This window comes from Arachis stenosperma, chromosome 8 (genome assembly GCF_014773155.1).
Source record: "Arachis stenosperma cultivar V10309 chromosome 8, arast.V10309.gnm1.PFL2, whole genome shotgun sequence".
NCBI lineage: Eukaryota > Viridiplantae > Streptophyta > Magnoliopsida > Fabales > Fabaceae > Arachis > Arachis stenosperma.
In genome coordinates this window covers 21218011-21354914 of record NC_080384.1, presented here as the reverse complement: position 1 = coordinate 21354914, position 136904 = coordinate 21218011, and the positions used below count along the sequence as shown (strand labels likewise).

The following is a 136904-nucleotide window of genomic DNA, read 5'->3' as shown; positions in this document are numbered from 1 at the left end:
TCCGCCATCTGGTGGGCTGGCCCTCCCCACCCCGCCTAGTAAGACGGTCCTGAATTTCTCCTCCGCTCCGCCTAATGATAGGCTGACAGGTTGGCGGGCTCTCTTTTTTTTTATAAACCGTTCAATATTAAATAATATATATAATTTCACAACAATTTTAATAAATTTATAATTTCTAAAAACATAAAAAAATTATAATTTTTAAATTCACACACATTAAAGTCTTTATAATTATAAATATATAATAAACATAATTATAAATCAAATTTTTTAAAACAAAATAATAAAACCAATATTGTCCAAAACAAAATAAATATTATTCAAAATATATAATTAAACATCTTCAAGTTTATAATCAATCAAACATAAAACATAATCCAAAATATAACTTAGAATATCTTCAATTATCATCTTCATCCTCTTGTAGATCAATAATATCATAAAAATTTATAAAAAAATGGCACTGACAAAATAAAAGATTGGCCCAGCGGGGAAGCCTGTTCCGCCCCGCCAAATCCCCGCTAAATCCCATGGATTAGACGGTGTAGGGTATGTGAACTTTTTAAGTTTGGCGGTCTCAAATTTTCAGCCAAAGCCGTCTTTTTTGGCGGGTTATGCGGGTCAGTCTAATGGGTTTCGACCCGTTTGCCACCCTTAGTCCCCATCTATTTTCGCGTGGCAGGTCGTGAGGATTTCACGAGTCCCCATCTATCCCCAAAACGCGAGTAATCCCTTCAAATACCCGTTTCGGCTGTTTTTGTGATCATCCCTATTGCTAGTATTCATTAGTTCATGACGTGGAGCTATTCTAACCACTCAATAAATTCTCAAATAATCAAAGTTTATGTTATATCATTTTTATAAAGTCATATATATCCTTATTATAATAATATTAATAGAAGATAAATGGATAAACACTAAACTATTGTTTGGATAAAAGATGGAAAATAAGAGGAAAGAAAATAGAAAAAAAAGTATATTTTTTTTGTGTGTTATTTAGGTGAAGAAAAAATGAATAGAAAGAAAATAGAGTAAAAAATTTGTTTTGCTTGGATGGAAGGAAAAGTAAGAAGAGAAAAAATTATATTAGAGTAAAATTATGTTAATATTTTTATATATTATATATAAATTATATTTCAAATGGTAACTCTGTATTTTTACCTATGTTTGCACTTCTGCATCAGTTTTCTTCGCAACTTTGAAGAGAAAAAATTTACATGAGTTCCACATACACTTTTATGTTTTTCATTCAATTTCTTTGTTGATCCAAACAATGAAAAATTGATTTTTTCATCCATTTTTCTCTCCAGCATTTTATTTATCTACAAATTCTTCTAATCCAAACAATGCATAAATAAATCACATTATATATATATATATATATATATATATATATATATATATATATATATATATATATATATATCACATATTAGGTTTTTTTTGTGACTATATCACATGTTAGGTTAATTTAGGTTGATAAACCAAAGCCACCTTAAAATTACCTTAATCCCCCAAATACAAAAACGTTACCTAGTTGTCTCTATTTACATTTCTATATAAATCGAATTTAATGAATTTGAATTAGGGTAATAAGCAGTAAATCGAATCTATATGATTCGAATTACTTGACATTGTGATTCAAAAGTAAATTGAATTCAAATAATTTGAATTATGTCATTCCTTACTAAATCGAATCTATAAATTTCGATTTATATGGTCCATGCTAAATCGAAGCAATAAGGTTCGATTTATAATCACTTAGTAGCAATTCAGCTAATTGTAAATCGAATCTCCTTCATTCGATTTAGTAGCATAGATAGCATCTAAGTAATTCGAATCTTATGGATTCGATTTACTACGAAAACTCATAATTGGAACTCCATAAATTTGATTTACATAGATATGTAAATTGAGACATGCACGTAGCCTTTTTTACTTTGGGGGATATACGTAAAATTAGTTTGCAAATGGTTTATAAAAGTGATTTACCCCATATATTATAACTTGTGAAATCATAATATTTTGAGAAGTGATGTATAGATAACTTAAATGTTGATAAAAACATTTAATCAATGAATATAAAAGATGAAAGACAAAAATTAAGATATATTTTTTTTGAAAAATTCAAGAAAAATATTGTAAAGAAGAACCTATTAATTAAGTTTTATGAAAATATTATAAAAAAATTAAAATATTAGTGAATAAAATAAAATCTCCTTTAAGAACTATTAATCAAAATATATAAAAGCACATTCTGATTCCTAGATATAGAAAATAATAAGAGAATAATTTAAATTAAATTTATTTATTTTATTTATTATTTATTATTGATTATTTATTAAATTATTTAATATTTATTTAATTTTAGTAAAATCAGATAATATAATTGATTAGTTATAATTAATGTTGTTCACTCTAATGATATAATTGAAACATATTAAAATTCTAAAGGTAAAATTAAAAGTACCTATGAAGCACGAACACTTTGCTGAATTGCCGTGTCTGCGTGTCGGGCACATTTCGGACACGACACTCACCGACACTCGTTCGACACGCGTGTCTGCTGTGTCCAAACCGTGTCTCAATAAAAAATAAAAAATTCTTCTCTGGACACACTTGGACACACCTAAATACCATTACGTATCAGTGTGTCCAGTCTTATTCTTAATATATATTCTTAAAATAAATTTAGATATAGTATATATTATTATTTATTAAAATAAAAAATATTTTAAATAGTTGATATAATTAAAATAAGACATTAAAAATAATTTAAAAATATAATTTATATTTTAAAATCAATAAAATATTAAAATATCATTACGGTTTATCTAAAAAATACTTTATATTTTATATATATGCGTGTCCCCGTGTCATGTAAGATTCTAAAATTCACGTGTCGGCGTGTCCCGTGTCCGTGTCAATGTCCGTGCATCATAGATTAAAACTAAATGTTAAGGATAAAATTAAAATAAAATTACATTTGCTATCTTGTAATTTTTTTTAATAACAATCTCATTTATACGACTTTAAAATGCATCACTTTAATACAATAATATTTTTATTAAAAATAAAAATTATGATAAATATCTCATATATTTGTTAGTAAATTATATACAAATATTTTTTGAAGTATATCATTTTTATTATATGAAAATAACTTAAATACCTTTAAATGTGATTATGATAATGCATTAAGTATTGTTTTTTTTATTAATTTATATTTAATAATTTACCTATAACTTTTGATTATAGTAAAATGTAAGATATGATGCCAAAAAAAAAAAGCTAAAGCGACATAAAGTTTTTACTAACAAATATATATATATATATATATATATATATATATATATATATATCATTTTTTAGACATGTATCTATTTTTTTAAGTAATATAATATATTTATAGTCACCTTAAATTATTACAGGTTCAACTTTCATCGACAGTGATAGAATGTCTAAATTGAGACATTTTTAGACTATAATATTTGTCAAACAAATAATTAATGAAACACTCATCCATACCTTTTCATTTTGAGTACATTTATACAAAAAAAGAGTTAAAATAGCAAAAGTGATAAAAATGATGATTTTTATAATTTTGTGTGGATATCTATATAAAGAAGACCAGAAGATCATGATTATCTACCAAAATTAATTTTATTTATTGCATTCAATTTGAATAAGTAAAAAATTATCTTATTTTAGTTTAGTCCTTAATTCACATGATTTAAATTTAGCTCAATATATATTATTTGATTTGATTTAATTATTAGTGAAAAATATCTCGAAAACCTATTTTATTCATATATATATTATTTTAATAATTAATTAATATATTTAATTAATTAATTAATACAGATAATTATTATAATTAATTTGGTTTAATAAATTAAAAAAATTTAAAAATACTAAGAGAACATTAAAAGAAATAAATTAAAAAATACTACCAAATTAAATTGATATAAATTATAATAAATTATGTGATATTTAAATATCTAATCAAATAAATTAGTTAATATAATTAATTTATATAATAAGTTGTATTTAATGAGTTAAAAGAAACAAATTGCTAAACACTCTCATAAATATGTCACATCAATTCCATCATTAAGTGCAGAAACCTGATTTTCATATAATAGAATAGATAATAAATAGAATATATGAGAATATGATATGTGACATATTTTAATTATAAAATTGATATTATATAATAGATTTTTTCTAAATCCTTATTACTTGTTTGTTGCTAATTTTTACGTAATTTTTTAATATATAATTTTCGCCTATAAGACTATCAACTACCTAATATTATGATTTAATTAATAAGAATTATGACATTAATATTTTTTCATAAGTCTTATTATTTATAATTAAGAAATAGCCATAAATAAATTTATTTCCTTAATGAATGTTAATTTTATTATAAATTTTATATTACCTTTAAAATTTTAGCATAATTGAGTATAATTTCCACATTTTAAAATGAACTTACTCAAAAAAAAATTAATATGTAAATCACATTATTATTACAAAATTACTTTTTTTTTAACATAATTAGTGGTGCTTCTTTGAATCATTAAATTTAGTTTCTAATGATATTAACATCAACCTATTTTATTATCTTGTGCCATCAAAGAATTTACACGACTGACATAAAAATATAACAATTGAAAAAAAAAAGATTACAATGGGAATATTCATTTTAACAAATATTCTTTTATCTAATACTATAAAAAAATACATTGGACACTTTGAATTACTACAGGTCAACTTTCATCCATATAGTAGAATGCCTAAATTGATATATATTCATCAAATAAACAATCAATAAAACACTCATCCGTACTTTTTTATTTTGTGTACATTTATACATAAAAAAAATTATACATAAAGAAAAAAAGAAGAAGAAGAAAAGAAGAGTCGAAATAGCAAGAACTATACAAATCACGATTCTTATAATTTTGTGTGGCCATCTATATATAGTAGATCAGACAACTATGATTATCTAACAAAATTAATTTGTATTTATTGCATTCAATTTGAATAAGTAAGAAATTATCTTATTTTAATTTAGTCCTTAATTCAAATTATTTGAATTTAGTTCAATATATATAATTTGATTTGATTATTAGTTGAAAATATCTTAGTTGCCTATTTTATTCATAAATTTATTATTTTAATGGACTAATAAATTAATCAAATTAATTAATTAGTACACACAATAAATTTGGTTTAATAAATTAAAAATATTAACAGAATTTTAAAATAAATAATTAATTAAGAAATATTATCAAATCAAGTTGATATAAATTATAATAAATTATATACTATTTAAATATCTAATCAAATCAATTAGTTGATATAATTAGTTTATCATAATAATTTATATTTAATGAGTTAAAAGAAATAAATCGGGAAACACTCTCAAAAGCATGTTGATGAGCGGATAATTTGTACCCTTTTTGGCATTGTTTTTAGTATGTTTTTAGTATCTTTTAGTTAGTTTTTAGTATATTTTTAGTAGTTTTTAGTTAAAATTCACTTTTCTGGACTTTACTATGAGTTTGTGTGTTTTTCTGTGATTTCAGGTATTTTCTGACTGAAATTGAAGGTTCTGAGCAAAAATCTGATTCAGAGACTGAAAAGGACTGCAGATGCTGTTGGATTCTGACCTCCCTGCACTCGAAGTGGATTTTCTGGAGCTACAGAAGCCCAATTGGCGCGCTCTCAACGGCATTGGAAAGTAGACATCCTGGGCTTTCCAGCAATATATGATAGTCCATACTTTGTCCAAGATTTGATGGCCCAAACCGGCGTGGCAAATCAGCCTCAGAAATTCCAGCGTTTAACGCTGGAACTGGCATAAAACTTGGAGTTAAACGCCCAAACTGGCATGAAAGCTGGCGTTTAACTCCAGAAAAGGTCTCTACACGAAAATGCTTCATTGCTCAGCCCAAGCACACACCAAGTGGGCCCGGAAGTGGATTTTTATGTCATTTACTCATTTCTGTAATACCTTAGGTTGCTAGTTTACTATTAATAGGATCTTTTGACATTGTATCAGTACCTCATGACATTTTACACGTTTCATTGTATACTTTCCACGACATGAGTCTCTAAACCCCATGGTTGGGGGTGAGGAGCTCTGCTGTATCTTGATGGATTAATGCAATTACTACTGTTTCTTATTCAATCATGCTTGCTTCCATTCTAAGATATCACTTGCTCTTAACCCGGATGAATGTGATGATCCGTGACACTCATCATCATTCTCAACTATGAACATGTACCTGACAACCACCCCTGTTCTACTTTAGATTGAGTAGATATCTCTTGGATTCCTTAATCAGAATCTTCGTGGTATAAGCTAGAACTGATGGCGCCATTCAAGAGAATCCGGAAGGTCTAAACCTTGTCTATGGTATTCTGAGTAGGATTCAATGACTGAATGACTGTGACGTGCTTCAAACTCCTAGCAGGCGGGGCGTTAGTGACAGACGCAAAAGAATCAATGGATTCTATTCCGGCCTGACCGAGAACCGACAGCTGATTAGCCATGCTGTGACAGAGCATAGGAACATTTTCACTGAGAGGATGGGAGGTAGCCACTGACAACGGTGAAACCCTACATACAGCTTGCCATGGAAGGAGCCTTGCATGTTTGATGAAGAAGACAGTAGGAAAGCAGAGATTCAGAAGATGGAGCATCTCCAAAGCCTCAACCTATTCTCCATTACTGAAAAACAAGTAACCAATTCATGTTCTTTTGCTTTTTACAATCAATCCTGATAATTTCTGATATCCTGACTAAGATTTACAAGATAACCATAGCTTGCTTTAAGCCGACAATCTCCGTGGGATCGACCCTTGCTCACACAAGGTATTACTTGGACGACCCAGTGCACTTGCTGGTTAGTTGTGCGGGATTGCAAAAGTGTTATTGCAATTTCGTGCACCAAGTTTTTGGCGCCGTTGCCGGGGATTGTTCGAGTTTGGACAACTGACGGCTTATCTTGTTGCTTAGATTAGGACTGTGTTATTTTTATTGGTTTAGAGTCTTTTAGTTGAGTCTAGTTTCATATTCTAAGTTTGGTGTCAATTGCATGCTTTTGTTTTTCTTTTAAAAATTTTTCGATTTTGCATGTTCTTAGTCCCTTTTTGATTCATAAAAATTCTAAGTTTGGTGTCCTCTTTGTGTTTTCCTTTAAAATTTTCGAAAATTAGTGTTTGATTTTCTAAAAATTTTAAGTTTGGTGTCTTTTTGTTGTTTTTCTCTTTCCTCTTTTCAAAAATCAAATCTTTTTCATAAAAATTTTTCAATCATATCTTTTTAATTGCTATTTTCAAAATCTTTTTAATTAACTAATTGATTCAGTTCTCAATTTGCTTTGATCTTATTTTCTTATTGATTTTCGAATTTTTATTTTAATTTTCTTTTGTTTTATTTTAATTTTTTTCGTTTAACTCAAAAAAAATTTATCTATTTGCAATCATTATCATTTCCCTTTTGTCCATTATGGACTTAAGTGGGATTAATCAGTCCAAAAGGACTCTGGGGTCATATGCTAACCCCATTACAGCTGCATATGGGAGTAGCATCTGCACACCTCCCATCAAAGCAAGCAGCTTTGAGCTAAATTCTCAACTCATTATCATAGTGCAGCAAAATTGCCAGTATTCCGGTCTTCCACAGGAAGAACCTACTGAGTTTCTAGCACAATTCTTACAAATTGCTGACACAGTACATGATAAAGAGGTGGATCAGGATGTCTACAGACTCTTACTGTTTTCGTTTGCTGTAAAAGATCAAGCTAAAAGGTGGTTGAATAACCAACCTACAGCAAGCATAAAGACATGGAAACAGTTGTCAGACAAATTCCTGAATCATTTTTACCCTCCAAAGAGGATGACACAGCTAAGGCTGGACATCCAAGGCTTTAAACAAGAGGATAATGAATCCCTTTATAATGCCTGGGAGAGGTATAGAGGTATGCTTAGAAAATGCTCCTCTGAAATATTTTCAGAGTGGGTACAGTTAGACATCTTCTACTATGGGCTCACAGAAAAAGCTCAGATGTCTTTAGACCACTCAGCTGGTGGATCTATACACATGAGGAAGACAATTGAAGAAGCTCAAGAGCTTATAGACACTGTTGCTAGAAACCAATACTTATATTCTAGCAATGAGTTCGTTCCAAAGGAGGAAGTCATGGCATTAGTCACTGATCCTAATCCTCAAGAACAGATGAATGAGCTTAATCAACAATTGCTCCTGATGATAGAACAGTTAGCAGAATTTAAAGAAATGCTCCATGATACTAAGGTTGCTAACAAGAACATAGAACTGCAGTTGAATCAAGCAAAACAGCAAATATCTAAACAGATAACAGAGGAATGTCAAGCAGTTCAACTGAGGAGTGGAAAGACACTGAATACCTCTGCTCAAAAGAGCAGAAAGCCAAACAAGGAACAATTGACAGAGGATAACCAAACCACTATTCAAAATCCCTCTGAGGACAGTAAGAGCCCAGAGAGGAATGTTATTGGCGTTCAAACGCCATAAAGGGAAGGAAAGCTGGCGTTAAACGCCCATTCCTTGCCCAGTTCTGGCGTTCAAACGCCAGAAAAGGGGGAAAAGTTGGCGTTAAACGCCCATTTTCCACCCAATCCTGGCGTTCAGACGCCAAGGGAGGATCAGACACCTGAGAGTGCTGACAGTAATCCCTCTAACAAGGCTTCTTCAAACACTTCTGTAAGGAATAAACCTGCAGCATCAAGGGTTGAAGAATATCAAGCCAAGATGCCTTATCCTCAGAAACTCCGCAAGGCGGAACAGGATAAGCAATTTGCCCGCTTTGCAGACTATCTAAGGACTCTTGAAATAAAGATTCCGTTTGCAGAGGCACTTGAGCAAATACCTTCTTATGCTAAGTTCATGAAAGAGATCTTAAGTCATAAGAAGGATTGGAGAGAAACTGAAAAAGTGTTTCTCACTGAAGAATGCAGTGCAGTCATTCTGAAAAGCTTACCAGAAAAGCTTCAAGATCCTGGAAGCTTTATGATACCATGCACATTAGAAGGTGCTTGCACCAAGACAGCTCTATGTGATCTTGGAGCAAGCATCAATCTAATACCTGCATCCACTATCAGAAAGCTTGGGTTGACTGGAGAAGTCAAACCAACCAGGATATGTCTCCAACTTGCTGATGGCTCCATTAAACACCCATCAGGCATAATAGAGGACATGATTGTCAAGGTTGGGCCCTTTGCCTTTCCAACTGACTTTGTGGTGCTGGAAATGGAGGAGCACAAGAGTGCAACTCTCATTCTAGGAAGACCTTTCCTAGCAACTGGACGAACTCTCATTGATGTACAAAGAGGGGAAGTAACCCTGAGAGTCAATGAGGATGAGTTCAAGTTGAATGCTGTAAAAGCTATGCAGCATCCAGACACACCAAATGACTGCATGGGCGCTGACATTATTGACTCTCTGGTAGAAGAGATCAATATGGCTGAAAGCCTAGAATCTGAGCTTGAGGACATCTTCAAAGATGCTCAACCTGATCAAGAAGAACTAGAGGAAGCAAAGGAATTTTCAAAAATTCCTCAGGAGGAGGATAAACCTCCCAAACCTGAACTCAAACCTCTACCACCATCCCTGAAGTACGCATTTCTGGGAGAGGGTGACACTTTTCCAGTGATTATAAGCTCTGCTTTAAATCCACAGGAAGAGGAAGCACTGATTCAAGTGCTAAGGACACACAAGACAGCTCTTGGGTGGTCCATAAGCGATCTTAAGGGCATTAGCCCAGCTAGATGCATGCACAAGATCCTGTTGGAGGATAATGCCAAACCAGTGGTCCAACCACAGAGGAGGCTAAATCCAGTAGCTGATCATCTGTCCCGAATAGAACCAGTAGCTGGGGCGTCCCTCCCTTCTACTGAGATCTCTGAGACTTTCCCAGATGAGCAACTCTTTGCCATTCAGGAAGCTCCATGGTTTGCAGATATTGCAAATTATAAAGTTGTGAGGTTCATACCCAAGGAGTACAGCAGTGTGCAAAGAAAGAAATTGCTTTCAGATGCCAAGTACTACCTCTGGGATGAACCATATCTCTTTAAGAGATGTGCTGACGGAGTGATCCGCAGATGTGTACCCAGAGAAGAAGCACAAAGGATCCTATGGCATTGCCATGGATCACAGTATGGAGGACATTTTGGAAGTGAGCGAACAGCCACTAAAGTCCTCCAGTGTGGCTTCTACTGGCCTACTCTCTATAAAGATTCCCGAGAGTTTGTGCGTAACTGTGACAGTTGCCAAAGAGCTGGTAACCTGCCTCACGGATATGCCATGCCTCAACAAGGGATATTAGAGATAGAATTGTTTGATGTATGGGGAATTGACTTCATGGGTCCATTCCCACCATCATACTCAAACACTTACATTCTGGTGGCAGTGGACTATGTATCTAAGTGGGTAGAAGCAATTGCTACACCCACTAATGATACCAAGACCGTGCTAAAATTCCTCCAGAAACACATCTTCAGCAGATTTGGTGTTCCCAGAGTACTAATCAGTGATGGGGGCACTCATTTCTGCAATAAACAGCTATACTCTGCTATGGTTAGATATGGAATCAGCCATAAAGTGGCGACTCCGTATCATCCACAGACAAATGGACAAGCTGAAGTCTCTAACAGAGAGCTAAAAAGAATCCTAGAACGGACTGTGATAGCCCGAAGAAAGGATTGGGCAAAGAGCTTGGATGATGCTCTGTGGGCATACAGAACAGCATTCAAGACTCTTATAGGAACCTCTCCATACCAACTGGTGTATGGTAAGGCTTGTCATTTGCCTGTGGAACTGGAACATAAAGCCTACTGGGCAACCAGATTCCTAAACATGGATGCTCAGTTAGCTGGTGAAAAAAGATTGCTCCAGTTAAATGAGCTAGAGGAGTTCAGACTCAATGCCTTTGAAAATGCAAAAATTTATAAGGAAAAGGCAAAGAAATGGCATGACAAGAAGTTGTCAACCAGAGTCTTTGAGCCAGGACAAAAAGTTCTGCTCTTCAACTCTAGGCTCAAATTGTTTCCAGGAAAACTCAAATCCCGGTGGAGGGGTCCGTATGTGATTACAGGAGTCTCACCATATGGATATGTTGAGCTTCAGGATATTGATTCTGACAAAAAGTTCATTGTTAATGGACAGAGAATCAAGCATTATCTTGAAGGCAATTTTGAGCAGGAATGCTCAAAACTGAGACTTGAGTGAGTCTCAGTAAAGGTCCAGCTAAAGATAGTAAAGAAGCGCTTGCTGGGAGGCAACCCAGTCATTAGGAGGCTATATGATTTGTTTTTACAGAGGCAAGTATCAAAAATGAAGGAATTCACAGAGTTACAGAAGGATTCAGCTCAAAAAGCAGAGAAAAAGAGCTTACTGGCGAAAAAATGCCAGTAAGGGGCATTTTGGGCGTTAAACGCCAGAATGGGTACCATTCTGGGCGTTTAACGCCAGGAATGGTGCCATTTTGGGCGTTAAACGCCAGAATGGGCACCATTCTGGGCGTTTAATGCCAGGTGTGCAGCATCCTGGGCGTTCAGAAAAACGCCCAGTGATAAAGGATTTCTGGCGTTTAACGCCAGCCAGGGCACCTGGCTGGGCGTTAAACGCCCAAAAGGGGCATCAATTGGGCGTTAAACGTCAGAATGGGTGCCATTCTGGGCGTTTAACGCCAGAAAGGTGGGGGGACCACAATTTTGTTTTCAAACCAAATTTTTTCCAAATTTTCCTTTTCTTACCCATACTTTTCTACAAAATCACACTTCAACCATTCATCATTCACTTTCAAATCTTCAAAAATCAAAACCATTCTTCAAATCTATTTCAAATCAATTCCAAATATTTTTCAAAAACTCACCTTTCTCTCAAATTTTTTTCCATATCTTCTCAAATCTCCTTTCAAATTTTTCTTTTCTTTTCGAAATCTCCCCTCCCCACCTTATAAATACACGTTTATCCCCACTCATTCCACCACACCATTCGAATTTCCTCTTCCTCCCCCTCTCTTCTCTCTTTTCTTTTGCTTGAGGACAAGCAAACCTCTAAGTTTGGTGTGCTTTTCCGTGATCACTAAGCCAAGATTCATCAAGATCATGGCTCCTAAGGGAAAACAAACCAATTTAAGAGGAAAGAAAGAGACTAATCCAAAGAACCTTTGGAATCAAGAGAAGTTCTTAACTAAAGAACATGAAGACCATTATCACAAAATAATGGGTCTGAGGTCAGTGATCCCGGAAGTAAAATTTGATCTGAAAGAAGATGAATATCCGGGGATCCAAGAGCAAATTCGAAACAGAGGATGGGAAGTTCTAACCAATCCTGAGACAAAGGTTGGAAGGAACATGGTTCAGGAATTCTACTCAAATCTGTGGCTGACAGATAAGCAGAGAATGACTGGAACCGCTTACCATACCTACAGAACCATGGTCAGAGGGAAAGTTATGTACTTCCATCTGGACAAAATAAGAGAAATCTTCAAATTGCCTCAACTGCAAGATGATCCTGATTCCTTTAATAGGAGGATGGTGAGAGTAGATAAAGGGTTGGATCAAATTCTAGAGGACATATGCCTCCCTGGAACTAAGTGGATAACCAATTCTAAGGGTGTCCCAAACCAACTCAAGAGGGGAGACCTCAAACCAATTGCAAGAGGTTGGCTAGACTTTATTGGGCGTTCCATATTGCCCACTAGCAACCGTTCTGAGGTCACCATCAAGAGAGCAGTGATGATTCATTGCATTATGCTTGGAAGAGAAGTGGAGGTTCATCATGTGATTGCTTGTGAGATCTACACAATTGCAAATAAAAATTCCACTGAAGCCAAACTGGCTTACCCAAGCTTGATCTCCTTGCTCTGTAAAGAGGCTGGGGTGAAGATGGGAGTAGATGAATTCATACCCATTGAACATCCAATCACCAAGAAGTCAATGGAAGGACAAATGCAAGACAACTCTATCAAAAGGAGGGCGCAGGAATTCCTCCCTGAATTCCCAAGAATTGACTACTGGACCAGCCTAGAAGCATCTATCACCAAGATGCAAGAAACTATGGAGCAACTGAAGGAAGAACAGCAGAATCAGAACTGCATGCTCTGCAAATTGCTGAAGGAACAAGAGAAGCAGGGTGGTGGACAAAATTGTGATCACTGTTCTTTGATTTGCATTTATTGTAGAATTGTGGAGCTTAGGATTTTTTTTATTATGGCACTTATGTGTGGACACAACTCCGTTCAACTAACCAGCAAGTGTACTGGGTCGTCCAAGTAATAAACCTTACGTGAGTAAGGGTCGAATCCACAGAGATTGTTGGTATGAAGCAAGCTATGGTCACCTTGCAAATCTCAGTTAGGCAGATTAAAGGGTAATTGTGATTATTGGAATAAAATAGGGAATAAATAATAAAAAGGATAGAAATACTTATGTAGATTCATTGGTGAGAATTTCAGATAAGTGTATGGAGGTGCTGTATGACTCACGGACGTCTGCCTTCCTACTGCTTCTACTCAATCCTTCTTACTCATTTCCATGGCAAGCTGTGTATAGGGGTTCACCATCAGCGGTGGCTACTTTCAATCCTCTCGGGAAAATATCCTATGCGGCTGTCACTCGCACAGCTAATCATCTGGAGGCATCACCCATGGTTGATGGCTACATCCCATCCTCGCAGTGAAAACTAATGCTCACGCACTCTGTCACAGTACGGCTAATCACTGGTTGGTTCCTGCGCCTACTGGAATAGAATCCCTTGATTCTTTTGCGTCTGTCACTAACGCCCAGCACTTGCAAGTCTGAAGCACGTCACAGTCATTCATTACCGGAATCCTACTCGGAATACCACAGACAAGGTTAGACTTTCCGGATTCCCAGGATCCTACTCGAAATACCACAGACAAGGTGAGACTTTCCGGATCCTCATAAATGCCGCCATCTATCTAGCTTATACCACGAAGATTCTGTTGGGAAATCTAAGAGATACACATTCAAGCTCTGTTGCATGTAGAACGGAAGTGGTTGTCAATCACGCGCGTTCATAAGTGAGAATGATAATGAGGGTTATCTAACTCATCACATTCATCATGTTCTTGGGTACAAATGAATATCTTGGAATAAGAATAAGAGAGATTTGAATAAAAGAAAATAGAACTTCATTAATACTTGAGGTACAGCAGAGCTCCACACCCTTAATCTATGGTGTGCAGAAACTCTACCGTTGAAAATACATAAGTGAAAGGTCCAGGCATGGCCGAATGGCCAGGCCCCTAAACGTGATCAATAGCCTCTTAGGATGAAGAATAAAATGAAACTGAGACCAAAGATGTCTAATACATTGATAAATCATCCTATTTATATTAAACTAGCTCCTAGGGTTTACATGAGTAAGTAATTGATGCATAAATTCACTTCCGGGGCCCACTTGGTGTGTGCTTGGGCTGAGCTTGATTAATTCACGAGCTGAGGCTTCTCTTGGAGTTGAACTTTGAGTTATGACGTGTTTTGGGCGTTCAACTCCGGATCATGACGTTTTTCTGGCGTTTAACTTCAGACAGCAGCATGCACTTGGCGTTCAACGCCAAGTTACGTCGTCATTTTTCGAATAAAGTATGGACTATTATATATTGCTGGAAAGCCCTGGATGTCTACTTTCCAACGCCGTTGAGAGCGCGCCAATTGAAGTTATGTAGCTCCAGAAAATCCACTTCGAGTGCAGGGAGGTCAGAATCCAACAGCATCAGCAGTCCTTTTGTCAGCCTTCTTCAGAGTTTTGTTCAAGTCCCTCAATTTCAGTCAGAATTTACCTGAAATCACAGAAAAACACACAAACTCATAGTAAAATCCAGAAATGTGAATTTAACATAAAAACTAAGGAAAACATCCCTAAAAGTAGCTTGAACTTATTAAAAACTACCTAAAAACAATGCCAAAAAGCGTATAAATTATCCGCTCATCACAACACCAAACTTAAATTGTTGCTTGTCCCCAAGCAACTGAAAATCAAATAGGATAAAAAGAAGAGAATATACTATAAATTCAGAAATATCAATGAATATTAATTATAATTAAATGAGCGGGACTTGTAGCTTTTTGCTTCTGAACAGTTTTGGCATCTCACTTTTTCCTTTGTAGTTTAGAGGGATTGGCGTCTCTGGGGAACTTAGAATTTGGGATAGTGTTATTGACTTTCTTAGTTAAGCATGTTGATTCTTGAACACAGCCACTTATGAGTCTTGGCCGTGGCCCTAAGCACTTTGTTTTCCAGTATTACCACCGGATACATAAATGCCACAGACACATAACTGGGTGAACCTTTTCAGATTGTGACTTAGCTTTGCTAAAGTCCCCAATTAGTGGTGTCCAGAGCTCTTAAGCACACTCTTTTACTTTGGATCACGACTTTAACCATTCAGTCTCAAGCTTTTCACTTGGACCTTCATGACACAAGCACATGGTTAGGGACAGCTTGATTTAGCCGCTTAGGCCTGGATTTTAATTTCCTTGGGCCCTCCTATCCATTGATGCTCAAAGCCTTGGATCCTTTTTACCCTTGCCTTTTGGTTTTAAGGGCTATTGGCTTTTTCTATTGCTCCTTCTTTTTCTATATACTCTTTTTAGCCATTTTTTTTTCACTGCTTTTTCTTGCTTCAAGAATCAATTTCATGAATTTTTCAGATCATCAATAACATTTCTCTTTGTTCATCATTCTTTCAAGAGCCAACAATTTTAACACTCATAAACAACAAGATCAAAAGATATATGCACTGTTCAATCATTCATTCAGAAAACAAAAAGTATTGTCACCACATCAATATAATTAAACTAAATTCAAGAGCTATTTTCGAAATTTATGTACTTCTTGTTCTTTTGAATTAAAACATTTTTCATTTAAGAAAGGTGAAGGAGTCATGGATTTTATTCATAGCTTTAAGGCATGGTTACATACTAATGATCATGAAATAAAGACACAAAACATAGATAAACACAATAATTAAAAACCGAAAACAGAAGGAAATAAAGAACAAGGAATGAATCCACCTTTAGTGGCGTCTTCTTCTTGAAGGACCAATGATGTTCTTCAACTCTTCTATGTTCCTTCCTTGCCTTTGTTGCTCCTCCCTCATTGCTCTTTGATCTTCTCTTATTTCTTGGAGAATGATGGAGTGTTCATGATGTTCCACCCTTAGTTGTTCAACATTATGGCTCAAATCTTCTAAGGAGGTGTTGAGTTGCTCCCAATAGTTGTTGGGAGGAAAGTGCATTCCTTGAGGCATTTGTTGATGATGAACTTCCTCATGTTCTTCTTGAGGGCCGTGAGGAACTTCTCTTGATTGCTCCATCCTTTTCTTGGTGATGGGCTTGTCTTCTTCAATGGAGACATCTCCATCTATGATAACTCCAGCTGAGTAACATAGATGGCAAATAAGGTGAGGGAAGGCTAGCCGTGCCATGTGTGAAGGCTTGTCGGCTATTTTGTAGAGTTCATTGGAGATGACCTCATGAACTTCTATTTCCTCTCCAATCATGATGCTATGGATCATGATGGCCCGATCCACAGTAACTTCAGATCGGTTGCTTGTAGGGATGATGGATCTTTGGATGAACTCCAACCATCCTCTAGCTACAGGCTTGAGGTCCAGTCTTCTTAGTTGGACTGGCTTGCCTTTGGAGTCTATTCTCCATTGGGCGCCTTCCATACAAATGTCCATTAGGACTTGGTCCAACCTTTGATTAAAGTTGACCCTTCTTGTGTAGGGGCGTTCATCACCTTGCATCATGGGTAAGTGAAACGCCAACCTCACATTTTCCGGACTGAAATCCAAGTATTTCCCCCTAACCATTGTGAGATAATTCTTTGGGCTTGGGTTCATACCTTGGTCATGGTTCCTAGTGATCCATGCATTGGCATAGAACTCTTGAACCATTAATATTCCGACTTGTTGCATGGGGTTGGTTATGACTTCCCACCCTCTTCTTTGGATCTCATGTCGGATTTCCGGAAACTCATTCTTTTTTAGCTTGAAAGGGACCTCAGGGATCACCTTCTTCTTTGCCACAACATCATAGAAGTGGTCTTGATGGCTCTTGGAGATGAATCTTTCCATCTCCCATAACTCGGAGGTGGAAGCTTTTGCTTTCCCTTTCCCTTTTCTTGAGGAAACTCCGGCCTTAGGTGCCATTGGTAATGGAAAAACAGAAAAAAGCTTATGCTTTTACCACACCAAACTTAAAATATTGCTCGCCCTCGAGCAATAAAAGAAAAGAAGAGTAAAAGAAGAAGAAGAGAATGTGGAAGAGAGGGAGAGAAGTGGTTCGGCTATATGGGTGAAGAAGGGGTTTGTGTTGTGTGAAAATGAAGAAGAATGGGAGGGTATTTATAGGGAGAGGGGAGGGTTAGTGTTCGGCTATTTTGGGTGGTAATGGGTGGGAAATTGAATTTGAATTTTATGAGGGTAGGTGGGGTTTATGGGGAAGAGGAGGTTGATGTGAATGGTGAATGGGGTAATCGGGAAGAGGAATTGAGGTGATTGGTGAAGGGTGTTGGGAAGTGTGACATGGAGAATGAGATTTAGGATTAGGAGAGTGTGATTAGGATTAAAAGGTAAGGTGGTAGGTGGGGATCCTGTGGGGTCCACAGATCCTGAGGTGAGGATCCTGTGGGGTCCACAGATCCTGAGGTGAAAACAAATACCATTCCTTCACCATATAGGCATGTAACATGCCTTCATGCATCATCCTGGCGTTCAAACGCCCATTGGTGCATGTTCTGGGCGTTCAACGCCCATGTAATGCATGTTTCTGGCGTTGAACGCCAGTTTCATGCTTGTTTCTGGCGTTCAGCGCCAGTTTGTCCTCTCTGTGCACGTTCCTGGCGTTTAACGCCAGGTTGTTGCTTGTTTCTGGCGTTCAGCGCCAGAATGGTGCTCTGTTCTGGCGTTGAACGCCAGCCAGATGCACCTTACTGGCGTTGAACGCCAGTCTGCGCTACCTCCAGGGTGAAAATTTTTTTCTTCTGTTTTTGACTCTGTTTTTAATTTTTTTTTTATTTTTTTCGTGACTCCTCATGATCATGTACCTAATTAAACACAAAAATAACAAAGAAACAAAATAAAATAAAATTAGATAAATAAAATTGGGTTGCCTCCCAACAAGCGCTTCTTTAATGTCAATAGCTTGACAGTGGCTCTCATGGAGCCACATGGTGATCAGGTCAATTTAGTGTGTAGTCCCAACACCAAACTTAGAGTTTGGATATGGGGTTTGAACACCAAACTTAGAGTTTGGTTGTGGCCTCACAACACCAAACTTAGAGTTTGACTGTGTGGGCTCTTCTTGACTCTGAACTGAGAGAAGCTCTTCATGCTTACTCTCTTTTGTCACAGAGGGATGGCCATGTGCCTGAAACACAAGGTAGTCCCCATTCAATTGAAGGACTAACTCACCTCTGTTGACATCTATCACAGCTCCTGCTGTGGCTAGGAAAGGTCTTCCTAGGATGATGCATTCATCATCTTCCTTCCTAGTGTCTAGGATTATGAAATCAGTAGGGATGTATAGGCCTTCAACCCTTACTAGCACGTCCTCCACTATTCCATAAGCTTGTCTTATGGACTTATCTGCCAATTGTAATGAGAACAAGGCAGGTTGTACCTCAATGATCCCCAGCCTCTCCATTACAGAGAGTGGCATAAGATTTATCCCTGACCCAAGATCACATAGAGCTTTTTCAAAGCTCATGGTGCCAATGGTGCAAGGTATTAAGAACTTGCCAGGATCTTGTTTCTTTTGAGGTAGAGTCCTCTGAATCCAAGTATCTAGTTCACTAATGAGCAAGGGAGGTTCACTTTCCCAAGTCTCATTACCAAACAGCTTGGCATTCAGTTTCATGATAGCTCCTAAGTATTGAGCAACTTGCTCTCCAGTCACATCTTCATTCTCTTCAGAGGATGAATATTCTTCAGAGCTCATGAATGGCAGAAGGAGATTCAAAGGAATCTTTATGGTCTCTAGATGAGCCTCAGATTCCTCAGGATCCTTAATAGGAAACTCCTTCTTGCTTGAGGGACGTCCCAGAAGGTCTTCCTCACTAGGATTTTCGTCCTCCTCCTCCCTTGTGCATTCGGCCATATTGACTATGTCAATGGCCTTGCACTCTCCTTTTGGATTTTCTTCTGTATTGCTTGGGAGAATACTGGGAGGAGTTTCAATGACTTTCTTACTCAGCTGGCCCACTTGTGCTTCCAAATTTCTAATGGAGGATCTGATTTCATTCATGAAGCTGAAAGTGGCCTTTGACAGATCAGAGACTATATTGGCTAAATTAGAAGTATTTTGTTCAGAATTCTCTGTCTGTTGCTGAGAAGATGATGGATATGGCTTGCTATTGCCCAGCCTAGTACGTCCACCATTGTTAAAGCCTTATTGAGGCTTTTGCTGATCCTTCCATGAGAAATTTGGATGATTTCTCCATGATGAGTTATAGGTGTTTCCATAAGGTTCACCCATGTAATTAACCTCTGCCATGGCAGGGTTCTCAGGATCATAAGCTTCTTCAGAAGCTGCCTCTCTAGTACTATTGGATGCATGTTGCAATCCATTCAGATTTTGAGAGATCATGTTGACCTGTTGAGTCAACACTTTGTTCTGAGCCAATATGGCATTCAGAGCATCAATTTCAAGAACTCCTTTCTTCTGATGTACCCCATTGTTCACGGAATTCCTCTCAGAAGTGTACATGAACTGGTTATTTGCAACCATGTCAATGAGTTCTTGAGCCTCTTCAGGCGTTTTCTTCAGGTGAATAGATCCACCTGCAGAATGATCCAATGACATTTTCGAAAATTCAGAGAGACCATAATAGAATATATCTAATATGGTCCATTCTGAAAACATGTCAGATGGACATCTTTTGGTCAGCTGCTTGTATCTTTCCCAAGCTTCATAGAGGGATTCACCATCTTTTTGTTTGAAGGTTTGAACATCCACTCTCAGCTTGCTCAGCTTTTGAGGAGGAAAGAATTTATCTAAGAATGCAGTGACAAGCTTATCCCATGAGTCCAGGCTATCCTTGGGTTGAGAATCCAACCATACTCTAGCTTTGTCTCTTACAGCAAAAGGGAAAAGCATGAGTCTGTAGACTTCAGGATCAACCCCATTCGTCTTTACAGTCTCACAGATCTGCAAGAACTCAGTTAAAAACTGATAAGGATCTTCAGATGGAAGTCCATAAAACTTGCAGTTTTGTTGCATTAAAGCAACTAGTTGAGGCTTAAGCTCAAAGTTATTGGCTCCAATGGCAGGAATGGAGATGCTTCTTCCATCAAATTTGGACGTTGGCTTTGTGAAGTCACCAAGCATTCTCCTTGCATTATTATTATTATTTTCAGCTGCCATCTCTTTCTCTTGTTCGAAAATTTCTAGAAGGTTTCTTCTGGATTGTTGTAATTTAGCTTCTCTTAATTTTCTCTTCAGAGTCCTTTCAGGTTCTGGATCTATTTCAACAAGAGTACCTTTTTCCCTGTTCCTGCTCATATGAAAGAGAAGAAAACAAGAAAGGAAAGAGGAATCCTCTATGTCACAGTATAGAGATTCCTTTATGTTAGTAGAAAAAGAAAGGGGAAGAAGAATGAAGAAGAGGGTTCGGATTTTGGATGAAGAGAGGTGGAGAGAAGTGTTAGTAATTAAATAATTAAATAGAAGAAGAAAAGAAAAGGGAGATTTCGAAATTAATTTTGAAAAAGGGGTTAGTAATTTTCAAAAATTAGAAATAAATTGTAATTAAAATTAAAATATGAAACAATTAGTTAATTAAAAAGAATTTTTGAAAAAGAGAGAGATATTTTCGAAAATAGAAGAGAGAGAGCTTGTTAGGTGGTTTTGAAAAAGATAAGAAACAAACAAAAAGTTAGTTAGTTGATTGAAAAAGATAAGAAGATAGTAAGTTAGATAAGATATTTTGAAATCAAATTTTGAAAAAGATAAAATTTTGAAAAAGATCAAATAAAAGATAAAAAGATTTAGTTCAAAAATTTTTGAAATTATTTACTTCACTAACAAGAAACTACAAGATAAGATTCTAGAACTTAAAGATTGAACCTTTCTTAACAAGAAAGTAACAAACTTCAAATTTTTGAACCAATCACATTAATTATTAGTGAATTTTCGAAAAAAAAAAAGATAAGAAAAAGATTTTGAAAATAATTTGAAAAAGATTTTTTTTTTTGAAATTTTCGAAAAATAGAAAAAAATGAAAAAGATATGATTTTTGAAAAAGATTTTGAAAAGATAAGATTTTTGAAATTGAAATTTTGACTTGACTTGCAAGAAATAACTAATTTTAAAAATTTTTGACCAAGTCAACCCAAAATTTCGAAAATTTGGAGGGAAATAAGGAAAAGATATTTTTTTGATTTTTGAATTTTTAATTATGAGAGAGAAAAACAACAAAAATGCTTTATGCATGAAATTTTTAGATCAAAACAATGAATGCATGCAAGAATGCTATGAATGTCAAGATGAACACCAAGAACACTTTGAAGATCATGATGAACATCAAGAACATAATTTTGAAAAAATTTTTGATGCAAAGAAAACATGCAAGACACCAAACTTAGAAATCTTTAATGCATGAAAAATATGAATGCAAAAATGCACATGAAAAACAACAAACAACACAAAACAAGAAATCATCAAGATCAAACAAGAAGACTTATCAAGAACAACTTGAAGATCATGAAGAATACTATGAATGTATGGATTTTCGAAAAAAATGCAAGAAAAATTTTAAAAGCATGCAATTGACACCAAACTTAAAAATTGACTCAAGACTCAAACAAGAAACACAAAATATTTTTGGATTTTATGATTTTATGAAAATTTTTTTTATTTTTATTAATTATTTTCGAAAATAATGTTAGGAAAAACGAAAAATAAAAGAAAAATTTTGAAAAAGATTTTTGAAAAGAAAATTACCTAATCTGAGCAACAAGATGAACCGTCAGTTGTCCATACTCGAACAATCCCCGGCAACGGCGCCAAAAACTTGGTGGACGAAATTGTGATCACTGTTCTTTGATTTGCATTTATTGTAGAATTGTGGAGCTTAGGATTTTTTTTATTATGGCACTTATGTGTGGACATAACTCCGTTCAACTAACCAGCAAGTGTACTGGGTCGTCCAAGTAATAAACCTTACGTGAGTAAGGGTCGAATCCACAGAGATTGTTGGTATGAAGCAAGCTATGGTCACCTTGCAAATCTCAGTTAGGCAGATTAAAGGGTAATTGTGATTATTGGAATAAAATAGGGAATAAATAATAAAAAGGATAGAAATACTTATGTAGATTCATTGGTGAGAATTTCAGATAAGTGTATGGAGGTGCTGTATGACTCACGGACGTCTGCCTTCCTACTGCTTCTACTCAATCCTTCTTACTCATTTCCATGGCAAGCTGTGTATAGGGGTTCACCATCAGCGGTGGCTACTTTCAATCCTCTCGGGAAAATATCCTATGCGGCTGTCACTCGCACAGCTAATCATCTGGAGGCATCACCCATGGTTGATGGCTACATCCCATCCTCGCAGTGAAAACTAATGCTCACGCACTCTGTCACAGTACGGCTAATCACTGGTTGGTTCCTGCGCCTACTGGAATAGAATCCCTTGATTCTTTTGCGTCTGTCACTAACGCCCAGCACTTGCAAGTCTGAAGCACGTCACAGTCATTCATTACCGGAATCCTACTCGGAATACCACAGACAAGGTTAGACTTTCCGGATTCCCAGGATCCTACTCGGAATACCACAGACAAGGTGAGACTTTCCGGATCCTCATAAATGCCGCCATCTATCTAGCTTATACCACGAAGATTCTGTTGGAAAATCTAAGAGATACACATTCAAGCTCTGTTGCATGTAGAACGGAAGTGGTTGTCAATCACGCGCGTTCATAAGTGAGAATGATAATGAGGGTTATCTAACTCATCACATTCATCATGTTCTTGGGTACGAATGAATATCTTGGAATAAGAATAAGAGAGATTTGAATAAAAGAAAATAGAACTTCATTAATACTTGAGGTACAGCAGAGCTCCACACCCTTAATCTATGGTGTGCAGAAACTCTACCGTTGAAAATACATAAGTGAAAGGTCCAGGCATGGCCGAATGGCCAGCCCCCTAAACGTGATCAATAGCCTCTTAGGATGAAGAATAAAACGAAACTGAGACCAAAGATGTCTAATACATTGATAAATCATCCTATTTATATTAAACTAGCTCCTAGGGTTTACATGAGTAAGTAATTGATGCATAAATCCACTTCCGGGGCCCACTTGGTGTGTGCTTGGGCTGAGCTTGATTAATCCACGAGCTGAGGCTTCTCTTGGAGTTGAACTTTGAGTTATGACGTGTTTTGGGCGTTCAACTCCGGATCATGACGTTTTTCTGGCGTTTAACTTCAGACAGCAGCATGTACTTGGCGTTCAACGCCAAGTTACGTCATCATTCTTCGAATAAAGTATGGACTATTATATATTGCTGGAAAGCTCTGGATGTCTACTTTCCAACGCCGTTGAGAGCGCACCAATTGGAGTTCTGTAGCTCCAGAAAATCCACTTCGAGTGCAGGGAGGTCAGAATCCAACAGCATCAGCAGTCCTTTTATCAGCCTTCTTTAGAGTTTTGCTCAAGTCCCTCAATTTCAGTCAGAATTTACCTGAAATCACAGAAAAACACACAAACTCATAGTAAAATCCAGAAATGTGAATTTAACATAAAAACTAAGGAAAATATCCCTAAAAGTAGCTTGAACTTATTAAAAACTACCTAAAAACAATGCCAAAAAGCGTATAAATTATTCGCTCATCACAGGGGCGTGAAATCCAAGAGATGAAATGCCAAAAGCTCTCCTCTCAAGCTGAGGGAGCATCCACTTCTCAGAATCAAGGTTGTTGAGTCCTAACTCTGTGAAAACCTCTATCATTAGGAGCCTATTTTTGCGTTTTTTTTCTATTTTCTAGTCTAATCTTATATCTATTTTTTTGAGTCTTGTTCTTAATTCATAATTAATAAAATTTAAAGTTCATGCCTTAAAGATATGAATGTCCTATGAATCCATCACCTCTCTTAAATGAAAAATGCTTTAATCACAAAAGAACAAGAAGTACAGGATTTCGAATTTATCTCTGAAACTAGTTGAATTAGTTTGATGTGGAGACAATACTTTTTGTTTTCTGAATGAATGCTTGAACAGTGCATATGCCTTTTGAATTTGTTGTTTTTGAGAATGTTAAAATTGTTGGCTCTTGAAAGAATGAGGAGAAAGAGAACTGTTATTGAGGATCTAAAAAATCATCAAATTGATTCTTGAAGCAAGAAAAAGCAAAAAAAAAATTCGAAAAAAAACAGAAGAAAAGAGAAAAAAAGGGGAAAAAGAAAGAAATAAAGTTGTGAACCAAGGCAAAAAGAGTGTGCTTAAGAACCTTGGACACCTCTAATTGGGGACTCTAGCAAAGCTGAGTCACAATCTAAAATGGTTCACCCAATTATGTGTCTGTGGCATGTATGTATCCGGTGGTAATACTGGAAGACAGAGTGCTTTGGGCCACAGCCAAGACTCATACACTAGCTATGTTCAAGAATCATCATACTTAACTAGGAGAATCAATAACACTATCTGAGTTCTGAGTTCTCATAGATGCCAATCATTCTGAACTTCAAAGGATAGAGTGAGATGCCAAAACTGTTCGGAGGCAAAAAGCTACTAGTCCCGCTCATCTAATTGGAACTATGTTTCTTTGATGTTTTGGAGTCTATAGTATATTCTCTTCTTTTTATTCTATTTTGATTTTCAGTTGCTTGGGGACAAGCAACAATTTAAGTTTGGTGTTGTGATGAGCGGATAATTTGTACCCTTTTTGGCATTGTTTTTAGTATGTTTTTAGTATCTTTTAGTTAGTTTTTAGTATATTTTTAGTAGTTTTTAGTTAAAATTCACTTTTCTGGACTTTACTATGAGTTTGTGTGTTTTTCTGTGATTTCAGGTATTTTCTGACTGAAATTGAAGGTTCTGAGCAAAAATCTGATTCAGAGACTGAAAAGGACTGCAGATGCTGTTGGATTCTGACCTCCCTGCACTCGAAGTGGATTTTCTAGAGCTACAGAAGCCTAATTGGCGCGCTCTCAACGGCATTGGAAAGTAGACATCCTGGGCTTTCCAGCAATATATGATAGTCTATACTTTGCCCAAGATTTGATGGCCCAAACCGGCGTGGCAAATCAGCCTCAGAAATTCCAGCGTTTAACGCTGGAACTGGCATAAAACTTGGAGTTAAACGCCCAAACTGGCATGAAAGCTGGCGTTTAACTCCAGAAAAGGTCTTTACACGAAAATGCTTCATTGCTCAGCCCAAGCACACACCAAGTGGGCCCGGAAGTGGATTTTTATGTCATTTACTCATTTCTGTAATACCTTAGGTTGCTAGTTTACTATTAATAGGATCTTTTGACATTGTATCAGTACCTCATGACATTTTACACGTTTCATTGTATACTTTCCACGGCATGAGTCTCTAAACCCCATGGTTGGGGGTGAGGAGCTCTGCTGTGTCTTGATGGATTAATGCAATTACTACTGTTTCTTATTCAATCATGCTTGCTTCCATTCTAAGATATCACTTGCTCTTAACCCGGATGAATGTGATGATCCGTGACACTCATCATCATTCTCAACTATGAACATGTGCCTGACAACCACCCCTGTTCTACTTTAGATTGAGTAGATATCTCTTGGATTCCTTAATCAGAATCTTCGTGGTATAAGCTAGAACTGATGGCGGCATTCAAGAGAATCCGGAAGGTCTAAACCTTGTCTGTGGTATTCTGAGTAGGATTCAATGACTGAATGACTGTGACGTGCTTCAAACTCCTAGCAGGCGGGGCGTTAGTGACAGACGCAAAAGAATCAATGGATTCTATTCCGGCCTGACCGAGAACCGACAGCTGATTAGCCATGCTGTGACAGAGCATAGGAACATTTTCACTGAGAGGATGGGAGGTAGCCACTGACAACGGTGAAACCCTACATACAGCTTGCCATGGAAGGAGCCTTGCATGTTTGATGAAGAAGACAGTAGGAAAGCAGAGATTCAGAAGATGGAGCATCTCCAAAGCCTCAACCTATTCTCCATTACTGAAAAACAAGTAACCAATTCATGTTCTTTTGCTTTTTACAATCAATCCTGATAATTTCTGATATCCTGACTAAGATTTACAAGATAACCATAGCTTGCTTTAAGCCGACAATCTCCGTGGGATCGACCCTTGCTCACACAAGGTATTACTTGGACGACCCAGTGCACTTGCTGGTTAGTTGTGCGGGATTACAAAAGTGTTATTGCAATTTCGTGCACCACATGTCATGTCAGTTCCAACATTAAATACAGAAATTCGATTTTTATATAATAGAATAGATTAGGTATATGGTATTTGAGTAAGTATGAATGTATAATGCATGTGTTTTTTTCTGTCATACCTGATCATCAGATTTTTATTGCATGGCCATTAGATCTAATCGTTCTGCTCTGAGAGGATGATGCTCTATTGAGTAAGTTTGAGATGTGCAGTTCAAAAATAAATTTTTTGTGCTAAATTTGATGTTATGTAAAGGAATAATGATAAGAGACTTATATATGTAGTTTAAATGGTATGGAATTTAAATACTTATAACGTAAAATTTATTATAATTAATAATATTATTATGACATTTGTAATATGGATATTTATTACCTTTAGTGAGTTATTTATAAAAATCAATAAATTAATTGTTACAGTTATAAATTTATTGTATTGTTTATAACGGTAAGACATAATAAATATAGGAATATGAATTCAATGTATTTGGAGGTTACAAATTTATTGGATTCTATTTTAGTTTTTTATTTGTATATTTTATTTTTTTGCTGATTTGAAAATAATAGTTGATTTGGCAAGAATTGTGTGGTTGATTCTAAAGTTGTGCCAAATAATAATTATTCTAAAGTTGGCAATGCAATTAACGTAGTCAATGGCCTAAACTTATAGAGTTGCGGTCAACATAATTATTATAATAATTATATATTTAGATTTGTATCTATGGATAATATATTTTATATGTACAAATATACACAACAAAAGCTAAAAGTTAAACATTTTTAGTAAAAAAAAAATAGTTAATTAGTGTTTTGAGGTAAACATGCATGCATGATGCATCTTATATACTATAAATGTATCTAATATGAAAATGTATGTCTAATATCATATATTTTTTGGTTTCGTTTTGATACTTTTTTAATAAATTTTTTTTTTTAGTTTTCAAATATTCTTTTCAAAATTTATATTGGTAAAATAAAATAGAATTTGTTTTTAATAATAAGTAAAAATTAAAATGATTATTTTTTTCCAAATATACAGAAACTGGAATTCGCGACCAATATGGGAGACTATGCTATTTGAGGTATAACACATTGGCAAAAATTAATATGATTATAATAAACATAATTATAATAATAAAATATAATTTTCATTTTTTAAACTTTTAATTTATAAATTAATTGTTGCGGTTATAAATTTATTGTATTATTTATAACGGTAAGATATAATAAATATAAAAATATGAATTCAATGTATTTGGAGGTTACAAATTTATTGGATTCTATTTTTTAGTTTTTTATTTGTATATTTTATTTTTTTGCTGATTTGAAAATAGTAGTTGATTTGGCAAGAATTGAGTGGTTGATTCTAAAGTTGTGCCAAGTAAGCAATATTACTGACATGACATTAGTAGGAGGAAAGAAAAGTCTCAAAAGTAATGTGGTGCATGCTTATGTATCTACTTTTATATATTAAGAATAGATGGATCCTTTAAAATTTATACTATAAGTCAAACAGGTCCCTGATCAATAATATTATATGTCAAGGTGGTCCCTATAACAGAGCAACTAATGGCTGTAAAAAATCTGAGTCTTAAACAAGTTATCATAGATTCCAACCTGCACAATATAGAACATTTAGTATAACAAGGTAAGTATTAATCATGAATACCTGAGTTATGGGTGCCAATTGAAAAACCTGAACCTTTTCTTGTGTTGTAGATGAATTTTTCTTGGATTTTTCCTTGACAGTTTTTTTAGGATTAATCCCAACCTTAGGAGCTCCCTTGCAGGTCTTAGCATTGTGGACAGGCTCTCCTCATTTTTCACATGGCTCTCCTCATTTTTCACATGTGATTCTGAAGGTCTTTTTTGCCTTAGTATCCTCTGGTCCGTCTTCTACTGGATTTAGTCTCCTTCTCTTCACTGGATGTCCTATTGGCCTCTTAATCTTGGGAGGAATTGAGCTTATTTTTCCAGACTTCTCCCAATACTCTTCACTGTTGACAGGGCTAATGGAATGACCATATGTTGCTCTGAAAGCATCCATCTTCAGCCACTTGTGCACATATGTGTCTGCTCTATCTCCCCTTTTAGCAATAGCAACCATGGCATGCACACATGGAATGCCTATAAGTGATTATTAACTATAATTAGATATACAGTTTGTCACAATAACAACTAAAATGTATAAATTTAAGTGTTATACATGTAAGTTGCCACATGTTACATGTACATGTGCTGTTACCCAAGTGCATTCCCAGCTTCTTCAAGTGCATTTGTACCTCAAATACATGTTTGGCATCATCGCCAGTCCATTGAGCAGTCCAGTGCCTGGTGTCCTTCATAATGGCTTCCATCCTTTTTTGTTGTACAGGAGCAACAACACCGATGTACGTGCTTAGAGCCTTTTTGTGTTGTGTCATCCTCCGCATAATGTAACATCTGAGCTCCTCTAGCATTGTTAGGATAGGTTTTCTCCTATAGTGCACTATCTTGGCATTCCACACCTCTGTCATATTATTTGTGATGTTGTCCAGCTTAGGCCAGTGGCTGAATTTTGACTTAGTCCAACATCTTGGATCCAATTTTGCAAGGTAAGCCCATGCGTCCTCGTTCATCCTCTTCAGCCTTAGCATGTTCTCATTAAACTCTGCAGATGTTGAACTTTTGGCACATGCCCACACCACGTTCTTAAGCTGTGTGTCCTTGTATTTATTTGTGAAATTCTTCCAAATGTGCCTAATGCAGTTTCTATGATGTGCGTTAGGCATAACCTCCTTTAGTGCTGGCAGGGTCACAGTCCAAACAAACCAAAAAATAACATGCATAAAAATGCTAAATATGAAAATAAAAAACATACTTAACAGTCACTAAGAGTTAGAACATTAAACCTATGTGATATTCGGGGTTACCTTTTGTTGATCGCTGATGAAGTTCCAACCATCGTTGGTGCATTGCCCAAGATCATCCTGTAACAATTCCAGAAACCATTTCCAACTAGCCTTTGTCTCACTATCAACTACTGCATACGTAATCACATAAAAATGATTGTTCGCGTCTTGTCCTACAGTTGACAGTAACTGTCCCCCATAAAAACCCTTCAGAAAGCACCCATCTAAACCTATCAAAAGGCAACATCCAGCTTTGAACCCCTTTTTGCAGGCATCTAAGCAAATATATAATTTATCAAATAACGAAGGAGATTGAGATATGAGCTCCACTGCCAACAGTGCAGATGAACCTGTATTGCTCCTGTATAAACATATATCTTAGTATGACAAGAATTCATTTAAACATTTGAGAATGCAATTTTTTTTAACTTAAGAATCTAATGATTAAATTTCAACATGACAAATGTGCAGTTAATTATTAAATTTTTTTATTCAAGCAAGTATACTGTGATCTTATTATAACATGACTACACGAAATGATTAAGGCATTTGGTTCGGGTGAGTTCTATTATTAGTATTTGGTGGAGCATAATGATCATATACTGTCATGGTCCTTGCAACCACTTGATATATTCGAATTCTTTCCCATCATCGATTACTATGTCTACATTGATCTATCTTGATATTTAGATATATTAAATCATCAGTGTATCAAAAATTCTAATATAATGACCGTGTAACTATTAGCTTTGTTTAGAATGCTTATATTTTTATACCATAAAACTGTACTCTAGTATTATTTGTATTTTTTTTATTAAAGTTCAATTCAACCCATCATTATTTATTTTGTCTTTACTTGTATCAAAGAATGCTTTGAAGTTCTAAAGGAGGTCTACACATGGCTGGTGAACAAATCACTACAAATATTCTAATATTCTAATATCACTACAAAGATTCTAATATCACAACAATTTATTTTTCTCAAACAAGAACAAACATAAATACACTTTGCAGGACTGAGTCTTTTAAAATCTTACCCTGCATCAGTTAATGTTCTCAAACTATTGAAATCTCAGGAAGTATTACTTTTTGAAATAAAATAACAAAAAATACATGTGTATCTCATTCAGGTAGTCTCGCAGCCTACCATATTGCGTCTTTTTGTTACCAACATACTTTTTCCTAGCCATTCGGAGTCCTCTGTATAATATTTTGTCACTGAGTATGACATTGTAGTCAACCTTCATGTGATCCCATGCCTCTGCATGTGTCAAACGTCGCTAACTCAACAATCTCTTTTCTAGTTTCCGTGCTACCCAATGTTCATCAGCCATATTGCTGCTAAACTCTCTTCCATAGGTATGAGTGGGGTTGTAAGTCTTTATTTGATACCCACCTGATCGTGTGTTCTTTGCACAGTATATAAGTCAGGGATAGTTATGCTTCTCTGCATTAGAATTTTTCTCACCTTAATTTGCAATGTTTTCATTATCTGCCGCATTAGCTTGTCCTTCTATCTCATCATTATTTTTCTCACATCTAGCTTCAGCCTCATTTGTTGCCACCACCATATCAGCTTTGTCATTTTTATTAGCTTCCTTAGCAGCATCTAACTTTACCTTTTCTTTAGTTGCTTTTCTTGCCTTTGCCTTGGCCTTCTACACTTCTTTTCCAGGAATGAATTCTCCCTGTATACAAGCAGCCCTGACCCTTCTTTTATCATTCTTGATGTAAAATATCCTCCTACCCTCTGATATGGTGAAGTCCTTCAGAGCCTGCTTGAATTGTTCAAGTGACTCAAATTCCATGTTCAGCTAAAATTGGACCTCCCCAAATTCTGCACTTGGATTAAACTGAGGCTAGTCAAACCCATTTCCTCCATAATCACTTGAGTCTTCCGAAGTCAAAAATTGTTCAGACTCATACTCAAAGTCAATGTATGGCTCAGGTAACAACTCCACACCAAGTTCTTCATCAAGTGTAGTAGGTTTTCTGGACTTTGATGCAGTCTCATTGGCACTAGCAGGTGTAGCATTATTTTTGTTGTCATTAGAACCCCCATTGACAACTTTTTCTCTTCCAGCAGGCCCATAATCACTCTTATTGGGCCTGGCAGGCCCACTATGGCTCTTTTTTTGAACAGATGGTCCAGCTACCTCTTCTCTTCTAATGCCTATCTCCTTTGACTTGTCATTGCTCTTGCCAACTGGCCCATTAACAGGCTTACCAACATTTGATTTCTTATGCAAGGCCTTCATTGAAAATTTCTTCTTCCCTTTATTCTTTCCTTTCTTGCCAGCTCCAACTGACTCTTCCTCTTCACTTGAATCCGAAAAACCATATCCAGAAGGTGGGGGCTTATACAATGCATCTTCTGTAGATTCATACCCATCATCACTATCCGAACTCTCCACATCTGCATCATTGTCAACACCATCATCCTTAACACTAACCTCTTGTACATGCACCTCCTCAACGCTAACATCATCATCATCATCATCAATGAACTCTGTATCTTCCATGATTGGATGGTCAAAATAGATATAGAATTCGTCAGTATCCTCATTTACCATCTTGTTCTTTTGCAAAGCTCTGATATCTGTGTCTCCGTGAATTGGGTGAAGACCGGATTCTAGGTCAACAGAAGTAGGATCATACCAAAATATTGCCTTATAGTCATGGTAATCCAACTCCAAAAAAAGTTTCTTCAGGTCAAAGAAACATATCAAGTCTATGTCCATTGGGAAAAACTTCTTGACTTCTCCATTGATGTACACAAGTACCCCCTTGTTGTCTCTAACAAAGCTTCCACCGTGGTGAAATACGGGTACCACGTCTTCACTCATCTAAATATAACAAGATAAAAATTCATCACAACTAAAAACAAGCAAGGAACACATTACAAAAACATTAAAACAGAATCCAATTTTCTAACACCGACATTGTTAACGTTATCATGCAGTGGCACAACCTAATCACTTTACAACTCTGACTTAACCTACACTAGCAACACACTATATTTGATCTACCCTATTAACATGACATGCATCAATCTTCACCCCCAAATTAATTAAAAAAAAATAGTAAACTTACCTCCAACAATGGCAATATGCAGGACACACCACTGCCACCACCCAGTCACCGTCAGCTATGTCAAACCACCGTTATGGACTTCAGTCAACGTTAATGGAGTTGAGGAACTTGAAGGGTTACCTTGTAAAATTTGGGTGAGGGTTTGGGGTTTCAAGTCATTTTACAGAGACAAAGAAAAGGGACGTGCGTTTTTATGCTAGGTCCTCATTCACACGCTGCCATTTTATAACACTGGCATGAGAAAGCTTGGGGACTAATCTGTCCCACTCAAAACGATGTCGTTTGAAGAAGCTCTTAAACGATATCGTTTTGGACACGTGTGCAGGGACCAATGTGTCCTGGTAGCTAGCCTTTAACCTGACACATCATACTGATCACCTCCACGTAGGAGAGAGACTGTTTGATTAACCGGTTAAACCTGGATCAGGGACGTATATGACATATATCTAACAATTTTGAGGATCAGGGACTTAGTTAATTTTTTTGGGGGACAAATCTGTCGGACGACCAAATCCTTGGGGACCTATTTGGGGTATTACTCTAAAATATTCTTGCTTATTAATCTTCTCTATTGCCTAGTGGTCGATATCAACCCAAACCATACTACTTGTGCAGTTAAATAAGATTTAATTTGATTGTTATGACTGTAAATGTAAAAGAGGGTGTATTTATATTATCATTTTATTAAATGTCTGTCCTTTCAATTTTTTGAAACACTGAACAATTTAGTCAATTGTTTTTTATTTTTTCTGTAATAAATTAAAAAATATTATTTCCAGAAAAAAATGAGTTTAACTTTAAATTTTACAATACGCTTTTTTTTTGTAATTTGAAAGAAGTTCGCCATATTTACCGGGGAACTTTATGTAAATTATGAAGTTTGTCGCATCCCCGCGAACTTCACGCTGAACTCGCCAAATAAAAGAATGGTTGGTTGAGAATCGAACTCAGTAGTTCATTCTTGTCTTTCCTTCTCATCTTTTAATTTTCTCTCAACAATGTCTATAAATCAATTGTTATCCATTCATTATAATGGTGAAATAGTGTATGATGAAAAAGGTTCTATAATTTTTAGGTTTGGGCAACCAGCAATTACATACATGGCACCGAAAATCAACAGTTTAACAGCGTGAAAGAATTTGATATTGCATTTTGTTAGACAGCAACACATGAAAAAAGCGAAAAAATTTTACTACAGATATCCGACCGAAATAGATGACAATTTGTTTTATAAAAAGTATGTTACAATTGTCTTTGTTATTTTGGTTATTAATTTTATTAGACCACGTTTTTGAGAAATTTTTCTATTGTTTTGAATTAGGTACCGGTTACGTGACAACAAGGATGTACGTCTTATAAGGTCGTGGCACAACCGATTGACAAATGTTCATCTGTTAGAATTATTCGTGTTTCTAGTTGAGTTGGGTGGGCGAAGATCATCTGCAGATACTGTTGATGGTAGTCCGTTAAGTGGAGCAGTTAAAAGAAATATTAGAAGGGCGATGGTTGATCTAAATATGCCACCTGAAGGTAGTCAAGAGGGGTCAAACGTTGAACTTTCTAATGCTGCCATGATGCAAGATGATGTTGAAAGTCATGAGGATTCTGCTATCAGGGATCCGATGATGGATCCCTATGAAATTAACCCTGATGATGGAGAAGATGTTGACGATGAACCAACGAAAATTCTTGATGAAGGTGAGGATGAATAAGAGATGAACTACTACGGTGACACACAAATTGCTCTGACACATCTTGCCATTTCTTGACTATATGACCGGCTAGATCACTTCTCCATCTTGAATCTCAATGCAATGACTTTGGATTGGTCATTTACCCATGATGGCCCCGAAGAGGATCCAACCAATGAGTTTGAGATTGGACAACAATTTGAAAGCAAGGAGGAAGTTATCTTGGCAGTTAAGACATACAGCATCAGGAGGGCTGTGGAGTATAAAATACTAGAGAGTGACCAGTTGAAGTATGATGTGTAATGTATACGGTTCGGGTCCGGTTGTAGATGGAACATATACATAGCATATTGCTGAAAGCAAGAAAAATAGGAGGTTAGGAGATACAATGGTCCTCATACTTGCATGCAAATATCAATGAGCTAAGACCATCGTAGGTTGGATTCGAAGGTAATTGCTTAACACATATTCACAATGGTCAAAGTAGATCCAACAATCAGCATAAGGGTTATGCAAGGAGGTGTGGAAAATCACTTCGGTTACAAGGTGTCGTATAGAAAGGTTTAGCTTACAAAGCAAAAAATCATTCCTAGGATATATGGCGATTGGGAGGAGTCATATAACAAGCTTTCTTGCTGGTTATTCGCTATGCAGATGTACTTACTTGATAAGATTTATTATACTATTCTTAGTTATGTATAAAGTCACCATTTATATGTGCTAACTTTTGTGGGTATTTAGGTACTTAGGTGCAACTTGTGACACAGTGTTGGCCTAGTTCGGTCGACACTGTCATGTTTCATCGGGTATTTTGGATGTTTTCACCGTGTGTTGAGACCTTCAAGCATTGAAAACCACTTATTTCTATCGATGGCACTCACTTGTATGGTAAATACGAAGGCACGTTGCTCATTGCTATTGCTTAAGATGGCAATGCAAACATATTGTGTATTGTATTTGCCATTGTTGAGGGTGAGACGAAGGAGGTTTGGTCATTTTTCTTTCGTATTTGCTGCAGCATGTCACACCACAACACGACATCTTAGTGATTTCAGACAGGTACAAATCAATTGATGCTATGTTGAATGCCGATGGAAGTTTATGAAAACCACCGCACGCCTTCCAGGCATTTTGTACAAGGCATATTGCTGCCAACTTCATAACTCACTTAAAAACAATGACTTAAAGAAGGTTCTTGTTAACGCAGCATATTCAAAGGGGCCTTACTAGTGTGTAGAAAGAAAAATCCTTCTACATGTATAGAAGACAGGTGTCGTCTTCACAGCCACAAATTTTACCAAAGACAAGTACAATAATGATGCAGCAGACACCTTTAATGTTCAATCTGCAGTAGTTCAGTTGTACAGATATTGACATAAAATAATAAAGAGAAAATACCACTATCCTTCCCTACGAGATGCTAAAATGACACTCCTCTCACCTCTATTTACAAAATGTATATTCTCCTCCCTTATAACTTTTAAAAAACCTCATCTTTAATCTATTTTAATTTTTTTTTTGTGTTAACTAATGTTAACTTTATTTATTTTCAAGAAAAAATAAATTATTTTTTACAAAAATACCCTTTAGCAAAAATTTTATTTTTTTATCATTAAATTTTGCTTAGCAAAATACTCTTTAATAAATTATTTTTTTATTAATTAAATTATATTTTTACCAAAATATTTTTTCAAAAATTAATAATTAAATTATTTTTTCTAAGATATCCTTCAATATTTTTTTAATTATTAAATTATAATTTTTTACTAAAGCAAAAAAGACCTTCAGAGTCACATGTGAAAAATGTGGAGAGCCTGGTCACAATGCTAAGACTTGCAAGGGAGCTCCTAAGGCTGGGATTAATCCTAAAAAACAGTCAAGAAAAAATCCAAGAAAAATTCATCTGTAACAAGAAGAGGTTCAGGTTTCTCAATCGGCACCCATAACTCAGGTATTCATGATTAATACTTACCTTGTTATACTAAATGTTCTATATTGTGCAGGTTGGGATCTATGATAACTTGTTTAAGACTCAGATTTTTTACAGCCATTAGTTGCTCTGTTATAGGGACCACCTTGACATATAATATTATTGATCAGGGACCTGTTTGACTTATAGTATAAATTCTAAAGGACCTATTTGACTTATAACATACATTATAAAAGATTTAATTGTCCTAACAAATTCGCTCATGTACGAGGTTACTCAGCCTAAGGCACCAACAAATGCTGCTGAACCAGTTGTTGGAATGAATGTAAATGCTGGAACTGTAATTATGCTTGATAATGTGTTTCACTATTAATTCCTAAACACTAGATACTAATATCTTATGTTAGAATACTCATAATTGTTTAAAATTCTATCAGGGAAGACAGACTCAGCCTCAACCTCCACCTCGACAGCCTTTCAGACGTCCAAAGCAGATAATAATTAGGCCCAAGAATCAGGGGAGTGTGAGTGCTGAGACAATGACAGCTGCAAGTAGTGGCACAACTTCCTGAATGTTCAAATTCATTCTAACTCCCGGACTGAATCTCTCTAAAAAGAAATGATGTTTTCTTGAAATTTATTGTGGAAGAGACAAGACCTTGTTTGTTATTTTGAAGAAAATAGACCTTCACTTTTAAGTCTTTTTGTGTTACCACTTTAATGAGTGTGTGTAGAAGGAAATAGACCTTCTTTGGTTCGTCAATATTTTGATACTACTTATGTGCATACTTATGTTTATGCTACTTTATGTTAATATTTTGATACATGGCATTTGAATATTCTGGTTTGGATTATATACTATATTTTGTAATATCTACTTGGCCAACTTACTTACATGCTACTCCGATTTGGATATGACTTAACTTTTGTTCAATATCATTGTCAACCTCTAATGTCCATTTAACTAAAATGATTCATTCAAATACAATATTTTTTCAACAAACATACAATGCTAATTTCTTATATAACCACCACATAGATACAAAACAAAATCACAACTACAAGTTCACCCATTATTACACTACTAAACAACCTGAAAACACTATCTTTCTTGAGTTTTGAACTATCTTCATTCCTCTTTATTAACATCTCCTCCAATTGTTTCACTCTCTCCTCCAAGGTATAATTCAAACATGCACCAAATTCTTCACCCATGCATGTCTCCATAGAGGCCAATCTACTACTTTCAACTACATCATCCACCAAACACCCAAAAATCTCATCAAACTATACAAAAAAAATTACAATAACCTTGCTTCTCCTGCCATCAGAATAACAAAACAAAAATCATAACATTAGTCTTAGTTCCCAATTTTCAAAATTATAGCACCACAAAAATCAATCACACTGAAGTACCTTGAAGTGAGGACAGCCAAAGAACAGCCTATTTGGGTTCTCTGTTGTGCGAGACCTAGATATTACGGCATATGTATTGCACTTGCACTTAGGATGTTCTCCTCTTCTAAGTCGCCCCCTTGGAAAGCCAGTCGAACCACTGTCAACATGGAAGACATCATCAATAGTTCTCCAACCACGTCTCCGACTTGCAACTGATGTGCTTCCTCCACTCGCCATCACCTTCTTCGAATCCAGAAACTCTCTCTCACATACTAAGATACATGGATTGGAGACAAAGAGACTGGGGTTAAAGATGAAAACCTAATTCATGTTGATCCCCCTTTTGAAACGACAACGTATTGCGCCTCTCACACGCTGACGTTTTATAACACTGGCATGAGAAAGCTTGGGGACTAATCTGTCCCACTCAAAACGACGTCATTTGAAGAAGCCCTTAAACGACGTCGTTTTGGACACGTGTACACGGACCAATGTGTCCTGGTAGCCTTTAACTTGACACGTCACACTGATCACCTCTACGTAGGAAAGAGATTGTTCGATTAACCAGTTAAACCTGGATCAGAGACGTATATAACATACATCTAACAATTTTGGAGACCAGGGACTTAGTTAATTTTTCTAGGGGACAAATTTGTCGGACAACCAAATCCTTGGAGACCTATTTGAGATATTACTCAATATTTTATAAAAGGAGCAACCTCACAGACATACCAAATTTTATGAAGTCATTTCAATTAATCGTGCAAACCTACTTTGTTTTATCTCATTATTTTAACGATACTACTATTATTTAAACCCACTTGGACACTCTCCTGTCTCCTCAGACATAAAAAAGCTATCAATCGGAGCAAACATTAATCACAAGTACAACTCATTCTCACAACCTCGACTTATAAAAATATATGAAGCCATGAATCTACAAATGAACTACATCCGTATAAGTATACAAAAGAATGGGACATTCATTACAAGATTATACAAAATTGTTTTCATCAGTAAGTGTAAGAAAAACCATTCAGACTCTTCAAATAAAAATAAAAATAAAATTGAGACTCGATTAGCCAAAATGATGAAGAAAAACTACACAAAAAAGATTTACTTCTTTTCTTTGTTCCTATACTTTCGTGTCTACTTTTTACCCCATGAATGAACAAAAGAAAGAGGGGAGTGGCGTGCCCTTTATGTTTGGTATTTCAATTTCCAATTGCATTCATCCGCAAGCAGCAACCACTACAACCCTATCGAAATTAGGGTTAATAACTATCTGCAACAACAATGGATTGAGTTTATACCGACATCGAGCTCCCTCTGCAAAATATTTTTCTATATAGCCCTCAAAATGCAAATTGTGCCAGGATGGATTTCAAACAATGCTGGTGTTCGAACGAGCTACCCTTTGAGCTTCTTCCAGGTCCCTAATAAACCTGCAAATTCAAATAAAACACACGACTATAGCTAAGAAATCCAGAACAGTAACAAGTTTTGTAGTCAATCAATACAAGAACAAAACTGGAACTATCAACTCAAAATTATTGGCATTGGACATCAAATTGAAAGCCCACTTGGAATACACTAAACATGAAATGACCACTAGTTGAATCAAAACTATTTTATTCACTTCATTATACCTCTTAGAATTGAGAACAGAAGAGCCACCAAGTATAAACCGAATTCCAGGATTGCTGGCATTTTGTAGAGCAACACATCTTGACTCCTCATAAGTTGTTCCACCAACAATGAAGATGATTACTTCCTGTGGCCTGCATGTCAATTGTCATGTAATCATTAAATATAAAAACTCATACTATTCCACAATTCTATTGTGTGTGTGACTTCTAGAAATTCACAAAGAAAATACAACTGCTAGATTTAATAGCAACAAACCTTCCTTGTTGAAAGTGATTTCCAACAAATGGGTAGTCCACATCTCTCAGCCGTCCTTTGACGATGCTTTCCATGGTTTGGAAAAGAAGGGGTTGGTGCTGGGTATACACATTCTCAACACCCTGCAGCAAATCACAAAACAGAAGTTGTTTAGAGTTGAACTTAATCTATCAAAGATAGGGCATGGTAATCATAATACTTCTGTGCATACCTTCAACCCACGGGCCATATTACGGGCAATATTCATTAGATCTCGATTTCCAAAAAGATCACCAGTTCTCTTGTCAACACCTGCTTGCTTTAAAAGAAACTGGACGAGCTGTTGTGTCAAAAACAAAATATCGATATCAGCAACTATTGCAGGCATGCATAGCCACATTATTTATTTGTAAAGAGGTACTTTCCAACATTATTTATTTGTAAAGAGGTACTTTCCATCTATTTGCAGTTCTTCGCAATTTAATCTAGTTAACATATATTTCTATTCTCTGGAATCCAAAGCCAAGGATATAAAATGACAATATGACCCAAAATTGACTTTACCAAACACACTATTTCTCCAAGGTTTAAAACATGGACAACATCCACTAAAAGATTAAGGAGAGGCAATCATGCCTGAGGATAAAAGGATTCAGAAGAAAGCAACATCATAGATTAATTTACCCCAGATTTATACTTGGCAGATCGGGAAGCCAGTTTGTTGAAAAGCTGCATTAACTGAACAGGGCTATCCTTCTCATATCGCAAAGCATATAGCATGACTAAACGCAGCCGGTCCACACCTGATATGCTATCATCATTTAGTAGATTTGTCACTGCCTGAAGATAGTACATTGAGACAGAAATTGTCACTTTTGTTAGTCTAAACTCCAAAGCCATTGCCAGTACATACGATAACAATTAGAAACATCGAGAAAAAATATTGGGGGAAGATAATAAGACACTAAAAAAATTGCTTTATGTATCTTGTAATCTGCTAGTGTAGGCATGGGTTGTTGGCCAAGGGAAAGGATTTTACACCTATACTTCACCATGTATCCTTGTCCTTACTTCACATCATTGATGGAAATTCAAATATATGTCAAGAAGTCCCCGATTGCAGAACGATGTACCGAGAACAGAATAAATTTTTACCCCATTAACAAATCAACTCTCCATGGAAACAATATGAAGCTTATTAAGGCAACGAACAGAATAATTACAAGATAAAATATCCTTTGAGATGAATGGTAGCACTGAAATGAGCAAACTACTATAGTTGAGTTTTCTAATTTATCATAACCATACAAAGAAACATGCATAAATATTCAGAGCTTAAAATAAATTAAAAAGCATTGCACCGCCAGCACCGCTCAAAAAGAATATCCCCCTTTTTTCATCTCCAAAGAGCCTTTTCTTTGAGTGAGAGAGAATACATTAGACCATCACCCAATAACGCTTGAAGTTTGAGCAAAAGCAAAGGAAATTTTGCTAATCATTAATACATACCTCAAACGCAGCCCCTTGTCCTCCATTGCAAGCCAGTTCCTGTTCTGTTTGTGAAACTGTCATAAGTTTTCGCTGTTGTACTATCTTGCTCATTTCTGTTACCAAAGTCACATGCTTTGACACATTCCCATGCATTTTTCTGTACTCAGGATAATTGTCAACAAATTTGGCCATGTCCTCTGACAAGAGTCAAACCATAAATCAATTAATTACATACTATGCTGCCATGTATAAAAATAGGTGTAATAGCAGAAGGAATTTTATTATTCTAAAATGTGAGACAATTATAAGTACAAACCTATCGTTTGGATGTTCTGGTTGCTCTTTGACACTTGCTGAAATTCATCAACCAGCCGCTTGATATTCATACCTATATCTCCAAAATTCTCATACATGTTGGCTTTGAAAAACGAATCTTGTTCCGACGACAACACAACCTCCTGCAACAGCAAATAGCACAATATTTCTTTCAATTTGTATAAAATCTAAACTCGAAGATATTGTTAACGTGATTAAACAGCATAAAAGTCTCTCTAACCTCTTGATCCTTTGAAAATTTATCAATGGATTTCAAGTCCACCTTGTTGTCTTGGATTCCTATCAATTCATGAACCATAGCCTGGAAAGTATAAGGCCACAAACAAGAATTACTTTATGAATAAACAAACTATCAGATAGCTAAGCTGTAAGATTGTCAGTAAGCACTGACTATAGCATTAATCCCATAGATACCTGATAGGTCCATTGATTGAGCAATGGGGTTACAGGATCATCTCTCCTATCAAGCACCAACAACAGTGGTGAAACTTCTGTTCGCCTAAAATCAAAAAGACCACTTTCTTCTTGGTACATCAGTTTCTGTTTGAAGCCCATTCATGTAAATTAGTTTTCACTACATATGCATGATAAATTATAACACATAGGGATACACATATTGCCAGATAAAACAACAATAAGATGGCTACATCTGTGGCAAAAGTATGCCTAGAGATATGCATGGTGAGTTCAGAAAAATGAAAATTATAAGGATTTAAAAGATAAAAGTTAACAATTAAAAAAGAAAAAAATAATAAAAACACATGCAAACGCGCCTTAAAAACATGCAAAAGTTAAAATGCATAAGATTGTCTAACATAAACAGGAAAATAACAAATAATATATATTATCTACTGAGAAAAAGTGACTACATAATTATGCAAAAATTCTACTCACATTTGTTTCATGTGCTATTCTTTTGGCAATGTCAGACGTCCTTTGATATCTAATAACTGGTCTCCGTTTTAATGCCAAAAAGACAGCTGCTACACCATCAACAACCCGATCACAGAAGTGTTGCAGTGTTGAAGGATCCACCACAGCTGGGAGCATATAAATATAACTTGAAGGGATGTGCAAAGTGAAATGATAAGGATCAACTGCAACAAAGTCTGCGTAGAACTCCTGAATGATCGTAACAAAAACTACATCAGAATTAAACTTCGCAATACAAATCCCAGCATTTGAGATCACATATTTACTACAAAAAGAGATGGGGGTTCAAGGGTTCCAGCACAAGAACGTGTGCAGTCATCTATCATCATAAAACGGATAGATAGAAAAGTTCCCATGTTTACAGCGCAAGCAAAAGCAGTTACCTGAACTTGCTGGACAGCTTCATGTTCATCTGAATCAGCAAGTATGTGAATCTGAGTGTCCTTCAATATGTTGGAGAAAACTGTAAATTTCAGAATGCATTCACAAAGTATCTTCGAATCAATGCGAGAAAAAAAAATTATCACTTCAACTAGGGAAAATATACAAAACGGAATTCCTAAATAGGGATTGCTTTATATACTACAGCATCTGTAAAGATTTAAAAGACCTACATAGGTGATACTCCCCAAATCTAGGAGCGGCGAGCTGGCGGCGCAAATGCTGGATGTTCTCCGTCGTAGGGCGAAGGAAGTAAACGGCCTTGAGATGCGACATAAGCTCCTTCGACTTGGTTATGGAATCCACCAACTCCACCAAGAACACTTCCTTCTGAAGAAGCTCTGATTGTGAATACACAACGCTCACAATACTCACCTACACCATCAATTTCACATTTCACATCCATGTTGTAGCTCAACACCATAACCAGCAACACATATTTACGAGTTTACAATCATATGGAAAAATGAACGCCAATATCATAATTGAAACAATGAATGAAGAATTATATTAGAGAAAATGAATTGATTCGTTGAGATCGTGGTGCGTACCGTTTGGGAATCGAGGATTAGGACCTTCATGCCGGAGATGTCCTGCAGCATGCGGTTGACGTAGTCACGTGCAGAGGACGTGAGCACCATTTTTTTTGTAGTGGCGACTCGAATAATATGGATCGATCTAAGTCTCAGTGGAGAGATTATAATCGAAGATGATTAACACTGTTGAATTTGCCAAAGGGTTGCGAATCTGGTACAGGGGTTGCAGAATTTAAAATAAAAAATAATAATTAAAAAATTAATATAAATAAAAATTAGTCAAATTATAATATAATATTTTTATTATTTTTTTAAATTTTTAATTTCAATAAAATTGTTTAAAATAATATTTGTCAATAGAATCATCTTTATTTTAAAAAATAAATCGCATAATTTAAGTATATATACGAAATTGTAAAATAAAATAAATAAAATTAATAACTAAACAAAATAAAAACAAAAAATGAATAAAAAATATTTAAAAATTATATAATTATTAATTTTGTAGCGGTAATCATTCTTTTGTCTAAAACCTTTGGCCCAACGGGCCGGCCCATCCTGTCCGCCAAAACCCGCAAATTTGACAATGCAGGTTTGGCGGATTTTTTTATTTGGTGGGTTCAAAATCATATCCGATCCGTTTTTTAGCAAGTTCAGCCGATCGGCCTGACGAATTCGACCCGTTGTGCCACCCCTATTGAAAACTGGACCGGTCATTAAATCGTTCTAGTGATCAGTTATTGGTCCAACCGGTTCAATCGTAGTTCAATCGAAATAACTAATTTATAATAAAATAATAAATAAAATATAAATAAACACACTAAAATTAACAAAAATTAACTATATTTAACTGATATTAACAAAATTTTCAAACATAATTTTAACAAGATCAGCACAATAATTAACATACTTTAACAAAAATTAACCTAGTTTTTAAACCAATTTTAACAAGTTCAGCACAATAATTAACAAAAAAAAAATATTGAATGAGCACAGTCAACTCTCCAATTGCTTAATAACATCCTTTCCTTCCAACAGCTTCAAAGTAATTTCTAACTCATCCCACAATAACTTTTATCAATTAGAAATTATCAAACCACATTCATTTTGTATGCAAAAATAGTTTTAACATGGAAAGCTTCATTGCAAAAATACAAGAGTTCAAGTCGGTATGCAGGTCCTCGAACAGCAAATCAATACAAACATTCGATAAAAAAAAAAAAAAGACAAAATCAAAGCAACAAAGAAAGAAATATCTAAGAATCACCATTGCTGAGAATAATAACTTGAACGTGTATGCTCAAAGAATCTTAGGCTAAGCTTCACTGGGAAAGTGAAGAACACCCAAACGAAGTAAACTTCAATCACAGCTTAAACCAAAATTCACAATCCCCTTAAATTGAAGCAGCAAGCAACTTGAGAACTAAATCAAGGTCAACAAGGTTAAGCAGTGAACTAAATCAGCATAATTTTAACAAAGATTAACTGAACTAAATCAACTAATTATTCAATGATTCAATCCAAAACAAGAAAACCGTATAGTACAGCACAAAAGCAAAGCTAATCAACGATTCAAATTTCAATCAGAGTAGCACTAACAGAATCCAAAAAAATCAATGTTCCAGCAGAATCTCAAAAAAATCATTGAATCAATGTTCTGAGAAAAGATCGAAAAACAGAGAACGAAAATTTTTTAAAAAATGAAGGCATTGCCTTCGTGAGCTAGAGGAAGACGCACCAATTGTTGAATGAGGAAGAAGCGCGGAGCCGCAGACGACAGGACGAAGACACGGTGGTGTCTGAGCGCAATGGACGGCGGCGCTGAGTGAGACCCTTGCGGCGGTGGGAGTAACCTAGGGTTTGTGTTTTGAGGATGGGGGCTGTATACCTGTATCTGAATGAGGAGAAGGAGAAGTGGGGAACCTGCGCTGCGTTGCTCGGGGGGAAGGAGAAAGGGTTTCTTTTTTTTCAAAAAAGAAAGCGCAAAACGGCGAGCAGAGAGCAGATGAAGACAACGGCTAGCACGACCGCAAGATGACGGACGATCGAGGAAGAAGTTGCGCGCCTGCGATCGGTGAGTCTGAGAGCGAACAGGGGTTGGAGAGGGTTGCGGCGGAAGCTCAACGGACGGCGACAATGGCTCGCTCCTTGTGGCAGCAGTGGAGGCTAGGGTTGCGGGCAGCTCATTGTTGTTGCTTTCTGAAATCTGAAGGAACTAGGAACTAGGAAGGGGCTTGGGGGCGGGGGCGGGGCAGGGCCATGGCATCTCTCTTCTTTTTTTTTTTCCCCTAGAAAGAATAAGAAACACTGTCGTTTTGATGAAACCGGCCGGTTCTGCTCGGTTCGACCGTCCAGGTTCAGCGGTTCAATAGGTTTTTGACGAACGATTTCAGATAATGAACCGAATCATTAATGTTAATTGTTCATGGGCGGACTGATCTGACCAGCCGGTCCAATTCAATTTTTTTTTGTCATTACACTACCCACACACCCCCACATCCCCACACCCTGGGGTCTGTTCGGCGGTCTATGTTTGTTTTGGAATGCAATATATAAGGTTGATATTTATTTTTGGTGTGATAACTATATTAAGGCTCAAATTGTGGATAAAGAAGGAAATATGTGGTTATGCAATTTTGTATATGATAATCCTAATTTTAAAAATAGACAAGAACAATGGAGGGAGATCACGGTCAGTTGCAGAAGTGAAGGTGAACCTTAGCTCTTCATAGGAGACTTTAACGACGTTTTGAGTCAAGAGGAGAAGGTGGGACTGCATCTGAAGCCGCAAAACCAGGTCAGAGACTTCAAAAATTTTGTAGATTCAAATGCTCTCATAGATTTGGAATTGAAAGGAGGAGGGTTCACATGGTTTAACAATCTAAGAAATGGATTTGTGACAAGGGAAAGAATAGATAGGGCTTTGGGCAATTGGGAGTGGAGGATGATGTATCCACATGCCTATCTTTCGTCAATTCCTGCTATTAGATCGGATCATAGTCCGCTAATTTTAGATTTGAACCCTGTGCATAATGTTAGAAGGAGTTTTAAGTTTGAAGCTTTTTGGGCAGACCACAAAGATTGTGAGAATGTAGTGAGAAGGGGCTAGAGTAAACGAGAACCTAATGGCTGCGAATGGGGATATTAACTAATAAAATCAAGAGTTGTAAGGATGAGTTAAGAAAATAGAGTAGAACTACCTTCAAACGGGTAGACAAAGAGATTCAATGTTTGAAGGAGGAACTTAAAAAATTACAAGCCTCTGATTTTTTAGAAGAAAAACAAGAGCAGATGCATAATATAAAGGAGAAATTAGTTAATTTGTGGAGGCAAGAGGAGAAGTATTGGAGACAGAGAGCAAGGGTAAAATGGCTGAGGCTATGGGACAAAAACACCTCTTTCTTCCATGCAACCACCATTCAGAGAAGAGATAGAAATAGAATTCAAAAATTGAAGGATGCCTCAGGACAATGGTTGAATAGCAAGGAAGAAATAATGGAACACATTGCTAATCATTTCACGAATTTGTTCACTTCAACAAGAAGACAGAATTTTGATAGCACCATTAGAAAAATCCCTAAGAGGGTTACAGAAGAGATGAATAACGAGCTGCTGATGGAAGTTTCAGATGAAGAAGTTAAAAAGGCAGTATTCACTATTCAGTATGGGAAGTCTCAAAGCACTTGGGCCTGATGGTTTGAATGGATTGTTTTATCATAAGTATTGGGATGTCATTAGCAAGAAAGTGTGTGAAGCAGTGAGAAATTTTTTCAAAAATGGATACATACCGGAGTGTATTGGGGAAACTACAGTTGTATTAATACCCAAAACCAAGAGCCCCGAAAGTCTTAACCAACTAAGACCCATTAGCTGTTGTAATTTTATTTACAAAATATTGGCAAGGGTCATAGTTTTAAGACTTAAGGGAATAATGGAGAAAATAATATCACCGATACAGAGTGCATTCGTAGGAGGGCGTCTCATTCAAGATAATGTAGTCATTGTGCAGGAAATATATCATAGCCTTAACAAAAAAGGTAGGAATGGATCTCAAGATATGGCGGTTAAATTAGATATGAACAAAGCATATGATAGGGTGGAGTGGGACTTCTTAGAATGGGTCATCACAGCTTTCGTTTCATGAACGGTGGGTATGATTAATGATGGAGTGTGTTAAAAGTGCCAATTACAAGTTCAAAATCAATGGGGACTTGTCAAGGAAAGTGAAATCACAAAGAGGATTACGACAGGAAGATCCGCTTTCGTCCTATCTTTTTATTCTTGCAGTGGAAATGTTTACTATATTAATAGAGGAAGCACAAAAAGAAGATAGAATTTCAGGCCTAAGAATTGCCCCAACAGCCCCAATAATTACGCATCTTTTATTTGCAGATGATTGCATTATTTTTGCCAAAGCAAAAGAAGAAGAGGCTTATCAGATAATAACAGTCCTTAATGAATATACAGATACCTCGGGGCAAAGAATAAATTTAGATAAATCTGGTATTACTTTTGGACATCAAGTCTCAATACAAACAAGAGTATGCATTGAAGAAATACTAAATATGTCATCGTGGGAATCCCCAGGAAAATATTTAGGACTACCTGCAATTTGGGGAAGATCTCTAAATCGGGCTTTGTCGTGGATAGAAGAGAGAATTTTGAACAAGCTTAAAGGATGGAAAGAGAGGTTACTAAACCAAGCTGGGAAGGAAATTCTTATTAAAGCAATTGTGCAAGCCATACCAGCTTACGCTATGAATGTGATAAAATTTGCCAAGTAGTTTTGCAAGAGAATCAATACAAGAGTAGCACGATAATGGTGGGCGACATCCAGAAAGGAGAGAGGTATTCATTGGAAGAATTGGAATATAATAACAAAGAGCAAGATTGAAGGGAGATTGGGCTTCAAGGACTTAGAAATGCAAAATATAGCGCATCTTGTAAAACAAGCATGGAGAGCTTTGAAGAATCCAGATGCAATTTGGGTAAAAATCCTACAAGCTATCTATTACCCAAAGGGCAATTTCTAGGAGGCGCAGGTTGGGAAGAATTCTTCGTGGATATGGAAAAGCATTCTGCATGGACGAGAATTGCTAAGGAGAAAAAGAAAGTGGAGTGTTGGAAATGGGTCAAAAATTAATATATGGAGGGATAATTAGATAGCTGAAGTAGGTAAGGTGCTGGGGAATGGTAGACAAGATGATCAAAAAGTTGAAGAGCTCATTGAAGAGGAAAGGAGTTGGAATGAAAGCAAAATCAGAAGCATGTTTTCACCAGAAATTAGTGATGCTATTATTAAAACCCCAATTAGTTTTGTGAATAAGGAGGATAATTTATACTGGCCTGCAAGAGATGATGGTATATATACCATAAAGACAGGTTATTTCGCAGCAAAAGGAGAATTTCAATCTCGAGATCATGGGAACCCATCCACAAGTGATGCTAGGAGGGAGTTACGGAAAGAAATTTGGAAAATGGAAGTTCCCTCTAAAATCAAATCATTTTTGTGGACGGCAGCCCATGATATCGTGTCAGTAAATTTAAATTTGTTCAAGAAGAGAATTGCTGGGAGTCCTATATGCCAGATTTGTACTAAAGAGGTGGAGACAACATAGCATGCTGGTGCAGTATTTTTTACAACCCACACTACTTACCGGCAAGTGCACCGGGTCGTATCAAGTAATACCTTACGTGAGTAAGGGTCGATCTCACGAGGATTGATGGATTAAGCAACAGTTATTAAGTGATAAGGTTAGTTAGGCAAGCAGAAATTGGTTTTGATATTGAGATATTTAAAAGGTTAAGTTGAAAATATTATAAGGCAGGTACGCAAGTAATTAAGTTAAAAATAAAATATGGAAAAACAGTTAAGGCTTCAGAGTATTCTATTTTTCCGGATTAACTTTTCTTACTAACTATTTTAATTATGTAGGATTTAATTTATGGCAAACTATATGTGACTAGACCCTAATTCCTTAGACCTTCCTAGTCTCCTCTAAAATTCATTAACTGCCAATTCCTTGGTCAATTAATTCCAATTAAAGGGTACATGATCAAATTCCAGTTTGCATGCCACAAAAACTCTAATTGCCCAAAGAATAAAAGGATTATATGTCACGTATCCCGTTAAATCCAGATAATTAGAATTTAGGAGAATATGTTTTCAAGAAGTTGTTCAAGTATAGAGCTTTTCCAAGTTATACAAGAACTCAAATAAAAAGAGGGTCATACTTCCGTTCCACCCAAATTCATAAGATAAAGAACGAAAACAATTCTTAAATACAAATCCAAAACATAAATTAAAATAGAAAAAGTAATAAAATCAATCCATACAAATAGACAGAGCTCCTAACCTTAACAGTGGAGGTTTAGTTGTTCATGGAATGTAGAATGTAAATTTGTATAGAATTTCCTAATGGAATCCCTCTAATGTAATGTGTCTAATAGAAGAGAAGTCTCCCCTTTTTATAACTAATCCTAATTAATTTAAAATCTAATTATCTAAAAATAAAATAATATCTTTTCCTAAAAGATAAGATTTGAATTTAAATTCGAATTAATTAACATATTTTCAGTTGATGGGTGGGGACCACTTGCTTTGTCCATTCTGCAGCTTCTAATCTGTGTTTGCCGGGCTGGAAAGTGGGTCAAAACAGCCCAGAAATCACCCCCAGCGTTTTCTGTATTATTGCAGATCACGTATGTGACGCGTCCGCGTCGTCCACGCGCTCGCGTCATTTGTGCAGATTCCAGTCCACGCGTTCGCGTCAGGCACGCGATCGCGTCATTATGATTTCTCCATTCCGCGCGGTTGCGTGAGCCATGCGTCCGCTTCGGTCTTTGCTGGTCATCTCTTTGGTTTCTTCTTTTTCTCTGCAGAAACTTCATCAAGTCCCTTCGAATGCTACCTAAAATAAATAAAATTGCACAAAACTCAAAATAGCATCCATAGTGGCTAAAATATAATTAATTCTTAATTAAACTCAACAAATTAGATGCAAATTCACTAGGAAAAGATAGACAAGATGCTCACGCATCACAACACCAAACTTAAACGGTTACTTGTCCTCAAGCAACCAAAACTAATATAGGCTTAGGATGTGAATTTGCATGAGAATGAGAGTTCGATTAAGCTCATGTCTCTTTTTATAGTGGGGTTTATAACTGTAATCCTGAATAGTTTTGGCCTTTCACTCTCCTTTGAATCAGAAGGATGTCATTGTCATTCGAAATTAGAATCCGGATAATATTATGAATTCTCTTATCTTTATATTTCAGTTTAATCCTTGAACACAGCAAAATTTAGTTTAATTTTTTTTTCTTTGGTGCTTTGCACATTGAGCCTAGCCGTGACTTTAAATGATTTGTCTCAAATATTACTTGACACAGAAACACCACAAGCACTTAACTGGGGGACTCTCTTTGAGTCCTGATTTTTCTTTCAGTTACTCCCACAAAGCCTTTGGCATACTGTGTTAAATGTAATTGATTTCAATTTTAAGTGTTATGTCTCAAGGATTACTTAACACAATCACACCACAAGCATATGACTAGGGAAACAACTCTTTGAGCTTTTAATCATGTCTGACATTCCTAGTCATTGATGCTCAAAGCCTTGGACCTTGTTTTTATTTTATTTTATTTTATTTTCGCTGTTTCTTTTGCTTCAAGGATTAAATTTTTATTTATTTCAGAGAAGTCATAATAATTCTCTAAATTCCTGTTCCTTATACATCAACATCACTTGATTCAAATTCAAATATGCACTGTTCATATCATGCATTCAAAATTACCATTAATACCACCACATTTAAGTAAATAAGACTATTCTTAGAATTAACTCAATTTCTCATGCAATATATCACTTCTTTTTCTTTTCTTTTTAGATTCAAGTTCACTGAGTGGTACATGAAACATCTTTTCAGCATTAAAGCAATTAAAAGAAAACTAATCCTAGGATTCTAACTAATAAAAGATCATGCAACAGACAAAGTAAAATAGCAGAAAATCGGAACATAACATAGAAAAAGAAAGGAAGAATAAAAATGAAAGAAACTCAACCACCTTAGTTATCCTAGCTTTCACTTTATTCTTCAAGTTGTGCTCCTCAATGAAGATGATTCGCCTCCCTTTTGGTGCCATAGGAAGAGATAGAAAATCCTTAAGCGAAGCGTCAACACCAAACTTAAAGGTTTGCTTGTCCTCAAGCAAACAAAACTGAAAATAGAAAGAGATAAATATTATAAGGAAACAAAAAAAAAGGATAAAAGAATAAGAGAGAATTAGGATTGGGAGAGAGAGAGAAAGAAAACCGGGCGGAGAACTAGTGTGGCGCAAGCGACGCGAAATTTCCATAATGACGCGTAAGCGTCAGGCACGCGTCCGCGTGTCCTGGGTTTTGTGCGATTTGCGCGAAGCCAGCCGCGCGCCCGCGCGACTTTCTGTTCGCATGGCTTGGGAGCCAAATTTTCATACGACGCATTCGCGTCATGCACGCGAACGCGTGGATGGCCATATGTGCAATTGACGCGGCCGCGTCAGAGACGCGGCCGCGTCAGAGACGCGTCCGCGTGACAAAATTTGTGTCTCTAGCACACTTCCTGCCCCAAGCCAGCACAATTCTCTGCCCAAACACTCTTTTACGTCGAATTTACAGGTCACGCGTCCGCGTGAATTGTGAAAATCACAAACGACGCGAACGCGTGGGATCGTTTATGCGAAAGGCTCCATTCTGGCGCCACTCCTGCGTAACTCTCTGTCAAATTTATTTTTCACACACACCCCTCTGACGCGTACGCGTCAGTGACACTTGCCGTCATGTGCACGTTTTTTTTTATAGCTTGAAGTGTTCGGTCCCTGAGATAAAATAGTTGCATGATCAGAAAATTAGTAAGAACTCAATAAAAATAAAATAAATGCGAAAACTAATACTACGAAAAACAACTAAGAATGAAAAGAAACGATCATACCATGGTGGGTTGTCTCCCACCAAGCACTTTTAGTTAAAGTCCTTAAGTTGGACATGTGGTGATCTCCTTATCATGGTGGCTTATGCTTGTACTGATCCAGGAATCCCCACCAATGTTTGTAATTCCAATGGCTACTGGGATCCCAAACCAGGCATATAATGCCTTTGAGCAAATTGAAGCAAGTGACAAGGCCCCAAGAGAGTTGATTGTGGAAATGAATTCCAGGGTCCCAAATCTTGCTTTTATGTCCGTCTTCTTGTGGATCACCATTATTTCCACCTGGTGGCAAGCAATCTGAATTCTCACAGAGACATCCAAACAACCTTCTAGACCCATTTAAGTGAGCTCTACACCAATCCTTGCACTTCGATTTGGAGCATGCAACCATATTGGACCTTGCTTGACAACTCTTGCCACTAACCATCTTCCTCTTACTCTTAATGCCACAAAGAGCTCTAAGTTGACCATCTGTCTCTAGTAGCCCATATTCAAGTGGGAAAGTAAGGATTAAGGGTAGAAATTTTATCCACTTGAATGTTGTATTAGATGGTGATGGCTTTGGGAGAGGTCTTGCAAGTTCCACTCCCTTGTCTTCTTTCTTAAATTCTTTGATTTCTTTGTAAGCTTCCTCAATTTCAACCTCTTTCTCTTGGTAGCTTTCTTCAAATTCAATCTCTTCTTCATTGCTTACCAAAGGCATGGGAGGTTGTGCATCTTTCTCCTTTGTGGGTGCATCTTCCTCTTTTGCTTTTGCATCTTCTTTTTCTTCCATGTGTGATAATGGAAAGTTCTCTAGTTCACTGGAGTATGAACTCCTTTGATTGATTTCCTCACTTTCTTCCATAGGATCTTGCATTATATCTCTTGGGAAGAAATTTGCTTGCTCCTCTTCCTGTGACTTGATAATTGACTGTACATGTTTCTCTATATTTTTAACACTTGTCTTTATATCATGTAGGCATTCTTTCATGAGGAGCTCAAGATCTGATAGTATTTGAGATGAATAAGGAGATGGTGGCTCTTGATATGCATAAGAAGGAGGTGATGGTTCTTGATAAGTGTAAAAAGAGGATGGTTCTTGGTATGAATAGGGAGATGGTGGCTCTTGATATGGGTAGAAAGGTGGTGGTTCTTGGTATGGATATGAAGATGGTGGTTATTGATATGAATATGGAGATGGTGGTTCTTGATAGTTGGAATATGGAGCATTGAAGTTTCTTTGGTTTTGACTTTGCCAACCAAAATTTGGATAGTTCCTACATCCACCACAATATGAATCACTACTCCAATGTGAGTAGTAACCCATGTGATCTCTCTCCATTATTTTTTTCTTGGCACAAAACACCAAAAAGGATTAAATGCACCATGTGGTAAACAGGAAAGCAAAGAAGAAAGAACATAAATATATATTTTTTTGAAAATATTTTTTTGTTTTTTTGTTTTTTTTAAATATATATATATAATTTTTTTATTATATAAATAAAATAAAGGAAAGAAAAAAAAAGGTATGGCGTAAAAAAAGGGGGGAGTAAACGAAAAAAAAGAAAATAACATAAAGGAGAAAAAAAAAGAAAAAATTAACGTAAAGGAAAAAAAAGAAAAATACCGTCAATTTTTTTTCGAAAAAAAAATTTTAAAAAATAGATTTTAATAAAATTAAAAATAAAATGCTTAATCTAAGTAATCAAACAACTGATAGTTGTTAATCACTATCAATTCCCAACAACGACGCCAAAAACTTGGTGCGGTATTTTTTACAACCCACACTACTTACCGGCAAGTGCACCGGGTCGTACCACCTTACGTGAGTAAGGGTCGATCCCCCGAGGATTGATGGATTAAGCAACAGTTATTGAGTGATAAGCTTAGTTAGGCAAGCAGAAATTGGTTTTGATATTGAGATGTTTAAAAGGTTAAGTTGAAAATATTATAAGGCAGGTACGCAAGTAATTAAGTTAAAAATAAAATATGAAAAAACAGTTAAGGCTTCAAAGTTATCTATTTTTCCGGATTAACTTTTCTTACTAACTATTTTAATTATGTAGGATTTAATTTATGGCAAACTATATGTGACTAGACACTAATTCCTTAGACCTTCCTAGTCTCCTCTAAAATTCATTAACTGCCAATTCCTTGGTCAATTAATTCCAATTAAAGGGTACATGATCAAATTTCAGTTTGCATACCACAAAAACTCTAATTACCCAAAGAATAAAAGGATTATATGTCACGTATCCCGTTAAATCCAGATAATTAGAATTTAGGAGAATATGTTTTCAAGAAGTTGTTCAAGTATAGAGCTTTCCAAGTTATACAAGAACTCAAATAAAAAGAGGGTCATACTTCCGTTCCACCCAAATTCATAAGATAAAGAACGAAAACAATTCTTAAATACAAATCCAAAACATAAATTAAAATAGAAAAAGTAATAAAATCAATCCATACAAATAGACAGAGCTCCTAACCTTAACAGTGGAGGTTTAGTTGTTCATGGAATGTAGAATGTAAATTTGTATATAATTCCCTAATGGAATCCCTCTAATGTAATGTGTCTAATAGAAGAGAAGTCTCCCCTTTTTATAACTAATCCTAATTAATTTAAAATCTAATTATCTAAAAATAAAATAATATCTTTTCTTAAAAGATAAGATTTGAATTTAAATTCAAATTAATTAACAGATTTTCAGTTGATGGGTGGGGACCACTTGCTTTGTCCATTCTGCAGCTTCTAATCTGTGTTTGCTGGGTTGGAAAGTGGGTCAAAATAGCCCAAAAATCACCCCCAGCGTTTTCTGTATTATTGCATATCACGTATGTGACGCATCCGCGTCGTCCACGCGCTCGCGACATTTGTGCAGATTCTAGTCCACGCGTTCGCGTCAGGCACGCGATCGCGTCATTACGATTTCTCCATTCCGCGCGGTCGCGTGAGCCATGCGTCCGCGTCGGTCTTCGCTGGTCATCTCTTTGGTTTCTTCTTTTTCTCTGCAGAAACTTCATCAAATCCCTTCGAATGCTACCTAAAATAAATAAAATTGCACAAACTCAAAATAGCATTCATAGTGGCTAAAATATAATTAATTATTAATTAAACTCAACAAATTAGATGCAAATTCACTAGGAAAAGATAGACAAGATGCTCACGCATCACATGCATTATTGCTATGTGAGTGGATAAGGGCTGCATGGTTCGTAGCTTATTGTCAGTGTATTCCAACAACAGAAACAGTTACTGAGTTTAGAGACTAGTTTATGACTATCATACAAAAAATCAAATCAGTTGAGGGGAGGAGGAAAATAGAAGAATTAGTAAAATAGAATTTCTGGTGTGGGAGATATGGAAGACTAGAAATTAGAAAGTGTACCAGCAGCAAGAAAATTAATCCTAGTTGGACAATAAAGAGGGCTAAACTAATGGAAAATCTGTTTTGGAGAATAGGGGAAAAGAAGATAAATTTAAAAGAAAGACAGGTTCAAAAAGGAATGAGAGAGGTTCGTTGGAGGCCACCCCCTGCGGATTGGATCAAGGTAAATGTGGATGCTTCTTTCAAAAAGAATACAGGCAAAGGAGCTATAGCAATGGTGTACAGAGATAACAGAGGAAAGATTTTATTAGGTTTCACAAGATTAATTCAAGCAAACTCAGTCACAGTAGCAGAAGCTTTAGCAATCAGACAAGCTCTAATCATTGCAAATAATTTGTTCATGAAAAAAGTTCTCATTGAATCAGATAATTTAAAAATCATACAAGCAATTAAATCCAAGAGTCCAATTGGTGAAGCATGGGCAATTATTCAGGACATTCAGATGTTATTGAAACAATTACCTAGTAGGGGCATAACTTGGACACCCAGAGAAGGAAATCTTCTTGCACATAAGGTGGCTAGAGAAGCAGAATTAGGGAACCTTCATTCCAATTGGAGCATGCAACCACCATTAAAAATTTTGCGTATTATGCACAATGAAAGTAAGAATCAATAGAATGAGCAAGATATGTGAAGAGACGAGCTATAAAGAAAACATCACATGTTCTCATACTTCGTCGATAATACAAAAAAAGAAACGTCTCTTAGCCAGATCATTTGTGATCTGAGGCAAAAGCTCTAAGTGTAACCCAAAGTGACTCGGTCCAAAAAGAGGATGGCCCAGGTTTTGGCGTGAAAATAGGATTTCAGAAGTGAGTTGGGTATCGCCGAGCAGCAAGGATCCCATGGAAGGTGCAGGAGCCATGTAAACGATCGATCAAGCAGCTTAGGTGGCAGTCGAGCGCAGAAGGGGACGGTGGAGCTGCAGGCGTCGACGGTGACACACACGAGCGAGGAACAATGAATCAGGCGCATCTGGGAGAGGGAGATTCTTCTCATCGGGTCAGATTTCGGAGATCCGGTTATCTTTCAAGCTCTGTGTCCATTGATTCAGGGGAGTCGAGTTCGAGGATGTTGCCGTCCACCTCCCCAGAGCTCTTCCGGTCATTCAGTTGCGTTTGCTGAGGGAAAGCAGCTACAATGGAGGGCGTCGATTCTGGTCTCACGCACAAGATCGAGGGGGAAATGGGTTTGAAATTCAGGTCGGGTTGGGGGCTTGGAGTTTCTGTTTTGGATCTGGGCCAATTTTGCCCCGGGTCCTTGCCCAAAAAAAAAGCGGACATATCTTTTGGTGGTAAAATATCTTTGATTCAACATTTTCAACCCATCTTTTTCGACAAGCGGTAAAATTAGAAGCTTTTTTTCTCTTCTCTTCTCTTCGCAAATCATCATCTTTCACTCTCCTCTTCATTTGTAGTGCACTTCACTCTTTTCTTCTTAGCAATTTTGATACTCTTATTAAAAGTTCCTTTTCATACTTAGAAGAATTGGATATTATTTTCTGCAGCAATTAACATCGTTATAGAATATTTTTTTTTGGTTAATAGAAAAAGTGTTGAAAATTTAAAGATACTTCTAGATGAAAGGCAAATAACAAATAAATTATGAGGGAGCGAGAGAGCTAGAGTGGGTGGGGAAACACCTAAGGGGTAGGTCTAGGCAGATGCAACAGCTAGTTAAGGATCCAAGGGTTTGGAATCGAGAAGAGTTTCTCCGATTGGAACAAGAGTCTTTTACTGTTTTTATGGATCGGTTACCAGGGGATATTTCGAAGCACGAATTGTTTGAGCTGTTTTCTTGGATGGGGAGGATCAACGACATATACCTATCAAGAAATATGAGATCTGGGTTGGTGTATCTGTTTGTGTTCATACGATATACAACCAAAGGAGGAGTGTTGAAAGCGATCTCAAATATGAATCACATGCGGTTAAGAGGTAAGGAGATCTTTGTGGGGGAGGCTAAGTACAGGCAAAATAATTCTAAGGGGAAGCAGACGATGATGGTAGTAGACCCAAAGAGGAATACAGGAACTGGGGTGGTTGATCGAGGGGGAGGCAATGTGCAGGATGGAAATCATGTGGAATAGTGTACAGGGGACGAGGAGGTTGAGTGTGGGAATAATACTACACTACCCAGGGATGACTTAGAAGGACGGAAGTTGGTGGATATTGTAAAGGAAAACCTCGGAGAAGGTGGGATAAAGGAAGTGGCAGTTGCAGTGGCACAGGATAACTTGGTGTGGCTGTAAAGAAGTGTTGTTGGGAGGACAACAATACCTATTGATTACCGTGTGCTGTATGAGAAAGCTCGGATAGATTGGCCTCTCATAGACAAAGTTTTTGACTTGGGGGCATACACAGCTTTGTTGACATTCGACTGCGTTTGTAGTGCGGAAGAGGCGCTGGATTCTAATATGGATAGTCTTCTACGATTCTTTCATATCGTATTTCGATGGGAGGAGCATGTGCGATGTGATAAGTAGATAGTGTGGCTTAAGTGCTATGGAGTGCCGCCAAATGCTTGGTCAGAAGATACGTTCAGTAAGATTGTTGGACTGTGGGGTGAGATGGTGATATGTGATGATCTTACAAAGTCCTTTAAATCGTTTCGCATTGGACGTGTACTTATTGATACGCAAAGGTTTGAGGTCATTCATGAAAAGGTCCGCATCTTGTAGGAACGACAGCGTTTGATGTGTTTGTCACGGAGGTCGGAGGCGAGATGGCTGGTTCAGCGGGCGGTGTGAGGAATGAGGCCTTGGATGGAAATCATAGTCTATTCATGGGAGCTGCTTGTGCAACGGGGGGCATTTCAAGGGATGTGGGTGGCTGTCGAACTCACAGGCAGCGGCTGGGATGGCATGCAGAGGCAGAGTTGTTGGCCCCGACGAAAAGGAAGGAAGTGCAACGCAAGGGTAGAGTTGTAATTCTTTCTGAAGATTTGAATGAGTAGAGTACCAAATTTTTGAATTCTAAAATGGCAAGAGCAATAAGTGAGGAAGCTAATCCTCGGGAGAGGATGACTAATCGCGTGGGATTCCCAGTTGACCTTGTGGAGACAAATTCAGAAAGGACGGTCTCATGGGATTATGGTAGACGTTGTATGGTTGCTGAGGATGAGGTTACTAGTAAAGCAAAGCGGGGCTTGGGTACTAAGCAGCCGAATAACATGATCCCTGGGGTTGGGGCCCGATTGCTTGTACATAAGGCCAAGGGAGTGCGGCTGGGCTTAAAGCATGAAGGCCCACACAGTGTTGTTCTTTCTGGCCCGGGAAGGGAGCAGGGTAATGGCAACTTGAAGCAACTGGGACATTCGCGGCAATCTATGGACTGTGCGGGTGGGGCTCGTAGCTGCGATGTTGTAGTCCAGACCCACGATGACCCGGACTTGATTGCTGAAGGGAGGGACCGGCCAGACAGGGGAAGTTTGACTGCGAATAACGACAGAGGGCTGCAGGGCTCGGTTGGAGACAGATTGCAGACCAACCCGATGGAGGATGGCGAAGAAGGGAAGGGGAGCCAGGATGCCGCTGGTGAAGGCAGCGCAATTCGGTGGACGAGGCCGGCGTTGGTCACTGAGGAGAGAATTCCGGTGCTGACGAAGACGTGGTCTGGGCCTGGCGGTGAGAGCGGGTTTGCTGAGGTGGGGCGAGATCTAAATGGAGGTGAGGAGTGGGGGACTGACGCTGGTGGTGGGGGTACGACGAGGCTGTTACGGGGAAGTGGTGGCTTGGTGTCGGGTCAGTCTGAAGCGGGAATTGAACCTGGGATATGTTGCGATGGAGACAGTGTTGTCAGGCTTCCGTCAGCCGAAGCCTAATGTGCAGTTGAGGATCAAGTAATAGAAATAGCATTGGGAACAGAGCATGGTGTCGCTGGGGGCACTACAGAGCTTCTGGGGGTTGCAAGTTGTGAGGATGGGAGTGAACCGGGATCAGACACATCAGAAAATAAATGGAAAAAGGATATGCAAGAAAACAGAGAGGCTTGGGAACTTGTAGTGGAGTCTGGTGCGGTGCAATATGATGAAAAAGATGACATCATGGTGATACTCCAAGCCCAGAATGAGGCGATAGCACAGAAGAAAAAACAAGCTAAGCAGAAGGAGAAGGCTAGAAGAAGTCGTCCGAAAAATCAGAAAAAGGTGTGTATAAATGCATTAAAATGATATTTAGCTCTTGGAATGTTAGGGGGTTGGCGGGAGTTGATAAGTTGAGTATCATAAAGAACTTTAGGAGAAAATTTAATCTGAATATGCTAGGATTGTTAGAAACAAAGAAAGCGAGTTTGGCTAAATCTGATGTTGTGCAACTTTGGGCAAATGATGCAGTTAGTTGGGAGTTTGTAGGGGCGGAAGAGGCGTCAGGAGGCCTGCTGTTGATGTGGGATGAAATGGTTTTTAAGATGGATAATTGTTATAAAGGAGATAGATGCTTATGTGTGAAGGATGTGCTGGTAAAAAATAATTTATGTTGTGCGTTCTGTCTGGTATATGGTGCGCATGCAAGAGAAGAAAAGCTGCTTGTGTGGGAAGAGTTGAGTTTCTTGTCTAGGCTTTGTCAAGCACCGCTGTGCTATCTGGGGGATTTTAATGAGGTTACGCAAGTGGAAGATAGAAAAGGAGCAACTGCTTTGTTGTTGTATGCAACCGAGTTCAAATCATGGATTCAGGATATAGAGTTAGTGAACCTTGCATTGACTGATCATAAGTTCACTTGGTTCAGGGGCCAGTTGTGTAGTCATATTGATCAGGTCCTTGTTAGTTTGGAGTGGTTAGAAGAGTTTCCTAAAACTATACTGAAAGGAGGACCTAGAGGTTTGTCAGACCATTATCCTCTGATTATAGATGTCACAAGGGTGAGAAGGGGGCCGAGACCGTTTCGAAGCCTGAATTCTTAGTTTACTCATGAGAGATTCCTAAGGATGGTAAAGGAGAAATGGAGGGGCTTGGGTGATATACTCCTCACAGACAAGTTGAAGGCTTTGACAGTTCCGTTGGGCAGATGGCATAGGGAGAAGTTTGGCAACATGGATATGAGAATCAAACAGTTTGAGGAAGAGATTAGGAAAGTTGACGATATGGTGAGCAACAGAGTATATGATGGGACCATTGAAGCAAGAAGAAAGGCGCTGGTGAGCTCTTGTAAGCGTTGGTATATTAGAAAGGAGCTACATTAAAAGCAAATGTCACGTTCTAGGCATGCAAAGGAGATGGATAAAAATACTCGATACTTTCACAATCTAGCATCAGCCCATAGGAGGAACAATCAGATTGATTCCTTAATGATTCATGGAAGGTTAGTAAGGAATCATGCCAGGATCAAGGTTGCTATACCGCCTATACGAGACTTCTATACGGACTTGTATCATCAAGAGCCATCGCCTAATATAGGATTCCGAGATGGGCTGGTAAAGTAGTTAAGTGAGGAAGAGGCAACACAGCTAGAGTTGATGTCATCCGTTGAAGAAATAAAGAATGCAGTTTGGGATTGTGAGTCGACAAAGGCACCGGGCAGCGATGGGTATAATATGAACTTCATTAAGAAGTGTTGGGAAGAAGTTGGGAGGGAGTTCACTGAAGCTGTGATGGGGTTCTTCCAGTCAGCTGTTTTACCTAAGGATTCGAATATTACTTGGGTGGCCTTAGCACTGAAATTTGTTGGTGCCAAAGAAATAAAAGATCTCCGGCCAATTAGTATGGTGTGTTGTGTATACAAGGTCATATCTAAGGTGTTGGTTCGGAGGATGCGAAAGGTGATGCCAGGTCTTGTTGGTGAGACTCAGAATGTTTTTGTGAAGGGGGGAAAAAATACATGATGGGGCCCTGATTGCCTGTGAAATTGTGCAGTGGCTGAAGTTGAGGAAAAAGAGCTCAGCAATAATTAAACTGGATTTTCAAAAGGCTTATGATAGGGTTAAGTGGAGTTTTGTGGATATTGTGTTACACAAGATGGGATTTGGCATTAGGTGGAGGGACTGGATAAAGGAGTGTGTCTGCTCTGCATCTATGTTGGTCCTTATAAATGGATCACCCTCTAAGCCTTTCAAAATAGAGAGAGGACGACGACAAGGAGATCCACTGTCTCCCTTTCTGTTTGTGCTAGTTGTTGATGTTCTTCATAGAATGATCGGGGAGGCGGTGAGGAATGGACATATATCTCCGCTGTTGGTTGGGCGGGATAATATTGAGCTGTCACACTTGCAGTTCGCGGATGATACTATCCTATTCTGTCCTACTGAGGCTGAGACGATCAGAAACTACAAGCGGTTGTTGCACTACTTTGAGATGATATCCGGGTCGAGTATTAATTTTGAGAAGTCTAGCTTTATTCAGGTTAATTGTGAGCGGCGTTGGTCGCGGAAGATGTGTCAATTATTGGGATGCAAGGAGGCGGCTTTACCAGTCAGATACCTGGACATTTCTCTGGGAGCAAATCTGAGGCTTGTGAAGACTTGAAAACCAATGATTGACAAGGTGGAAGAAAAGCTTAGTCTTTGGAAAGCAAAAATGCTCAATAAGGCGGGTAAGCTGATTCTCATCAAATCTGTTCTCAATAGTCTGCCTGTTTACTATCTCAGTTTATACAAGTTGCCAAAGATAGTGGCGGAGAAGTTAATCTCTCTGCAAAGATGGTTCATGTGGAGCAAAGAGGATGGGAGGAACGGGATGCCGTTAGTGAAATGGAAATTAGTGATGGCTCCAAAAAAGGCAGGTGGTCTGGGAGTTGGCGATGCATTGATTCGGAATACAGCTCTCCTATTCAAATGGTGGTGGATGTTTTCGAAAGAGGATTGTCCATTATGGAAGAAAGTGGTGTGTTCCTGTAATAACAGGAACCTTTCTGAGATGCTGAGTGGTCAGCCTATTTCTACAAGAGGGGGTCCTTGGAAGGATATCTGTCATTTACAAATCAGGGAGCCACATGTTAGAGAAAAGATTATCAGAGGCTTGTCTATGGAGCTAGGAAATGGTCGAACAATTTGTTTCTAGGAGGATAGCTGGCTACCTAGTGGTGTGTTGAAAGATGTGTTTCCAAGACTTTTCTCGGTCTCAAACCTTAAAGGTTCTGTTATAGGGAAGTGTGGATTTTGGGATAGGTTACAGTGGATTTGGAGTTTCCAGTGGAGGAGAGAGTTATTCTAATGGGAGTTGGAACTTGTGAACCACCTTCATGAGAGCTTACGATCAGTCAAACTAACAAATGAGAGGGAGGATAGAGTGGTCTGGAAGTTTGATAGGTCTGGTATTTATTCTACTAACTCCTTTGTGCAGGTGCTGCAGGCAGAAGTTTTCCTGGAGAAAATCACAAGCTATAGCTTCACAAGTGCTATTTGGAGAGGCCTTGTCCCACCAAGGATAGAGCTTTTTTCTTGGTTTGTGTTAGTTGGTAGGATAAATACTAAGGATAGACTGTGTAGACTAGGTGTTCTTGACCAGAATGATAATATGTGTGTGTTGTATTGTAAGTCTGTAGAGTCTGCTTTTCATATGTTTATTGGTTGTGAGCTCACTTGGCAGGTGTGGTGCGCTTGGCTGTTTGCTCTTGGGAGGATTTGGACTATGCCAGGTTCACAAAGCAACACTTTGAAAGCTGGTCGAATAGTTCAGGGAGCAAGGTTGAGAGGAGGCGTTGGTTCGTTGGGTTCTTCGCTGTCATTTGGACAATCTGGATAGAAAGGAATGATAGAATATTCAAAAATCAAGCATCGAGTGTGGTGGAAATTATGACCAGATCCTTTACTTTATATGATGATTGGATTGGTGGTGAACCCTGTGGTTGTTGATGACAATGCCGAAGATGACTAGAGATTGTTCTGTGCTTTGAGTTGTTAGCTGTTGTATACTGTTTTACCTTTGTTTAAATACTCCACCTTGTTGTGTTGATCTCCCTTTACTTCAAAAAAAAAAAGACGATAATTACTTTGCTACCACTGATGGAAAAGTGGAGCTTAGTTGAAGTGACTTGGATGATTTTAAACAAGCAACAAGCTTTGTTATAAAAGGAGAAATAAGAAAATATATTCCTATTAGCTTTATGGCTATGGGTGTAAACAGAAATTTTCTCTTGGAGCCATTTTTCACATTCAAATATTTTGCCTTATATTGTTTATTTCAACTTTCAAAGTTGATGTAAGAGTTGTCGTTATAACAATGGATATGCAAATTAAAAGTGTTTATTATAAATTAAGAATTTAAAATAAAGCAAAGTGTGAGAGAGGGCGTGTTTTTTTTTTTTTTTTTGTGAATTGAGAAATTGAGCCACAAAAGTTGAGTTTTTTCAAATTAATCAAGAAAGCTTTGCAATTTTTTTAACTTCGATTGGGATTTTTTTGTTTAATTATTACTATACGCATGTTTAATTATAACTAGATTTTTGTAATATAATTTTAGAATATGTTTGATTATAATTTGATTATATGGTGAGGTTGAACTTTAATTTAGATACTTGAGTTTGATTATTATTTTGAGCGTGTTTGATTATAACTGAAATTTATAATATTATTTTAGAGTGTGTTTGATTATAATATGTTTATATCATGAGGTTGGACTTTGATTTGGATTTTGATTATTACTTTGAGTACGTTTAATTATAATCAGATTATATAATATGATTTTAGAATGTGTTTGATTATAATATGATTATAACATAAAAATAAATGTTTAAATCATCGTATTTAAGTTCTTAATATTTTAAAATTATTTTAATATAAAATAAAAATATTTAGAATAAAAATTATATATTATTTTTAAAAAATTAACAAATCAAGTAAAATGATAATAAATTTTAACGAAATAAATTGTATTATAAATTTAAGATTTTTACTCGTACTTATAGAATAACTAATATATAAATTTTTGAAAAAATAAAAAAAATGCACATATACTGTGAAGAACGGGCGAAGAGAAGAAAATGGAAGCATAGTTGCAAAAATTGGACCGGGTCGGTTCGATCGAAAAACTGGTGAACTGAACCCTGTATCGGTCTGGTCCAGTGATTGAACCGAACAAGAAATTGATCCGGTTAAAACCGGTGAAGTAGTTTGATCAAACCGTTTGGGAGAAAATATTTTCAAAATGTTTGAGATAGGGTTCGAACCCTGTCCTCAAAGAAACCAAAAAACTCCACAACCACCAAACCACTATGTTTTCTATTAAATTTTATGCAAATTATAATACATATAAATATTTTTCATCAAATAGTTTACTTTTATTTAATTTATTTTAATTTTAATTATAAACTCACTCATTCTTAAATTAATTATATATTTTTTAACAATAATTATAAATTCATTTATTTTTTTATAATTATATAATATCTATTAATATTATTTTTTAATAAATACTTATAATATATAATAGTATAAAAGATATAAAATAATTAATAAATTATTAAAATTTAAAAATAATAGTTATTTTAATATAAAAACAAAATAAAAATATTGATGATAGAGTAAAAATAATAAAATATTTATTGTTCATGTTCAATATTGTTTTAAAATAATTTGATATTTTAAAATATTAGTAAAAATATGTATTTTAAATTTTAATTTTAAACTTTTGACTATTTTTTATTTTTTATTTACATAAGACCGAATTAATCGATTCAATTAGTAATTCAACAGTTGAACTAGTAATCTAGTAATCCAATAACCTGACCGATTTGATTATCGGTTCAGTTCTGACAACTATAAACGAAAGTGTGAGGAGGAGAGAATGAACAAAGGGAGAGAGCAAGAGTTCGGTTGCGGTTACAAATGCGGGTTTGTGTGAGGCAAATGGCAAGCTAACCGTGTTAGTTAGTGCCCAACACTATATATGGAAGATTACATCTGAACAATTTAGCTAACAGTTGCCAGCTAGATTAATACTTGATTGCTAATTAAATATCTAGTAACTAACATATTTATAGGGAAAGTAAAATATCTGCTAATCTTATTATGTAACATATACAATAAAATATAAATTATATTTTTTTATCTTTAATATACTGAACTGTTTTAATGTTTAACTTAATTAAATTTTATTTTTAATTTTTTAATAAATTTTATTTTTTTTAATAATTTTAATTTTTTATGACATATAATCATTTATTTATTTTTTTTTACTCTTAATAAAAAATAAATTTACTTAAAATAAAGAATATAATTAAGAGTAAAATTAAAAAATAAATTCATTTAAAATAAAAATAATATAATTAAGAGTAATTTACTTAGATGTAATTAAAAAAATAATTAAAATTTATCGTAAAATTTAAAAAATAAAAATAAAATTTATTTTAAAATTAAAAACAAAGTTTAATTAAATTAAATATTAAAGAATTTCGGTATATTAGAATAAAATGTATAATTTATATTAGAACAAAAAGTATAATTTATATTTTATTGTTATATGTGTCATGTTCTTTTTTTCTTTTTTTGTAAATTTATGTATTAGGCATTCCACAAATTTTATGATGAGTAAAATCTTTAAGATTAAAATTTAAAAGAAAAATTATTTAAATGAAAGTAATGTGATTAAGTGTAATTTATTTAGATATAAATAAAAAATAATTGAATAATTATGTACAATAAAAAATTGATATTATTAAAAGATAAAATTAAAATTTATTTTTAAGAATAATATATCATTTTTGTCTTCAAAGTTTTTGTCCTATTTAACTTATTAACGTTTCAAAATCGTCTTAATTTTATCCTCACGTCAATTCTATTAATAAATTTCTAACAACAAGATAACATTGAGATAATTTTAAAATATTAAAAATTTAGATCAATTCTATTAATAAATTTCTAACAACAAAATAACATTGAAATAATTTTAAAACATTAATAAATTAAATAGGATGATTTAAACATTAACAATTTAAACGCTAAAGACATTTTTTAGGACTTACTCAAATATTAGAAACAAAAATAATATTTTACTTTTTAAAAAGTTATGTAAAAATATTTTAAAAATAAATATTATTAAAATTTCACTCTATTCTATTTTTATTTTTTGGCTAAAAAAACAAAAATTTTGTATTTTAAAACTAAAATTTTAATTCTAATAACTAACATTTTAATTCTAATATCTAACAACTACATACAATACTAAATAACAAAGACTACCTTAAATAACAAAGAAAAACCAAACAAAATGATAAATATTCCAAAACGTATTTGATTGAAATAATATGATTCATTATGTTATTCTTTTTCGATTTGTTAGTTCTTTTATCGTAATAATTAAACCCTAAATCAATCATGCATAAACTATATCTTTAACATACTAATCTAATCATCTTCTTAATCAGAGATGTAATCCAACATAATCATTTGAGCTTGGATATATACTAGTTACGTATTTAAGAGTAATATAGATAGGTCGATCATGTGTTGAGACCAACTATCCTGGATAAATTATTTCCTTTTATTATGTTACATGCAAAGCACTATAACAGACACATTTTCCGTAGAAAAAGTTTAGGGAGTAGCAGTTTTATTAAAATTTGATCAGTTGATCAGCATTTAACCAGTATAAATAAAATGAATAATTTTTTATTTTTGGATAAAATTTTACACTATTGAAATCATAAAAAATAAAATGAATAATTTTCTATTCTCGGATGAAATTTTACATTATTGAAATCACCAATAATAACTAATTAATAACTACCAATAATAACTAATTAATAACTACAAATCACAAAATTGGCTGGTCTTAGCACTCTTCTTTTCGGCAAGGGAGCATCGTGTCATGATATCTAACCATAAACGTAAACATTAAACTCAGAACGCTTATTTATATATTTGATCACTATTCACTAGCTAATACTATTACCTACATATATACATATTAATTTAATTTGATTTTGAAGTGCTACATGTTGATTGTGTGGAATCTCCAGCTGAAAAGATAGTCCCTGGATTGGCACGATAATCTGTTAACATCACAGAAAGAATTGACTTCAATCTTCTTCCCTTGATTGTTCCACCCGATCCTCACCCAGCATGAGAATCCGTTGGACGAAACAGGCACCTTTGATGAACCACAAAGATGAAGCGCCACGTCACCACAGATCCTACTGGTGCACGTGGCTCCTGTGACCACGGACTGGAGCCAAGAACAAACGGGCTGACCCACCATCTCCCTGTAGGCAGAGTTAGCCATCCTCACTCTGTTCTTGGAGTCTGTTATGACAGCTGGCAATGCCTCTGACTCAACCTCTTCCTCCACTTGCTCTGCTGTTTTCGTAACAAGAATTCCGTTTTCGCTAACCGATATGGACCCCACTTTTATGCATGATCCAACTGCTCGAACTGCCTGCGGCGCTATCACGCTACTCGCATTGACTACTCCTCCTTGCAACTGCTTCAAAAGATCCTTCTCTTCTGGAATGTTCTGCTTCTGTGCCACGTTGAAACCAATGGGAGGGGAAGGAGAAGGAGAATTAGAAGAACATGGAAGAAGTGAAAGTGTCACTAATCTTGGAGTGGGAGGAGGAGGAGGAGTGAGGTGGCATGTGGCGGCGGGACAAAATCCTAAGATGTGAGTTTTCTGTCTCTTGAAAGAAGGGAGTGGTCTTCCTCTCTTTCTTGTCCTGGTGGGGCGGGCCTGGAGCTGAGCCCAGAGGCTTCTGAGGTAAGAAGATTGCTTGATCTTTGGGGAAAGATCAGTTTCGGGCTTTGGTGCTATGGGCCTGTACCTTGACAAGATCTCAATTGTTTTCGCCGGATTTTGGCGAGGATTCAAGGTCTTAATCATGGTGGTGGTGGTGGTGGTGTGAATGCAGGGAGAGGACTATAAAGTTATAAAGGAGTGTGAACTGTGAAGTGTGGAATGTGACAGTTGTAACCGTACGATGTGTACGTGTTGGCGAGGCTCAACAACCATGACACGTGGAAACAGTGGGTCCATGCATGCTTACACATATAGAAAATAACAGATCCTATTCAGTTTTAATGGGTGATTATGAGTTTGGTAGTGCAACCTAAGGAATAGGTAATAGGTGTCACAATGATCGTTCTGCAATGCCATTATTTTAAATTGCTAATGCTGATCTTCTTCTGGTGTATGCATACTCATTCCCAGGCACCATCTTCTGGTGCCACCACCTTATCATCTCCAATAGACAAATTCCCCACGTTTCAGAATTCAGATCTATCTCAGGTACCAATGCATGTCTTAAGCTTGCTGTGTCTTCTAATTTATATAAACTTTGATTTGATATTCTATTCTGTTTATATTGAATCATGAATTCTTTACAAGAACCTGGGGCAACAAAGGCCTGTTTTCTAATTTTTCGAAATGTATATAAATAATAATGTAATTGACGCAACGTTAAAGGAGCAAAGTTAATCATTGTTATATATGAAGCTGAAAAAGGACCTGACACTTTAATTTGAATTGAATAATATAATTTCTTGGATCTTCATCACAAACTGATCTAAATGTGCATCCTTTTGTTAAGAGATATTAGTCTTATTTATCTTTGCTAATAATATTGCTTTTCCAAATCCTATTCTGATCTGGTTTCATGAAATTGGCATTTTGAATATGTATATGTTTTTGCATTTGTTTCGTACATTGTTGCAGAGATGATAGGTGGTGCATATGAAGGGTTGGTTTCTTCCCCTAAAATGATTTATGGAGAAGTAATAGAACCTTCAAAGGAAAAGAAGGGAGTGTTGGCACTTTGGAGAAGATTAAAATATCAGCTTGTAGAATACAATTCACTGCCAACTTACTTAAGGGACAATGAATACATCTTGGGTTATTATAGATCAGAGTGGCCATTGAAACAGATTTTCCTTAGCATTTTCGCTATTCATAATGAGACACTTAACGTTTGGACGTAAGTACTTTTTCCCCTCTAACTACAAATTCATTTTGCTATCAATGAACATGAAAGGTTCCGTGTCAATTTTGATATATTCAGGGTGTAAAATTTTATATGGTTCTGAAATTAATTACTTTTATTGATGTTGTAACATTGTAAAACTTTCTTACGTTGGCGTGCATAGAAGTTAAATTATGTTTTGATAATAAAAATGTCACTATACTATACTTGAGGTATCCCAACTTTAGGAATGTTAGTTCTGTAAGTGTCTAATCTTTGTGCATTTCTTTGCATAGCGTTATTATTAACTTATTACTAATGATGTCATTGTTTAATTTCAGGCATTTGATTGGATTCTTCCTTTTCCTGTTTCTAACCATTTACACTGCCATGAAAGCTCCAATGGTTGATTTAAATTCCATAAACTTGCATGAGATGATGGGAAAATCTGATTTGAACAAGATTCGTCTAGAGCTTTTGGATTGCTTGCCAAAATTACCTAATATGCCTGATCTCCTTAAACTCAAACATGAATTGAGTGCATCTCTCTATCCATTGGACTTCTTAGGATCAGGTTGGAATGCCATGCAAGTTCTCTCCAATTGTTTGCCTGAGCAGTATTCCTTTGTAAGTTCCTATTCCTATGACATTTTTGTTCAAGAATGTTTTAAAAGATCAAACTTATTATGAGGATGAAGTAATTAACTACACTAAGTTGGAAATTAGGCTTTGTTAGTTATTAAGTAATCATGCACAATTATTGATGTTAGTTAACAAGGGTAGAGACTCGCATGCAGCTGTCTCTCATGTTAACTCCATAGTCGAGAATAGTTAGATGAGTACCATCAAATGATTCATCTAACAATTTCAACTATTAAAAGACATCTACACGTGAGTTTTCAACTGTTTCTACTCGTTCTTGACAATTAGTTAAATTGTTGCAGAATGCAATGAAAGGCGACATGGTATCAATGGAACCGATAACAAGGTGGCCATTCTATGCATTCTTAGGAGGGGCAATGTTCTGCTTGCTAGCAAGCAGCACATGCCACCTTCTTTCTTGCCACTCACAGCGCCTTTCTTACATCATGCTGAGGATCGACTATGCCGGCATTGCAGCACTTATTGCAACCTCATTCTACCCTACAGTCTACTACTCATTCATGTGCAACCCATTCTTCTGCTACCTGTACCTGGGATTCATAACAGTAATGGGCATAGCCACCATTATTTTCTCTCTTCTCCCATTCTTCCAGAAATCGGAGTTCAGGAAGTACCGTGCCACCCTCTTCTTCTTGATGGGGTTTTCAGGGATAGCACCAATAATGCACAAGGTGATAATCCACAAGCATCAACCAGAGGCATTGCAAACGACAAGCTATGAGATATTAATGGGAGTTCTTTATGGTTTGGGAGCTCTAATATACGCAACAAGAATACCAGAAAGGTGGATGCCAGGGAAGTTTGACATTGCTGGCCACAGTCACCAAATATTCCATGTATTGGTTGTGGCAGGAGCTTACACACACTATCTTGATGGCTTAGTTTACCTCAGATGGAGAGATTCCCAAGGCTGTTAGCTAGGTTACTTTGGCAGTGAATCTTTTGTGTAGTTTTCTTTCTTTCTCTCTCTCTCTTGAATTAAAGAAGCATGTATCAATGCTAAACTTTGATACATAAGATATTGAGAAATTAAATCCTATCAAATCTTCAGTGTCATATCTCGGATTTATGAATATATAAAAGAAGGAAAATATTAGAACTTCCACACTTTTAGTATTATTGTTAGTTTAAAAATGAGACAAAAATTAAAAAAAATATTGATCATCTAAAATTTTCCAAAAAATAATATTATACACATCATTTTCTTTTTGTATACAGTGCCGAAACTTGAAAAGGACTCGAACAAACATACGGCACCTTGCCACCATACAGCTATGTATTCTCCATCACAATATAAACATCATTCTAGAAAACATTTTTTTTGGACGCAAATTTTTATTTTTTTAAAAAGAAAGAAAGAAAGAAAGAAAGAAGGGTGAGTAAACCTGTAATTCAGTCCTTATCTATTTTTTTAAAGACAAAGCGATAAAAAATATTTTGTTTCATTTTTTGTTAAAAAATTTATTAAATAGAAGTTTCGCAATATTAATTTTTGTTATTATTTAACCATTTGTTAACAGATGTCCCAAAATAATTTTGTTAAGGATCAAAATGTCCCATTTTTTGGTTACTGTCGCAGATCTAAACTCCGTTTAAGCTAATAAATTGCTGCATACACAATACGAAATTTGAATTCTGACATTTATTTAAGCAGACGAGTGAGATAAACTCAAATTTGTTAAAATGTCCTTTGTTTTTTCTATGGGAATCACCTTGTTCTTTGAGGAGATTTACAGGGATCGGATGGGGTCATTACTCATTTTTAAGGTTTTTGAAGCAAATCTCAACATTTTTGTTTTCTTGAGTGTAAAGAATTCCACTTTTTGGGCTTAGAAAATCCTCAAGTCCAATTAGGAGGCTCATCCAAATACAAATGGGCCCAATACGACGTTGCTTGAACGTAACGGCTGTGTTGCTCTGTCGAATTTGGAGATTCTGGAGTTTCAGGGAAACCATCAAACTAATTCAGCTTCAGCAATCACCGTAGTATATCAGCATCAACACAGAGAAAGAGTGCACACTGAAAGTGAAACGAAAACTACTATCTTTAATTAATTAATTAATTAATTAATTGTTAGAGGTATGAAATCCACATGCTCCATTTTTCTTTCTCTTTCTCTGTGAAGCCTTCTTCAAGTAAAGTGAAGTAACGGAAAGCCTTTCTCGATCCAAATTCTTCATCCTCTTTCCATGGAGGACGCATTTGCCAGATCTATTCCCGAGGTTATTTTCTATTCCACCTTCTAACAAAAAATCTCATTGCATTATTTACCAAATCTGGAAGCAAACAATTTTTTTTTATGATTGAATCTGGTAGCAAACATTTACGAAACAAATTGAATGCGAATTTTCCTTACTCGGAAGCTGAATTTAGATGCATGAATATCGATAGGGAGTAGCAATGTGATAGATGATGTTGATAAAGCTATTCTCAGCTACATTAGTATTTAGTGGCAAAGCTTCAAACATATGCATATATCTAGCATAACTCTGATTAGGTTGCACTTGGAGAAACTTAAGTTGTTTAACATTGCTTAGCAATCCCTCAATTTATAATCTTTATAAATCTTTGCGAGTTCTATCTTTTTTGGGTGGTTAGGTCCTTGATCACTTTGGAGTCGACCCAACTAAAGGTCTATCAGATACCCAGGTACTTCAATTTTCCTTTCTTTGCTATTTTTTCTTTTGTTTTTTTGTCTGATCAAGTTTAGGAGTGCCTGGATTTTCCTTTCCTTTTTCCCTTTTTCGTTTATACCCAATCAGAGTAAGGAAACAACTCTTGTTTTCCAGGTAGTTCAACATGGTCGATTGTATGGTATAAACGGTATGTCTTCTCTATGGCCATGCACCGATGAATTAATTTCTTTAGTAATTTTTTGCTTTACAGAAAAGAAATAAATATCAGAGAATTGTGGTTTTATCTTGAAACAAATTGGATGTTGGGTGCATTCTAAGCAAATGGTTGAGTTCTCATTGTGTTCATTGATGGCACATTACATAAAAAAATCATTATGGTAACCTGGCAAGAAGAAAATTTACATGTAGCATATAGTTAACCAGCTTCATGTTAGTAGTTGATATTTTACTAATGTAGTTGTATATTAACATTTATTTATCCTTCTCTTACTGCATGGTATCCTTTGGTAATCGGTATCCAGTGCTGCCTGAAGATAAAAGTAAGTATATGACATTGAGTTCTTGCTTTCCATTCTCACTCTAGTTCATTGTCATGTGTTGCTTTCACTATTTTGTTTAATGACATAAAATCAGTTGATTTCGGTTGTAACTAACTAACTTCTGTCAAATTTGGTATGTAGGAGCTCCTTTTTGGAAATTGGTTTTGAAGCAATTTGATGATTTGCTTGTGAAGATACTTATAGCAGCTGCAGTGATATCATTTATTCTGGCTTTAGTTAATGGAGAAACGGGCTTAATGGCATTTCTGGAGCCTTCTGTATGATATATTTGATCTTAGATGTTGTATTTGCTTTTTTCTGAACAATTTATTTAGTGAAGAATCATTGTTTTAAATGTTTCATGTTTTGAATTATAAACTATTTGGAAATGGAGGACTTGAGAAAGTTCCTTTTGTAGTAATTTTTCTGAGTTGGATAATGTACTAAATTTCCTATTGCTATATGATTGCTCTTACTTGAATCTGGTTTATCAAATAGGTGACATTTTCATGCATTAATTCATTACATGTTCAGGTTATTCTATTGATATTAGCTGCAAATGCAGCTGTGGGGGTGATTACGGAAACAAATGCTGAAAAAGCTCTCGAGGTAAATTTAAAGGACTAATAATGTAGACCTCCATATACAATCTTACTCATAATGATTTAGTTATGGCAATTTTAACAGGCTCTGGATGAAGCTTTCCTAAATTTGCGGCTAAAGCTTTCTTGTTTCTAATTTTTTGTTTGTTCCTAATTGAAACTTGTTATATGATGAAAATCATCTTATTTATTATGATTTTCGGGTTGGATTTTTTGTATGCTAGAGTGCTGGTTGTTTCAAGTTGCTTTCACTTTCATCTTTTCCTTTCTTTTTGTGTTATCTTAGGAGCTGCGTGCCTATCAAGCTGATGTGGCAACTGTTCTGCGAAATGGTAATAAGAATCATTTATTTATTTTATTTCTTCTTGGAGTACATCTTATTCTCTTTTCCTTTACTTTGCTCAAATAAATTTTCTTTATACAAATAAATAAGTAGAGAAAGTGATATTTCTACGTCTTCATTCATCCCAGCAATCTTGTTAGAATCAAACTTGGTAATTTTAATTAAGTTTATTATTGTTGCGTGCCTTTACATTTTTCTAAACTGATCTCCATATTTTCTATCGAAATAATGTTTCTCCATGTTCAGTGGAAGAAAGAGAGTAAAAAACAAAAACTTAAAATGCTAGTGAAGTGTAGTTCAAATTATTTATTTTTTGTAATATGTGATGATGACATTATTGGAATTTATTGAATTGGTCAAAGCTCATCTTCTTGAAGTTTAGATAGTACCAGCTTTGAAGCATGGGATAGTCTATTTCTTGCAGGTTGTTTTTCTATACTTCCAGCCACTGAACTTGTTCCTGGTGATATTGTGGAAGTTTCTGGTAAGCTGATTATGCAAATGAAATGCTTACAAACTAGCTGGTTTGTTTGCATAATCCTGTAGAGCTGAAAGCTGACACTGTTTTGGTTTGGAATTAAATAGTGGGGTGCAAAATTCCTGCTGATATGAGGATGATTGAGATGCTAAGTAGTCAAGTCCGTGTTGATCAAGCCATTCTTACAGGTATACCTGCTGTCGTATATTTTAATGTGAATGGAACTATTGAATGTTTCCTGCTACAAAAAGTTACAATTACTTCTTACATGTCTGAAAATTTTGAAAAATTATCATGTGCCAATATACCCATGGTTGACATTAGCAGGCATTTAGATAATGGTTTGGTAGTTACATATAACATAATCGATGCATTCTACTGATTCATTAGAGGAGGGCATGATAGGTGACATTTATTCTTAATATTGTGGGTAATATTGTTAGTTTATACTTGTTGGCAAATCGAGAATTTAGCTTGTCAGTTTGACAATTTGACTACTATTGTAATCCTATTGATGAATTCCACTTCTAACATAGTAATTTGATGAAACTTTGAGATTTAGCTTTGATCACAATAGAATGTACTCAATGTTGTATGATTATTTGTTCATATGAACATATGTTTGACAGAAGCAGTAGAGGATACCTCTACCTGTATTGTGCAATGAGCATTACATAATTAATTTAGTCAGGCTTATATAAAATATGTGATTCTCTGTCTCTCTCCTCCCTAATATGTATATATATGTCTTGCAAGTTCTTTTACATGCTTATATGTTAAGTTGTTATGATAGTGATACATTTATGTATCAGTTTATTGCACTCACATGCACCAGTTGTATCTATAATCAAGAGGCACCTTGCCAATATAATGAGTGATCAATTTCTTTTTTTTTTATTTTATTTTTTAAAAAATTATCACAGGTGAGAGCAGCTCGGTGGAGAAAGAGCTTAAAACAACCACAACAACAAATGCTGTATACCAAGACAAGACAAATATTTTGTTCTCGGTATGTAAGTTCAATCCTTTGTTGAACTATGTGGTTGATAAGTTTTAAGTTTGTTTCTAAAGAATAATTTTCTGAATTATATGTTCAGCCCTTTTTTTGGGTTTTTTTTCTTTTTTTTTTGGGGGGGGGGGGGGGGGGGGGGGCTTCCAACATGTTCAGTTCTATTTTATAAGTTTAATCATTCTGCTGACGTTAATTGTTAAACTATTTATTATATCAAATATATTTGTCAATGCGAATGAAAATTGTTTCAATAATTTTGCCACATAAATGTAATAGTAGCAACTTCATTGTTCCCATATTAGCGTAGCTACTTTTTTGTTTCAAAATATCCTGCTTTTGAATATTTAGTGGCCAAAAAGAAAGGCCACTATTTTTTGCAGTCTGAGATGCCTTATACCAGATGAGATTATTTCTTTTTATTAATTTTTCAACAAAAAAAAAAAAAAAATTCAGGGAACAGTTATGGTTGCTGGTAGGGCAAGAGCTGTTGTGGTGGGAGTTGGTCCTAACACTGCCATGGGCAACATTCGTGATTCAATGATGCACACAGAGGATGTAAGTATTGCAATTGCCATATAGATGGTTTTACTATATTTGCTTCATGCCATTTTTTCTTCTAAGACCTTCAGTTAATGGTTTTTTTCACCTTAATATGTAAACTAGCAGCTGTCTTTAGTGGTCATCAAGAGTAAAATGACCCTGTGTTGTATACATATCTATAATAAAAAAATTTCTCCCTCCTGCACATTTAAGTTAGGAATAAGTAGGTATTTCTATTGGTCCGTGGCATTATTTACCAATTTTTTTGAAATGGAAAATGGAAACTAGAACTGTCTAGCATAATGAAAAAGTGATTCATTTCATCATTTCTATCTTGTGTAACATTGTAATGCTGAAATACTTTGAGATAATATACATAACCTTCTTCTTGTTGGGATTTACTTCAGTGATAGTTGGTTCTAATGTTGTGTATGGAATTTAAAGGTAGAGATGTCTTGGGTGAGAGCCTGTACAAGTATAACATACTGCTATAAGTTTCCTTTTTTTTTTTAATTGTATTTTCGGGTGAGAAGTAGTTAGAGTGTAGATCTACGGAATGATAAAGTTGAATCTTTTAATTTTTCAGTTTAAATTTTATAACAAGTGTAAGAATTGACATGATTGGAGATCGTCATGCTGCAATTGGTCATCGGTGATATTAAAGCCAAAGACCTTGTTTAATGATAAAAGGTTTCTAATATGTATGCCATGCTTGTGCATGTGTATTGTGTACTTTCCCTGATACATCGAAAGGAAAGTTTAGTAAGGACTGTTAGACATATGTTAACAGTGTTTATCCATTGTTCTTTCTTTGTATGATTGGTTACAGGAGGCGACACCATTGAAAAAGAAGCTGGATGAGTTTGGTACCTTTTTGGCGAAGGTGATTGTTGATTGTCTTATTTTAGATTTTTTTGTCAAACATAAAATTTGTTCTATTAGGGCATGTTGCTGTTTTATAACAACTGTTCTGACAAGCTACTCAACCATCATTGCATTTATATGTTCCCTGCCTGGCAAATTTAGCTGATGCCGTTCTGTCAGACATCCAATTCTGCATTTGAAAAGTTTGAACTTGGGATTTGGGACTGAGTTTGAAGTGTCTTCAACAGCAACACTTTGCTTTATTGAGATACATGTGGCTTTTAATGAGAAAGCTCATTTGAAGCCAGGCAAATAATTATTAATTATTAAATGTGTTTTACAAAAAAGTGTTAAGTTACATCTCCATATCATAGTATCATATTATACGTCATTATCCTATATTACAATATCAAACAGTATCTTGTATGATCCTAGGATTCAGATTTAGATTGGTTTATTTTATTATTATCTTTATTGTTTTGTTTTCAATAAATTATTATTGAAACCTCTTGAAATGAACTCGTGGTTTATGACGAAACTTGTATTACAAACCTAGATGTTTCAACTAAAAATTATACCACGGATAATCAAATATATGAGTAATATTCATGTGACAAATATTTTTATTGCTTAACTGTTAATTGTAAAGGCGGGCCACTTTTCTCATTTATTTTTAAATTGTGATGGTGCTATTTCAATGTTTATGTTATCAGGTTATTGCAGGGATTTGCGTATTGGTGTGGATTGTAAATATTGGTCATTTTCGTGACCCTGCTCATGGTGGTTTCTTGCGTGGTGCTATTCATTATTTTAAGGTTTGTAATCAATGAGGACTCCACTTTTTTTTACTTATCTTTTTGGAGTTTCATTAGCTATACTGTTCTGTCTCAAGATTTATATACTCTTGTTTTCTGATATTCAAGTTTTGCAGTCAATCATACTGGAGTCTTATTTTTCATGTACCATTTAATGTATTCTTCTATGCTTAATTCAACTTTTGGTCTTGTGTATAAATAACCATATTGTCTTGTTAGCATGAAAGTCTTTTAACTTCTAATCACATTCCTGCTAGATTGCAGTTGCCCTGGCGGTTGCAGCGATCCCTGAAGGGCTCCCAGCTGTTGTTACAACGTGAGTCTAGGTCTTTTCTTTATTATTTCTATTAGCAATGCTATCTTTCAGATGTTTTAATTTTGATTTCTATAGACATTTTTCATGGGATTTCTTATTAAATTTAGTAGGAGAATGCTTAATTGTTATTGTTTGTGTTGAATCTAAAAATTTGTGAAGTAAATGAAGCATACTATGATGTTTAATTGACAAAGTTAAATTAATGTATTTTTTTGCATAGTATTCATTAGTAATTAATTTGTAAAAGAAATCTCAAATTTGCAATGAAGAAACAATAAGGCAACATATTATTAAGATTCCTCGTATCAAGTACTGTCGTTGAGGTATTATTTTATTTTTGTGAGCTGAAGGTGGAGTTTGTATTCAATTCAAATTTCAACCATCATCACGGTCTTTTGATTCTTTTTGGTGAAAGAGGAAACATTATTGACAAAGAGAGAAGGATGTGCAAAAGAAATGGATACAAAAAAATTAGGATTTATAAAAGAACAGCAGTAGTGCAAAGCTTTTCAATCTCTCTGCAACTCTGAGAAAGATACTCTAAAAGATCAGGCAGCTTGCACCATGTAGTTTGAGTCATTTAACAACCACAGTTGTTTGAAACAACTCTTTATTATTGTAAAATGTCAAAGTTAGAAGGGAACTTCTCTAAGTACTTATGGCTCTTGATAGGTTTTTGTGAATTTAATTTATCTTGATAACCTATAACCTCTTAATTTTTTTCCTGATATTATTGAACCCCACTTGATTTTGTTTCAGTCTATATATTGGGCTAGTCTAAGTGCTATTACTAATTTTTGCATTAGTATATTTTCGTTTTATTTTCTTTGTATTAAGTGTTGTCAGCAAACAGAGACAAAACTAGCATGAGTATGGGCAATAACAGAAAAAAGAAAAAGAAAAGGAAAAGGCTGTTGTGTCATAGAATTCTCCTTATATATTTGCACTAGTGGAATTACTTGGTAACTGTAGGGCTATCCTTAATCTGAGATGCTATGCTTCAGATATTTTTCAATTAGAAACTAATCTGATCTAGGTTGTCCTCCCTCTTTCTTGTACTGATTACTTTTTTATAATAGGTGTTTGGCTCTTGGAACAAAGCGTATGGCTAGGTTGAATGCCATCGTTCGGTCTTTGCCTTCTGTTGAAACCTTGGGTTGCACCACTGTAATTTGCAGCGACAAAACTGGAACACTAACTACTAATATGATGTCAGTTGCAAAAGTGAGTGTTATTTGTCATTGATCAATGAGCATTATATTCATCTATTTGTTTTATGTGGATTTTTTAATTGCCATGAGTGCCATATGCCAGAGAACTTTACCGTTGTCACAGGATCTTGTATTGACTTATTGATGGTTTCGCTGCTTTATTATTTTGTTTTACATTTGTATAGAGGTCCTCTTATCCTCCATCTTGTATAATCCTTCTCTTCATCTTAATAAAATTCTTCTTTTCATCAATAAAATAAAATCTCACTGTCCATGATGTTTTTTTCAATTAAGAATGTTAAATACATGGCTTCTTCCTGAAATTAATAGAGCCCTCTATTATCATTTCAAAACTAAAATCTCTTTCTACATGTTAAAGGTATGAATGTTGTGTTACTTGACTCCTCCCTTATTTCGACTGACTGTGTCATACCCTCCATGCTTTTGTAGTACTTTCAACGTTTCTAAATAATATTTTTATTTTTCCATTTTCAATATTTTTACTGTTTTCTTTAAATTGGTTTCCTCCTCTATATGCTTTTATATTCACAGGTATGCGTTGTTGAATCTGCACAACGTAGTCCTGCTGCTACTGAATACAGTGTCAGTGGGACAACATATGCACCTGAAGGCATAATTTTTGACAATACAGGGATGCAGGTACTATTTTTCTTTATTTGTCATGCTTTTGTGTTAATGGGCAGGCAAAATTTTCAACACATTTGAAAGCTAATTAATTGACTTATACAAGGAGAGGAATGGGTCTGCTCCTCTTAAGTTGGGGAGGTTAATTTCCTTCCCTAAACAGTATTCGTCAAGGATACAGAATGCCAAATATGCTGTAGTTTTTTCGGCTTTTTGATGGGAATCATCCAATGCTGCATGATATTTGAATCTTTGGGTGACTAAGAAATTGAGCGCTTTCATGAATACGGATGTTTATATTCAAAACAGAAACTTATAATGGTTGGTGATCCAGCTTTTTTTATTGTTCAAATAATAGCATCTGATTGTTTTGCAGATTGACTTTCCAGCTCAATTGCCGTGTCTTCTTCACATAGCAATGTGTTCTGCTCTTTGCAATGAATCAACCCTGCAGTATAATCCTGATAAGGGGAAGTATGAAAAAATTGGTGAGTCAACTGAAGTGGCACTACGTGTCTTTGCAGAAAAGGTTTGTATTTGTGATTTGTACGTTTCTTTGTCTCTCCTATTTATGTTAATCTTGTGTGTGAAGCTCCCTGTTTTGGACTCAAAGTATGCTTCTTTGCTCATCTTTAGGTTGGTCTTCCTGGTTTTAATTCTATGCCATCAGCCTTGAACATGTTGAGTAACCATGAACGTGCTTCTTATTGTAACCATTATTGGGAGGAACAATTTAGAAAGGTATGATTCAGCAAGTTTGTCACTTTTTTTTACATTTTTCTTAATCCTTTGACATATGGTCGAAACTGTGAATATCAAATAATTGCATATTTTTACTAATTGATTTTCTTTACTTTTGGGGGTATATTGCTGTGGATATTTAGTTTCATCATTTGGACTCTGATACTTTGCAGATGGATGTGCTGGAATTTTCTCGAGATCGGAAAATGATGAGTGTCCTTTGCAGCAGAAACCAATTGAATGTTTTGTTCTCTAAAGGTGCTCCAGAAAGCATAGTTGCTAGATGTACAACAATTCTGTGTAATGACGATGGCTCAATTGTGCCACTTACTGCTGATATTCGAGCAGAGCTGGCTTCAAGGTTCCATAGGTTGGTTTCTTTATTATAAATTAGCATGTGTATATGCTCTAATTTTTTCTTATCTAGATTATTTTCTTCTCTTTTGTCCTTCATTCAGAATAGATAACACATGGAGAAAAACAGGAAAATGAAACTGAAATTTTCAAGAGCTTAGTTCTTATCAGTATTAGCACTTTAGCAGTGGAAAGGGGACAGTCGAGTGAACTATATGCTTCATATCTGATGGATACTTGTTAGGCATTGAAAAAGAATATCCATGATGATTTGTCATAGTGATCCATCCTCCAACAGTTAACTGACCTTTAACTACAGTATTTTAAGTGAAAAAAACCCTGCCACTTGAAGTGATAAGATGACATTGCCGTTCATAATAGGAGAATCATTGCCTCCTTTTCTGGGGATGATGTAAAGATTAGTTTAGCTTCCGTGAAAAAAGATTCAGGTTCAATTACTACTCTTGTAATTATTCCTACCAGCATTGAGTAGAAAATTAGATTACATCAATATGAGAGATTGAAGAATTAACGTCCAAAAGAAAGAATCTTTTTGTGGTTTAAAGCTTTTAGATAATTGAGGAAAGTGCATTCAGAAAAGCAGAGGAAATGGAGCATAATGTATCTTAACTTTGCATACACTTCCTTTTCCATTTAGATGATTCAGAGAATGTTCCTAGTTGTGAACTTTTTTTGGTCTTGTACACTTCTGTGAACTTCCTTTTATTTCACATTGTGAACATGATTTTGTTGGCCAGTTTTGCAGGAAAAGAAACATTGAGGTGCCTAGCTTTGGCTTTGAAATGGATGCCCTCAGGTCAACAGATGTTGTCCTTTGATGATGAGAGAGATCTTACATTTATTGGGTTGGTATGCTTTCTTTTCAATGGCAAGTACAAAAGTTCAAATATTGAATTCAAGTCAAACAAATCTAGCCTTTGTTCTTAACATATACTTTTGCTTTGAATGGTTATATTCATATACTGAGACATCAAATGGGTTATATGCTTTTGAGTCTGTTTATTTTAAATTTTATGTCTTAACATATCTGATTAGTGAACACGAGTGAATGAATCAGAGGGTCCAAAATGACCTCTTTTATATTTTGCCTTTTTCTTAATATTTCGATTTTCTTACTGTTATTTCTGCTACTAATCTTTTGTCAACTTTTTCCACCTTTTTTTTTCTTCTTTTGGTTTTGTTTTGTTCGGCTCTTCTCCCCATTGTAGGTTGGGATGCTGGATCCACCAAGAGATGAAGTTAGAAATGCCATGCTTTCATGTATGACTGCTGGCATACGTGTTATAGTTGTCACTGGAGATAACAAGGTTTCTGGAGTTCTGTAAACTTCCATTTTTTTTTGCTTTAACATTCCAGATGTCTTCCTATCTAAAATTACTTAATGCTGAATCAGTCCACCGCTGAGTCCCTTTGCCGCAAGATAGGCGCTTTTGACCATATGATAGAATTTTCCGAGCGATCTTATACTGCTTCTGAGTTTGAAGAACTTCCACCACTGCAACAAACTCTAGCATTGCAACGTATGGCACTTTTTACCAGGTATGCCGGATTATGTGTATACTTTAAAATTTGATTTCATTAGAAAGATATGGCATTACATGAAGAGAAGTTCTTTAATCTCTGTTCAACATTTTTCGCGTGAAAAACTCAATAGTTATAAGTTGAATGTCTTTGTTTCATGTAGAGTTGAGCCTTCTCATAAAAGGATGCTGGTTGAAGCTTTGCAAAATCAGAATGAAGTGGTACAAAAATGCTTCCATTATCAAAATGTTAAACTGCAATTGCTTTGTACAAAAGGTTTTTCTTTAGGGTTGGTGCTATTTTACATCCATAGATATCTTCTATTCTAATTTTCTTGTCATATTTATGTAGCATTATGTTCTCATCTAAAGATAGTATGGTGCATTACACTTTTTCTTGTTGCTTGATATGAGGACTAAGTGCTTATCATTCTTTGACAGTTTCACTCCAGATGTTAATACTTTGTTGTATCCTTGTAATCATGGGAATAATCAGTTTTATAATATTTTAAACTTTTTCTTCCAATTTCTTGAAATTCACAATATATTTTAGGTTGCAATGACGGGTGATGGAGTCAACGATGCACCTGCACTGAAAAAGGCAGATATAGGAATTGCTATGGGTTCTGGAACAGCTGTTGCCAAGGTGTTATCTACTGTCATTACACTCTTTTGTACTCTATAACCCTCAGTAGGTTTGTTTTTTCTTCCCCCAATAATCCTCGGCTATGGGATTGTGTTGTTTTATTACAGAGTGCATCAGACATGGTGCTCGCTGATGACAACTTTGCTTCGATTGTTGCGGTAAGCTAGCTTATATCAATTCCCTAAAGTCAAGTATCCTATCTGTCTCTTTATTTTCCTTCATACCTTTTCAATTAGAAAGCAAATTCCCTATGCAACTTTTTAACCTGATTGTTTTGAAGCAGGCTGTAGCAGAGGGTAGAGCTATATACAACAATACAAAACAGTTTATTAGATACATGATATCATCCAATATTGGTGAAGTAGTCTGTATATTTGTCGCTGCTGTGCTTGGGATACCTGATACTCTCGCTCCTGTGAGTTTACAATGCTTGTCTTTGTGTTATCTTATTAGGCCAGTTGTTTTCCAGAAGTCTTAAGGATAGAAAATTAAAAGGAGTTCTATCATATATTTTCCATATGATATCATATTACTGATTTTTTCTTTGATGCATATTGATACATGCTTCAATCCTGTGTAAATCCTTAATTTATGTTTCAATGATTCTTGCCGTGGGCCCTGGCTTGTAGATGTAATTGGTAATAGTGTTTATCTCATACAGTGTGTCTTGTCGTTTGGTTAAAGTTGATTGCAGTAGATATTTTCATTGTTTCAATGAGAAATATATCATTAATATTTGTTTCTATTTTTTCGTTGAATTAATGTATCTTTTTCTTGTTTGCCTCAACTTTTACCAGGTCCAGCTGCTTTGGGTCAATTTGGTTACTGATGGACTGCCTGCAACTGCTATTGGCTTCAATAAGCAAGACTCTGATGTGATGAAGGCTAAGCCTCGAAAGGTACTCTGGCAATACTTAGTTGTGAGGCTTGTATTCGATTCGACAATTCAATAATCAAGATTCTAAATACTTGGGTATCACAATGTCTTATAATGATGGCAAGTTTTTATTTATTTTGAACTTATAATCCTAGGTGAATGAAGCAGTTGTGACAGGTTGGCTCTTCTTCCGTTATCTAGTAATTGGAGGTAAACACTTACTCTTTACCATGAGTTGTTCATTATAGACATCTTTGGTCAGTTCCTTTGTCCAATAACTTTTCTTCTTTATTAATGAAAGAAACACTTTTTAAGTTTTTGTATAGTAAATGTAACCTGGTTTATGTGTGTCTGTTTCTTTTTCTTCTCATGGGGCTTTGTGCATGCTGAGTGGTGTTTTCTTTTTTTTTTTTTTTTTGGAGGTGGAGGGGGGGGGGGGGGGGGGGAATAAAAGAAGAATATTATTAATAGAAACATGATACAAGGTGGGAGAAAAAAGACATCCACTTTATGAGAACAAAATAAAACAAAACAACAATGGTTTGACTTAATCAAATTAAAATATTTTGCAAGTGTAATAGTGTATTCAGTCAATGGAAGATGTGTGTAAGATTTTTTCATTTTTCGTGGTTTGGGTAATTATATATATAAGTTCATTTGTTGCAACTCACAAATCATAACATGTTAATGGTTCATGCTACACAAAAAGTGTGTATATTACATAACTTGATTTAGGTAACAGAAATTACTCTAGTTGAAAATTGTAAGCAGCAATTATGTTTCCAAATTTACATGTTAGTGAAAAAGTTGTTTTGATCATGCTTTATAAATGAATCATAACTAGCCATTTTATGCTTTAATGTTGTTCATCTCGCATAATTTGTTTTGGTAGTTGTATCCTTTTAACCTTGCATGCTTGATGCAGCTTATGTTGGCCTTGCAACCGTTGCTGGTTTTATTTGGTGGTTTGTTTATGCTGATAGTGGCCCCAAACTACCATATGTTGAACTGGTAAGATATTATTTATCCTCATTTATTGCGAGTGATTTGGAGACAATGACTGAGATGCAAAGAATGTACGGTATCCAATTGAGTCCTGAGTATTCTCCCTATTAATGATATAGTGAAGATTCAGAGCAACAATAAGAAGCAAGAGTTTTCAAGTTACGACATTATATCCCTTGAAGGCGAGAGGATGGAAATTTTCTACTAGTTATTGTTTTTAACAAAAAAGAAACTTTAGGGACGTAAACAAGATATATTTTAGGGACATAATATATAGTGTAACTATATAATAAAACTGATTTGTTTCTTTAATCAAGATTCACTAAAAATTAGAAAAAGGTCTTGAAACCGCTGTATGACCAAGGAGAAGTCATTAACATACGTAATGGAATGGAGTTGAAAATCACTGTTGACCGCCTACTAAAATGTTTATTATGAAAGCACATTATACATTGTGAACTTACAATGAATTACATAGTTAAATTCTACTGCTTCAGGCCTGGGCAACATATTTTTGTTCATGTAGATGCGATAATCTTTAGCAATATATATTAGGTTTGCTTTTTCTGGTAATAATTTCTTCCAATTTTCTATAAATAAATTTAATTAAGGTATTTTATAGTTTCACTTGTTTTCTTCTTACAGATGAATTTTGACACTTGCCCAACAAGGGAGACAACTTATCCATGCAGTATATTTGATGATCGACATCCATCTACTGTATCAATGACTGTGCTTGTCGTTGTTGAGATGTTCAATGCTTTAAACAACCTTGGTGAAAATCAATCTCTTTTGTGAGTAATATTTTGATCTATTTTAATTTGACTTCGTCTTGGGGTGTTGTTCTCTGCAGAATATATTAATGTCACTAACTAGTAGGGTGCATGATTGCATATATGAAATCATCATGATGATATCGGTTAAAAGATAACTTTGGCATGCAAAACAAAACCTTTCGTGGGAACCAGGGGATGTTTTGCATGTGGAGCACAGTGGGCCTTGCATGAGCTGTAGTTCAGCTTTAATTAGGAACTGAGAATAAACTTCTGTTATATTTGTAGTGTAACAATATTAATTCTGTTTCAGGGTCGTTCCTCCCTGGAGTAACATGTGGCTTGTTGCTTCTATAATCATAACTATGCTTCTTCACATACTAATTTTATATGTTCACCCGCTGTCAGTTCTTTTCTCTGTGAGTATTTTTCATAATGGTGTACCACGACTTTTCTTGGAGTGACAACTCTGCTTAATTGTCCTGTTTATAAGCAATCTGAATTATTAATTTATTATTATTAACAACTGTTTTGGCAGGTAACACCATTATCCTGGGATGACTGGATGGTTGTCTTTTATCTATCAATACCTGTATGTAGTGTTTTTTTGTCTTTGTCAATAGTATTTTTGTTAACCTTTATGCACCTGTTGTTGATATCTAAGTAGATCAGTTTCCTCAGATGAACTATAATAGAGTAGGTGTAATATATGTCCTGAATTTTGGAACAATGGGCTTTAAATTGAAAACTTGTTATAACTAGTGATTAAATTCACTTTTAAAAAAAAAAAAGAAAAAAAATGTTCAATATATAAGTTATGAAAATGTATGTTATTGTATACAATTCATGGGATCTTCCTTAGGCTCTGTTTTGCCTAGATTGAGAGTCCTGCTACTCTTCAACGGTTTAATCTTCTTTCTTTTCTTTTCCTTTTTCATTTTCCAGGTTATAATTATTGATGAAGTATTAAAGTTCTTCTCCAGAAATCCCATTGGTAATCTTCATTCCATCATCTTAAATTTTCAGCTAAATCTATGTTGCTAAGATTCTGTGTGGGAGTAGCTTTTGCTTAAGGTGGAAAATTGTAGGATTAGTAGTCTCATTTTCATTTGAAATCTTGGAAACAAATTCAGTGGGTAAACTTTGGTGTTATCTTGGGAAAAGTTTGAGTGGGAAGTAGGTACATTTTGAAAGTGTTTTATCATGGGATACATTTCGCTTGAATCAAGTGATATGATAACACATCTATATGGACTATTTTCCATTTTGCTGATTTGTTGATTATTCCAATGTTTAGGTTTGAGGTTCAGATTGTGGTTTAGGAGGTCCGACCTACTTCCAAAAAGAGAAGTGCGTGATAAGTAAGATGATGTGCTGTACTATTCGATCAAATCCTTCACTTGTAACGAATCAGACATCCACACAGTGGTATCCTTGGTTGAATTCAAATCATCAATCTCCATATGCAATGGCAGTCAAGGAGTTTAGGCAAGGTACCTCGATAGATATGCTGTACAATATTTGATTTCTCTGTAATATTTATATTATTATGAAAATTCCAAATGTAGTTGGATATAGGCCGCCGTTACTCGAATTTTTTTTTTTCGACTGTATTTAATCAATTTTGCTAGCATAATTACCTGCCGGGCCTTGTTGAGTGCAGTGCAGCCAAAGACAGAAAATCAGATAACAAAACTCGTGTTTAATCACTTGTTCCATTGCATCTGCTAATTCTAATTACAGAAACGCTTAAACACTTAATACATAGTTATGTGTCAATTATATGGGAACCAAAGACAAAAGCCAGAGAACAACCAGCACAAATTGTTTTCATTCATGTTCAATCACTTGTCCCACTCCCATTGTATATGCTAATTTATTTACAAAAAGCACTTAATCATTCCAAGTTAAAAATTATTTTATTTTAGATTGTCTCTAAAACTCACTGTACAAAGTGATTATTCTTCATAGCATAGGTACACCACCACCTTGGCTCTGCTGGGTATTGCTATAATGGCCTTTTAGATATCCACCTAATGAACATGCCTAAACATTCTTCAGGTTTGTACTCAGTAGCTGTATGTCCTCCACCCTGGTTAAAAATATTTCTCCAAAACGACAGTTAAATTGAAGTTAATTGGATAAACATTGCATGAGGCAATTTATTGCAGGAATTAAAAAGGGTCTTACTTTCACAGTTGCAAACGTCATCCGATTTGAATAAGTCCTAGTATATCTATCAAATTATGAGATTGATTTAGCTTCTGAGATAGTTCTGCAAATACAATAATGGTATAACAAGTTTGGAGTTTGAGCACATATCACTTACCCTGCAACTTGACCATTGACGTACCATTGCCTCCACTCATCCACGATGGTGTAGTTTAAAGATCGAATCCACGCTTGGGTCGCCAAGAATGGAACTATCATGTCATGATCCCCACTATTATTAAAAAAAAATGGAATACATTACAATTTAATTATACATATCCAATGCTAAATGGAACCAAAAGTAAGTAACTAATGATATCGACCTGTATATTAATGAACGGTAGCCTTTACTGCTTAGATTTTCATGATATTGGACGCTGTTTCGAATATCATGCTTGTAAAGTATGTCATAGTTACAGCGCTGCCAATTTCCTATACTACCCTGAAGCAAGAGTTAGCCATTCATGTTATATATATATACATCATTTAAAGTTACCGTCGTGTATAACGAATCAATTATACCTTTCGAACGTTTAGTGCCTTGCGAACATCTTCAAAATTGGCCCAATAGGTACATAGTAAATATGCATGACTCTGGGATGTGGAAAATAGTAAATATTAAAATGATACACTTTTAGCAACAAATTTAGGGTAATTAGTTACATGAAGTTGTTATCATATGAAGATGATATGCGAAAATCATTAGATAGTTTGACATATATAACTGAATTACAATCTAATGATCTTTAACTATCGAGTTAAGCCCCACTTTAGTCATTGAGATTAGCGAGTTACATTGATTTAGTCTCTAACTTATCAATTGTTACAATTTGGTCCCTTGGATTTAAAAAAATGCACTAATATAGTTCTTCGTGTATTTTCTATCACAATACCCTAACACCGTTAGTGATGTGGCTCAAACATTGCCACGCTGGACATATTAAAACGATGTTGTATGCGTTTTACACTAAAGAAAGCACTAAATGACGTTGTTTGAGGGTTTCAACATACTAAAATGTTACACGCCTCCCTTTTGATTACTTCGTCTTTTCCTTCTTCATTGAACTTCAAAAAAAAAAAATTATCCCATCCATGGGTGAAAAGAATTAAAGGTTGCTAGAGGAAAAAGTGTTTGTGGCCACCTTTTGGTTTTCACAAAGTATGTATCGACGTCTGTAGAGGTTGAGAAAGGATTTAAAACTTTTGTGTTTGCCCATAGAGGTTAAGTTATGGTTTTTTATATTGTAGTTCGGGCATCCAAAGAATGACTTATTAGGGTTCGATTCCATCGTTGACTAGCAGAGAACAGGGCGACATCTGCAGCCACACCACCCTGGTACTCTTGGTGCTCTGCTTTGACTTGGACCCTAGTAGTTGAATGAATAAAACTCTGGCTACCACCTGAAATCATGATCTCATACCAGCAACTTTGCACAACAAAGAAGAAGAACGACAAGAAGAAGATTGGATAGAACGTTCTCTGTTTTAGGTTATAAAAGAGAAAAAAGGAAAAGGACTAAGTCAGTGCTATTGGAATTTTTCTCTAGCTCAGCTGGCCGTTAATAATCTAACGTGGCAAGGCTTGAGTCACGTCACTAACGGTATTGAGTTCTGATACTGGAAAATACATGAGGGACTACATTGGTGCACTTTTTTAAACCTGTGAGACTAAATTGTAGCAATTGAGAAGTTAGGAACTAAATCAGTACATCTCACCCATTTCAGAGATCAAAGTGGGACTTAACACTTAACTATCATTATCATATGAAGACAATTTCACGAGAATAGTAATCTAAATTTAAACTCTTCCATTAATGAAAATTGAAGGTGTGAAAAGTTACCCGACAGCTTAAGGGTGGGACTGCAAGGATCGGAAACTTGTGGAGCTGATCAGTTAGAGTCAGAGATCTCCTCCTCCATGGGTTACGCAAGGCGAACTCGCAGTTAGGCTCCAAAATGTGGCATACATAAATTCCTGAAATAGTCTGAGGACACACGAGTTTTCTAACCTTTATAATTTACACTCAGATGTTTCATCAAAAGCAATTATAACAATACATGGCTGCTGGCTTACCTCCTTGTATGATTCCATGTCTCTTACACAAGCTTTGTTTCCGGGGTTTACATTAATGAACTCTCCTTTACAGTTCCTATTTAGTGACTTATTTTATTGTACCAAAATAATTCGGATATGTATGTTAGCATTTTAAAACAAAAATAAGAAATATTATTAATTACACCTATTGAGAATTGACTAGTAAATGATTTACCTCGTATAATTCATCAGAAATGAGTCCCATGCCATGATTGAATGCTACTGCATAATTATCTTCGGTAAATGTTGTAAAGGGATTCCCCAGCAGGTACCCCTGTACAAAATAACATTTCTATTCAATCTACTTGAAATTATAAGGAAATGAAAAAGTATATGGAACCAAGAGGTATTAGCAAAAAAGTAAACAACTTAACTAATTTATAATTATATTTAATTAATTTTATTTGTTTTTTAATTAAAATTCTGAATGATACGTTGGAGAATTAGAGACGGGGATCACGGAACTCTGCTTCAACAATCCCGATTCTTAGTATATAAAAAAATTTATAAAATATATAAAAGAACATCCATTTAGTATGAAAAATAAACATTTTGATACTTAGTAGAAGAAACATCCTAATGCCTAGTATAAACATCATCCATGTAGAGATTTTGAATTCACCTAAAGGCATCTAGCTAGTTTTTTGGTGATACCCTCTTGGTTTCCTAGCATTGTTGTAAGTTCATATAAAAAGACAGGTTGTTATTACCCATTTTTTTTTAAACGCACAAACCTGGAGATTTATATGTGGCTGGACGCCACCTTCATTTCCTGCGAGTAATAAAATTTGGAGAGAGATTGAACAGTCAGAAATTGGAGGGCATTAGGCCATTAGCTACCTATTATTTAAGCTTAGATCAGAGGAGTTTAACCATTTGAAATTTCTTCAACAATTGCTGGAATGGGAAGCCCAGACACTGAATCACCCGCAATGTACACTTCATTTGATTGAAATTCCGGATGATCAACTAGCCACTACACGTATTTAAGTTAAGATAATGCAAATGCAATGCTGTATTTGAAAAGATTGGAGTTCATCATAGAAACAACATGTATAGAATATCAATGAGAAAATACTCAGTTTGCGAAGTTACATTCGAGCCTCAATTTAGTCCTTAAAATTTTAATTACCTCAATTTAGTCCCTAAACATTTCAATTGACTCTGTGACGGGAACCACCGCGAGACTAACGTGATTAAAATTTAAAAAGTTTTTTGGACTAAGTTGAGGCAATTGAAATTTTAAAGACTAAATTAAGGCTTGAGTATAACTTCAGGGACCAAACTGAGTATTTTTTCGAAAATCAATGCAATGAAGATTAGGGTGACTATTAGAACGGACCTTCCTAATAAATTGATGAGCATCTTGAACTACTTTCCGGGTACTTTGGTGAACAGCACGTTCTGTTTTGGCATAAGAGAATCCAGCACCCACAGGTAAATCTACGAATATAACACTGCTTACCTAGCCACCAAACCATGCAAATATGATCAATTTTCTCAAAGCAAGACTAAACTTGTTTAATTTGACTTGGGCAAATTTAAGTTGAAACATTTATTTACTATAATACTTTTCTAATCGCGTGAAGATGTCTTTATTAAAGATTATAGTTAAGATGCTGGTACAGTTTAATCAAATATGTCAAACTATCTAATATTTTCTGTTGTTATCTTCACATGAAACATCTTCCTACTTCCTATTAAGTATTCACCTAATACTAAACCTTTGTCCATGACTGTGGCTTCAAAACCAGATTTGGCAAGCTCCCATTGTATTCCTCGTTTATAAATGATAAAGGACCTGTAACAACACACATATATAATATGCAAAAAATATGATTCAACCTATTATATAATACCTTTGAATGCGTTTGTTTCTGAAAACAAGACAAGACAAAATACTGAAAACAAGACATAAAGTACAGAGACATAAATTTAATTTTTTTTTATTTTTTTTATTTAAAAAATTTAAGATGAAAAATATAATAATAAAATAAAAAATCAGTTGTATCTCTTGTTAGTGTTTTCGTATCCTTTCTGTTATGAATACAAAATATATTAATTTAGTATTTTTAGATATATTGTCTCTGTTCATGTCTCCTCTATTAAACACGATTTTGTGTCTCTATGTCCCTGTCTCACTGTCCTGTTATGTAAACAAACGCAGCTTTTGGTGTTTGGTATGTACCTACCTACTTCAAAGACAAGGCCAGACAAAGCAGAGCAACCAGGGCCACCGGTAAGCCAAAGAAGGAGAGGGTCCTCTTTGGGGTTGTTCTCTGAGTGAATGAAATAGTAGAAGACTTCACCATCTTGCTCCTCTTCAGTTTCACCTACACCCACATACCTTATTGCCATAGCCATGCCATGCATATTTTCATAGTTTGAATTCAATGATTATTGAATAATAACCATAATATGACTTAGGAATTAATGAATTATATTATACCCACCCAGTTTCAAGAACAAAAGGAAGGGGTCCTTGGAATCCAGGAAGGGATTGCACTATGGAGTGAGATGTTGAAAGCTGAAAAGAGCAAATGATCTCTAACACAAGTGCAAAGACAATTAAAACTTGAGACAAGGAGCTTCTGCCGCCACTACCACAATTACGCAAACTAAGCTGTGCCATTTTGAGTTCCTATGCTAAATCTCCCGCACCACACTTCTCTATATCCATATTCCTTATCCATTCTAACTTTTAAGGAATGTGTCTTTTTCTTCTTGGACCAACTATTTTATGGAATGTTATACATGATGTTACTGACATGGTGAGATATGGTCATTTTTTTTTCTATGGTATCCTCCAATCCAGTTGGTTAAGGATTAATCCAATGCAGCACTAAGTTTCATTTAAGAATTTATAGCTAATTAATAAATTACTGATGGGATATAGTCATATGGTGAGAAATAGTCACCATTTTTTTCTAATGAGTCATGCCCATTTTCTCTAGACTTTAATTGTTCCTGCCAATTTCTATGTAAGTATGAATTTTTGGTAACCCACTAGCATTTTAAACTAATTACAAATTATTTTTTCACAAATGATCTAGTATGACCTATTTTTAAACTATTACTAATAAATATTTATTATTTAAAAATTTATAAACAAAAAGACAAAATATAAATCCATAGGATGCTATTATATACATGTAGTATCAGAGATGAACGGGAGACCTCCCGGTTGGAGTGTTCAATAACGAATTAGAGGATTATTTTTATACGTAATATACATAAGATAATTAAATATAGAGTAAATTATTATTTCTATGCACAAAAGTTAAAAATACTGACATATTTATCCATAGAAAAAGAAAATTATCATTTATATCCATAAAATATGAGTTTCATAAAAATTTTAAATTATCTTTATCATTATCCGCATCATCTTTTTTCCTTCATACTAACCACTCCATCATCCTCATCTGCTCATCACTTTATCACCACCACCACCATCACTAACTCCATCCATTGCCGTCCTCCTTTCTCTGTGGCCACCCTTCCTTCTCTTCTTCCCTGTCTCACCCTTGCCAAACAAGGGGACTTTTGTACCAGTCCCTGCTTCGCCGCCGCCAGCAACTCTAGAGCCGCAGTACCCCCTCTCCTCTCTTCACCTAATGTCGCTACCTTCTCCTCATCACTAAACCAGTGCCGTCGACGGGCCACCGCGCCATCTGCCACCACTACGCTCTCCTTTGCGAACCAAAACCGCGGCAAGCTCTCTCTCTTTCTGTCTCTTTCACCATCTGTTTTAAACCACCGGACTCTAATTCACTTCTCCTTCTCCTCTTCTTTCCCTTCTTCTTTTCTCTTCAAGAACCAGAGAGCTCTGAACCACCATCACAAACCTGCCATCATCACCGTCCGCACTTCCAACCACCAAAACTGCCACGAATCACCATCGTCTTCACCATCGACAAACCCGAGCCACCCTCACCGTCTCAGTCGTTCTTTCTCTCAGACCACTGCTAGCGAGCCACTCACCAGTTTCGCAACTCCACCGAACCCTAACTCAGCCCCTGATCTCACTCTCTCTTCTACTCTAACGAGTTGTCGACAACGTCACCATCATCATCATCTTTTCAGTCATCGAACTTTCAGAGCAACTACTATAGCTAACGTCTTCCTCGCTGAAAGAGAACAAGTTCACCCTTGCCTCTAAGAGTTGGCTTAGGTGAAGATTGATCAATTCGTTCAATTCCTCACATGGCTTGTTTGAGTTTGACAATTTATTTGTTGCAGAGGCATTAGGTGGTAGCACTCTACTCTGAGTTCATTGAAAAGTTGAAAACGAAGATGATAAGGATAATTTGGGATTTTTATGTAATTTTATAGTGTTTGAATAATTTTGTTGTATAGAACCCATATTTCATGGGTACAAATGGTAATTTTTTTTATAGATAAATATATCAGTATTTTCAATTTTTATGAGTAAAAATGGTAGTTTATTTTTAAATATATCTTATTTTTTATTTGGGTTAAAATATTATTTATTTTTTTTCTTTTCTTTTTTTCTTCAATTGAGTAGGCCAATTTAATTAGATCTTGTGTCTTTAGCAAGCTCAAGTGTTGTTTTGAGATTTTGTGATAAGCACAATAAATAATTTATAAATAGGTTCCAAATGGGGCCAATAAATAAGCCCAATAAATATAGGAGCACATATTATAAATTCTTTGTATTATTGTTTGTTTGGTTTCAATTAAATCATTCATAACAAGTTCACTCTTTCGCCGGTCTCCAGCAATGAAATAAGCATCTATTTATATCATATACATTATAATAACAACCAATCCAAAATTAAATAAAAGAAAATGAAAATTGCAAAACAATCAAGTCAATAATCTACTTGCCAAAATGAACTATGCATTCATTTCAAGTAACCCAAAATAAGTAATTTCAAGTGGCAACACACAAATTTTCATTAAAAAATTCAAGAAATAATTATCAAAATTTATACAAGATGAAGAGGCAGGATAATTTTCATGAAGAACAATAATAATTAAGAATATATAATACCTGCAAAGAACACTTTCTCTTGCAAGTAATTACAAATAAACATGTAGCATTACGTAACCCTAAACTACTAATTAGCCATTATTATTCCTTAGAGAACAAGGGTGGGTTTTCTAATTCCAACAGCATAGCTTCTACTTCTAGGGTAAGAATTAGGCACAACAGCTTCACACCCTTCATTCAAATCAAAAGGCTTATCCTCATCAATTCGACCCATACCAACACTCACCGACTTTGGCAACCCCACTGGTTGACTTTGACTTTGACTTTGACCTCGACCTCGAGCTTCTTGTTGCAGTTTCAGGACCAAATCCACGTCGATTCGGTTCCCCATGGTCCTCGCCGACGCTGCCCTGACAAGCTCCGCGTAATCCTCCGAACCTGCACCGGACGTCGACGTGGCGGCGCTGTAGCTTCGCGGCAGCCCCGCCTGGAATCTCCCCGCCGCGTCTCCGGTGTTGCCGTAGCTGACGCTGTAACCGCACTGTGTTATGCTTCGAACGTACATGTCCTTCGCCTTTCCAAGAACTCTTATAGGTGTGGTTATGATCCTCACCAACTTGTTCTGCCCTCCTTTGTTTCTCATTCTTCAATTCTTTTCCGCGATTTTCAGTTTTTGATGCCTTTATTCTTCTTGAAAAAGTTTAACGATCGAGTAGTGTGGAAAAATGAGACTAATAAATGGGATTTATATATGAAACTGGGAACGCTACCATGGACTTTTTCAGAGCAAGCCGGGTCAAGAAAATTACGCAGATAATAACGTGTTGGCGTATTATTATTATATATTAATGATATAGTTACAGCATTTTTTGATGAAGACATGTAGAGGTTCTACGTTCAATACTTTGTATTTTCAATTACAGCGATAGGTGGCTTAGATTAGATGGAAGGACCGCTACTATTTCAACATCTTTTATTTGACTTTTTTTTTTTTAAATATTAATAAACTTGTTGTTACACTTTTTTGTTTTTGATATTAGAATAGCAGTAGTGTTTTTTTTTTAAATATGAACTGTTGGAGTATTATTCTCAGATGTGGAACCATTTAATTAGAGAAATAAAAATTAGGCCGTCTAATTTGTTAGAAGTACAAAAATTGGACCGTCCGATTTATGTTAAAAAAATTAAAAAATTTGAGATACACAAATCAGATATACGATTTGTGTATCCCAAAATTTTTTAATTTTTTAAATATAAATCAGACCGTCTAATTTATATATTTTTCATAATTTTAAAAAACACCAAATATTACTACGTTAATATATATTACTTGTATTACTTTCATATCTAAATTTTTTAGTGCGTGTTCTCAATTGAAGAACAGTTCCTTCTGGTTCTAGCTTTTCGTGTTTTTTTTTGTATGGAGTTATTGATCGAGATAGCTTTATTGTCAGGTGATGAACAAGTTAATTAAAAGAAGAAAATTAGCGTAGGCAGGGATTTGATATGGATAAAGTTGTAAAGACGTTATGTGTTATGTGTAATAATAATAAAGAAGATCTTGATATATGTCTTGCTTAAGTCTTACTTAACTAACATGGCAATTAATGAAGGAATGTGAGAGGAAGAATTAGAGCACGCCTCTATGATTGAAAATTAAAGTGTGGCATTTGAAAACTGTAAACGGGAGGCTTGACTCATCAAGTAAATGGTAGAATTTAAACCCACTCTCATTTTGGCAACTAAGATAAGAAGATGGACTATTTTGTTAACCAACAAATGTATGTTTGATTTGTCACCACTTTCCAACCAACAACCGAAATCAAGAAATGAGCACATGTCAATAATTGCAGCTGTCCCTAATCAATAATAATGAGTACCCAAATAAAATTTCAAATTACTGTATCAGTAACTAGGGAATAAATAACTACAAAACATAAGTAACTATTCTATCATTAGTTCCAAATTTTGCATTTTATACTAATAATATTTAGTTCAACTATATTAGTATACACTAAAATTAGCCACTAATATAAAATATATATTAAAATATAAAATATTCATTAAAAATAAATTAATTTTAGTGTATAAATAATATTTTTGTATTTAGATAATATTAATTAACAATCATAATAAATATATATTAAAATAAATTATTAGTATAAAATACACACTAAAATATAAAATATATATTAAAAAAATTAAATTATATATATCTATACAAAAATACATTATGATTGATTTTAATAATTAATTTGGGGATACAAATAATACTTTTGATTAATTAATATTTCTTTAGTTTACCCTTCTCTTAACTTTAAGGAGATGAATGAGTGTGTGTTTGGATTACAGTTTGCAAACCAGAGTTTGCATAAAATTGATTTTGTAAAATTGATTTTGATGATAAGTTAGTTTGGGTTAACGTGATTTATGTTTGGTAATCTTTATATCAAAATTGATTATAGTAAAATAAATGTTGTTTGGATTATGTTACTCAAAATCACTTTTAGAAGAAAAATTACTAAAATAGACATCAATTTTATATACCTGCTGTTCATACCTGGCCCAATAATGAAGGCCCAGGTCCAAACGAAAGGCCTAGTCCAAATGATTGAGCCTTGCTGAGCACCGACTTTCGTACTAAGAAGTCGGTCTTGACTACGACTTGTTCTAAAGAAGTCGGGCACGAGGGTTGGTTGGCGGATAAGCACTCATTCAAATGAGTAACCGCCCCTAGAATCTCTCTAACCACTTCCGGGAGCCATATCTTAACCTCCCTAAGATAAAGGGACGGTTATCACCCAAAAAGGGTGGCACTACTTCAGCGGTGGTTATTGGCTCACCACTATAAATACACTGACACTCTTCAGGTATCTCTAAGCCAAATACATTCAAAACTTGCTCACACCCTTGCTAACTTAGGCATCGGAGTGTCTTTGCAGGTACCACCCCCCATTCCCTCACGTACACAAGTCGGAAGGAGGTTCCAGCGTGCAAACCTGCTCGGAGACTACCATCCGCAGACGATTGGGCCGGCCAAATACGGTCCAGTCTATTAATCTCCGGTTACCCACCGCAACATTGGCGCCGTTGCCGGGGACCCGAGAGATCAGCCACCGATGGCGGACAGATCCCACGAAGAAGGACATGTGGAGACAGATTCTGAGCAAGAGAATCTGGACACAGGCAATAATGATGCGGACTTCACCCTCCACCATGAAATTAATACTCAACACAGGGAAGGTACCTCCGGAGTGAAAAACCCGAAGGTAAACTCTTCAGAAGGGCGCGAATCAAAGAAAGAGGGACCATCCCATGTAACTGAACTCATGGGATTAGTCCACAGTCACCTGGAACAGTTAGAACAAGAACGGGAGCGACAAAAGGAAACTGAAAAGAACCTAAAAGAGGAGATGGAATAACGAAAAGAGTTAGAAAGAAAACTCTTAAAGTTAGAATCCTCCCTCAAAGGTCGCAACTCCCGTGACGAACAAGAAGAGCCACCCTTAGGTGGGGAGGATCCTTTCAGCGAGGACATAATGAGGGCAAAAGTTCCGAGGAACTTCAAAAGCCCCGATATGGACCTCTATGACAGAACCACGGACCCAAAGCATCATCTAAGCAACTTCAAAAGTCGGATGTACCTAGCTGATGCTTCCGACGCTACGCGATGCAAAGCCTTCCCGACCACTTTATCGAAAGCAGCGATGAAGTGGTTCGATAGCCTCCCCCCGAGGTCGGTTACTAGCTTCGAAGACCTCTCAAGGAAGTTCTTGATGAGGTTCTCTATCCAGAAAGATAAAGTGAAACATGCACCGAGCCTCCTGGGAATAAAACAGGAGGTCGGAGAATCTTTACGAGCCTATATGGAAAGGTTCAATAAAGCATGTTTAGAGATTCAAGACCTGCCCACAGAGGCAGTCATAATGGGGTTAGTCAATGGACTCAGAGAAAGCCCCTTCTCACAGTCCATATCTAAAAGACACCCCGTTTCTCTAAGTGATGTACAGGAAAGAGCTGAAAAGTACATCAACATGGAGAAAAATGCCAAGCTAAGAGACCTAAGCTGGCGACCTGGGCACCCTCCCTCAATAAAAGAAAGGGAGAGGGAGCCCAAGAAGAAGGAAGAACTCGGTCTCGACAGACCAAGGAAGTACCACTCTTACACTCCTCTAAAAGTGTCAATAGTTGATGTATACAGAGAAATTTGCAACACTGAAAGGCTGCCACCCCCCAGACCCATCAAAAATAAAAAAGGGGGAAGCCGCAGCGACTACTGTGAGTACCATAAAATATATGGTCACTCCACGAACGATTGTTACGACCTCAAAAATGTGATAGAAAAGTTGGCTAGAGAAGGTCGACTTGACAGATATCTCATAGAAAGGTCGGACGGTCATGGGAAGAGGAAGCGAGATGATATTGACAGAAGAGACCCACCACCGTCGACTCCTGAGAGACATATCCATATGATCTCAGGAGGGTTCGCGGGAGGGGGACTCACAAAATCCTCTCGCAAAAGGCACCTCAAGAGAGTCTATCAAGTCGGAGGAGAGTCATCCAATCTCCCCACCATCTCATTCACTAAAGAAGATGGGCAAAGAATAATTCCTGGACACGATGATCCAGTAGTAATAACTATGATCCTAGCCAATGCCCATCTCCACAGAACCCTAGTAGACCAAGGAAGCTCGGCAGACATCCTTTTTAAGCCCGCTTTTGACAAGCTAGGGTTGGATGAGAAAGAATTAAGAGCCTACCCCGACACCCTATACGGATTAGGGGATACGCCAATAAAACCACTGGGATTTTTGCCCCTCCACACCACTTTTGGAAAAGGGGAAAAATCTAAGACTCTGAGTATAGACTTCATAGTCATTGATGTCGGGTCAGCATATAATGCTTTAATCGGCAGAGCTACCCTTAATCGACTCGGAGCAGTGGTATCCACTCCCCACCTCTGCATGAAATTCCCGACCTCGGCGGGAATAGCTACGGTAAGGGGAGACCAAAAATTGGCGAGGAAATGCTACAATGAAAGCCTAAATCAGAGAGGGAAGGGCAGAGAAGTTCACACAATAGAGCTCGGTGGTGCAAGGGCCAGAGAAGAGCTGCGACCACAACCGGGAAGAAAAACCGAGGAGATACAGGTCGACAAAGAGGAAGGAAAAAATACTCACATAGGAGCCAACCTAGGGGAGACCCTAAAACAGGAATTAACTAAGCTCCTAAGAGATAACTCTGACCTCTTCACCTGGAAGGCCTCTGACGTGCCTGGGATAGACCCCGAGCTCATGTCCCACAAGCTCTCGGTTTATCCGGGATCCCGACCTGTACAACAAAGAAGACGCAAGCTCGGCCCAGAATGAGCCCTAAGAGTAGAAGAACAAGTGCAGGCGCTCCTGGAAGCTGGCTTCATCAGAGAAGTCAAGTACCCAACATGGCTAGCCAATGTAGTGCTAGTCAAAAAACAGAATGGCAAATGGAGAATGTGTGTCGACTATACCGACTTAAATAAGGCATGTCCCAAGGACCCTTATCCACTGCCAAGTATTGACACCCTAGTGGACTCCAGCTCGGGGTATCAATACTTATCATTTATGGACGCCTACTCGGGATATAATCAAATCCCAATGTACGAGCCAGACCAGGAGAAAACATCATTCATCACACCCAGAGCTAATTTCTGCTACGTGGTCATGCCATTCGGATTGAAGAATGCAGGAGCCACATATCAAAGGTTGATGAATAAAGTGTTTTCCCCTCACCTGGGGAGTCTAATTGAAGTATACGTCGACGATATGCTGGTAAAGACCAAGAAGGAAGTCGACCTCTTGTCAGACCTCTCACAAGTCTTTGACACCATAAGGCTGCACGGGATGAGACTAAATCCCGCAAAGTGCGCCTTCGCGGTGGAGGCAGGGAAATTTCTAGGGTTTATGCTAACACAAAGAGGGATCGAAGCCAATCCCGATAAGTGTAGAGCCATCCTAGAAATGAAAAGTCCGACTTGTTTGAGAGAAGTCCAGCAGCTGAATGGCCGACTTGCAGCCCTCTCCAGATTTTTGGCAAGATCGGCACTGAAATCTCTTCCACTATTCTCCTTATTAAGAAAGGGATGCCAGTTCGAATGGACTCCTGAATGCGAGGAGGCGTTCCAGAAGTTCAAAAAGTTTTAAGCCAACCTCCTATTCTGACCCGACCAGTATCTGAAAAAGACCTCGTCCTGTACTTATCCGTAGCAGACAGGGCTGTCTCATCAGCCCTAATAAGAGAAGACGAGGTCGGACAACATCCAGTTTATTTCATCAATAAAGTTCTACAAGGCCCCGAGCTAAGATACCACAAACTAGAGAAGTTTGCCTACTCCTTAGTAATAGCCTCACGAAGGCTACGACCTTACTTTCAGGCTCACACAATAAGAGTCCGTACAAACCAACCCATGAAGCAAATCCTCCAAAAGACGGATGTTGCAGGGAGAATGGTTCAATGGGCAATAGAGCTCTCCGAGTTCGACTTAAGATATGAAACTCGGACGGCGATCAAAGCTCAATGCCTTGCCGACTTCGTTGCAGAATACGCAGGAGATCAGGAGGAAAAACCAACTACATGGGAACTCTATGTAGATGGATCCTCCAACAAAACAGGAAGCGGTGCAGGCATAATATTGGTAGATAAAAGAGGAACCCAGATAGAGGTTTCCCTAAAATTTGAATTCCCAGCTTAAAATAATCAGGCAGAGTATGAAGCCTTGATTGCTGGATTGAAGCTGGCAGAAGAAGTCGGAGCTACAAAGGTGATGATATACAGCGACTCACAAGTGGTGACCTCCCAAATAAGCGGAGAGTATCAGGCAAAGGACCCAAATATGAAGAGGTACTTGGAGAAAACTCTGGAGCACCTTGGACGCTTTGCAGAAACCGAGGTTAAACACATAACTCAGGATCTAAACAGCAGAGCGGACGCCCTATCCAAGTTAGCAAGTACCAAGCCAGGAGGAAACAACAGAAGCCTGATCCAAGAAACCCTCCAGGAACCCTCAGTGGTAAAAATAGAAGACAAACAAGAAGTACTTGAGGTAGTCGGTTTAAACCTCGGATGGATGAACCCCTTGGTCGAATACATGAAATTCGACATCCTCCCTAAAGAAGAGAAAGAGGCTAAAAAGATCCGAAGGGAAGGACAACACTACACCTTGGTGAGAAATATTCTCTACAGAAGGGGGATATCAACACCACTATTAAAGTGCGTACCGACCTCAAGAACCGCCGAGGTATTAGAGGAAATACATAGTGGGATCTGCGGAAACCATCTCGGAGCTAGGTCACTAGCCAGGAAAGTAATCCGAGCTGGATTCTACTGGCCGTCCTTACAGAAAGATGCCACAGAATTTGTGAAAAAGTGTCAACCATGTCAGATGCATGCAAATTTCCACGTGGCTCCACCAGAAGAGCTCATCAGTATCACTTCTCCATGGCCCTTTGTAAAATGGTGAATGGATTTGTTAGGTCCTTTTCCCCAAGTGCCAGGACAAGTCAAATATCTGATCGTGGGAATAGATTACTTCACAAAGTGGATAGAAGCAGAACCATTGGCCACCATCACCGCTCAAAGAAGTTGGAAGTTCCTCTACAAAAATATCATCACAAGATATGGGATACCTCATTCCATCACTACAGATTATGGAACCCAATTCACCGACTCTACCTTTAGAAGCTTAGTAGCCAGTATGAGAATCAAACACCAGTTCACCTCGGTAAAGCACCCGCAAGCCAATGGGAAAGCCGAGGCAGCCAACAAAGTCATACTGGCAGGGCTAAAGAAAAGATTACAAGAAGCAAAAGGAGCTTGGGCTGAAGAGCTCCCCCATGTGCTATGGGCCTACAGGACAACACCCCAATCCGCCACTGGAGAAACACCCTTCCGACTAGTCTATGGTGTAGAGGCAATGATATCAATAAAAATCAATGAACAAAGCCCAAGGGTAATTCTCCATGACGAGATCGGGAACATACAGGGGCACAAAGAGGAGCTCGACTTGCTCCCCGAAGTACGAGAAGATGCCCAGATAAGAGAAGCAGTGTTGAAACAAAGGATGACTACAAGGTACAACAAAAAAGTCATTCGAAGAACATTTGCTCTGAACGACTTGGTCTTAATCAGAAACGACATTGGAGTCAACAAATCAGGAGAAGGAAAACTTGCTGCTAATTGGAAGGGACCATACAAAGTCAATAGAGTTTTAGGAAAAGGTTATTACAAAATAACCGACCTGAACGGCACTGAGTTCCCAAGGTCGTGGCATGCTTGTAATCTGAAAAGGTACTACAGTTAAAAGCGAACTCTACTCCCTGATGTACTCTTTTCCCAACTTCATGATTTTTTCCCAAAATCAAAGGGTTTTTTTCTGGAGAGGGGTTTTTAACGAGGCATCATAGTAGAGGCTAAGGGAAAATAGGCAATTAAAAATCCTTAGTAGTAAGAAGGTACTTCCCCAATCAATAAAAGATCTTTTTCATTCACAATATCTCTTATAAACTCCTTTATATTTTTCTAAGTCTTTCTACGAAACGCGCCGACTTAAACTCGACAAAACGTGAAAATCCCATGAACCGATCTATATGGTCGTCAGATAAAATGACGAGGTACAAGTCGGTGTAAAGAGGTTATATGAGTTGATCGTAAAAAAACTCGGGAACAATCCGACTTATAAGTCGAAATGAAAACCCGAGTAGAAAAGCTCGGAAATACTTCGACCCGTAAATCGGAGTGAAGAACCGAGCAGAAGAAAAACGCATCGCAAAAATAACCTAAGTCATAAGAACTCACTAAAGCAAAGTTGAGTATAAGGAATAACAAAAAAGAGATTGAAAAACCTAGGAAAAAGTTTAAAGGCTGTCCTAAAGTCCTTAAACAAAAGGCTCAGAAAAACAAACAAGCCAAAGGGAAAGGTTTTCAGAAAAAGATCAAGGGGACTTCGAAAAATCAAAAAAAAAAAAGCATACACGCATAAGGTAACTTAAACCCTTATCCAAAAAAGGGTATTTATTTTGTTAATTTAAAAACCCTTATTAAAAAGGGTATTTTTTAATATTTTGTTTACGGCCTCGAAGGGCCAAAAGGAAATTGTTCAACAAACACCACTAGGCAAAAATAAATAAAAGAGTTTAAAAATGGGGGACCCACAGGCCGGGCCCCTAAATAGCCCACAAATCATTTTTTAGGAAGAAGAGACGGATCACCACCACCGGAGTCAGGAGGAACGCCACCAGAGGCATCCATGGGAGATGAAGAGGAAATAGGAGGAACTGCTGAAGAACTCGGAGCATCCTTTCCATGAGGAGGAGACTCAATGATCCTCTGCCCTCGAGTCTTCAACTCTGATTCAGAAACGATCACAGGGACAGGAGGATCAACTATGGCCCCATCAATAACAACTTTGTCAGGATGTAAAGGAGAAAGATCCAAGTCGGGAGCAATAACTCTGACTTGCTCCAGGAAGATCCTCCAAGACTCCTCGGCGCCATCAGCAATAGAGTCCTCCAACTCATCGTATGCCTTCCGAGAATTCAGCAGATCATTCTTCACAGACACAAGATCATTGAATAAACTTTGATAGCTGGCCTGCGCTGTTTTCCTCAAATCCATCTCCATGTTGCATTGGGCTTGCAAAACCTTCCCTTTCTCTCGGAGGACATCTCTCTCCTCCTTCAGCTTGGCGACTTCCTTCTTCAATTTCCCCTCATGCTCTTGGTATGAACGAAGCCTTCCTTCCAGCTCCTCGACCCTCGAGGTCATCCCTAAAGAGCTGAGAGGAGCCTTCTCAAAAATATCCAAGAGTTTGCCGCAGACCCCCGCCGCCTTGAGACTCTCCTCAATCATGGTGGTAAGGTGGCTCCGAACAGACATATCATCCATGCTTATACGAGCATGGGGATAGATATTCTTTCGGACGAACGCAAGAGCATCCGCCTTAACCTCACCAGAAGAGCCAGACTCTAAGGTCTTGCGCTTCTTTGGATCAGGGGAGGGTCGGACGACGGGGGGCGGCTGAGAGGGAGCTGAAGAAGAAATCACAATGGGCTTGGAAAGAGTCCCAACGTTCCGAGGAGGAGGAGGAGGAGAGATAACCCTGGCACCACCAGTCCTGGCGCGAGACTTGGCTTTGGCCTCCTGGACCCTCTGGTAAGATTCCTGAGCATTTGTCTTCACCATTTCTGAAAAAGAAAACAATAGCTAAGGAATTAAACAAGTCGGAAAGATCAGTTAACAAGTCAGGAATCTAACAAACAAATAAAAGCTACCTAGCTGTGCTTGGATAAAGGTCGGAGACCCTTGGAGAAATTTTTTAGTGTCCAAATATGGGGCCCTCCCCCACACTTCTCGGAGGAACCCCACAATGGCGGCCTCTACTTCGTCCAGGTCATCCAGACCATATTTCTCACAAGGAGAGGCCTCCAGCCAGTATAAAGGGAAGCGAGGAGAAGAATCATCGTCCAGGAAAAAGGGGTGGTGACCCTCTACAGCTTGCACTTTGAAAAAGTAATTTTTAAAGTCGTGGAAGGATTCGTCAAAAAGGGTAAAAATTCTCCGACCTTGTATGGCTCGGAAGGAAACCCATTGTTGTTTATTATTTAGCCCACTGAAGGGCTTGGTCATATGGAAAAGATGGAAAAAGATTTTTAGAGAGGTCGGGAACTCCAAAGCATGGCTAATAAATTGATAAATTTTCAAAAAACCCCAAGAGTTGGGGTGAAGCTGGGTAGGGGCAACCCGACAGTGCTGCAAAACAGACATCTCAAAATCTGAAAAAGGTAGAAAAACGCCCAGACGGGTGATCATGCACTCATACATAAAGAAGAAATGAGGGGCTGTTTCGTTGGCCCTCCCATGGCAAACTCGGTCCTCTGAACTTGGGATAAGCAATTCATACTTAGGCTCATCCTCATCCGAGGTACAGAGCCGGTGGTGAGTGCGAAGATGAGTAATAAATTCAACATCAACCAACGGCTCCTCCCCTAGGACAGTAACATCAACCCAATCTACGGAGGCCATTTTCTTTCCCTAAAGAAGATGAGGAAACATACAAAGGAAAAAAAAGAAAAGAAAAAATAAAAAACAAAGGTCTCTAGAGGGGAGAAAAAGGAACCAAGCAAAAGTCTACAAACCTACTTATCTACAAAGTAAAGGCATACGAAAGATATGAAAGAGAAAAAGAAACTAACCTCTCTCTGAAAATGAAGGTTGGAAGAAGCAGAAATCTCCGAAACACAAGAATGCAGCACGAACGAATGAAGAACGAACGAGGAAAGAATTAGAAAAATCGCAGAAAGAAGATAATGAAAGAGAGGGAAAAGTATTTATAAACACTCTAGGGGCACAATGGTAAAAACGGGCAGTCATTAATAAAGAGTGCACCGTTACCAAAGCCATTAATCCCTAGGCACACCCTTAATGGACACGACGCTTGAATAGATGTAACTGTCAGAAACAAAAAGTCGCGAAAATCACGTCGGTTTAAAAACCCACGAAAGTCGGCTACGAACCCGAGTAAAATACTCGAACCCAAGCCTTAAAAGGATCTTGGGCTCAAGTAGGGGCACTGTTCATACCCTGACCCAATAATGAAGGCCCAGGTCCAAACGAAAGGCCTAGTCCAGAGGATTGAGCCTTGCTGAGCACCGACCTTCGTACTAAGAAGTCGGTCTTGACTACGACTTGTTCTAAAGAAGTCGGGCACGAGGGTTGGTTGGCGGATAAGCACTCATTCAAATGAGTAACCGCCCCTAGAATCTCTCTAACCACTTCCGGGAGCCATATCTTAACCTCCCTAAGATAAAGGGACGGTTATCACCCTAAAAGGGTGGCACTACTTCAGCGGTGGTTATTGGCTCACCACTATAAATACACTGACACTCTTCAGGTATCTCTAAGCCAAATACATTCAAAACTTGCTCACACCCTTGCTAACTTAAGCATCGGAGTGTCTTTGCAGGTACCACCCCCCATTCCCTCACGTACACAAGTCGGAAGGAGGTTCCAGCATGCAAACCTGCTCGGAGACTACCATCCGCAGACGATTGGGCCGGCCAAATACGGTCCAGTCTATTAATCTCCGGTTACCCACCGTAACACCTGCAAAATCAGAATACTATAAAAAATAATATAAAAAATATTTATCATATAAATAAAATAAATACAATAAAAAATAAAAATAAAAAAGAGAGTACTATAAATTTTATAATGTCACACAAAAAGAAAATATTCTATAATTTTTTTTAGTATCGTTAATACTCTTTAATTTAGTATTATTTTAGACTATAAATTTTATTATTTATGACTCTATTGTTACTTATAATTAATTTTTTATTTATTTTGTCCTTTTTTTATAGGATCATAATTTATATTATTCAAAATTTTGATAATAAACGTAGTATATAATAATTACAATTACAATTACAAATTTTACAAATTCAGAATAAAAAATAAAAAAATTAATACAAAACAAAAAATAGAGTACATCAAAGAATAGAAAAAAATTATACAGATAAGAAATAATAAAAATTCCATAAAACCAACAACATATATCATATGAATAAAAAAAATACCATAAAACGTAAATAAAATTCATATGAATAAAATCAAATAAAAATAAAAAAATTTCAATTTATTAGTGATTGAAATAAATCTGAACGATTTTGATGAAAAAAAATGGAACTAAAAAATTATGAAGAAGTAGGAAGAACTACAAAGAATGACTGTGAAGATAATAGTTACTAGTATCATTCTTATAGAAGAAAATGAAGGGTAGGATTGGTAAAAAAGAAATATTTTAACTTCTCCTAAACATGAAACGTGAAACGTGAAACGCAGAAGCTACAAATTTGAGCTTCTCCTAAACGTGGATTCAGAGGCAGAATCAATTCTGCGTTCACAAAGATAAAAATTGCCAAACATTAAAGTGAAACTTTTAAGAAGTTCAAACGGGCTTCTCTCCTCCCCAACGTGTTTGCCAAACACACCCTGAGTAGTGTAGAATTGCTTAAAGTGAAAATTCACGTGCATTTATATTTGTGTAAAATTTATAACTGAGAATCGTTAGATAATTTGATATATTTGAATAAATTATCTTTTAAAAATTTTTAACTATTAATTCTATGTAAAGACAATTGTATATAAATTTTTACTATTATTTAATTAAATATTTTGCTAATAAATGCAATTCATGCACATTTTAAAGACACTGCAATCACAAAAATTTAAATAGAAATTATAATTAGTGGCATAGTATATTTTAATTGAATTGGATCAATTTTAGAATTTATTATTTATATTGTTTATTAAAAAAAAAGTCATTGATTACTTAATATATCCCTTTGTCTATTCATATAGTTCCTTGTGTAGTTGTGTTGATCAAGTTGTGTTGTTGTTATTATTATTACATTATTATTTGCCTTTTTTATCTTTTATTTTTGTGACAATATTGATATAACATTTATTAAATTGAGCATAAAATGTAAATTACGTCACTTTTGTGGTCTAACACGGATGAAGATTTATATTTAAAAACGAAAAAACCTTATCTGATTTTAAGAATCATCAATACTTGTTTGAATAGGGAAAAAATCAACAATCCATGTCAATTTCTAATGATATATCCAAACTTCTCCTTCCATGAAATGTTGAAAAGGCTCACGAGTGTTGTTAATAGACATGCCCACTATTATTAACTAAATCATAATAAGAGACTTGTACCAGAGAAAAATAATCATAAGACGCTTCAAATTCAACATTAATACTTTTGATATGGTATTATTGATAATAAGCTAGTAAAGATGGTCCTTATCACACATATAATTATAGTCCATATTTTAACACCGCCAGGGCAAGTATTTCGCCCTACGAAGAATACATACAATAAGAAGGATTGCAAGTATGAATCTTAATTTTTTAAAAGGATCTTAATTGGAATATTGACTAAGAGAAAAAGAAAATTGCTTATGATTTTGTAAGTTACAATGTCTTGTAAAAAACAGAGACTAAATTCCTAACATAGTTCTTTGAAATTGATGCCGTATATTAAAATTATTTTTAAAATTTTAATTGTATTAATTATATTTTTTAGATTAAAAAAATTACATCATATTAATTTTTGACCTATTTTTTATTAACAACGCATTAACATAGCTTGATATTATTCTTAATATGTATTAATTAATCACTTGCTATTTGCTGATAATTTCATTCTATTCAGCAAAATTTTAAAAAATAGTCGTGCCTTTATTATAAAAATTATTAAAATCTTATGAAAGTTTTAGTGGGTAAAGAGTTAATCTTAATAACTCGATCCTATTTTTTAGTAATAACACTTTAGAACTGATTAAAACCTCTCTAGTAGTCCAGTTAAATATTTCTCATATAGGTGTACAAGATAAATATTTGGATTTATCTTTTCTTATCAACTACTTTAAGAAAGCCACCTTCAACTCAATCAAAGATAAGGTTCTCAAAATGATACAAGGATGAAAAAGGTACTTGTTAAATAGATATTATTCCGAATAGTTAGTAAAGTCATACCAATATACGCATTGTCATGTTTTAAACTTTCAAACAGCTTGCTAAATAGAATTTATAGTATTCTAACCCAATTCTTATGGGGGCAGCAAAGTTCTGAAAGACAAATGGTGTGAAATAGTTGGAATAAAATGACTAGGCCTAAAAAAAAAGGCGGGCTTAATTTTAAAGATCTCACGGCTCAAAACCTGACTTTTTTGGGTAAACAGTGTTAGAAAATCATGACTCAACCTAACTTTCTTCTTTCTAAAATATTTAAAGGTAAATACTTTAGATTTAATTCTATCCTTACAGCATAAGTGAAAATCTTACCTTCTTCCCCTCTTGGGGTTGGCAAAGTATTCTTAAAGGGAGGCGAGTTGTAGAGAAAGACATTAGTTAAAAAGTAAGTTTTGGTGATATCTGAATCTTTAGTGAATCATTGCTTCCTCCTCCTTACCCTTTCACTGTTTCACCATATGCAGTACTACTATCAGATAGTTACCATTTGTTATAGGTAAAAGATCTATTTTTGTCAAATAAATAGTGGAACCAAGTATTAATCTCAAATCTTTTTCTTCCAAAAACTATTCCAAATCTTTTCTATAATCCCAGAAGAAGGTGAAGACACAATTCAATGGGTAATGAATAGAGCAAAAACATATGATAGATGTTGTATCACGATACAGGATTGTTTATCAATTTTACCATACTTCCATTGAATTTTGTCCGAACTTCATGCAACAGATTTGGAGTCATTTATGGAAGCTAAAAATCTCTCACAAAATTTTGCCATATGTGTGAAAAATTCTCCATGGTAAGCTTCCTGTTCTACTTTTCTAAAATCACTCATACACTGAGTATTTTTCTGTAAAGACGTAAATCTAGTGTGGAAGAAAAATCTTTTGGCTTACCTTATTCCAGATTATAGATATTCCTTGTTCTCCGATTGGTGGAGGGATTCGGTGTTACAAACTGGGCTTTAAAAAATAAGTCCTCAAATAATTTGACTGGTTTTGATTATAGCTTGAAATATTTGGAATGAGAGGTGTCGCGAGTCTTTGAATATGTCCAGGAGACTTGGAAAAAAAAAATGCTAGCAATATCGCTTAAGTTGAATCAAGAGCTATCTATTTTGCTTTATGCATAATGTTCTAAGATTTTTTCTTTATCTATTTTTCTATGTTATTTTCTTCTTACAATTTCATCTATTTGTGATGACTAGTTGAGATTTTTTTTTCTATTTTTTTAATCTTGACTTTTAAATAATGTATTTATTTTTTTATTGAATAAAATATTATTATTATTTTTAAAATAAAAAATATTTTAAATACTTTAAAACATATATTAAAATTAAGTTTATATTTTAATATAAAAAAATCAAATTATTATTATAATTTATTTTATTATTATAATTTATATATTATATATGTCGTATATTTATTTTATAAGAATTTTAAATTGAGGTGAGTGTTGAATTTGTTGAGTAATAACGGGGCATCGCCGTAGCCAAGTAATATCCACCGTAGCATACATTACACGTGTCACCTAATCTAGTTAAAAGTCACATGCTTCAGAATTCAGATATCTTACTACTACTACTATACTCGTATCCACATATCCATTGGTGATCATTCATGTGATGAAGCAGCAGGTCCTAAACATTGGAAGTGATGATGCCACAGTTACAGTGGCAGTTGCGATGTTATCGTTGCTGTGCACATGTGGAGCAATAACACTAACCCCCACCGCTAACGGTAACACCAATCTTCACCCGTTGATCCTAATACCTGGCGCCGGAGGGAACCAACTAGAAGCTAAGTTGACCCAAGACTACAAACCCTCTAGCTTCGTTTGCAACTCCTGGTACCCTCTTTTCAAGAAAAAGAATGGTTGGTTCAGACTCTGGTTCGATTCCTCTGTCCTTCTTTCTCCTTTCACCAAATGCTTCGCTGACCGCATGATGCTTCACTACAATCAAGACCGAGATGATTACTTTAATACCCCTGGGGTTCTCACCCGTGTCCCTCACTTTGGTTCCACCTCCTCCCTTCTTTATCTCAATCCTCGTCTTAAGTAAGTGCTCATTCTTCTTTACGCATATGGGTCTCTCACATGCACACTAATTTTATCTTTGAGGTTTTAATTACACTATTGTCATTCCAAAATGGAGCATTGGGTACCATGGTGGTAACTGAACTCACACTTCTTTATCATGTTAAACAATGGTAAAGTGATATTGTTTGCTTTTGACGTTCAATCAAAATAAAAACGCTTAATTAAAGTGTGTGCGCATACAACTATCAAAACGACTTCATTTTTGTATTAATTGAACACCAAAAGCAACTAACTTGATTTTCCATTGTCCAGTAATGTTGCAAGAGAGTGACAGTTCATGGCTCTGTTTGTTAAATGTGGAATCTCAAAACCACTTTGGGGATTTAGTTTGGTTATGTAGCATTGAACATAAGGTTACGTGGTTCAAGAGGTTAATTGCGCAGTCGAATGAATAGAATGTTGGTGAGTTTGGTTTTATTGTTATCATTTCGAGTATTTGGTTAGAAAGAAATAAGTATTGCGTAAATAGTCAACAGGTCAATTAGGAGTTATAAAGAGTGGATTGATATTTGATCTTTTGGGTTGTTAATGACATTGTCGAAGATGATTAATAATTAATTTATTTTATCTCTCTAGTACTTTTTCTTTGATGCTCTATCTTATTATGTTCAGCTCATTGTTTTTCAAAAAAAAAAAAAATGTAGCATTGAACATTAACCTCTTTAGTTTTTTACAGGTATGTGACGGAATATATGGCATCCCTGGTAAATTCATTAGAAAAGCTTGGTTACATTGAAGGTGAAACACTGTTCGGAGCACCCTATGATTTTCGTTATGGTCTTGCAGGTGAAGGGCACCCATGTGAAGTGGGATCCAAGTTCCTTGAAGATCTCAAGAAGTTGATAGAAGAAGCAAGCGCTTCAAACGGTGGGAAGGAAGTGATTCTTGTGTCCCACAGCTTAGGTGGTCTATTCGCCTTGGAACTCCTTAACCGAAACGACCCTTCATGGAGCAGGAAATTCATCAAACACTTGGTGGCACTTTCTGCACCATGGGGTGGTGCAATGGACGAAATGCTCACTTTTGCATCTGGCAACACTCTTGGTGTTCCCTTGGTGGATCCATTGATAGTTAGACCTCAGCAGAGAAGCTCCGAGAGTAACTTATGGCTTTTGCCTAATCCCAAAGTATATGGTCATCATCAAAAGTTGCTCATCACTCAAAATAGAAGCTATTCAGCACATGACATGCCTGATTTTCTCAGAGATATTGGTTTTCTGGAAGGGGTTTATCCTTATAAAACACGCATTTTGCCGTTAATAGAGAACCTTAAAGCACCGGAACAAGTTCCTATTACTTGTGTTATAGGGAGTGGGGTCAGTACCCCGGAGATTTTGTTTTACAGGAATGGTGATTTTGATGAAGGACCAGAAATTTTGTATGGGGATGGTGATGGAACGGTGAACATGGTGAGCTTGTTGGCCGTTCAGTCATTAGTGGGAGAAGACAATAAAAACCAAAGCATCAAAGTGATTAAGATTGATGGTGTGTCTCATGTTTCAATACTAAAAGATGAAGTTGCACTTGAACAAATAATTGCTGAGATTAGTAGAATTAATTCTCATCACTCACATACTGCTTTTGGCAACATTTTTGTAGGTAGATAGATGATGGTCATATATATGTCTGTATGCAAAAATTAATGCCTCCTATGGAGTTTATAGTATTTGAGTAATTGAATAATTGTTCATAATTTTGAAAATGAAAATTAAATTATATAATTAGTTCAATCATGCAGAGATCTCGTTATCCATTAATTCCAACCATACGTGCAAAATTAGTAATAAATTATATATTTGAGTAATAGTTGAACAGAAGTCCATCATATCGGCAGGGGGAAGAGAAGTGGAGGATAGGGGTGTAAGTCATCGAACTGAACCGAAATTTATCGTAAAATTGAGTCAAAATTTACAACAACTAAATTAAAAACCGAAAAAATTAGTTTTTTTAGTTTTTCTTTAATTAAATTGATTGGTTCGGTTCGATTTTCGGTTGGTTCGGTAGAAATTGATTCGAAGTGAACCGAACCAAAGAAATGGCTTAATAATACAATGTTTTATGTTTAGTTGTTGGAATGAGTTTAAATTATGTTAAATTTGAATATAATGTAATGTTATTTCAGTTTATTGATTATTTTGAACATCATTTTATTGAGATTAATTTTCTATTAGTTATGATTTAAAAATTAAAAAACCGACCGAATCAAACTGATTTTAAATTGATTCGATTCAATTGTTATACAAATAATAAACCAATTAGTTAGTACCCTGTAAAAACCGAATAAATCGATTCGGTTGGTTTTTAATTCAAAACCAAATCAAACCAAACCTATAACACCCAAGCGGAGGGTACAAATTCCAAAAGCTTCAGACAAGGCACTCTTGAGTTTTTGACTAGATTCACTTTCCTTTGACTTTTGACTACTTTTTGAAGTTAAGTAAAAGAAAGCGGAACAACCCCTCGTGCACTTGCCTTTTTTGTGGGTGAGTGCTCAATACTTCTTCTCAATCCTGTATTTTATTTGTATCTATGTCTATGGTCAATTGGTCATGGTCCTCCTCTGATTTTGTGCTGTGGATTAGATAGACCAACCGAGAACAAGGAATCATGTGAGCCTTCTCATATTCAGAATACATATAAGCAATGTGAGAAAACTTATAGCTCAAATAAATAAGCAATATTTTTTATGTGCATTACGATATTGAATGTTTGAACTATTGCCTCTCCTACTACCTAAGATATCGTGCCTGTTCTTAAACAGAGTGACTACTCTATGACCATGCGAAATAGTGAATACAAATACTATACGTTTAACCATTACATTGTGAAAGTTTGGCAGAGTTTGAACTTATTGGGACCAATGGAGAAGAATATGTGGATATATATCCTAAATTATGATTCGATTGGTGGCATCTATTTAACCTTTTTGACTATGTGTCGCAGCCCAGGTCCACAACTCAAACTTTAATTTTTTACCACATTAAAGAAGAAAAGCAAACATGACTGTATTAGTTATTACACTGCTACTGACTCGAAAGAGTGAACTTTGAACTATATGCATGACTGACTACACGTGTGGTGAATTGTCGCCAAAACCCAATCACTATGTGAATGAGTTAGTGCAAACATTTGTTTTTCTGAAAAAATAATTGGAATATAAACTATTTTACTTTACCGACCAAAAAAAAAAACTATTTTACTTTTAAAAATATGCAAGTAGTTGTATTTTTTAACATTTCTATTTTGATAAGTGGAAACTCATGTGCATTGGACTTCATGTGAAGTTGATAGTTAAGAATGATTAAATAATTTAACTAAATTTTTATCTAACGATTTTCAATTATTAACGATTGACTTTAGTTGAGTTTTCGCTATCTTGGTAAGGTGAGGTGAAGGTGCAGTAATTAAGTAACAAGTGGTTTGGGTTTGAAAGAGGAAGAGAGCGTCGGTATTAGTGATGGAAAATTAAGACTCAATCATGTTGGTCATGATGTATAGGCATTGCCTTTACTTTTTGACCACAAAAAGACACATCACAGTTACAGATGCACAAGAAAATAAAAAATGAGACAAAGCAAATTTGCTTAGAGAGGAAAAAGAAAACCCAAATAAAGTAGTCCTTCTCTCTCTCTTTTCTCTATTATTGGCTTATTGCTTCTTCTCCTTATTCTTTTCTTTCTATTTCTATTTCTATATCTATATCTCCTCTCCCACACGCTTGCTTCTTATCTTTTCATTCTTTTTCAGCACCTAATATTCTTGTAGAAATTTAAGTCCATGCAAGAAACAATGCCTACTCCTCCTCCTCTGAAGGTGTTGATTGAAGAGATGGAGTCATCAATGGAAGATGTTCCTTCGGTTTTCATCTGTCCCATCTCGCTGGAGCCAATGAGAGACCCAGTCACACTCTGCACCGGCCAAACCTACGACAGGTCCAACATCCTCAAATGGTTGTCCCTCGGCCACAACACTTGTCCTACCACCATGCAACACCTTTGGGACCTCTCCCTCACCCCCAACACCACCCTCCACCGCTTCATCCTCACATGGTTCTCTCACAACTACTTCTCCATCAAGAAAAGCCTCCAAGACGTTCAACGCACAGCCTTTCACCTCTTGGAATCACTCAACAAGGTTAAGGGTCAAGCAAGAGTTAAATCCCTCAAGGAACTTCGCCACCTCCTTCATTCTCACGCTTCAATAAGGAAGACAGTTGTGGAACACAACGGACTTGCCTTGGTTTCTTCCTTGTTAGGTCCTTTCACTTCCCATGCTGTTGGCTCAGAAGCCGTTGGAATACTCGTGAAGCTGGACTTGAGTTCAGAGGTTAAGAAGAATCTGATGCATCCATCAAAAGTGTCGTTATTGGTGGATATCATGAACGAGGGAACCGTTGAAACAAAGATGAACTGTGCAAAGTTGATTGAGATATTGTTGTTAGAAGGACACGTGTCAAGCCTGAGTCTGTTGGTGGGTTTGTTGAGGTTAGTTAGAGACAAGAAACACCCAACTGGGGTGGTCTTGAACGGCCTCATGCTGATCAAGATGATGTGCGGTTCCCAAGAATCAGTTAGAACTTCCATTGTGAGAATCGGAGCGGTGCCGCAGCTGGTGGATCTATTGCCAACACTAAACGATGAGTGCTTGGAAATAGCGCTGTTTATTCTGGAGGTGGTGTCGACGATTCCAGAAGGAAGAATGGCGTTGAAAGATTGTCCCAATGTTGTGATTAATGTGGTGAAGTTGTTGATGAGAGTCTCTGAGAGGTGCAAGCTATTTGCGCTTTCGATATTGTGGGCTATTTACAAGCTTGCGCCGGAACAATGTGCCTCCGAGGCGGTGGAGGCTGGGTTGGCGGCGAAGCTGCTTCTGGTGATTCAGAGCGGTTGCAACCCTGTTTTGAAGCACATGTCTGCTGAGTTCTTGAAATTGTGCAGTTTGAATTACTCTGCTAGTATCTTCATCTCTAAGTGTATGCTTACCACAACAATACAATGAATTTTTCCTACAAAATCTGTTCATGGCTTTGTATAAATTATTTTTTATTAAAAACAAACAAAAAGAAATTACTAGAACATCCGATTTTTGTAAAAAAAAAATCAGACGGTTCAATTTTTATATCTTTTAAAAATTGAACAGTCCGATTTTTATACTTTTTAAAAATTAGACTTGTCTAATTTTTACTTATGACAGGACAGTTGTCTAAAGCACTTATACACTCTATATCTGTATAGCTAAATTAAAAAGTGCCTAATAAGTTAGTTAGGGTGGATTTCTATACTTCTTAAAAATTAGACTTGTCTAATTTTTACTTATGACAGTACAGTTGTTTAAAGCACTTATATACTCTATATCTGCATAGCTAAATTAAAAAGTGCCTAATAAGTTAGTTAGGGTGGATTACTGGTTGGCCTTTCAAATCAGATCTTGGCTGTCTTTGATTTGATGCTAGTGTGGAAGCTGGCAAACCCACTAAAGCTAGATAACGTTGTGAAGTTTGAAGATCACAGAAAGTGATAATATAATCGTGTAAAGTTTTTACTTTCAGTATTTTTTATTTTGTTTTGTTGAAGCTGTATGTGTGTTTTTGGTTTGGTCAACGAGAAAGAATACGGATTGGGTGGGTTTAATGTTGGTCAAGATCTGAAGACTATAGGCTATAGTTTAGAATATAGTGTGTCCATATTTAAATTTTAAAATAAGGGCATGCAGACATAATTGATAGCATATTTATTCAACATTTGTCTTTACATTGCTATGGGCGGGCTCATTCAACAATCCAAAAATTTGCCAAAGTCTCGCGCTCTTGATTGGTTTTGGAAAACCGAATAGAAAAGGAATACAAATATGAAATATAGAATAGAGATTATGGCGCTACTGCTGAATCTTTAGCTATATTCCTCACCCCTTTCCATAAGGTGGAAACTTGATACGCCTAACAAGGAACACAGCCAGCAAACTTAAAACAACAGCAGCTCAATTGAGGAACCAGAAAAGAATGTTGAAGCAGCAGATGGGCTAGCAACTGAGAAAGACCCAACAAGTAAGAGAAAAAAAAGAGTCCCATCACAGATGAAGGATTACCATATGAATTTATAGAGGGAGAGCATGATAGTCAATCCATATAGGCAGTTAATTAGAATCTCAGAGAAATAAAAAGTAATGGTAAGGAGAGAGAGAGGAATACAGAATTACCAAAGTGTGTAGAGGAGTCATTCTCCCAGGACTCCAAGTTGGGGGTAGCGTCATTGTAACTACTAGTGGTTGCTGAATTTTGCTTAATTCCTATTTTTCATTCACCTTTCATCTTGTTCATGTGCACTTTCATATTTTGTATTTATTGAGTCTAACAATTTGGTGCTCTCGTTGAGAGATTCGGAAATGGAATCAGGAACTCCACTGTCCCGCTTGGAGGATGCTTACCAACAACATCGGTCCGAGATCGCAGCGCTTCAGAGAGGGCAGATCGAAACCATCGCTCAGGTCGTGGAAACCCAAAGCCGACTTGGATCTGTGGAAACGTCGATTAAGAGCATTGAGAAGATGCTCAAGGAAAGCTTGAAGCTCAAGCAAGCGATACCAGAACATGGAGAGAGTTTCGATTCCGCAGGTTCTACGGGGAATCTCCATCTGTCACAATGGCCGAAGGGAGTTCGGCCCGAGCTACCAGTTTTTAACGGCGAGGGAGTGGAGGAATGGACCTTCCGAGCCAGGGAGTATTTCGAACTTTATGCGGTACCAGAGGCGTGGAGAGTGCGGCTCTTGTCCTTTCACCTCACCGGCCCAGCATATACTTGGTATCGTTGGTGCGTAAATAATGGCATCACGTATACTTGGGAGGGATTCTTGGAGGCGCTATGCACTAGATTCGGCCGCAATATTTTTCATGACCCAAAGGCAGCGTTGAAAGATTTTCAACAACATTCCACGGTCGCAGAGTACCAGTCCCAATTCGAAGATCTGTCCAACCAAGTCACGGGACTGACGGAGGATTGGCTAGTGTCACTCTTTACGGCTGGGTTGAACGATGCACTCAAGTGCGAGCTCATGCTTGCGAAGCCTAAGACATATGTGGAAGCGGTCGCCCTTGCCAAACTTCATGAGCAGAAGCATAGTGCAAATTCTCTCAATCTGCGACCACACAGCCACCGTACTGCCAGAGGTACTCCTACCACTCTCAGCCCTGTTCGGCCACCGTTGCTACGACCACCCTCATCATCTGCATCATTGAAGTCTCTGGTACTTGAAAAGGGACCCCCAGCTCACAAAGCGGGAGCAATACTCCTCATCGTCGACTCACAGTTTCCGAGATTAAACAGCGGCGCGAGAAGGGACTTTGCTATTATTGTGATGAAAAGTATTCGGTGGGACATAAGTGCAAATCATCCTTTCTACTACTTGTGGGAGGTAAAGAAATGGATGAGTTACTTCAGGGGTGGCATACCGAAATGACTAATCCAGAAGGAGACTCGGCCAGCTTGGGAACACCCAGTCCAGAGGAAGGCGTGGTGGAGATCAACTTCAATGCCATGGTGGGGGTGTACCACCCAGAAACTATCAGAATTGTTCGAACCTGTGAAGGGAACCCAGTAATGGTATTAGTGGATGGGGGGAAGCACCCATAATTTCATGAAGTCAGCGACAGCAAAGAAAGTGGGCTTACCAATCACTCAAGTACCGCAGTTGAATGTGTATGTTGGTAATGGCAAGTGTATTGGCTGTGTTTCCAAATGCAATAAGGTGCCGCTGCATATGCAAGGATTTGGATTCCGGTTAGAAACCTTCATTCTTGATATCAAGGGAGCTGATATTGTTTTGGGTGCACAATGGTTAATGCAATTAGGTGATGTAACAATGAATTACTTGAATTTAACAATGGAATTCGTGGTAGGGGGACAGACTATAAAGCTGCAAGGGGAACGGTTGTTCCAGCCAGGGGCAATCGGAGGTAGAACTCTTAATAAGATGGTCACTGCCGATGTCATCGCTTCCTTCCTTCATTTAAGAGTGCTGGAACCGAATGAACTTGTAGCCACACTAGAACAGCAAGATCAACAAGTGCAGCAAGTATTGGAAAAGTACCACGAGGTGTTCAAAGAACCCACCGAATTACCTCCATCCAGAGAAATTGAGCACCGAATCCACCTCCAACAAGGAGCAGACCCGGTAAATGTACGCCCCTATCGTTACCCACACTATCAGAAGGAAGAGATTGAGAAATTGGTGGAGGAAATGCTACAAGCAGGGGTCATTAGAGAAAGTCACAGTGCTTTCTCCAGCCCAGTATTACTCGTACGCAAGAAGGATGGGAGCTGGCATTTTTGCGGGGACTACCGCGCATTGAATGCGATTACCATTAAGGATAAGTTTCCGATCCCAAATATTGATGAGATCCTTGATGAATTAGGTGGTGCCGAGTACTTTTCCAAGATTGACCTCCGTTATGGCTACCATCAAATTAGAATGCGTGAAAGTGACATTCCGAAAACGGCCTTTCGGACGCACTTGGGACATTATGAGTTCATCGTTATGCCCTTTGGGTTAACCAATGCTCCCTCCACATTTCAGGCTACTATGAACAAACTGTTTTGCCCTTATATTTGAAAATTTGTAGCAGTTTTCTTCGACGACATTCTTGTTTATAGCCGGTCCAAGGAAGAACACCTTTGCCACTTGCACACTGCCCTGTCAGTGCTGCAACAGAACCAATTTGTTGCCAAACTTTCGAAATGTGTCTTCTGTCAAACCCAAGTAGAATATCTTGGTCATGTGGTCAGCGGTGCCGGGGTGCAAGTAGATGCTTCCAAGATAGCCGCCATAGTTGAATGGCCGAAACCAACCAGCTTGAAACAACTACGGGGTTTTCTCAGTCTCACTGGGTACTATCGACGCTTTGTAGCTCAGTATGCGCATCTTGCTGCCCCATTGACGGACCTGCTCAAGCAAAACAGCTTTCACTGGAATCATCTAGCTGACTTAGCCTTTGAGAGGCTTAAGGCTGCTCTTACTCACACCCCAAGTACTTGCCCTCCCTGATTTTTCTCAACCCTTTATAGTGGAGACATATGCTTCGAGTCATGGAATCGGAGTTGTTTTATCCCAAAAAGGACACCCCATTGTTTATTTCAGCAAGAAACTCAGCGGAAGGTTGTCGATGACATCGGTGTATGTTAGAGAACTTTATGCTATCACACAAGCTGTTGCCAAGTGGAGGCATTACCTTCTTGGTCGCCATTTCGTCATTAAAACTGATCACCAAGGCCTTCGTGAGCTTATGAATCAAGTGGTGTTGACCCCTGACCAACAATATTACCTCACTAAGCTGCTGGGATATGATTTTGAGGTGGTGTATCGGTCTGGCTCCCTGAACAAAGCTGTTGATGCTTTGTCTCGGCAAGGAAAAGAAACTGCAACCCCAGTTTGCTTTCAAGCCTTCTCATCAGTTCAATCGGCTTTAATGCCTACATTGCTGCGTGCCACTAGAGAAGATCCAGAGACAAACTTGCTAATTGAACAATATAAGCAAGAAGAATTAGCCTCTGATTTCCTCTTTCAAGATGGATTGTTGGTTTATCGTGGCAAAATTTGGGTCCCAGATTTCGAAGGTATCCGCACACAACTGCTTCGGGAGTTTCATAACACCCCAATGGCTGGGCATCATGGCGAGCTCAAGACGTATAAGGCTATTGGGGAGCTTTTCTTTTAGCTGGGCCTGCGTAAAAATATTCATAAGTTTATTCAGGAATGTGATGTTTGCCAATCAACCAAATATATGACTTTTAAGCAACAAGGGTTATTGCAACCTTTACCTGTGCCAAGTGGGCTGTGGATGGAACTCTCAATGAACTTCATTGTTCAACTGTCGAAGTCTGCTGGATACTCTGCAATCTTGGTGGTTGTGGATCGCTTTAGCACAACGGCACACTTTGAACCATTGCGAGCTGGGTTCACTGCCAGTACGATGGCAAGAATTTTCATTGGGTCAGTAGTGAAGCTTCATGGGTTCCCTTCCTCCATTGTATCCGATAGAGATCCCCTGTTCCTCAATCGTTTTTGGCGTAACCTTTTCGAATTCAGTGGCCTTCACCTCCACTATAGTATGGCGTATCACCCTCAAACCGACGGCCAAACGGAAGTCACTAATCGCTCCCTTGAACAATATCTGCATGCTTTTTCCCATTCTCAACCACAACAATGGGCAACCTTCCTACCATGGGCAGAGTTTTGTTATAACAGTTCCTACCATTCAGCAATCCAAATGACACCACACGAAGCTTTACATGGGTTTCCAATGAATCTACCACCAGGATATACACCGGGGTCCTCTCCAGTCATAGAGGTTGACTTGTTTTTACGCACTCGGGGGATTTTGAATGATGAACTCGCGTATTACCTACACCAAGTCAGAAAGCGTATGAAGAAGCAAGCAGATCAGCATCGGAAAGATAAGGAATTTCAGGTGGGAGATTGGGTGTTGTTTAAGCTCAAACCTTACCGGCAATTGTCGTTGTCTCACCGGGAACACCCTAAACTTGGCCGAAGGTATTTGGGCCCTACCGTGTGAGGAGTAAAGTAGGAAAGAATGCATATCGCTTGGAGTTGCTAGAGGGGAGTACAATCCACCCTGTCTTCCATGTATCCATGCTGAAAGAGTTCCACGGCGCGCTAATAGCCGACGCACCCATCCTCGTCGTGCCTCCTGCATCGTTCCAGCCAGTGCCGATGGCAATTGTGGGACAACGCTCAGTCGAGAGGGATGGGAGGCAAGTGATGCAAGTCTTGGTGGACTGGGAAGGCTTGCCAAGAGATGAGACCGCATGGGTGGATTGGGATGAGTTACTGAAGTTGTTTCCGGAACTCAACCTTGAGGACAAGGTTGTTCTCAGGGAGGGTGTAATTGATACGCCTAACAAGGAACACATCCAGCAAACTCAAACAACAGCAGCCCAATTGAGGAACCAGAAAAGAATGTTGAAGCAGCAAATGGGCTAGCAACTGAGAAAGGCCCAACAAGTAAGAGAGAAAGAAGAGCCCCATCATGGATGAAGGATTACCATATGAACTAATAGAGGGAGAGCATGATAGTCAATCCATATAGGCAGTTAGTTAGGATCTCAGAGGAATAAAAAGTAATGGGTAAGGAGAGAGAGGGATACAGAATTACCAAAGTGTGTAGAGGAGTCATTCTCCCGGGACTCCAAGTTGGGGGTAGCGTCATTGTAACTACTAGTGGTTGCTGAATTTTACTTAATTCCTATTTTTCATTCACCTTTCATCTCGTTTATGTGCATTTTCATATTTTGTATTCATTGAGTCTAACAAAACTTAGGTGCAGTCGACTTCACGTGAAGTTGATACCTAAGAGCCGTTAGATAAAAATTTAGTCAAATCAGTTAAATTATCTAATGGCTCTCAGATATCAACTTCACGTGAAGTTGACTTCACCTGAGTTTTCACCTTTCCATAATTATCGATCTGCTTGCCTCCTTATGGTTATAACATAGAGTGATGCAGATTATTTAATAATTAACGCAAAAATTAACTTTGAACATTTGCAAAAGTTCGAATAGTATTTGGCGGCCAAGTTTACTACTCTTGTAAATACGCGTTTAATGTAATTATGAGCATCAAAATTTCTATTTTGTCAATAATTGAAAAAAGAATTTTATAGAAATAAAATAAAAAAAAGACTAATTTTACTTGAATAAACTTCATATAAAGAATACTTTACAGAATTTCACAATGTCTAGACATACAAAAAAATTTACAGAAAAATGGCTCAAGATTAAGTTTTAGAAAGTCGTTGGAAATGTGAGATTTGTGTGAGTGTATTTTTGAAATAAATTTTTAATTTTTTTTCTCTTCGTGAAACCTTAATTTAAAGACCAACAAAGCTAATTGTTTGACAACACATCATCACTCGAATGGTTATCAAAATGTAACTGTTTGCGCCTAATCATGCCTTTCGACTAAGGAAAAGTATAAGTAGACAATAAAAATATTAAATAATGTGAGCAATAGATATATTGAAATTTATTAGGTGTACGGATGATTATTCTAATATTAAAATTTAGGTAAGTAATTTAAAATGTAATATGATTTACTTGAATTGGGCTAATTTTAAGGCCCATTATTCATATTATTCAAGAAAATCATTGATTACCTAACATAACTCATTACCAAAATACTCTTAGATGCATTGATGCACATGCCTTGACAGCCACCTCTCGACCGCGTCCAAGTTATTCTTATTTTTTATTTAATTTTTCGACATCAACAACCATATTTGATCTGGTAACACATAGTAAAAGAATAATTTAGTTTATACATGTGGAACTGATTATAGGTATGAATTTTGCACAAATATGAATCCATCTATATAATTCAGGAATGAATAAATTTCTAAGTAAAAATGTGGGTTTTTCCCCCATCTGACGGAGGATTTACCAAGTTCGCTCAGTTTATTTATTTATTTTTTGTCTAAAGCTTTACAGTCTTTTTCTTTTTTGGACTTCAGAGAACTGACCCGACCTAACAACCAGAACCCGAATTACTAGTCACAAAAAAAAGGAACAGAATTACTACTAATAGTGTATAACTCAAAAAGCCCAAGTCCAATTAATTTCAGTCTGATTGCCCAATGGAAAAATTCACGTGTGGTTGGAGCATAATTATTTTGTCCTTATTGGGGTCCAAGAGCAAAAGCGACAAAACGGGAAGACCAGTTACTGTGCATGGATTTAATGTTTGTGAGTTTGATTCTCCCGTTTAGCGAGGTAAGTGGTGACAAGTGAGAGAATAAATAAACATTTACAGCCAATCAGCGATGTCGGATGCGTCTAAAAGTAGAGACGACCATCTTAGACATTAGTGAATAAAACCACCATAATATTCCCCTCTCTCCCCCAAACCTTTTCACTCACATTCTGTTTTACGCATCAAACCAAAAGCAAACTCACAATCACAATCACAAAATTAAAATTCAAATTACAATAAGAAGCAGCAGCATGTCATCGTGGCTAGCTCGGTCCCTAACAAACTCCCTCCGAATCGATGACAACGACGTCGTAGCGGACCCTCCAGCTGTTTCTCCCACAAGCCAACCACATGAACATCATGATAATGCGCATGGATCGGAACCAGAAGACGACGAAGACGAAGAGGATCAAGGCCAAGGCCGTGGAGTCAAAGAGGATCTTGATGAAATCAAACAAACCCTAACTCGTCAATTCTGGGGAATGGCTAGTTTCCTCGCTCCTCCTCCACCTTCCAATTCCAACCCTTCATCTCCCCCTTCTCACGACCTCTACCAAGACTCTATTCCCGATCATTCTCGGCCCGATTATTCCGACGTCGACCAACCTGATCCTGAACCCATCGGATCCGATTTCGGAGGGAACCACCAACCTGAATTGGAGGAATATGCTCCTGAACGCGCCGTTGGGATCACCGACGAGGTTTTGTCCTTCGCCTTCAATATCGCTATGCATCCCGAGACCTGGCTCGATTTTCCTATTGACGAGGAAGACGATCCTCAAGGTAACCTCCTTTTTCAAATTAAATTAAAAAAAAGGAAGAAATGCATTAGATCGCTGGTTCATCATTTCGTTTTTCAATTTTGTTCTTGCTTATAGTCATTTTTGTTGTGAATCTTAATCTTAGGTGATAAGTGTTTCAATTCAATTCATTTTGATTAAATTCAATTCTGCTGGTCATCATACAAGCTTCAGTGTTTTATAATGGTGAATTTGGGGATTTCTGATTGCATCTCTTGGCTCATTGTACCTGTAGATTTTGACATGTCCGATGCACAACAAGAGCATGCGGTTGCAATTGAGAGACTTATTCCTAGATTGAATGCACTCAGAATTGAACTGTGTCCTTGCCATATGAGTGAAAGTTACTTCTGGAAAGTCTATTTTGTGCTTTTGCATTCAAGGCTTAATAAAGAAGATGCTTCCATTTTGTCTACACCGCAGGTCAGTAACTGGGACTTTTGCTTTGGTGTCTCTCTTCCGAGGACCATAGATTGCAGTCTCCTATCTTGAAAGATATCGATGATTTTTATAATCCCTTACCACAATTACTTATATAGCTATGGTTAAGAGGGAAAATGGTGAAGTGATGAAGATTCTCTTTGATAGATAGTTAGATACTTATCTAGGTTAATGTGTTATTTTATTTTTATTAATTTTTTAAAGTAGATTATACACTCCTCTTACATTCTCTCTATACAAAATCCTCTTCATCATAGAATTGGCCCTTTATTTTTTCATAAGAGTTGGCTCAAACTTGATGGAAGTGGTTTTTTTAACTTCATCTTTGCATAATCAGTGTAAACAATAAAACTGGAAGACTGATATGGAGGTGTGAATGTTACCTTACTGTTGTGTTGAGGTCGAATTTTTTTTAGTTCATGTTACTTAGTACTCAGGCTTGTACTCTGGAATTCATTCTAGAGTTTCAATATTGTTCTCTATGATTCTGTTTTAATTCATTATAGAATTTCAAAATTCTGTAAGTTTAGGCTGTTTGTCTTTTTGGCTTCTAGGAGGAAGCTGGACTGTAACTTTTATAAGATGAGTTCATTTGAGTTACTTTAAGATTTTGATTTTGTCAATGGTTATTTAAGTGAATGTTAAATTTTGATGTTAATTAGAAGATTTATTTGGGCTTTTAGTTGAAGTTCTTATTCAGCAGTCCGTCTTTTTCTTTCTTTTATATGTCTTTGGATTTCAATAAGCACATGTCAGTTTCTTGTGTGCTCAACTTTTACCAATATTGTGATGCATCCATGTATGCCTTTCATGTGCTCAACTTTCATTTGATCCATGTAGCTGAACCAACCTAGTGGAACAAGGCTTTGGTTCTCTGTAATAGTCAGTTGAGGTGGGTTTTGATATTTTCAGGTGATGGAAGCCAGGGCAATGTGGATGCAGGAGCTGCACAAACAAACAAAGCCTGAATTTGAGTTTTCCAGAATAAGAACTATGTACTCAAAAGGCCCTGTTCGGCATGATGATTTTGCCTGCAGCTTAGTAGATGATGCCTATTCTGATGACCTTTCTCATCAAACATATGGATATGAAACAACATCTTTATCCATGCTAGCAGATAAAGAGATAGAGAAGCACACGATTGCAGTTGAAAGTTCTGAAACACATTTCATTGACAAGTCTGTAATTCAGGAAAATACAATGATTAAAAATGAGAACAAGGATCTAAAATGTGGTCATTCCACTCAAATTATTACTCAGGACTATGTTAATGATGATGATGATATTGATTGGCCAGAGGAAGATTCTGATTTAGGAGAACCAATTATTTCCATCGTGAATGAAGAAGACATATCTTTTAGTGATCTTGAAGATGACGATTATGGCATTAAACCTATTACTTGTAATACAGGTTCAAAGGTGGCATAAAGCTTCAAGCCAGAGAACATGATTGTGGTCATTCAGGGCTACTTGATCCTCACTTAGAAGTAAGAGCATGAAGGACAGGTGGCTGATGTTCAGAAAAACTTGACTACCTGTGTCTTTCTTGAGCATCTGTTGTACATAGATGAATGGTCAACAAAGTTTGGAAGTGTCAAGATATGTTACTTGATATTATTTGAGGTTTTGAATCGAAACTTGTAACATCTATTACTATGCATTTGTTTGCCGCAAGGCTAAATGTTGTGTTCGGGATACAACTCAAATGAAAAGGAAAGACTGGAACCAAGTGCGTGCTCGGTTGATGTTTGATCTCTGTTTTATAGAGGTCCAAACTGAGAATGGGGATGAATATACGCACAAACGCACCAATTCGAGGGAGAGCTGTTTCAGAAGGTATACATCATATAGGCACAAGAAGTGTACATGACTCGTCTTGTTTGTTGTTAAATATAGTTAAGTTGATTTCTTTTATATATTTTTTAATTATTTTATGGCGGTTTTAGTGGTGATTGACTGATTGGGGTGTTCAGTCTTGTTATTTTTTGTTTGTGTTGGCCTCCCCGTCATTGCCTTGCTGTCAACTGTGTTGGAAAGGAAACCAATAATGTGATTACTTAAGTGATCAAATGATATGATATTTGTCTTCTGACATGCGCCTCATGGTTTTCTTCTAGCCGCAACGGTTTCAATTTAGAATTTTAAAAAATAATAGAGAAAAACTCAAAATAATTTCTGACAATTGTTTTAAAAGACAACGAGACTTTTGACAAAAATAAATACTAATTCGGTTCTTGAGATTTATTTTTATGGGACTGATTAGTCCCTGTGCAAAAAAAAAATCAATGTTTTTTTTTGCCTAATCAGTCCAAAAAAAAATATCAAAGACCGGGTTGGGTGTTTTTTTTTGGAGTTTCGTTGTCCTTTCGAGATAATTGTCAGGGGCGGATGAGATATTTACTCTTAATAATAAAAGTAGATTTATCACTTGTCATTTTAAATCTTGAAAGAAATACTCTATAATGACCGACATTTTTAATTCATGAAGGTTTGTTTTACATTTAAACGGATTTGCAAATTATTTTATTTGATTATTGTTATTGAGTATTTAGTGCAGGGAAAAGTCTAGGGGACCAGCAGTTTTATTGAATTTTGGCCAGCATGTAACCAGCAGAGGAAGGTGAGCCATTGGATGAAATTTCACACCAATCTCACACCATCAAATCATCATTGATGGCTAGTTGATGGCTAACAATCACAAAAATTGCTGGCCCCCTAGCATTGCTCTTTAGTGCAGTTGGTTGCTAGATATCTGTGGCAAGTTGGCAGTTGGCACTGTTAGTTAAAGATGGTGAGTAACCTACTGCCATCTGACATAGTTAGTTAGTTATTAGTTCACTAAGTTAATTAGCTAGCTATATATATCATCAATTGTAAATAGAGCTTTTTGAGATCTCTCATTCTATTGAATCAGAAATAGTAAGATTTCTGATTTGCCTCAATCTCCTCCTTCAATTGGCTCGAAATTATCTCTGTAATAGATGATGGACGTTTTTTCCATTCTGTTATTTGTTAGTTCATTATATTACTTCCTTTTTCTTGGATAGTTGAAAACTGGAAAATAATAGAACTTAAGAAACTTGATTTCAGAAATGGCAGAATAATATACATTTGTGTTCTTTCAGTAATCGTTTAACCTAATATGTAACGAGAAAAGAAAATTTTTGATGAATAAATTTGTGATATAAATATCATAGAAGAAATAAAGTTGACGTGTCTCTAGTTTCTGCTTTACCTTGTGCCATTATTGTTTCTAGAAAGGTATTTTTAGAGTTATAATACCAATACCTTAAAATGAAAATAATAGAAAAAAAAGCTAAGCATATCTTCATCGGCTGAGTTTTTTTAATATGGCAGGGAGATGGGTGATTTTCTTCGTTATTTTTCTTATAGGTGAGTTTAACATTTTTATAGAAAAAAATTTTATCCGTCAGAACACACAAAATGTCAACTCTATTTTGTATGTGTTAAATTTTTTTAAGAATAAATTACTATTTGTACGTGAAAGATATAAACACTACAGATATATTCATTAAATAAAGAAATTAATGTTGTACTCATAAAAAATAAATTACGTGTGATTTTAATTTTTTGTTAATTTTTTAATAAAATTTTTAAATTATGAGTAAAGTATCGTTTTTGTCCCCAACGTTTGGGGTAAATCTCAAAGTTGTCCCTAACGTTTCAATCGTCCTATTTAAGTCCCCAACGTTTCAAAATTGACTCAATGTTGTCCTACCGTTAGGGATCCGTTAATAAAATTGACGGCGGGACAAAATTGAAACGATTTTGAAACGTTAGGGACTTAAATAGGACGAAAACGTTGGGGACAAAAATGATACATAGAAATAAATTTTAATTTTATTCTTCAATAATAATAATTTTTTACTATACATAGTATTTAATTATTTTTAATCACATTTACACTTAATCACATCACTTTTATTCTAAATAATTTTTTTTATTTTATACTTAAAGTAATGTAATTTTTTTATAAATAAATAAATTTTATACTTTTATTCTAAATAAATAATGTAATATGAATAGAATGAAAGTGTAAAATTATAAAAAAAAAATATAAGTAATGTGATTGAGTAATGAAAGTAAAATTACATTATTTAGAATGAAAGAGTAAAAGTATAAAAAAAATTAATTTATTTTGAATGAAAGTGTAAAATTATAAAAAAAAATTATAAGTAATGTGATTAAGTAATGAAAGTAAAATTACATTATTTAGAATTATTTAGAATGAAAGTATAAAATTTATTTATTTATAAAAGAATTACAATACTTAAGCATAAAATTATAAAAAATTTATTTATTTAGAATGAAAGTGTAAAATTAAAAAAAAATATAAGTAATGTGATTAAGTAATGAAAGTAAAATTATATTATTTAGAATGAAAGTGTAAAAGTTATTTATTTATAAAAAAAAATTACATTACTTTAAATTACTTTAAATGTAAAATTATAAAAAAATTAATTTATTTAGAATGAAAGTGTAAAATTATTAAAAAATTATAAGTAATGTGATTAAATAATGAAAGTAAAATTACATTATTTAGAATGAAAGTGTAAAATTTATTTATTTATAAAAAAATTACATTACTTTAAGAATAAAATTATAACAAAATTAATTTATTTAAAATAAAAGTAATGTGATTAACTGTAATTTAAAAAACGATTGAATATTATGTACAGTAAAAATTAATATTATTGAAGGATAAAATTAAAATTTATTTCTATGTATCGTTTTTGTCCCCAACGTTTTAAAATTGTCTCAATTTTGTCCCGCCGTTAATTCTATTAACGGATCCCTAACGGCAGGACAACATTGAGTCAATTTTGAAACGTTAGGGACTTAAATAGGACGATTGAAACGTTAGGGACAACTTTGGGACTTACCCTAAACGTTAGGGACAAAAACGATACTTTACTCTTAAATTATTCTCCCTTTCTCTTCAACTCTCATCTCTCTCTTTCCTTATATAGCCTCCACAATCTTTCTCTCAGCTTATGTAATAAAACCCTCATTGAACAAAAAATATTCATTGATCTTGTTAATGATCAAGGTTCAACTGTGAGCAAATTCATGACTCATGAGCCACAACCTGAGCACCATTGCCATCTCCTTTGATCACAGTTGGAGTTAAGAACATTATTTTTGGATTTTCTATTTTGCCGTAAGAAAAATTTAGCGACAGCACTAAAAGATAAACATTTTTCCGTCATATTTTTTCGAAGAGCTTCTCTCCTTCCCCAATCATATCCTCTGTTTTCTCGAACTCCTTCGCCATTGAGTCAAGCACCATCGAACCCTTCTCCACATAAATCCTAGTACTAGGTCTCAACCGCGAAGGCAAAGAGGTAACGAGGCATCGACTGCTCCATCACAAACTCCTCCACCACGTGATCTTGACTGCACCAGTTTAAGTTTAATGAGGCGAGGACAACGACATTGTCGTCACGCAGAAGGTTAATGAATAATAAAATAATTTATAAAATAAAGAGTAAATTTTAAAAAATATACGAAGGATTAATTAATATATAATATTTAAAAAAGATCTATTTAATGATTATAAAAAATAAAAAAATTATATTTTATTATTAAAACTATTTAATAGTCTAAATTATTTAATTAGTTTTTAAAAAATTTATATGTAATTATTTTTATATAAAATTATTAATTAAAAATCGTTAAATTATAATTTAACTAAATATATTAAACCGAGATAATACTCAATTTGGTCCCTGAACTTACACGCGAGTCTCAATTTAGTCCCTGAAGTTTTAATTGCCTCTATTTAGTCCCCGAAATTTATAAACGTGCCTCATATTAAATTATTAATCCCTGGGACCATTTTTAGTATAAAAACGTTAATAAAATGCTGTTGTAGACTATCACATGTCACCTTAAAACTTGTAAAATGATGCAGTTTTAGTTTTGACATTTAAATAGCTCAAAAACGACATTGTATTACTTATTTTGTTAGGTAAAATTTTAATAAACACCATTTAGGATATTGTTTTTTGGTTATTTGAGTACCCAAAACCAAAACAATATCATTTTACAAAGTTTAGTGTGGCATCCAGCTGTCACGACAGTGTTCCGTTAACGTTTGTACGTTGAAAATTGTTTCAAGGACTAACATGAGTTATGTTCACAAAATTTGGGGACTAAATAGAGGCAATTGAAATTTTAGGGACTAAATTAAAACTCGCATGTAAATTCAAGGACCAAATTGAGTATTATCTCATATTAAACCATCTTACAAATTTTCAAGTAACAATCTCACGTCAAAACCAGGTAAATCTCCACCATAACAAATACATTTATAACAAAAAAAAGTCATGTTATCTGTGTTATTGTGTTGTGCTCTGCTTTGTATGATTGTATCCTTGTGGTGCGGGGATTGACCAGACTTGCATAGTTGATAACTTGACACTTAGCAAAACAAAGCAAAGAAGCCCTTATTTGGCGGGTACTCTGGCCTTTGGTCTTGACCGAAACTCGCTGGTTTTTTCTTCAACATTGCCATTCACTCTCCTTAATTCACTGCCTCCAAAATCCACTTCACACAAAGTTCGTTAAAACCATCACCATCTTGGAAAATTCGTACCTTGGAAAATAGAGAGGAACGAACAACTACCTTCTTTTCCTCTCTCTTAATTTCCCAATTACAACAACAGACGTATTCAATCTATTTCCCTCCAACAACTGCATTTATTCCCCCCCCAATTCGTCTTTCTTCGTCTTCAAATTCAATCCTCTGCATTCATTCCCCCTCCCCGTTTCAATTTACCATCCAACCATATTACCAAATTCTGAAACCCTAGATTTTCAATTTCGCGCTCCTAGGGTTCCTGATTGGTAAACTCTAGGGTTTGTTGATCTTACCTATGGAAGGTCAACTTATCAAGAAGGGTTTCGATTTCTCTCGAAGGAACAAGAAGTGGCTTCTCCTCGTTACTCTCTTCGGAGCTTCTGGCTATGGCGCATACAAGGCTTACCACTCTCCCTCCGTGGCTCGCAAGAGAGAGCGCCTTATGAAGCTCGTGAAAGCCTTCGTTTCCCTTTCCGAATTGGTTGCGGAATCCTCAGAAACCATTGCCACCGTGTCCAAGGACCTCAACCGATTCCTGAATTCTGATTCCGACGAGATCCCCAACAGCTTGAAGCAGTTATCCAAAATTGCCACATCCAAGGAATGCTCCGCCTCCGTCAATAAGGTTTCCGAGGCCGTAACGATTGGACTTTTGCTAGGTCTTAAAACCCAACAGAGCAACGGTAAGAGTCCCGAATTCATCACAAACCCTAATTGCGCCACCGATAGGGTGTTGGAGAAGCTTTTCTCGAAGGCTGGAACCGGTTTTGCCTCCGTGGTAGTTGGAAGCTTTGCGAGGAATTTGGTTTTGGGTCTTCAGAGTGCTGAATCTGGTGTTGCGTCTTCGGATTCGCCTGCTTGGTTGAATGTGATTAGTGATGAGAGGTGTGGGAAGGTTATAGGGGACGTTGTACAAGTGTTTGTGAGCACCGCCGTTGCGGTTTTTCTCGACAAAACAATGGATGTTAATAACTTCGATGAGATGTTTGCTGGAATGACCAATCCAAAACACCAGGAACAAGTTAAGGGCATTCTGGTTTCTGTGTGCAATGGTGCCGTGGAGACTTTGGTTAGAACATCTCACCAAGTCTTGACGAATTCGAGAACTCAAAAATCAAATTTGAGTGCGAGCTCGAGTTCAGGTTCAAATGTGAATTCTCTTGTTCTTAGTGGTTCAATTGTAACTGGAAATGGGTGCGTTGAGCCAATTGGCGAAGTTGTTCAGCATTTCAAAGTTGGAGGCTTGGTTGGTGGTGGTGTTCAGGATGCAGGATTGCTTGGCCAGATCAAATCGACGATGGCGGTTCCGGCCAACCGGAGATTTGTTCTTGATGTGACGGGGAGGGTGACAATGGAAGCATTGAGATCATTTGTGGCGTTGTTCTTATGGAGAATATCAGATGCATTGAACAGAAGTCTCAAGAACGTCCATGATGAAGCTGTGCACAAAGGGTCTGAAGTTGTTAGATATGTTGGAGCTAAGTCATCAGTTATGTTTACATTGTTCCTTGCTTTTTACTTGCATATTTTGGGTGGCAGTACCCTTGTATTGCCTGCTTAGTCTGATGATTAAACCCTGCCCAGTTAGTTGTAATTGTAATGCAGTTTCATCTTTGAATATAATTCCAACAAATTCCACTAATTCTATCTCTATGTTAAAAACTGAGGTCATATTTTAGCAAGTAGAAAACTAAGGAAAAGAAACTTAACAGCTAAAGTTGAGATTGGATAGCAGTTATGTCTGTGTAACTGCCATCTAGCTGGTAAGTAGTAATACCTTTTAACCGTGCTTAGTTACAGATTACAATTGGATTATCTGTTGAGGCCTTGAGGGTGTCGTCTCTTCATCTCTATCTCTCTATATTATTAATTATCTGTAGTCTGCACTTATAAATTGGCCTGTTGTCTTCACTTCATGCCATGCCAGTGATTCCGGTACAGGGCCAACAAGGTTTCAGGTACACATACTATTGATCTTTTTAATCCTTTTGAATGTTTCTTGTCTAACATTTCTGCAGCAATTTGATACTTCTTTTATTAACTATAGGGAATAGGAGTCTAATAAATTAGGTGTTCGTATGCCATCTGCGGTGAGACTACTGGCATTTAGAAACAATACTTGTGTAATAATCTCGTGAAAATAGTGGTCTTTTTTTTAAACCCTTTCTGGATCAAGAAAAAGAAAAGGAGTGTTGATGATGGTTGTTGGGAGAAAAATGTCCCTATCCTAGGAGTGCAAGGTTAGTTAGCGTAATTGATTTTTGGACCTGCATGAATTTATAGATATTGTTAGTTTTGCGTTAATTATTACTCGGTATTTATTGAATATCAGAGGTTAGGACATGACCCCAAAACAGGGAGGGAAAAAAATTAGGTAGCGACTCACCTTAAAAAAATCTACTCATGAATCACGTTATCCATTTATCCAATTTTATAAAAAAACAACTATTTTTATTCACAAATATTCAGAATATTGACAAATATACTTAAAAAAAAAACAAAATTGACTTTATAACCATAAAATATATAGATTTTGGTCAACAAAACTATCTCAATTAAAAGATTATTCAAAACTTCTAAACTATTCTTCCTCATCTAACTTATCCCATTTCTAATTTTCATCTCTTCACTACAATGTACGACCTTTTGCCACCATTACCCAAATTGTTTATCATCCAACTTTCATCCCCATCTATCACCACCGCCACCGTCGCCAGCATTGCTACTGTCACCGCCACCATCATACTCCAAAATCCTCTCTGATCCTCTCTTCTCAGATTATGAACGTTGGCATTGCGATGGGCCTCCACCAAGAGTTGGTGAGTGCTTGCCTAATGGAGTGGAAGAGTAATAGCTTGGGGCAGGTATCTCAGCCAGAAAAATAACAATATTTATTTCCTTGGAGGAAGAGATGTGGAAACGTACGCTATATACAAATTACAATAGGACAAGAGGAAAATACAAAATACAGGAAGCTCTATTTTCATTAATTTATTCACAATTGCTTACAATTATCTAGAAGGCAATTCAATAAACAGTGAGCTATAGAGAAATATAATTCACTAGCACCTCTGCACCTGGATGTGGCTCAAATAATGTAGGAGAGTGTGATGGTGGCGGTAGTAAAGAGAAGGAGGCAATAGTAGTGAAGATGGTGGTGACGGTAGTGGCATCGGTAGTTGGGAATGAGAGTTAGATGAAGAGAGATTTGGATGATAGTAAAAGATTGAGGGTTGAGGGTTGAGGTGGTGGTCGGGGTTTGAAAATTGGGGATGCATAAGTTAAGACTTAAGAGGAATAACTTAAAAATTTGGGCAATTTACATAAATAAAATAAATGAGAGAAACTGTTACGCAAATACAATAATCTGAAAAATCAGACGCAAATGCAACAAACCTCATTATATGTAATCCGCGACAATCTAACGCGGATTCTAATTACACGTAATCCGCTAGACTCTGTCGCGGATTACATTCAGAAGCTGAAACACATAAACCGCTATACCCTGTAGCGGTTTATGAAGAGATAGGCCCAAAGTGTATTCTATGAAATCTTGTAGCGGATTATGAACGGCGTGACTGCTTAGAAGATGCCTATATATACCCAACAAGTTGTGTAGAGTGTCATTTTCATTCATTCATAACTTGAGGAATGGAGACTGAGGAGAGCTTTTTGGTGTTAGTGCACTCTTCTGGAAAAGTAAAAAAGAGTAAGAGGCACAGTGTGAAGTTTACCGATAGAGAACCACTGAGTGTTTTCATCAGGTCATCTAATACACTGTTGCATCTGAAGACCAGTATATTGCAGAAATTGTGCGCGTGTGGCACCAATTGGGTGAACAAGCTGTTCTACAAGATTCCTATTGCGGTTGTGCCAACCGGCGTGCAATATGAAACATTCGTGTTACGATCAGATGAAGATATGCATGTGTTGTTTCATTGTCGCCGGAGTTTCTCGGAAGTGAGGATACACGAGTTGTTTGCGAAGTTGGAACATGGCATCGATAGTTCTGGAGCAACGGCGTCAAACCCTCAGTCGACCACGATGGGAAGTGCCTCTACCTTGATGCCCGTTGTTGCACCTGAGTGTTTGTTGGAGTATCGGCCAACTGGTCCAGTTGGGGTATTCACCTCAGCCCGTCTATCTCCAGATGTTGGACGTGAAGGAGAACCGGATCGGGTTGAAAATGTGATGCTAGAGGATAATTTGGATGAAGAGCCTGCTGACATTTGAGGGGATAGCGATGATGATATTCCGACAAACCCAGCAACATGTCAACCACCGTCAAGTGCCGGCACACATGAGCAACCTGCACACTTTTCTACCTTGAACCAGGAAGCCTTCGGCTAAGCGCTGGAGTCAGTTCCAACCTTTGGGGGTCAAGGTTTGCACGAGAAAAATTCTGTAGTTGAATTTCAAGTTGGCCAATCTTTCCAAAGTAAGGAGGAAGCTGTTCTTACTGTAAAGGATTACAACATTTGCTGTGGTGTTGAGTACAAAGTGATGGAGTCGGAT

General features: G+C 36.4%; 12 protein-coding genes across 13 annotated transcripts; 7 read left to right on the top strand and 5 right to left on the bottom strand.

The window, feature by feature from the left end:
• Positions 1–28035: 28035 nt before the first annotated feature.
• LOC130945577 (uncharacterized) lies at positions 28036–29240 on the bottom strand. The gene is made up of 3 exons (XM_057874287.1): positions 28703–29240; positions 28343–28596; positions 28036–28086 (listed from the first exon to the last, which is right to left on the bottom strand). Exons 1-3 carry the CDS (start codon positions 29238–29240, stop codon positions 28036–28038), a joined length of 843 nt encoding a protein of 280 aa, XP_057730270.1.
• A 9164-nt stretch (positions 29241–38404) lies between these two features.
• On the bottom strand, positions 38405–45317 carry LOC130946817 (vacuolar protein sorting-associated protein 45 homolog). The gene is made up of 14 exons (XM_057875675.1): positions 44832–45317; positions 43109–43304; positions 42731–42932; positions 42500–42579; positions 42078–42305; positions 41598–41723; positions 41404–41484; positions 41164–41305; positions 40866–41044; positions 40041–40196; positions 39589–39696; positions 39378–39499; positions 39122–39253; positions 38405–38917 (listed from the first exon to the last, which is right to left on the bottom strand). The coding sequence occupies exons 2-14, from the start codon at positions 43196–43198 to the stop codon at positions 38857–38859; spliced, it is 1707 nt and encodes a 568-aa protein (XP_057731658.1). The 5' UTR covers positions 43199–43304; positions 44832–45317; the 3' UTR covers positions 38405–38856.
• A 14369-nt stretch (positions 45318–59686) lies between these two features.
• LOC130945576 (uncharacterized) lies at positions 59687–60331 on the top strand. The gene has a single exon (XM_057874286.1). The coding sequence runs from the start codon at positions 59687–59689 to the stop codon at positions 60329–60331; it is 645 nt and encodes a 214-aa protein (XP_057730269.1).
• Positions 60332–67292: 6961 nt separating this feature from the next.
• Positions 67293–68177, bottom strand: LOC130945575 (uncharacterized). The gene has a single exon (XM_057874284.1). It carries the CDS (start codon positions 68175–68177, stop codon positions 67293–67295), a length of 885 nt encoding a protein of 294 aa, XP_057730267.1.
• Positions 68178–68304: 127 nt separating this feature from the next.
• On the top strand, positions 68305–70832 carry LOC130945574 (heptahelical transmembrane protein 4-like). The gene is made up of 4 exons (XM_057874283.1): positions 68305–68320; positions 69009–69267; positions 69594–69906; positions 70197–70832. Exons 1-4 carry the CDS (start codon positions 68305–68307, stop codon positions 70830–70832), a joined length of 1224 nt encoding a protein of 407 aa, XP_057730266.1.
• Positions 70833–71835: 1003 nt separating this feature from the next.
• Positions 71836–87615, top strand: LOC130943629 (calcium-transporting ATPase 3, endoplasmic reticulum-type). The gene is made up of 34 exons (XM_057871592.1): positions 71836–72138; positions 72515–72565; positions 72706–72739; positions 73074–73091; positions 73233–73369; positions 73626–73700; positions 73980–74025; positions 74461–74520; positions 74622–74702; positions 75438–75523; positions 75980–76081; positions 76896–76949; positions 77644–77745; positions 78003–78061; positions 79141–79285; positions 79825–79932; positions 80294–80446; positions 80554–80658; positions 80832–81028; positions 81771–81882; positions 82242–82340; positions 82427–82572; positions 82718–82775; positions 83107–83199; positions 83307–83357; positions 83483–83614; positions 83997–84098; positions 84232–84286; positions 85002–85087; positions 85727–85875; positions 86168–86273; positions 86393–86446; positions 86800–86848; positions 87152–87615. Exons 1-34 carry the CDS (start codon positions 72106–72108, stop codon positions 87217–87219), a joined length of 3006 nt encoding a protein of 1001 aa, XP_057727575.1. The 5' UTR covers positions 71836–72105; the 3' UTR covers positions 87220–87615.
• LOC130943630 (serine carboxypeptidase-like 1) lies at positions 87554–92853 on the bottom strand. Of its 2 annotated transcripts, none has more exons than XM_057871594.1 (14): positions 92614–92853; positions 92353–92507; positions 91885–91961; positions 91503–91625; positions 91034–91136; positions 90895–90932; positions 90336–90434; positions 90140–90226; positions 89907–90050; positions 88588–88659; positions 88389–88507; positions 88184–88297; positions 88045–88090; positions 87554–87946 (listed from the first exon to the last, which is right to left on the bottom strand). In XM_057871594.1, exons 1-14 carry the CDS (start codon positions 92790–92792, stop codon positions 87863–87865), a joined length of 1440 nt encoding a protein of 479 aa, XP_057727577.1. In that variant the 5' UTR covers positions 92793–92853; the 3' UTR covers positions 87554–87862. The 2 variants fall into 2 exon arrangements, 1 of the variants encoding a protein (XP_057727577.1); XR_009071858.1 differs by having other exon boundaries at positions 87870–87946; positions 88389–88497.
• Positions 92854–95052: 2199 nt separating this feature from the next.
• On the bottom strand, positions 95053–95849 carry LOC130943953 (uncharacterized). Its single transcript, XM_057872057.1, has one exon. The coding sequence runs from the start codon at positions 95758–95760 to the stop codon at positions 95266–95268; it is 495 nt and encodes a 164-aa protein (XP_057728040.1). The 5' UTR covers positions 95761–95849; the 3' UTR covers positions 95053–95265.
• A 15427-nt stretch (positions 95850–111276) lies between these two features.
• Positions 111277–113474, top strand: LOC130943903 (lecithin-cholesterol acyltransferase-like 1). The gene is made up of 2 exons (XM_057871989.1): positions 111277–111746; positions 112465–113474. The coding sequence occupies exons 1-2, from the start codon at positions 111313–111315 to the stop codon at positions 113393–113395; spliced, it is 1365 nt and encodes a 454-aa protein (XP_057727972.1). The 5' UTR covers positions 111277–111312; the 3' UTR covers positions 113396–113474.
• Positions 113475–115496: 2022 nt separating this feature from the next.
• Positions 115497–116805, top strand: LOC130946448 (U-box domain-containing protein 30-like). The gene has a single exon (XM_057875204.1). The coding sequence runs from the start codon at positions 115566–115568 to the stop codon at positions 116784–116786; it is 1221 nt and encodes a 406-aa protein (XP_057731187.1). The 5' UTR covers positions 115497–115565; the 3' UTR covers positions 116787–116805.
• A 7925-nt stretch (positions 116806–124730) lies between these two features.
• Positions 124731–127858, top strand: LOC130944130 (uncharacterized). Its single transcript, XM_057872298.1, has 3 exons — positions 124731–125327; positions 125580–125767; positions 126698–127858. Exons 1-3 carry the CDS (start codon positions 124796–124798, stop codon positions 127211–127213), a joined length of 1236 nt encoding a protein of 411 aa, XP_057728281.1. The 5' UTR covers positions 124731–124795; the 3' UTR covers positions 127214–127858.
• A 4403-nt stretch (positions 127859–132261) lies between these two features.
• On the top strand, positions 132262–134236 carry LOC130944129 (protein PHLOEM PROTEIN 2-LIKE A10-like). Its single transcript, XM_057872297.1, has one exon. It carries the CDS (start codon positions 132685–132687, stop codon positions 133948–133950), a length of 1266 nt encoding a protein of 421 aa, XP_057728280.1. The 5' UTR covers positions 132262–132684; the 3' UTR covers positions 133951–134236.
• Positions 134237–136904: the final 2668 nt, after the last annotated feature.

Excerpts from the sequence above, each read along its gene's own strand:
- LOC130945577 (XM_057874287.1), bottom strand. The coding sequence starts at position 29,240 with ATGCCTAACGCACATCATAGAAACTGCATTAGGCACATTTGGAAGAAT. Across the intron at positions 28,597-28,702 it reads GCACTTGGGTAACAGCACAT|GCATTCCATGTGTGCATGCC; the intron begins GTACATGTAACA and ends AATCACTTATAG. Across the intron at positions 28,087-28,342 it reads ACGGACCAGAGGATACTAAG|GTTGGAATCTATGATAACTT; the intron begins GCAAAAAAGACC and ends TATATTGTGCAG.
- LOC130946817 (XM_057875675.1), bottom strand. The coding sequence starts at position 43,198 with ATGGTGCTCACGTCCTCTGCACGTGACTACGTCAACCGCATGCTGCAG. Across the intron at positions 42,933-43,108 it reads TAATCCTCGATTCCCAAACG|GTGAGTATTGTGAGCGTTGT; the intron begins GTACGCACCACG and ends TTGATGGTGTAG. Across the intron at positions 41,485-41,597 it reads TCAATCAATGGACCTATCAG|GCTATGGTTCATGAATTGAT; the intron begins GTATCTATGGGA and ends TATACTTTCCAG.
- LOC130945576 (XM_057874286.1), top strand. The coding sequence starts at position 59,687 with ATGCTAGGATTGTTAGAAACAAAGAAAGCGAGTTTGGCTAAATCTGAT.
- LOC130945575 (XM_057874284.1), bottom strand. The coding sequence starts at position 68,177 with ATGATTAAGACCTTGAATCCTCGCCAAAATCCGGCGAAAACAATTGAG.
- LOC130945574 (XM_057874283.1), top strand. Across the intron at positions 69,268-69,593 it reads GAGACACTTAACGTTTGGAC|GCATTTGATTGGATTCTTCC; the intron begins GTAAGTACTTTT and ends GTTTAATTTCAG. Across the intron at positions 69,907-70,196 it reads CCTATTCCTATGACATTTTT|AATGCAATGAAAGGCGACAT; the intron begins GTTCAAGAATGT and ends AAATTGTTGCAG.
- LOC130943629 (XM_057871592.1), top strand. The coding sequence starts at position 72,106 with ATGGAGGACGCATTTGCCAGATCTATTCCCGAG. Across the intron at positions 78,062-79,140 it reads CTCCCAGCTGTTGTTACAAC|GTGTTTGGCTCTTGGAACAA; the intron begins GTGAGTCTAGGT and ends TTTTTATAATAG. Across the intron at positions 85,088-85,726 it reads AACTACCATATGTTGAACTG|ATGAATTTTGACACTTGCCC; the intron begins GTAAGATATTAT and ends TTCTTCTTACAG.
- LOC130943630 (XM_057871594.1), bottom strand. The coding sequence starts at position 92,792 with ATGGCACAGCTTAGTTTGCGTAATTGTGGTAGTGGCGGCAGAAGCTCC. Across the intron at positions 90,227-90,335 it reads TTTCTGATGAATTATACGAG|TCACTAAATAGGAACTGTAA; the intron begins GTAAATCATTTA and ends CAATAAAATAAG. Across the intron at positions 88,298-88,388 it reads TACCGTTCATTAATATACAG|TGGGGATCATGACATGATAG; the intron begins GTCGATATCATT and ends TTTTAATAATAG.
- LOC130943953 (XM_057872057.1), bottom strand. The coding sequence starts at position 95,760 with ATGAGAAACAAAGGAGGGCAGAACAAGTTGGTGAGGATCATAACCACA.
- LOC130943903 (XM_057871989.1), top strand. The coding sequence starts at position 111,313 with ATGAAGCAGCAGGTCCTAAACATTGGAAGTGATGATGCCACAGTTACA. Across the intron at positions 111,747-112,464 it reads TATCTCAATCCTCGTCTTAA|GTATGTGACGGAATATATGG; the intron begins GTAAGTGCTCAT and ends AGTTTTTTACAG.
- LOC130946448 (XM_057875204.1), top strand. The coding sequence starts at position 115,566 with ATGCAAGAAACAATGCCTACTCCTCCTCCTCTGAAGGTGTTGATTGAA.
- LOC130944130 (XM_057872298.1), top strand. The coding sequence starts at position 124,796 with ATGTCATCGTGGCTAGCTCGGTCCCTAACAAACTCCCTCCGAATCGAT. Across the intron at positions 125,328-125,579 it reads CGAGGAAGACGATCCTCAAG|ATTTTGACATGTCCGATGCA; the intron begins GTAACCTCCTTT and ends TTGTACCTGTAG. Across the intron at positions 125,768-126,697 it reads CCATTTTGTCTACACCGCAG|GTGATGGAAGCCAGGGCAAT; the intron begins GTCAGTAACTGG and ends TGATATTTTCAG.
- LOC130944129 (XM_057872297.1), top strand. The coding sequence starts at position 132,685 with ATGGAAGGTCAACTTATCAAGAAGGGTTTCGATTTCTCTCGAAGGAAC.